At 39.0% G+C, this 144,179-nt stretch overlaps 2 protein-coding genes and 1 non-coding gene across 7 annotated transcripts; all 3 read left to right on the plus strand.

The window, feature by feature from the left end:
• Positions 1 to 6,516: 6,516 nt before the first annotated feature.
• On the plus strand, positions 6,517 to 69,549 carry acsl3 (acyl-CoA synthetase long chain family member 3). 5 transcript variants are annotated; one of them, XM_062976575.1, is made up of 17 exons: positions 6,517 to 6,670; positions 25,694 to 25,856; positions 26,443 to 26,526; positions 27,788 to 28,198; positions 34,368 to 34,545; positions 45,634 to 45,743; positions 46,874 to 47,012; positions 48,182 to 48,338; positions 49,443 to 49,566; positions 49,840 to 49,911; positions 51,967 to 52,106; positions 52,540 to 52,712; positions 52,911 to 52,985; positions 59,668 to 59,859; positions 60,115 to 60,229; positions 63,146 to 63,303; positions 64,479 to 69,549. In XM_062976575.1, exons 4-17 carry the CDS (start codon positions 27,839 to 27,841, stop codon positions 64,640 to 64,642), a joined length of 2,157 nt encoding a protein of 718 aa, XP_062832645.1. In that variant the 5' UTR covers positions 6,517 to 6,670; positions 25,694 to 25,856; positions 26,443 to 26,526; positions 27,788 to 27,838; the 3' UTR covers positions 64,643 to 69,549. The 5 variants fall into 5 exon arrangements, with proteins under 5 accessions (XP_062832645.1, XP_062832644.1, XP_062832647.1 ...); XM_062976574.1 differs by having other exon boundaries at positions 25,694 to 25,786; XM_062976577.1 differs by lacking the exon at positions 6,517 to 6,670 and adding an exon at positions 6,749 to 6,871 and having other exon boundaries at positions 25,694 to 25,786.
• Positions 65,147 to 65,230, plus strand: mir5399 (microRNA mir-5399). The gene has a single exon (NR_130000.1). It is a non-coding gene; the product is annotated as a microRNA mir-5399 (primary transcript).
• Positions 69,550 to 99,711: 30,162 nt separating the features above from the next.
• kcne4 (potassium voltage-gated channel subfamily E regulatory subunit 4) lies at positions 99,712 to 104,273 on the plus strand. The gene is made up of 2 exons (XM_008106287.3): positions 99,712 to 99,940; positions 101,719 to 104,273. The coding sequence occupies exons 1-2, from the start codon at positions 99,889 to 99,891 to the stop codon at positions 102,261 to 102,263; spliced, it is 597 nt and encodes a 198-aa protein (XP_008104494.2). The 5' UTR covers positions 99,712 to 99,888; the 3' UTR covers positions 102,264 to 104,273.
• Positions 104,274 to 144,179: the final 39,906 nt, after the last annotated feature.

Consider the following 144,179-nt stretch of genomic DNA (forward strand, 5'->3'; position numbering starts at 1 on the left):
ATGAGTATGTGGCTTGTCCAAAGTCACTCGGGGGCTTTCATGGCCAAGCAGTTATTGGAAACCTGTTCTCCAGAGGTGGCAGTTCAAAGCCCAAACCACTACGCCAAGTAGGGGTGAGTTTATGGGGATCAGCAGACTATAATGCCTGGCCATGTGACATTATTTTATATGCCCTATGCAACACCCTAATCCTAAATCTGAAATCTTAAATACACCGACTTCAAAGGACAACTCACTGGAAGGGATCACATCCAAGTAAACAGAAGTACAATCAGGAGATTGGAAGTTCCATTTTAACTCAATAGCCTTAACTGTTATGTAAATACAGGATTGCATTTGTGTTCCTTTTTCCCCCTGCACAGGATTAATGATCATTATACTTCTTTGGTTTCCAGACAGGCAGTCATTTTAAGTGGATTACCACACCAAAAAAATCCCTAGTTTGTGGCACCTTATTGATATTTATTGGTTTATGCAATTTTATTTAGAAACCAAAAGGCTCTCAAGACTAGAAGCTCTTAAATATTTATTATATTTTGCTATTCCACCCTTCCCTCTGACTGTATATATGTATATCTACTGCATACATTTTAGATTGTATTCCTTTGACAGCACACACTGGTTTTGGTTTCTTAATATGTACGGTGCCACATAATCATAATGAGAAACACAATAATATTCTGTTGCTTCAAGGCACAGATTTGAGGATGCCTTTTGGCTAATTGCACTGTTACGGAAATGAGCACTGTACGTCGCCCTGTTATTATTAGCATTTCTATTAATATTATTAACATTTCAATTCCCTCTGACTACACTGATTATCATTACCTAAGGTTACATCAGTCTGGCAACTTGAAGCAACATTTTATATATCTGCTGTAGAAAATAGCATCTGCTGACCCTATCACAAGGTTTCTTTAGCAATGTTTGTTTAGAGTGGGGTAGCCTTTGCCTTCTTCTGAGGCTGAGAGAGTGTGACTTGCCTAAGATCACTACATTACAACATAGAATCAATGTGGTTTGTCACTACTGTCATGGCGCAATGGAATCACAGGAGTTGTAATTTGCTAAATTGCATCAACCCTCTTTGGCAGAGAACTACTTCTCTCAGAATTTCATAGTGTTGAGCCATGGCAGTTAAAGTGTTGTTAAACTGGATTAATTCTACCGTGCACACAGAGTTACTCTGAGGCTGAGAGAGCATAGCTTACCCAAGGTTTTCATGGCGGAGGGGAGAATTCAAAGCCTGGTTTCCAGAGTCTGCACTCCGGCCTTCTCTTTCCAATTATTATTATTAATTATAATTACATTGGGTTGTTGTGAGTCTTCCGGGCTGTATTGGCCATGTTCCCAAAGCATTTTCTCCTGACTTTTCGCCCACATCTATGGCAGGTATCATTAGAGATTGTGAGGTCTGTTGGAAACTAGGCAAGTGAGGTTTATATATCTGTGGAATGACCAGGGTGGAAGAAAGAACTTTTGTCTGCTTGAGTCAAGTGTGAAGGTTGCAATTGAAAAGATTTGCAGCTTTAAAGCCTGACTGCTTCCTGCCTGGGGGAATCCTTTGTTGGAAGGTATTCGCTGGCCCTGATTGTTTCTTGTCTAGAATTCCTGTTTTCTGAGTGTAGTTTTTTTATTTACTGTCCTGATTTTAGAGATTTTAAATACTGGTAATCAGATGTTGTTCATTTTCATGGTTTCCTTCTTTCTGTCCACATGCTTGTGGATTTCAATGGCTTCTCTGTGTAGTCTGACATGGTGGTTGTTAGAGTTGTCCAGCATTTCTGTGTTCTCAAATAGTATGCTGTGTCCATTTTGGTTCATCGACTTCTCCAGAGAAGCCAGCCATAGCAGAGCCTTGATCTTTTCAATGCTAATCAAGGTGATTAATTGCAACATTCAGACATGCCTCAAACGGAAAAGAGTTTTTCTCCCAGTCTGCACCTTCAACATATATATAAACCTCCCTTGTCTAGTTTCAAATATGTGGAGATTTGTAAAAGGTACCATGATGAAATGGGTTGACTGGAAAGACATGTGCCAGCAGCTGATTGGCTAAGTGTGCCAGGAGCCAAGATTCTGATTGGCTACTGTCTCTGGCTTGCTACTGAGAGAAATGGTTTGAGCAGGCACTTTTACCTCAGAAAGCAAAGCGGTAACAGTTAGGGAATTGATGACTGCCAACTCTCTGAAGCCTGACAATTTCTAAGGCAATGAGGCATATCTAAAGACTGTTTTAAAAGAACTGTTTATTCCCTCTGTTCTCTGTAAGAAGCCAGAGAGACTACTGTATATATTGTTGTTCTGTTTAACCTATTGAACTGAAGTAAAGTTACTGTTACTTATTTCACAAACCTGAGTGGCACCTTATTACACTGCAGGACAAACTTTGGTTCAGAAGCCGTGGTAAAGCTTCTATTTATTTACATCAACAACCACCAAAACAAAATACCTCACAATTTCTGAGGATGCCTGCCATAAATGTGGGCGAAACGTCAGGAGAGAATGCTTTTGGAACATTGCCATACAGCCCGAAAAACTCACAGCAACCCAGTGATTCTGGCCATGAAAGCCTTTGACAACACATTATTATTATTTCCAATAATAATAATTATTGCAACTATAATTGTCCCTAAGAAGAAACATTACTTTGTTGTTATGTTTACTTCTTATAGCCCAGGAATGGGCAAACTTCGGCCCTCCTGTTATCTTGGACTTCAATTCCCACAATTCCTGTTAGGTGTTTTGGGCTTCAACTCCCACAATGAATTGTGGGAGCTGAAGTCCAAAACACCCAGAAGCCAGCAGGGCCAAAGTTTGCCCATGCCTGTTATATCTTGAAATTCCCTTTTTAAAAACCCTCCCCAATTCTTGTAGTTGTTTTTTATTATTATTATTAATGCTACTTGCATACAAATCAATAAATGCCATATATGAAAGGACTAACACATAGATCCTGCTGATTGAATGCAATAGAACACATGGAAATATATAAACAACGGTACTACTAACACTTAGATTACACAGGATTTCATTAGCTAAGAGCATCCCCAAGGCAATCAATATCAGCAATACATTTTCTGGCAAGGATTCTGCTCTCTCTCCCCTTTCCCTTAAGCCTCCAGATTGAAGAACTAGTCAAGCTTCCTTCTTCATTCATCCTTTCTCTGACTCAAAAGGGGGGGGGGGGGAGAGGGGGTCGTCACGTGACCATCACGCTTATGACGCAACGCCGCCAACACGCCGCAAAATCCTCCCGCGCGCGCCCCGATTGGTAAAAGACGGATCAGAGGAGACTCGCGTGGGTCGCGCGGATGGCGGGAACCGCAGCAGCAGCAACCAATCAAATGTAGCCCGTGCATCACCCCCGTCGTCGTCGTCGTCGTCGTCATCATCATCACAATAACAATACCGGCTGAGCATGCCTTAATACAAAATATTCCATAATGGGTTGCTGTGAGTTTTCCTGGCTGTATGACCGTGTTCCAGAAGCATTCTTTCCCGACATTTCGCCTGCATCTGTGGCAGGCATCCTCAGAGTCTCTGAGATATGTTGGAAACTAGCCAAGTGAGGAAGGTCCAGGGTGGGAGAAAGAAGAACTCTTTGTCTATTTGAGGCAGGAGGTGAATGTTTCAATTGGCCACCGTGATTAGCCTTGAATAGCCTTTCAGCTTCAAGGTCTGGGTGCTTACTGCTTGGGGAAATCCTTTGTTAGGAGGTGTTAGCTGGCCCTGGTTGTTTCATGTCTGGAATTCCCGTTTTCAGTGTATTGTTCTTTATTTACTCTCCTGATTTTAGAGTTTTTTTAAAGTACTGGTCACCAGATTTTGTTCATTTTCGTGGTTTTCTCCTTTCTGTTGAAATTGCTTGTGGATTTCAATGGCTTCTCTTGTAGTCTAACATGGTAGTTGTTAGAGTGGATTCCCCCAGGCAGTAAGCAGCCAGATCTTGAAGCTGAAAGGCTATACAGTGCTAACCAAGGTGGCCAATTGCAACATTCACGCCTGCCTCCAACAGACAAGAGTTCTTTCTCCCACCATGAACATTCCACAGATATATAAACCACCCCTTGACTAGTTTCCAACAGACCTCACAACCTCTGAGGATGCCTGCTATAGATGCAGGCGATACATCAGGAAAGAATGCTTCTGGAACATGACCATACAGCCCAGAAAACTCACAATAACCCAGTGATTCCAGCCATGAAATCCTTCAACAACACATACTTCATGATGGTCCTGTCCTCCCTAATGGCGGGCTGAGAGAGGGAGACCTTTTGCTTTCTGCAGGCTCAGTTACAGTACACAAGACTTTTCATCTCCTGCATAAAACCATTAGTAAAAACGATTGTGTAAAAGTACTTTCTTATGTATGTGCATGCACAATAGGATATCATATGCAACAATTAAATGTCCATTATGGTTGTATATATGCAAATGCAGGTTGTTAAAAAAATCTGGGGGGAAAATAAAACAGGGATCTAAAACACCTTTGCATTTCAGATAAGGATATGCCTCCTGGAATGAATTATATGCACAGAAATCGAGAGTGTGTACATGCACAAGTGGATATGCAGCAATTAAATATCCCTTATGTATGTATCTATGCAAATACAGGTAGGTATAAACAAATCTGAGGGGGAAATCAGAAAATTCAAACATCTATGCATTTCAGATAAGGGATATGCCTCCTGGAATGCATTATATGCACAGCAATGGAGAGATCACTATTATGAACCATCATTATTTATTTATTTTTATTTATTTAAGATATTTTTTACCCAGCAAGTGGACCCAAGGTGGCTTACAACATATAAAACATATGATACAGAAGTCAAAACATAGTTTTGACATAAAAGCATTAAACGTTAAATCTTATTATTATTATTACATTATTCTATTCAATTATTATAATATTATTATTACTTATTACATTATAGTAAAATTATAGTCTGTTATTATTTACTATTATGGTGTATTATTGTAGTAACATTATTTATTTATTATATTATTACATTATTATATTATCACTTAGGTTAAGGTTTTTCTCTGAATTAAGTCTTAGTTGTGTCCAACTCTGGGGGTTGGTGCTCATCTCCATTTCTAAGCCGAAGAGCCGCCGTTGTCTGTAGACACCTCCAAGGTCATGTGACAAGACTGCTATTATTACTATTATAATATTACAATATTATTATTTTTATTTACTACTACAGTATATTATAGCAATATTATAATATTGAATTATTATATTAGCATTATTATAGTAATATTTATTTAATACTACAGTATATTATTATAGCAACATTAATGCTTTATTATAATATTATTGAATTATTATGTTATTATAATTGTTATAGTAATATTTCTTTCTTTACTACTATGGTCTATCATTATAGTAATATTAATTATTCATTATAATATTATTAAATTATTATATTATCAATATTATAGTAATATTATTTATTTACTACTGTCTGTTATTATATTATTAATTATTAATTATATTATTAAATTATCGTTATCAATATTATATCATACCAATATTATTTTATAAATTATTATATTATTAAATTATCAATATTATAGTAATATTATATTAATTATGTACTGCTATGGTCTATTATTATAGTAATATTGTATACATTATTATTTTATTATATTAGCAATATTGTATTATTATATTATGTACTACTACGGTCTATATAGGAGCTCCGGTGGCGAAGTGTGTTAAAGCACTGAGCTGCTGAACTTGCAGACCGAAAGGGCCAAGGTTCAAATTCCGGGAGCGGAGTGAGCGCCCGCTGTTAGCTCCAGCTTCTGCCAACCTAGCAGTTCGAAAACATGCCAATGTGAGTAGATGAATAGGTACCGCTCCGGCAGGAAGGTAACGGCGCTCCATGCAGTCATGCCAGTGGCCACATGACCTTGGAGGTGTCTATGGACAACGCCGGCTCTTCGGCTTAGAAATGGAGATGAGCACCAACCCCCAGAGTCAGACATGACTGGACTTAACGTCAGGGGAAACCTTTACCTTTTTTACGGTCTATTATTATAGTAATATTAATTATTACAAAATCAGGGAGTGTTGCACTTGGTTGCGTGGTCTCTTTTTTTTTGCTTTTGACATCTTGGAATTTGATGGCGGCGGCAGCGGCGGCGGCGGCAGGCTCCTCCCCCTCCTCCCGTGACCTCGCGCCAAGAGTGACCGCTAGTAACCCTTGTACAGCTCGCTCTGTCTCTCTCGCGCGCGCCTCTCCCTCGCTCCCCCCCCCCCCCCCTTCGCCTTCAACAGCCGTTTTAGAACGTCAGAGCGCCAGCCCCTCGCGCGCCACCCGGAGCCAGCCAATCAGGAGCCACCTTCGTCGGCATATGGAATGAGGATGCTCCTCGGCGGCGGTTGTGAGGTGCGCCAGTAAAAAAAAAGAGAGGAAGAACAGGGAGACTTCGGAGGAGGAGGGGAGGGGGCGCGCGCGCTCAGAGGGGGGCGGGGTCTAGAACAGGCTCGGCCGCCTCTCATTGGCTCAGACGCTGCAGGCCCCGCCCACTTCGTGGGCAGAGCTACGGCGCGGCCCCCTCTCGGCACACGCGCAGAGCCTCTCGCCGGCAGAACGCGGAGGGAGCTGAGGGGCTAGTTAGCGGGAAGCGTTGCACTAATTCAGGCGGTGACGAGGTAAGAGGCTCGGTCATTCTGACAGAGAATGAGGGAGGGAGGAAGGAAGGCAACAAGGTGTGGGTTGGTTCCTTTCAGCAAACCAAAGGACAGCGTTGGGCCGCTGAGGGGGGCGCAGCACATGCGGAGGGGATCCATCGAGGCCTACTTGAAGCACGACCCTGGTGAGAAGGCTGGAGGTTTGCGCCGAGCGAGGCCGAGGTACACGCGAGCAAATCTGACTCTCTAACGGAGATTTCGCTGCAGCAGGTGGCAAGGGCACTCCCGCGTGGCTCGTCTTCGCTCCTTGTTTGGCAGTCGGGTCCTGGGTGTCACCCACTGCCTCTGGACTGTGGCATTAATGCGGTTTAGCGCCTCTTAGAACGGCAATGGCTCAGCGCTAGGGAACCCTGGGAGTTGTGGGTTTGAAAGGTCTTTCTTCCAAACAGTGCTAGTGGATTCCGTAGTTGTAGAGCAGGCATGGGCAAGCTTGGGCCCTCCAGGTGTTTTGGACTTGAACTCTCACAATTCCTAACAGCCTACCGGCTGTTAGGAATTGTGAGAGTTCAAGTCCAAAACACCTGGAGGGCCCAAGCTTACCCATGCCTGCTCTACAGCTATGGATATGTATGCACGCAGGGCCTACCGTAATTCTGTCAACCCCACCAAAATGCCTGCACACACTCGTGGTTACTGTCCCCAGGGAGGCACAGCTGTTTTTATAAATAGAGTGCAGTGGACCCTTGGTATCTGCTGGGGCTTCGTTCCAAGACTCTCAGTAGATAGAAAAACCCATGGGTGTTCAAGTCCCGTTATATACAATGGCATAGTGAACTGGCCCATGCGTTGGAATGGCGGTTACTGTCCCCAGTGCAAATGGGAAATACAGCTTTGCCTATAAATGTAGTGCAGTAAATTCTTGGTATTTGCTTGGTATTAGTTCAAGGACTCTGGGTAGATACCAGGATCCATGGATATTCATAGAATCATGGAATAAGTTGGAAGGGACCTCGTGGGCCATCCAGTCCAAACGTCTGCCAAGAAGCAGGAAAATCGCATTCAAAGCACCCCCGACAGATGGCCATCCAGCCTCTCCTTAAAAGCCTCCAAAGAAGGTGCTTCCACCACACTCTGGGGCAGAGAGTTCCATTGCTGAACAGCTCTCACAGTGAGGAAGTTCTTCCTAATGTTCAGGTGGAATCCCCTTTTCTGTATTTTGAAGCCATTGTTCCACATCCCAGTCTCCAGGGCAGCAGAAAACAAACTTGCTCCCTACTCTCTATGACTTCCCCTCTCATATTTTTACATTGACTATCATGTCTCCTCTCAGCCATCTCTTCTGCAGGCTAAACATGCCCATCACTTTAAGTCACTCCTCATAGGGCTTGTTCTCCAGACCCTTGATCATTTTAGTCACCCTTCTCTGGACACATTTCAGCTTGTCAACATTGCCCCTAAATTGCAGTGCCCAGAATTGGATACAGTACTCCAGGTGTGGTCTGACCAAGGCAGCATAGAAGGGTAGCATGTCTTTCCTGGATCTAGACACTATACTTCCATTTATGCAGGCCAAAATCCCATTGGCTTTTTTTGCCACTGCATTACATTGTTTGCTCAAGTTTAACGTGTTGACCATGAGGACTCCAAGATCTTTATCACACATACTGCTGTCGAGCCAGGCATCCCCCATTCTGTATCTGCATTTCATTTTTTCTGCCTGAGTGGAGTATGGCATCGCATTGCTGCCTGTTGTAAGATCACCTTGAGTCCCTCCGAGGTTAGAAAGGCAGAGTATAAATATGGTAAATAAATAAAATAATTTAAACCAACTGAGGAAGTGTTTTTACAGTACAGCATAAGCTGTAGCTTTGCATAAAATGACAGCTAGTATGTCAGACTTCCGTCTTTCTCAATGTATTGGGCAACCTTCACCAAAAGAAATATATATGTTAACTAGCATAAATCATTATGTATAGATAACATGTCTCCTAAAAGTACAGACAAGATTAGAATATACTTCATTAATATTAAGTAGGCTCTGAGTGTTGGAGGAAGTTCAAGTGTGAGCTTGTTGGGGACTGACTGAACTATTGTTATTACAAGTGTCATGATATTTGAGATCCCTGAATATAGCCAGAAAGTGGCATGAAAGAGGATAGTGTGAGTGGCTCTGAACTGTTTATATTTATAAAATAAGTGTCAAGTTGCAGCAGCACATGAAATCAAGGAGTTATCTCTGTGCTGTTTTGCTTTTTCTTTCTGATTCCAAAGAAATGAGACTGCTGGGAAGGAACATGATAGGAAAGCGAGACATTCAGCTAGGCTGCCATTAAGGTTTCTATACAAATATTTTGAAAGCTGAATCTCAGCAAATAGGTTGGTTTTGAATTTACATTGGTGAGAATTTAGGATGAAACAGGCAATAAAATAAATAGGATGTTGTTATTCACAGATTGTCTGAAGAGTTGTGCCTAGTTTGTGTATCAGCAATGTGGTGGCCAACCTTTACAGCAGGCATGCTCAAATTGCGTCCCTCCAGCTGTTTGGTCCTCCAACTCCCAGAAGCCCTGACCAACTTGTTTTCATGGTGTAGTTCTGGAAGACTTTTCCTGCATATGTTTTCCTATATGTCAGGGAGTTGGACTTGATGGCCCATGTGGTGTCTTCCTATTCTGTGATTCTGATACTTTGATGTGACCAATTTAGAGGCTACTTTTTAGATATACCTTACCACCTTTTGTGAAAGTTTTTTTTTTGCAATGAAGAGCTCAGTAATATCTCAGGATTATTATTTCAGTTGTGTTGTCCGGTGGTTTGAACATTGGACTACAACCCTGGAGGCCAAGGTTTGAATCTCTGCTCAGCCATGGAAACCCATTGGGTAACTCTGGGCAAGTCGTACTCTTTCAGCCTAAGAGACAAACCCTTCTCTGAAGAAATCTTGCCAAGAAATCCCCATGATAGGTTTGCCTTAGAGTTTCCATAAGTTGCAAATGACTTGGAAGCACACAACAACAGGGTTTTGTCAAGGCTTAGGAAAGTCACAATATGTTGAATAAGCATACAAACTGCAGCTTATTTTGTCAGGAAAAACACTGGAAGAGGAGAGGCAATCCAGTCGATTTCCTCTTGTGTACTGGGTTGCAGTACACATGCAACACTTGTAATTGCATCATGGCTACAACCACAGCTCTAAGACAGCTGTTGAAATATATGGGATAGCTTCTAGTCTTATTTTGACAAGCAAACAGAGACTCATAATGGGAAGCGATGGATGACTGATCTCTTGGCATAGAGTGGCCCATATTTTAATTCTGTACCATCAGCAGAACTTTTTGGCATTGTAACTTATATAGTATTTCAGAAATCATCATTTAAGGCTTTGTTATACATGGATATTATACATATATTTTCCATTGGGCATGAGGAAACCTTTTTTTGTGAAACTCTTATCAATGCCCTTCTCTGCTTATGACTTAAGTCTGGAAACATCCCAGTGTTTTCAGACTTTTGATCATCATCAGAGAATTTTCAACATCAACTACTTTGGAAGAACCTTAGTGCATTTCAGAGGATTCTGAGTGGTATTATATAATGCATATGGCCTGGTTCAGACATAATACTAAGCTGTGGTTTAGCTTTGCTTGCATGAGCCATAGGCTCATGTGATCCCTTCTCCTTTGGCATGGCTCTGAGAAGATTGGAAATCTTCGTTTCTGTTTTCAGTTAAGAGTAGTTTAGTGTTCTGTTGAATTCTAAACTGCAGTTACTTTTAACTATGGCTTACTGCATTTTTATTAAAATATACATATTTCATAAAACATTGTTTGAGTTTTGATTTTTGTTTCATTGAAGTAATTGAGACTAGGAACATGTTGTCCAGATCAAGACATAACACTAATCATTGATACTTTTTACAATAGAAGCTAAAGTTTTAGATTTCTTTAGTTCTAAAGAGAGAAGGGAGTACATGAATATAAAGCTTTAATATAGTGGTCCCTTACTACTCTTGGAGTTTTGTTCAAGGACTCCCTTTAGATGCCAACATTCATGGATATGCAACTCCCATTATATACAATGGTATAGTAAAGCTTTGCCCTTTATATAAAAATAACTTGGAAGCACACATATAGAATAGCAAAATCAAAGTTTGATTTTTGAATATATTCATTCAAGCTGTGGAAGGTTGAATCCATGGGTGAAGAAACCGTGTATATGAAACACTGAGCTGGTTGTATTTCATATTTTATGTATTGGCCAAGCGTGTTAGTCCTTACAGTTAACTCTTTGATGTGTTTTAGAAACCTAGCTCTCAATATTTGATTGTCCAGATGTATTTGACTTCAGCTCCCAAAATTCCTGATTATCAGCCGAACTGGCTGGGGCTTATGGAATTTGAAATCTAAAACCATCTGGATGATTCAAAATATAGGACTGCTGTTTTAAAACACCCCATTACTTCCCCATGACTTTGCATCTGCAGGGGAGGAATATAATTAGCAGACAAATTCCTTTTTAGAAAGCTTTATTCCCTGTTGCTGATATTCTCGTGAACTATTATTAGTAGTACTGCCTTCATTATTTATTGATGTTCTTTTATAGGCTTTCTAGGACCTACTCCATAGATCTATATATATTTTTCTCTGTCTTGTAAAAGAGTTGAAAGTAACTCTGGGACACTCATTGGGGTGACAAACAGACTTGTTTTGTAATGTGTGAACGTTTCCTACTAGTCTTCCTCATTTAGAGTGTGGTGCATGCATGTTTAAACTATGAAAACTTCACCTAATTTGATATATATTTTCAGAATATGTACACACACACGGGAGGGGGGAGAACGAACAGAGTGGAACTAATGAAATGGTGCACCTACTATCCAGGTTGAATATCACTTATCTGAAATGCTTGAAACCAGAAGTGTTTTGGATTTCAGGTTGTTTTTTTTCAGATTTTTGAATACCTGTATTTGTATATTAAAATTATATTATGTTATATTGTGAAATATATTGGAGATGGAACCCAGGTCAACTTGTATATACAAATACATATCCCTCCTTGCCTTATGTCTGTAGCTTGAATCAACTTTAGAAAGTAGGTGAGAAGAAATTTGATTTATATGGATGAAATCTGAACTCATGAAAAGTTTGGTTTTTATGTTCTCTGTAAACGAATAAATACTTTTTAGTTGTCTTCTGCTCATGCAGTGGGAGATTCATAACCCCCAACATATTAACTGCTTGTCTTCTGGAGGGCTCCTCAACCTTCTGGAGTAGATTTAGAATCTGCAGACAGAAGGAAGAATTTGATCTTGCAATAGTGTCTGTTCTCGTGTCCAAATGACTATTATAATCTTGTAGATGCTTATCTGTTTCCATATCTGTACTTCATGATACATGGACATTGAACAGGTGTGTGTTCATGTGGCTATGTGTCCTTTGTAATCTTTCTTTCAGAGTGTATGTATCTTATGACTATTAATATATACTAACAGTTATTTAGAATGTGTATATCTTGATTTGATTGTTTGGCTGTGTGTAATAATCTTGCTAGAACAGGTAAATTGCATATGTTGTCCTAAAATAATCTGTCTCTTAATGAGGAAGATTTTTTTTCAATTGTTTCTTAGATCCCAGGTCCCTATTACTTTTAATGTGATGGCCAAATTGAATTTATGAAGGTAGATTACTCTGCTTTATCAACATTAAAATAAATGGTTCAGGTTTGTTTGCCATTTAGATATAAATTTGGTATATTAAGTTATTGTTTGCATCATAACATATTTTTCTTGTCACTCTACTTGCAGCATTTGCCTTTCTTGCAAGTGTAGGAAGATTTCAGCAGTTAAATGCTAAGAACATGGAAATTATTGCATCTAGATTCAAACTACTTTCCAAAATGCCATTTGGCAGCAGAGAGAGTTATATTTTGCTAATAGAGGACGATAGACTATATTCAATGAATGGCTGCTACATCAGGGAAGGAGATAGTGATGAAAGAGTTTCTATGACTATGACTAAATACACACATGTGAAGTGAAATAATAAGGTCAGATAAGCCTTGCACAAGTAAACAATCACATTGAATCACCTAGGGACCACTTCAAGATTTCTTACAAAATGTATACAAGTACATATGTTTCTTTCACCAATCTCCATTTTTTAATTATTTTTCATTTTTGTGGGCATAAGTATACATTTATGCTGAGAAGTTAGTATTGAAGTAGCTTTATCTGCTTTCTCATAATTTCAATATTAACATGTGTTCAAAAAAGGATTCTACAACAAGTTACTGTTTACTTTGCTTGTTTTAGGCTGGTTCACACGACTGCCACAGGAATCCCGTTTTTTCTCAGCTGGAGAGTGTTGCATATTTTCCTGCAGACATACTACTGCAATCTGATATTGAGATACCCTAACAATATGGAAAATCTGTGTTACTCCAGCTTAAAAAAAGCCCTTGGAACTAAATAGAGGATAAGAAGGAAAAGATGGCAACTGGGTGGGTGCAAACATGTCATTATAAAAAGAAGCTTCCTTGTCAGATACTCTGTTTAAAGTGAGGTATGGCTGTACACACAGGCTCACCATCTTACTCAATGCTAGCTGCTTAGTTGCTATACAAGAGAGATTTATTTCTCTTCCCACCACATCCTGGAAGCATGGTTACCATCAGAACCAATATCTCTGGGTATCCTGAGCAGACAACTATAGTCTTCTGTTTATCTAGTTAATCCTAATTAATTACCAAATTATCCTTAGTAGCAATGCTGCTCTAATTCTGAAGATACAGTGAATCTGTTGTATCTTAAGAAAGGTATATTATCTGTCTCTTGGTGAGGTTTTTAAAAAATCACTAATAGTTTTCATTGCTTTTTTTTAACATTACAAATGTGATGGAAGATATTATCAGTATCAATTCTTACTGTATGAAAGAATATAGTAAAAATTACAGAATAGATGCAAGTTTTGGAGTCTATAGCATGTTATGGCAGAGAAATATATCTATCCCTCCTTTTTTGGTGGCTAAATATGTACCACTCCTTTCTGTAAGGCTTGGAAGTTTATTTAGTTGTGGGAAAATACATAATACACTTGTCCCTACACATTTGCAAGTTTGAGCTTCCCGGATTTGATTATTTGCGGATGATTTCCTGGCACCTCTGCTGCTTTTTTTTAAGGCTAGGGTTAGGTAGCAGCAGGAAGAGGTCAAAGACAGCAGGAAGGTGTTGCAGTGGGACTATAGTTAACTAGTGTGTTCAGATAAATGTTAAACATATGATGAGGTTCCCACATTACTCACAAATAGTACAGAAGTGTGGTGACAGTGTTCTGAAAGAAATACAGTTGTTATGTTACATCACAGTTTTGGTCAAGCCACTTTCAATTACAACATATTTACCCTATATGATCAGAGGCATTGGACATTTCCCTTTGTTGAATTCAAATGGTGGCTTCTTAGGGTGCTTCCACACAGCCATATAATCCAGAATATCAAGTCAGATAATCCACATTATCTGTTTTGAACTGGATTATTTGAGTCCACACTGCTATATATTTCAGTTCAGAGTGGAAAATGTGGATGTTATATAGCTGTGTTGAAGGGGCCAAAGTCATCTATCAATGAATAAATGATTAATGGAGAATGTTCTATTGGCCTGTCTCATATAACATCAGCATTAAAACACAGTAAAAAGCTGAGGAGAATTGATATATTTGTGATCCTAAGAATATCACTTTTATTATTATTTTTTATTTACAACATTTATACCCCGCCCTTCTCACCCGAGGGGACTCAGGGCGGCTTACAAAAATTGGCAAAATTTAATGCCCAAAGTGCAATCATAAAAACAAAACAATATAAACAGATCCATTAATAACATTATTAAAACACATTATAAAAACCTTTAAAACGTATATATAATTAATTCCATTCATCTGAGATCCTCATGCTTCATCCTTAAATCAGGCCATGTCAACTTTGTCATTTACTCATTTTAGAGAGTGTATATTTTTGTTTAAGAATTAATGGGATGAATATTGCCATGTTGTTGCTTTAGAAAAATCCCCTACAAACATTTGGTTAGGTATGAAAGACAATGCTTGGGTACAAGTCCTTTTCGATAATCTCAGATGCTGGTGATTATCTATACTGAGTTGAACTTCATGAAAACATGAAATGTATATGCAATGAATGTTATAATCAGTAAGGATTACTATTGTTATTGGCATGGTTTTGCAATCTAACAACTGCTGTTGACTGGAGATGTGGAAATTAGGAATCTGAATCTAAAAATCATAGTGGCGTCATCAGGCAGTGTGATACATTCGATCTAGTGCCACTTTTTATGATTGTGCTGATGTGCTACTATATATATTGATTAAGATGTGTTATATGTTTACCTGGGATTGCTTCCAAGTAAACTTACTACACATCACTCAGGGGAATGTCAAAGCAAACTGGAAACACAAATAATTTCTTGTCTCTAAATGATTTAAAACAGCCTGAAAAAAATCATAAATTAAATCTTTACTGAATAATGTAAAAATGTTTAGTCAAGATATTCCAGTGGAATTTGGAATTGCTAGATGTACCATTTACTATTACCATATACTAGTGGGCACTGGATGATGATGATTACACCAACAAACTGCTGAAGAGAAAAGATCCTTGAAGACCCCAAGAAAGCAATAAAATTTGAGAAGGGGAATATCTGGGAATGGCTGTAGAACAGGATACTAGAAAGAAATGGAAAGGTGTCTTTTGCAGCTCATGAACAGGTTCTTCAGGTAAATTGATTTAAGACAAATATTTAAAAATAACTATAAGCAGTAAACGTGTGTAAAAATAAGATCAAATAGTTGACTATCTTATTCATGTAGCAAGATCACACAAAACGCTAGGATGAAGTGGCTGAACGAATACATTGAAATGTATGCAAGTAAAATAAATACCTAAAGAAAAAAATTAAGAAGTTTGGTGAGAAAATGTTGTGCACAATAGTGAAGCAATTTTTTTACTGGACTTTAAAGTTTGAACTGAAATAATTGGAATATAATATGCAAAGCTTAACTGTGGTTGAGGGAAATGTTATTATAACAGAATGTAAGACAAAGAAAGGGAAACGATAAAATATCAAGTATTATAAGTTAAAATAGAGCATCTCTGGGAAACAAAAATATGCTTCTGTTCCTCTTCAGTTTCACAGTCTACCAGGTGTTACTGACTGAAGTTTTGGACCATTATTAATTCAAATTCTATCTAATAATCTCGGAATCAGATAAATACTATGTTACCAAGTAGTGTCACTTTTTGTAATTGTCGTGTTCTGATCCTATCTGACTCTCCCATTCAAATGTTTTGCCTGCCCATTTGGAATTGTTCCCAGAGCACCTGTCACTACTGAAGGTAACAGTGCAGTATGTACAGTACCATTAAAAGATCTTCTGCCGCAAACTGTATTGCTTATTTCACAGTTTCCAATGCAAAACTGAGGCATTTCAAGTTGGAGTGAAGCCAGCATTTAGATTTGTAAGTGGTTAGCCACTGTTGCTGCAGAATGCTGAACAATGAAGTAGATCAATTGTCTATAGCCACATTTAGTAGTACAGTGTGTCTTTACCTACGATTACACCCTCATAATTGGCTTATATTATCTACAGTTTATGGGAATTTCAGTATAACTTACATGGTCCATAGATGCCTTCCCTGCTTTAACAAATATCTGTCAGGCAATACTTACTCAGGTGAAGTTTTTTCCTCATCAAGGGCAATTTAGAAAAACTACATTGATTGAATTTGAATTTTAGCTGGAACAAGTATAAAGATTATTATTGGCAAATTTCTGATAACAAAGATGAAGGTCTGCATTTATCACTGCTAAAAAGAAATAATAGCATTATCAGTATTTCATATGAAAATATCAGTCATTAGGCAAAGAGTCCAATATTGACATCACTTGTAGTGTGACTATACTTTTTGGTCACAAATTCAACCAAGCTTTAAAAAGTTGCTTTGAAGATTTCACCTTTCAAAAAGTGGCAGATACTCATATGAATGTGCATGCTTTCTCTTTGTCACCTCCACATATCTCCTACACATCTAGTATATACAGTAGAGTTTCACTTATCCAACATTCGTTTATCCAACATTCTGGATTATCCAACACATTTTTGTAGTCGATGTTTTCAACACATGATATTTTGGTGCTAAATTCGTAAATATAGTAATTACAACATAACATTACTGCATATTGAACTACTTTTTCTGCCAAATTTGTTGTATAACATGATGTGTTGGTGCTTAATTTGTAAAATCATAACCTAATTTGATGTTTAATAGGCTTTTCCTTAATCCCTCCTTATTATCCAACATATTCGCTTATCCAACATTCTGCCGGCCCATTTATGTTGGTTAAGTGAGACTCTACTGTACCATCATTGGGCTACTGGTAGGTATAATAAATGATTATATCACTGATTCCATGTTTTTGTAGGGCAGCTAGTGTTAGTTGTTTTGCTATCATGGTGACAGAATAATAAACTTCAAAGAAAATGTAAAACTCTTTGCCTTTAGAATTACAATACCCTCCAGCACTTGTAATAATTAAGATAACTTGTTGGTCATTATATTTCTTCCCCATTTATAACAGTAATGGGAATACTGCAGCCCTCCAGATGATGTATGCTATACGGGCTTTTGGGAATAAGTGTCTGGAAGGCCTCATAATTTCTTCCCCAATTTAGAAGGGTACATCAGAGAATATGATGCTACTGGTAGTTTGTAATAAAAATACCTAGGATGTTGATAGCCAAATCTTACATGGGTACTTTTATTACTAGGTTACATTGTGAAATACAAACATTCTGCTCTGAAATGTGCATGCATTATTTGTCTTCAGTGTTGATTGCAAGCTGCTGTAGCTGGATGTTGCATTTAAATGTGGCTTAGTGTGAGAAGATGCTTGCTGTCTAGAAATACCATATGTAACAGGAAGGAGGGGCTGGGGCATTTGAGGAGGAAGAAAGAAGCTGTCATTCTCTCAGGATAAAAATGCAATTTGGGACTGCAATTACAGGCATTTTATTCCCTGCAGCTAAGCATGAAGTCATTGCTTGTTTTACAGTTGAGATATCATTTGCCTAATGGTCATGCAATGAAAATAAGGCATGTGAGAGCAGAAGTAGCCATTACTTGCAAAGTGACAGTAGCACAGATACCTGATCATGAATAAAAAAGCAGATTTTGGGTCTGGCTTGATTGGGTAGTGCTTGAGGCTATTTATTTACTGTTTGAACCAACCAACCTTTTTTTGGGTGTACCTAGACATGGGCAAGCTTCAACTCTCCCGGTGTTTTGGACTTCAATCCCCACAATTCCTAATAGCCAGTAAGCTGGCTGAGATTTCTAGGAGTCCAAAACACCAGGCGGGCTAGAGTTTGCCCATGTCTGATCTAGACTAATGATTCCTAAGGTCTGGTGCTCCAGGTGTTTTGGACTTCATCTCCCAGAATCTATGACAATTGGCCAAAGTGGCTGAGGCTGCTGGGACCTGAAGTACAAAACACTTGGAAGACCTGAGTTTGGGGGTCACTGATCTAGACTATAAAATGTAATTTGACACCACTTTAACAGCCATGGCTCAATAGAGTTATGGGAGTAGTAGTAGAACCACCAACAGTATTTGGCAGAAAAGGCTAAAGACCTTGTAAAACTACAGCTCCCATAATTGCATAGCATTGAGCGATGGCAGTGTGAAATTGCATTAATTCTACAGTGTAAATCAGACATGGGCAAACTTTGGCCCTCCAGGTGTTTTGGACTTCAATTCCACAATTCCTAACAGCCTACTGGCTGTTAGGAATTGTGGGAGTTGCAGTCCAAAACACCCGGAGGGCCAAAGTTTGCCCATGCCTGGTGTAGTTGCACCCTTGCCTTAGAAACCCAGGGCCCTTTCACATAGCCATATAACCCAGAATATCAAGGCAGAAAATCATACAATATCTGCTTTGAACTGGGTTATTTGAATCCACACTGCCATATATTCCAGTTCAGAGTAGAAAATGTGGGATTTTATTCAGCTGTATGGATGGGATTCCAAATTTCCCCAAAGTAAGGGAGCGTTTCCCTTTCCCTTGCAATGGACACAGAGACACTTTTTGCTCTTCAAAACGGTCCCCTCGCTTAGCTTTAAGGCCAGCTTTGTGGCTGGAGGCATCTCAGGTGAGATCCAGGAGCCTTGCAGCTGGGCGCCAGGTGCAAAAGAGCGGCCGGGCTCCTTTCGGTCTGGGTCAGGCTAGAAGTGGCCGGCGTGGAACCGCGTCACAAAGCGGATTTTCTGTCTCCACGGCAATCCGTCCTCGGCTCCTTTTAACCCCCCCCTCCTCCCCCCGTTCGCGCCTGTCAAGACGGGCGAATGGCAGAGGGCCCTGCCTGGCGGGCCGGTGGGTGGGGGGACGGGACGGGACGATAAAGGGTTGCTTGCTTCAACTTCTCGGTCACCCGGGGTGAAAGGCGCAATAGGTAGGCGCTGGAGATTGGCATACATAGATTCTAGGCTTGCATTCGCCATTATGAATGAACGCTAGAGGGCGGTGTTGTATTTAGTGGTGGCTCGTTTCCCCATTTAGAAGCTTATAACTATAACCGGTGTTCGAGAATGCCCCCAGACGTCGCCTGGAGCCCTTTGAAGCATTAAACCACAAACACGCTATACATGAGTGTCACCAGAGACACGAAATGAAAAAGGAACAGCTACACTTCTCTCTTGACCTCTTGATGTCTGTTTTGGTGTACATGTTTTCATCTGAATTAATCCCTTGCAGGCTCCCCATAAATTGAAAAAGATCTTTATGGAAAATGATTGAGTTGCAGGGTTGTCACCAATCCTCATTACTGTTCAGTAAACATGGAATTGAAGAGTGAGTGTTGACGAAATGGATTAGTCATTACAATTTGCATTTAGCTATTTGCAGAAGGGTTGTTGTAAGTTTTCCGGGCTGTATGGCCATGTTCCAGAAGCATTGTCTCCTGACATTTCGCCCACATCTATGGCAGGCATCCTCAGAGGAGTGAGGTCTGTTGGAAATTGGGCAAGTGGGGTTTATATATCTGTGGAAAGTCCAGGTTGGGAGAAAGAACTCTTGTCTGTTTGAGGCGAGTTTGAATGTTGCAGTTGATCACCTTGATTAGCATTTAATGGCCTTGCAGATTCAAAGTCTGGCTGCTTCTGCCTGAGGGAATCCTTTGTTGGGAGGTGTTAGCAGGCCCTGATTGTTTCATGTCTGGAATTTCCCTGTTTTCAGAGTTTTGTTCTTTATTTATATTGTCCTGATTTAAGAGGTTTTTTTTTTAAAAAAAAAAATACTGGTAGCCAGATTTTGTTCATTTTCATGGTTTCCTCCTTTCTGTTGAAATTGTCCACATGCTTGTGGATTTCAATGGTTTCTCTGTGTAGTCTGACATAGTTGTTGTTAAAATGGTCGAGCATTTTGTTTTCTCAAATAATACGCTGTGTCCAGGTTGGTTCATCAAATGCTCTGCTATGGCTGACTTCTCTGGTTGAATTAATTTTCTGTGCCTTTCATGTTCTTTGATTTGTGTTTGGGCGCTGCATCTGGTGGAACCTATTTGCAAAAGGTTAGTTTTCATGGTTTGCTTCAGCAAAGAGTCATGGCATCTTTAAGACTTGTAGACCATTTGTTGCATAAGGTTCTCCAGTCCAAGAAAATTTATCCTATAATTAATATAGTAGTCTTAGAGGTGTTTCAGGACTGCTTTATTTTGGTATTTTAAATCAACATTACAGCATTACATACACTGCTGCTCCCCCCCCCCCCCCCCCGTCAACTATAGTGATTATGTTAGGACAAAACAATCTTGTGACATATTTTTATTTGTAGTACTTGAATATAACTGCTTATTTCATAAATGCAAATGTAGGTAGTAAGATAAATCTTTTAGTGAATGACTTTATGGTAAATATGGATTAAAAGGCTAATGAGTTGAATTGATTTGTTATAATACTATTAGCCTCGCTTTATTCAAAAGTCTTAGCATGGTAAGAATGTCCTGTCTAACTTTATTCTTAAATAACCCCATTAATTGAGCTAGATTCAAGTGAATAATTAAACTTTGTAGTAACACCAGTATTTGGACATCACATTCCAAAATAAAATATTCAGATTTGATGATAATTAATTACTTGTGAAATACTATGCCAAGAGTTTTATATCCAACAAAATTTAGATTATATTATAGCATATTAGTTTTTTAAAAAATGTCACAGCACATGTCTGAACCATTAGAATTTGTATTTAATTTTAATGTGCTAGCTTTATATGAATCTGTAGCTTCTACTATTTAAGTGTTATTGCGAGCATTTCAGATGTATTGGTTTGAGGTCAAGGAAAACCGTTTATGTCTAGTAAACATAATCCACTGACTTTCAGTCTGAAATAAATACTGTTCAGGAAAAAAGGGCTGCCTTTGAAATAAATCTAGCCTTCTGTTTGTAACAGTGGCCAGCAAATTGCCCTGGAAGCTCTATGGTTTGTCATTAAAATGTATTGCTTTCAGAAACACAATCCTTCCAGCTAATAGCCATTAATAGATGTATTCTCCATTAATTTGTCTGCACTTGTTTAAAGGAAGCTGTTAGCTGAACCATATGTAGAATTGGTTGCATTTAGGTCCCATAAGTCATACATCTCACCACTCTGGTTTGACGGTTTGCCTCAGTTTCATTCATTGAGTTTAAAAAATGCTTCTGTAATTGGTTTGCTGCTGTCATTTATGTGGCTTATTTTTGATGCGAATCTTAATTTATTTGAAAAAGCCCCTAGATGGCATAGTGGACTAAGTGACTTGAAGGTTGGGTTGCTGACCTGAAAGCTGCCGGGTTCGAATCCCACCGGGGAGAGTGCGGATGAGCTCCCTCTATCAGCTCCAGCTCCATGTGGGGACATGAGAGAAGCCTCCCACAAGGATGGTAAAAACATCAAAAAACATCCGGGCATCCCCTGGACAACGTCCTTGCAGACTCCAGAAGCGACTCAAGTTGCTCCTGACATGAAAAAAATTTTTTTGATGCTGGTTAATCGCGATTCATTTAAGCTATGGTTACCTTACTAACTTTAAAAAGTCATTTCGTAATAGCTGTAGGGGATTACTTTGTTTTACTTTGTACAGAATTTATAAAGAACTTACTATAACATTTTAGATTCTCTGTCTGATTCATATTTATATAATCAAATGTTTCTGTATATACCTATTTTTTAGATAAAGAATTTAGATAGATGGCTTTTTATCCTACTCGGTAAATTGTGACTTGTATGACAATATCGGTTTGCAGTGGTGCAATTTAAAGCCAAACAACATAATAACAGAAAAATATATACTATCAGAAACTAATTCATTAAAATTGCACTATTGCAAGCTACATATGGCTCATGTAAACAAAGTCATTACAAACTAACTGAGCAGCAAGTTCTGCAAGTATGTTTCTGAGGAGGAAAAGCTGGGAGAAATAAGATTTGACATGATTTTCTAGAAAGGGGTATCTGTAGGTCCCAAAAGAAGCTCTAAATCTGATTTTTAGATAGCATGTACACCTGAAACAAGGTATGTTTGAGTGATCTTAAGGAAAATAAAAAACTACAGGGCCCAAATCATCTATATTCTAGTACCTCAAAGATTAGTCAACATTTTTGAGGTCGAATCCTTTAACTGATAGCAAACTCTGATCTATCAGGATTTCTATAATTGATGTTAGTAGTTGGGTCTCTGTGTTGTGGGCCTGATTCAATTTCTGAAGACCTTACAAAGGTATCCCTGCATCTAGTGCTTAACATGTGTCACAGCATGTGTTCTTATTGTCTCAAATAGAGTGCAGCTTGTATGTCAAGCAAGGATAGGTGTGGGGAGTGTCTCTGGCCAAAGTGAGAATCATATAACAATATTTAGATTATGAATAAGTTGGATTGTTGACCCTTGTCTCTCTGATCAGCAGAGCTGAACCAGGTCTGGCTCCTCCAGATTTTACGGACTAGTTTCCTTGTGGTATTTTTTTCTGTTATTATAAAGCTCAGTGGGCTTGTTTGTTTGTTTGTGAAGTCCAGTAGTAGCAAGTACTATTTGATTTGGAGCTAAGTACATATGTGCTAGATGAACTGAAGTTGCCGATTTAATTTCTTATCATGCCCAGAGCAAAATGACATTGCGGAATCTTTCAGACTCAGCCAAATACAGTTTGAATATCCCTTGTCAAAAATGTTTGGGACCAGAAGTGTTTGGGATTATTGTTTGGATTTCTGAATACTTGTATTTGCATATACGTACATAATGAGATATCTTGGTGATGGAACTCAAGTCTACACATAAAGGTCACTCACCTTATAGTCAGCCTGAAACTAATTTTATATACAATTTTAAAAATTAATTTGTGCATGATTTAAAGTTTTTGAACACTGACTCATTAGAAAGTGAAGGTGTCACTGTCTCAACCACTCTTGTGAACTAGCTTTGGATTTGGGAATATTTTAGATTTCAGAATTCCAGATAAGGGATGGTCAACCTAGGTAGTAAATTCCACACGTGTGAGTCAGCACAGGTGTGGTATTATTGTATTGCTGGGGATTGACATGTTGGTTTATGACTCCTCGCTTGTTTTGGAACAACACACCAGGAACCCTGATTTGGATGATATCTTAAGCCTTGCTGATTTGTTTAGTCATTGTATAGGCAGTCCCTGAGTTGCAAACATTAGACTTACAAACAACCCCTAGGTAAGAATGCGAGTTAGACTACAGGAAGTGAGAGAAATCCTATGAAGGGAAAGTCAATCCTGAAAGCATTATCATGGGGAAAACATGTCTTCACTGAAGTTTTGTCACCAATCGTTGTTTCCACAACAAGTCACATTTCTTAAAATCCAATTATCACAGGGAGAGAAAGTGAGGTGAAATTTTCTGAGCAGGGGCACAGACAGCAAAACAAATACCACAGGGGTGTTCATCCTTGCCTATGCTATCTAAAGCTTTTATATATATATATATATATATATATATATATATATATATAGAGAGAGAGAGAGAGAGAGAGAGAGAGAGAGAGAGAGAGAGAGTCTGGAGTTATACTTAAAAATTATACCTGTTCCAACTTACATACAAATTCAACTTTAGAACAAATCTGCCCACCCAATTTTGTTTGTAGCTTGGTGACTGCCTGCATTGTCAGGTGTACATCAACACACAAATTCCTGCATTCTTTCAAGCTAATAATTTGTGTTAATATAGAATTATATGCTCCCTGATTGCAGGATACAGAACATTATAATTTTTGTGCATCACAATTGTTTTGTGCAATAAAAGATCCTGTAGCTGATTGTGTACACCCAGCACAGTGAGGAAGACTGTGCTTATCAAGTTCTTGTGGGATGGAAGAAAATGCACTGTGGAGAATCCAAGCCTTATTTGTCCATTAGCTAAAAACCAGCATATGATAGTGGTCACTCTTGTGTATCTAGTAATTGTATGGATTGTCCTATTGCTTGGAACCAATTTGAAGTATAATTTCTTTAGTCACAGAAATTATTATTGTAATTCTCCCTTAATTCTATGCGGATGACACCCAACTCTACTACTCTTTTCCACCAAAATCCAAGGAAGCCCCTCGGGTACTGGACCAGTGTCTGGCCGCTGTATTGGCCTGGATGAGGGCGAACAAGCTGAGACTTAATCCTGACAAGACAGAGGTCCTCCAGGTCAGTCGTACGGCTGATCGGGGTATTGGGTGGCAACCTGTGCTTGATGGGGTTGCACTCCCCCTGAAGGCGCAGGTCCGCAGCTTGGGGGTCCTCCTGGATTCAGGGCTGACTCTGGAGGCCCAGGTGTCGGCTGTGTTCGGGAGGGCCTTTGCACAATTAAAACTTGTGCGCCAGCTGCGACCATACCTCGAGAAGTCAGATCTGACCATGGTGGTCCATGCCTTAGTTACCTCTAGACTGGATTATTGCAATGCGCTCTATGTGGGGCTGCCTTTGAAGATGGCCCGGAAATTACAATTAGTACAATGCTCGGCAGCCAGGTTTCTAACTGGAGCAAATTACAGGGCGCGTTCAATGCCTCTGTTTAAGGAGCTCCATTGGCTGCCGTTTATTTTCTGAACCCAATTCAAGGTGCAGGTTCTTACCTACAAAGCCCTAAATGGTTTGGGACCCACCTACCTTAGAGTCCGCATTTCCCCCTATGAACCCGCACAATCTCTTCGCTCATCAGGGGAGTCCCTCCTCTCGCTTCCACCGCCCTCGCAGTCGCGGTTGGTGGGGACGAGGGAGAGGGCCTTCTCCGTCGTGGCCCCCCTCCGTCGTGGCCCCCCGGCTTTGGAACTCGCTCCCCAGGGATATCAGGCAGGCCCCCACCCTCCTCTCCTTCCGGAAGAGCCTGAAAACCTGGCTCTTCCAAAAGGCCTTTGATGATTGATCCTTGTAGGTTTTGATTTGTCTGCTTATTTGATAATAGACCCATTGGTTATGCCTTCTCAGTATTATATTTAGCACTTTATTGACTATGTCAGCTGTGTAACTACCTCTCCCTGACTTTGACATATTTTGCACTTTGGCCCAGATCCGTGAATTCATCTCTTGTTTTAACATTTTATTCTGTATTTTGACCTTTTATGACTGTTTTTATTGTTGTCGATGTTTTATTGTTGAGTAATTTGCTTTATTGTTTTGCTTCTGCTTTTATATTGTTGTGTCTGGGCAAGGCCCCATGTAAGCCGCCCCAAGTCCCTTTGGGGGGATGGGGCGGGGTATAAGAATAAAGTTATTATTATTATTATTATTATTATTATTATTATTATTATTATTTCCATTAAAATAACTTTATTGCAATGCATTAATTGGTGTAATCATTCAAAACTACGAAAATGATTGTTTTTTATAAAGGTATCACATTATTGTAATGTAACTTGGAAATCGTATGAATGTGAAAGGGCAGCAATTTTTTAAAGCAGTTGCTTAATTTTGTTTTAATTTTTCACCTTTAGGTTCCTACAGTATTGCCTGTGACAAATTCAACTAAGGAAATTGGAGACTGCTGTCCCTTCAGTACTGACCACAACAATGAGAAGTCATTTAAGGTTGCTTTAACTTGACATTTTGTGCTTTATTCTAGTTCAAATGTTCGTCACAAGATTATCAGATCAGATGGTAAACACATTTTTGCTGGATGTTTTTTCTTTCTTTCCCAATTAATAAGCATACCTCTGAAAGTAACGGGTGAGGTAACAGATTATATTGTGTAATAGGGATCAAGCCTAGCAACACTTAATACATTTCCCAGAACTTGTGCATAAATTTAGTTGAGCTGTTTTCATTTTTACAACTTAAGTGTGATATTTCTGAAGCAAGTTTGCTTCCATGAGAATAATTTGTATGTATCTATTAGGACTGTTGTCATATTTAACATGACTGCCTAACTGTGTTGTAATATAGCCTTTAACAGTTTTTCAGCTATTTACTCAGAAGAGCATGCTGAAATGTTAGCTGCATTTGTTAAATATTGTAACTTGGATAAATAAAGCTATTATGGTAAAATGTATTTATATGTACATTGACTATCATTTGGATTTTCAGTGTAATTTATTTATAAAGCTTTTACTGAACGAGCTTATGGAATTTTACAGTAAAGCTTGTTTTAGTAATACAATACAATTATTTGTGAAGTGATAGTATCTATAAGAAGAGTATTTCTTCTATCAGAAAGGTATCTGAACCCACACTATTTCTTTTACAGATACTGCAGAAGGTGTTAATGTAAGTTATGCTAATACGTGAAACAGATGTTTGAAGTCTGCGTCATATATAACAAAATGGCTTGGTAAGAAAAGTGAACAAGTTGGTTCTTTTTTGTGATTCTGAATAATTTCTTAATTTGAAAAATGAACTTTATTTAAGAAAAGAAGGGTTTGTGGCAATATAAGTGACTGACATATTATTCATATTCCTTCCTTTCTTCAATTTACTTGACAGCTTTTCCCAAAAATTTATTAGAAATGTTTATACCTACCCAATTAAGTATTATGAAAAAGCAAGCACATTATGCATGATACATCAGGCACTGCATATATTTTGTATTCATATTTGAATAAAACACTTGAGCAGATCAGTAGAATTCCGTTGTTTTATCCCTTTCATGGTACGTTCAAATGCAGGTTTTTTGGGGGAGGGGTTGGTGAGGAAGTTAGGCTGAAGAAGCAGTCCAGTGTGTGAAGCTGTAGGGATGGTCCCAAATCTAGTTTTGGTGGCTTAATGGGTGTCTTTCCCAGTGCCAGTAATGGCCTATCTCTAAGGGTGCTGTGATTCAAAACCAAGTGCTTCACTGATGTTCCCCTTTGCTCATTTATGTAAAGTATGCTGAAATTGTGGTTCTATACCTTTGATTCTTCATGTTTTTTGTATCCCTAATAATGAATGCAGGGTTTCTGAGAGTCCTAATAACGACAATAACAACAACAACAATAATGATAACAACAACACTTTATTTATAACCCGTTCTCTGTCCCCGAAGGAACTCAGTCCAGTTTCCAATGCGTAACAAAAATGGCAAACATTCAATGCCCAAAACAGACAAACAAGTAGAGTTAAAAACAAGAAATAAAATAATCTCAACATAACATCAAACTAACAAAAAATTAACCAAGAATTAAGCTAAATAAACATAATATAACACAAGAAGTCATACAAATTAAATACATTAAAAGCATGAGATAGTATACAACATCCAGCGGGCTGTGGTAGGTGTCCGATATCAAGGTGACACCTACCTCCTCTCTGTAAAATAGATTAAATAAATAGGTCTTTAAAAGCTTTTTAAAAGAGAGGAGAGAGAGGGCCATATTTAGTTCTTTAGGGAGGGAGTTCCAGAGGTGTGGAGCGGCCACAGAGAATGCCCCCTCTCTCGTTCCCACCAACCATGCTTGCGACATGGGTGGGACCAAGAGCTGGGCCTCCTCCGCATATGGATGATGACAAATGGTGAAAACCACATTTGTTGAACAGGAAAGCAACTTTTTAAAAACTTTACCAACTTTGAGTGCTATCAATATGTGACGATGTATTTCCGTTTCTTTTTGTTTCAGGACTTTGTGATCCTTATGTGATAACACTTACCAAGTTTTCATTCTACAAAGATGGATACAATGAAATTAAAGCATCATATTAATCCATTCCTCCTTTACATTATAAACTTTGTGATCTGGCTGTACACAGTCATAACGTTTATTCCATGGTATTTATTTTCTGGATCAAGACATGTCATTGCGAAGTCAAAGCAAATCAAAGCTAAACCTGTACACAATAAGCCAGGAAATCCATATAGATCAGTGAACAGTTTGCATTGTTTAGCATCTGTATTATATCCTGGGTGTGATACACTTGACAAAGCTTTCAGGTATGCTAGGAGTAAATTTAAGGACAAACCACTTCTGGGAACACGGGAAATCTTAAAGGAGGAAGATGAAATTCAGCCATCTGGAAAAGTTTTTAAGAAGGTATGTTACTTTTCTGTTTCTGAAATTACGTATTAAAATAATGGGGATATGAAGTGAATACTGGGGTCAGGAGGTGGTATTTGCCCCCACAAGTCCCTGGGGGAAATAAATTTTATCCACCCCCCCCCCCCCAAAAAAAGCTAGCAATTTTCATTTGGCTGCTTTTTTTTTTTTTGCTAATACAAACCTTCCTTCAAAAGAAAAAATAGCTACAGCATGAAGTCTAATTATTGTTTTTATCTGGAGGAAGATCTTTGAAAAGGTCACGGAGGAATATTCCCAAACTTGGCAAAATGGACAGTAGTGCCCAAACAGAACAATTTCCTTTTTTTATAAAAAAAAATTAGCCACCCTTCTGTGTTGGGGGTTGGGGAAGCCTGGGGAAGCTGAATGTGACACCCACCCTTGGCTCACTGTCTTATTTTTATATTAATTGAAGATTTTAAACAATGGTTGGTAAAATTTGCCCTTGGGACCACATGTGGTTTTGTGGCTGATTTCCCCCAACTCATTCCTCAAACTCCCCCAGATTGTGCTTTCTGTTACAAAAAGGGTGAATTGTAGAGATGTGTGTGATATTTGTTGCATTTTTTTCATTTGTGTTAGATGGCATGAAATGGAAAGCCCCCCCCCCAAAAAAAACAACAAAAAACAAAACAAAAACAAAAATGCTATCAAAACGAAAGGCATGCAGGAGCCAGTATTGGCTCCAAGCCTGCTTTTCCGATTGATCGGCTGCAGGCCCTGCGAGGCCTGGGTGCGTAGACCCAAAGCCTGCACTCGTAGGCCCAAAGCTCCCAGGTCTACTTGTGCAGGCTTCGGGCCTACGCACCCGGGCCTTGACGGGCCTGTAGTCGATTGCCGAGTAAGGAATGCTCCTTACTCTGTAATTGGCAGTAGGCCCTGCGAGGCCCGGGTTCCTAGTCCCAAAGCCTGCATCCATAGGCCTGGGCACCCGCTCTTATGGGTGCAGGCTTTGGGCCTAGGCACCCGGGCCTCGCAGGGCCTCCAGCCGAGTGCCTGAGACCCGGGTGCCTAGGCCCAAAACCTGTCCCCATATGCCCGAGTGATTTGGATTGAAAGAAGACAAAACATAACAAATGTCTGGCTTCCTGATTTCGGGAGGTCAGACGAAAACGGAACAGGGCCCCAGCAAAAGCTGGACCACGAAACGGGACAAGGTAAGTTCCGAATGCACACCAGTAGTAAATTGGCTCTCCTAGAGGAATTCAGAAATGGCAAATCACAATTCAAACAGGCTGTCAGCTCTGCCCTTCCTTTTGTAATTTTTTTAAAAAATGCCCATTCACTTCTGATTTTCATGTTAATTTTACACATTTTTGGCAAATTTTGCAGTCTTGGAGGATCCCAAGGCAGACAGTTTGTCTATGGACCTTGCCAAGAAATCCATCTTGGATCTTCAGGGTTGTAGGCATTCATTGTGTAGGTAATAAATAAAATAGAAAATAGCCTGTTATGTGGTCTTACAGAAAACTATTTTAGGGTTGGCATTTGAGATGCTTTGTCTCTCCTAGGGTAGCTTGTATATCAAATGAAAGATTCATAAAACTCCATATCAGAATATTCTCACAAGTTATACATGAGTCATAGTTTATCATAATTAACATTTAGTTGCAGTAGCATCAATATAAAATATAACATTATACTCAGTAGCATTATTTAGATTGAGAAATTGGAAAGTTTCTTCAGTACATCTTAAATAAAATTTACTGCTATATACCAGTTATTATCTTTTGACTTCTCTGTTTCTCCGTGTCTCTGTTAACCAGCAGTCCCGTTAATTTTTGTCAAGCAAAATACATTTGGGGGAGAGGGCTATTGGGAAAAATGGGAGTCCCTAAGGCCACTTGGGAACCTCCGGTGGTGCAGTGTGTTAAAGCACTTGAGCTGCTGAACTTGCAGACCAAAAGGTCCCAGATTCAAATCCGGGGAGCGGAGTGAGCGCCCACTGTCAGCTCCAGCTTCTGCCAACCTAACAGTTCGAAAACATGCAAATGTGAGTAGATCAATAGGTCAACGCCGGCTCTTCGGCTTAGAAATGGAGATGCGCACCAACCCCCAGAGTTGGACACAACTGGACTTAACGTCAGGGGAAATCTTTACCTTTACCTTAAGGCCACTTGTTCATACCAACTGTTTTTTTTCTGTTCTGAAAATGTGGACTGTGAATTTCTGCTGTTTTATAAATCTCTATGGATGTATTTCATTTGGCATGATATCAGGCAAAAGCTCCCTCTCTCCCCCTCTTGCTCCCTCCCCATGCAAGAAGAATTGTGGGAAAGGGTGGCTCAGGGAATGGTGAGCAAAGGTAAATATTGGCTGGCTCATGAGCAGTGCCAAAATTTGTTGATATGAGTGCATGTGATTCATGTCCTAGTTGGCCCAAAGTGTTATTGAAAACAAGTTGTTACTGCTTGCAAACTGGGTTTTTGTGCAGATTAGGATTTTATCTACTTAGTAAGTTTCTTTTCTAGGGATAATTAGTGGAATGAATGTTCAGTACTAGAGAGATTTAGGCTATTCTGTTATGTAAGTTATTAAACTACTAGACAGCTGAGAAATGCAGAAACAGAGCTGCTTATTTTTCTTTCTTATAAGGAAAAAAGCGGTGTTAGTGAGAATGACATGATTAAAGGCTTTCAAAGCTTATCCACTGGAGGGCCTTTTGAAAGTCCTCTGCATCGTTTTTTGATTTGTGGATGCTTTATACCATTTGATACCTAAAAGTGGAGTCCAGGTAAAGGGACTGTGGGAGGTGTAGTCTAAAAGATCAAGAGGGCTGATCACTCAGGCATGATAGCTTCTAGAAAACAGAAATTTCCTAGAGTTTGTGGGAAAAAAACCTTTTTGCAAACTCTGAATAAAGCTCAAACTATAGCTGGCAAGAAAGTTTCCTTAATTTAAGTTTGAGTAGGGTCGGGGGCGGGAGGAGTGCTGCATTTCATTGTGTCCCTTACTAACTCTGAGCTGATTTTCCCCCTTTTCTGCAGTTATATATCAGTCATTTAATATCTGCACTCTAGAATAATTGTGAATAAGTTCCACTTCTATCCAGTGGAAACCTGGCTTCCATAGTGTGATGAGGTACTTTGAATTACCTGCTTCGGAATCCTAGTTCATAGCCGCTTTGAGTCTCCTTGTGGAGAGAAAAAGTAGGAATAATAATAATAATATCTCTGGCACAGCATTCTGAGTCCTCATCAGACTACAAATCTCAGGTTCCTGTAGAAAGGAGACATTATGTTTGTGACTGCATAATGTTGAGTCGCTCTTGAAGATTTTAGAGATCTGATTTTGGACTCCACATGCCCAGTCTGATCCAAAGGTGATGGGTTCGGAGGTTGGACTTTTTCTTCATTATGTTTTATCCTCTCCGCTCCGTAAAAACATAGCAGAAAGATTACAAAAATTGGTACATCCACTGCTAGTGATTTAAATATCATCAGTCTCCTTTTCCTGAGGGCAATGTACTCCAAAACCTGCAAGGGACAGGGTATACAATTAAAATGTGAATTTAGATAAGCCTTTAGAGAAAAATTGTTATAGTAAGCACATTTATTTCTGTTCTTTTTTGTTCCATAAGATGGCAGTATTAGATATGTAAAGCTGCTCCAGGCCAATTTTAGGCTTTCAAGATTTTTTTTGAAGGATTTGAAGGTTTGTAAACAGGAACCAAATCCAAAGACTGATTCATCGGGACAAACCAGTTTCTACTTCACTGTGTGAGAAATACTCAAGAACTGGGATTGTCTTACAATTCCCCTCATCCCTAGAAAGCATAATCAGTAGAGAAAGATGATGGAATTGGTAGTTCCACAATATTTGTTTGGCCACAGTTGCTTATCACTACTCTAGAATGACTTGTATTATACAAGAGGAGAATGTTCAACACCATATTTTGTCAGTAAAACATACTTATTGAATAGTATTTTCATTGATTGAGCAATCATAAATCCTACTTAAGAAGGTGGAAGACTCTGCCACTGGATCTGTCATACATGCTTCAACTATCATGTCTTGTTTTGGAAGGGAGCTAGAGTAGATAACCCTTGGACTAAATTCCAGCTGTTTAGTTCTGTGTTGTACAACAAATAATCCAGTGATGACAGACTAAAGACAATCTTCTGGCCACCCCTGGGAGAATGTGTTTTCATTTTATGTTATAAAACCAGATTAGATTTAGTTTTTAAAACCTTACCTTTATTTAAGAACCAGATGTGCCTCTACACCTTACATTATTTGTTTATGAACAACAAGAACTTTGAAAAACAAGGACTCTAAAATTGATATACCTTTTTGGATGTGAAATATAAAACTGTTTAGCATGTCCATATGAGATAGCTACCTTTCAGTTTCGTGCTGGAAAAATAGAATCAGATATATAAATCTTCATGAAGATCTGTGAAAATCATATACGTATCTGCTCAAGAGTTAAATCCCATTGATTTCAGGATGGACTTTACTTGTGGAATTACAGCTTGTGTGTGTATAGAATTACTCCGAAATGATGTTCATTTTGTAAAACATGCAATGAGTAATTTTAAATTATGTGTTGCTCCTGTAAATTGAAATTCTCATAAGAGGATTATACCACACTGGATGGAGTACAGACAGTCCCCACATTGTGAACAAGATTGGGTCTTTAGGTTTGTTCTTAAGTTGAATTTGTTTTTAAGTCAGAACAAGTACATTTTAAAAGTGTAACTCCAGCCTCTATATACATACAGTAGAGTCTCACTAATCCAAGCCTCACTAATCCAAGCCTCTGGATAATCCAAGCCATTTTTGTAGTCAATGTTTTCAATATATCATGATATTTTGGTGCTAAATTCATAAATACAGTAATTACAACAGAACATTACTGCATATTGAACTACTTTTTCTGTCAAATTTGTTGTAAAACATGATGTTTTGGTGCTTAACTTGTAAAATCATAACCTAATTTGATGTTTAATAGGCTTTTCCTTAATCCCTCCTTATTATCCAACATATTCGCTTATCCAAGCTTCTGCTGGCCCGTTTAGCTTGGATAAGTGAGACTCTACTGTGTGTGTGTGTGTGTGTGTGTGTGTGTATATCTTTTAGCTTTGGATAACAAGGGGAAGGACGAACACCCCTGTGGCGTTTGATTTGCTTTCTGTGCCCCTGTTCAGAAGATTTCACCTCACTTTCTGTGATAATTGGATTTTGAGAATAATTTTGTCTCACCCTCGTCTTAACTGGGCTGAGACAACAGTTGTTTGTAAGTCAGATGTTTGTTATTCGAGGACTGCCTGTACAATCTTTGTAGGTTCGTATATGCCACCTGGTTATTTATTTCTGTTGTTGCGAAAGGAGCTCCCACAAGAGGGCAGCATTGGTGTTTTTATGCTTGCTTTTGTTAAAAGCTTAAGATTTTTGCCTATGGGAATCTCTATATGACAGTCTTCAGTGTGTAACTAGACATCAAAATTCTCTATTTCTCCCACCTGAAGAGTCTTTTCCTTTTAAGGCTGCACTTGTAATATAAACAATGTGATTGTATGATGATCTTCAGTGGCAACCATAGGAGAGGGAATGAGGGTCAATGCCTATGGGTTGATGCAAAGATTATGTCTCTGCATTGCTAAGCAGGCAACCCTCAATCTAGATCAGGCATGGGCAAACTTCGGCCCTCCAGGTGTTTTAGATTTCAACTCCCACAATTCCTGACAGCCTAGTGGAGGGTCCAAGTTTGCCCATTCCTGATCTTAGCAGCAAGACCACCGTGATTCTGGGTAATAATAGCTTCAGCCCATTGACAAAGTGACAAATTGGCCAGCATTACTGAGTTACTGTTAATTATATCTGTGTAGCTCCTCCAGATAGTGTATGTAGTTTTCATATTTTGTGAATGAAATAAGTTCAACTTAAATTGAATTGGGGTTACAAGAAACCATTCTCGTGTTTTTGTTGTTACTTGTTTTTCATTACTGCATTATTTATTTATATACGTTATTGTCCACATGCATTTTGCACAAAGCTAGCTTCTTTTCTCAGACCACCAAAATCTAAATTTTGATGGACAAAAGCAACATGGGGAGGGAAAGGAAGGAGTGGCACAGGAAAGATATGTAGACAAAGGCCGAGTTTCTGAGTTTCTTTCTTAATCTTCATTTTTTAAAATTAGGTAATCCGTGGAAACTACAACTGGCTCACATATGATGATGTTTTCAACAAAGCTAGACAATTTGGTGATGGATTAATCGTGTTGGGCCAGCTACCAAAGACAAACATTGCCATCTTCTGTGAAACTAGAGCGGAATGGATGATTGTTGCCCAGGCTTGCTTCATGAACAACTTTCAGCGTAAGTCCACCCCCCCCCCCCCCCCCCGCAGACAATATCAGTCTTTTCTCTACTCCTTCTAAACACAGTGTTAAGTTTTCACAATCACTTTCATGTGGCAAACTCTGGATTTGGAAGGTTCTTGGTCTTCTAAGATGCCCCTACTCCCATAATACTTTGGTGATTCCTCATTAGATACTTCATCCAAATTAACTTTTTTCTTCACTTTCTTTTTATGGAGCACTTGCATGATATTAAAAAAAATTCTTTAGTATTTTTCCATGCTTCTTTCATCTGTTTTGAGACCCCAGGAAAATGGCTTTATTGAAACAAGCAGAGGAGACACATAATTTCAGCTTGTTTATATTCCTGCGGTGCAGCTAGTCTGTCTCTTTTGTGGGATGTTTGTTTTGACACATGCCATGGCATTTTAAATGGTTGAACCATATCATGGTGCTTGTTTAATTCCATACATTGCCTTTCTAGTTACTACAATATTTTTTAAAGTTCTAATAATATGAGTTTTCATCCTCATTTTAGAAATAGTGACTGGTTGTAGTGATCTGGAAATCTCACTCTCCTACAACCTCTTTAAAATTTAGTTCCCTCCAGTTGTGAGTAAGTTTAGACATCCTTAATGTATAGGTGGGTTTTTAACACTTGCCCAATACCTTTGATTGATAGTGTTGACAACTGTTTATCTGGAAGAACTCTATATTGGGAGAAGCAGGAGGTGCCATATTTATCTGAATAAATCAATTATGTGGAGAAATCCTTATTGGCCACTATTCTGAGCATAACTTTCTAGGCAGCATGTGCCATTGAATGGAATAGATCAGACTTCTCAGTGAATTTTAGGATCTTTCTCATAGTTTTTCTCAGTTTCAACTCAGTAATGACCACCTGTTTATCCCTTTGACATCATGGTAGAACATTACAAAATTGAAAGAGGGATAAAGATCATAGGAGGTGCTGTGTGGAACCGTTACAGTTTCACTTCCTGCAAGAGAATTGTTTCATTAGTGGCAAATGAGATTTGTGAGGAAACCCCCTTGGTGACAGGCAGTGAAGGATAACATCTGTATGAGGCTGAGCAAGCCTTATCAAAAACTTCTTATGTCCTTATACATATCTGATAGTTAATAGAAACAGTTAAGCAATCAATTGCATGCAGACAGTGAAATTCATATGGGAGTGAAAGTGTTCTAGTTAGAGTAGTTTTGCCCAACTTTATGTTACAGTTTGAGACAGAAATTTCTAAAAACTCGGAACAAAGAAATTTAAGACAAGCATAATAGGATAGTATAATATGAGAAATTATTATAGTTCGTCTTGCATTTCCTTTTGCTCAAAGTATGCAGAATGGAAGCAATATCCCTGAAGTCCATACACTTAACCACAAAAGTGAAAGAGTTTTCCAAAATCACATGGGATGGGGAAGTTCAAAATCATGCTGCTTATACTCAAACTTTTGGGCATTACCCAAATAGTTCTTAGGTTACTACTTTGTGTGTACACACCCTCAGTCTCTTTGAATTCACAGTTAATTCAGGCTTTGAATAACACAATGTGTAATTTCCCCAGGTCCTTATGCAAAGACCTGTACACTTATCGATGTATGTTTAACTGTCATGCTGACACTTTAATGTCCCAATTTACCAATTCTTGAATGCAATAAGAGAATAATGAATGAACGAATCCTTATTTCAGTGACTGATCAGATAAAAAAACATAAAAACAATTCCAATATTAAATACTGTAATAATACAGCACTATTCTAAATATAACAGGAGGATGTATGCTGGCTCTGTTTGTAAATACCCGCCTGCCCATCCACCCAACTGCCCCTCAAAATGGTTTCCATAGGTTAGAGAATCTTGGAAGATACAGCAAGGTTGAAATGGAGTCTTGAGTTCAAAAGGTATTGGAATAATTGTACACAACAGATTAACACAGAAACAATCACACAACAGTCACAGGCACGCAGTCTTTGGTAAAGGGAAATCTTGCAATTCTTGCCAGAGAACATAACACATAGGATCATGCTATAAAGGATTTATTCAAGAAAGAACTACATCTCCCCCAACCCACCTTGTATGCAGTACAGTGCTACTACAATGGTATTGTTTCTATATTGTTGGACAGAAAGGGGGATCAGTGGCAATATATTCAGTAATTCTCCTTTAGCTGAATATACTGCAAAGGCAGGAACATCTCAGGGACTGCTAGCGGGGTGGGGGTTCACTGTTTAATTTTTACTTTCATTCTATGAACTGGTTCATAGATCAGTGCTCTAGGAACCGAGTTTATTTGTCTTTTTCAGACAAAATGGGGATCAATTGTCTGAGCATTTACATTTTCCTATGTTAATACAGTATGTAGCTTTATGACTTGCTTTGTATTTACATATATGTTCTCCCATTTTCCATATTTGCTCTTGCCTTTGACTTAACAGTCTTGTGGAATGAATGCTGCTTCAAATATGCCATGATATTTAACACACATTATAATTTTTTTATTTCCATAGTATTTTCATTATCTACCATAGTATTTTCATTATTTCCATAGTATTTTCATTGTCCATCGCTGTGCCCTTTCTTTTCAGTGAACCTGGAATAAAGAGCTTAGAGTGGGGAGCAGGCTTGGTTAGGGAGATGTGCGTGCATAATTATAAGACTCTTTTCCAGTTAACCTAAAGTGCTTTTCTTCATGAAATATTGTAAAGATGACTGCTGGAAAAGTCTGAATGATATCAGTAGACAGTCATAGAATGGTTCTGTGCTGTTTGTGTTAATCATAATAATCAAATAGGCAAAAAAAAATTAAAACCAGAAATATTCAGAAGCTGATTTAGTTTTAATCTCTCATCTCTGCAAAACTTTTGCAAGAGAAGGTTTCAATTTTTAATATGAAAATGTAGTAATACATTGAAACATCTGGTGTAGGGAAGACTGTATTTGCGCCCAACCCAGTGGGGAAGGAATGGAGATAGTGGGGATTTAACAGAACGTCTCAAGTTTCTGAGACGTGCTTCGGCTCACAGCATGACACAACGTTTAGTGATCTCAAATGAATGAACTTGGCTGACTTATTTGCTGGCAGATGCTAATATTGTTGTTCACTTTTCACGTAGTCGCTTCTCAAAGTTTGAGTTAGCTAATAAAATGTGGTTAATTAAATTTTGTTTAATTATGTAAGGAGCCATTGTTTCTGTTGCATTGCTTGGCAAGTAGTGATCTGCTTATGTTCATTATTTATTATTATTAAATTTACTATGCTTAAAAAAGCATTAATTCCTAATTTTATGTAGTTTATTTTTCCCATCTATATATAAATCCACAAAACTAGTTCTGCATTTTTAATTTTAGTGTTATTCCTCCTGATTGATGGGACAGTTTTTCATGTGTAAAATATCAATTTGAGTCACTGGAGATAAGGGATTACTGTGTCTAATAAATGGGGATAATAGTGCAGTATGTATCTTTGCTTTCTTTCTTCTTGAATTAATGTACCATCTCTCTTTTTGTATCTCTTTGGAATTAGAAAGTAAATACTCTATGAATTTGACTTCACCATAGGAATCACCTTTGAACACAGATTTTGTTTCTTGTTTTGGATTACTGCTAATAAGTAACAAATATACTCCTGTTAACTCTTATGTTAACAGGCATTGTCCCCTGTTAATTGAGTTTCTGGGAAAGCTTTATTTGCCAGTGTCGCGCGCGCCTCACGGCGCGCGCGAAAAGGCACCTTTACTAACTATCCTTTGCAGTACATACAGGAAACAAAGCAACATAAACAAATACACAAAGACGTGGTTTGTTGCAGTCTGCACATAAAGTGCGTGCATATTACTTAACTGTACAAAGATCCCACTTGGCCACCACGCTCACCAAGAGATGCAACAAAAGCAAAACATTCCCATCACATGCACCAGCTGTGGCATGTTCCGCTTTTTCACACAAAAACTAGACAACTACATCTGCTCCAAATGCAAACAGATGACTCTGATGGAGCAGAGGATCCAACAGCTCGAGCACCGTATTAAGACCCTTAAGGACATTCAGGCACTCGAGCTCTTCTTGGACACTGCACAACACGCTGCTGTAGATCAGCAGCCTGCATCACACCAACACCACCAAGACCATGATCAGGAACCTTATGGGGAGATCAACTCAAAGGTAGACAACCCTCAGGCTTGGAAGGAGGTCACCCATAGAAGGAGACGCAGGACCAGGCAGCCTCCACAGAACTCCTCTGCTCAGCTGCATTTACACAACAGATTTGAAATTCTTACATCATTAACATACAATCAGGAAACACATCTTGTGGAGGACCACAGTTTCTTAGATACCACTCAGTGGACCATCCTGGATCAATGCGCAGGGGATAGCCCTGACAGGGACAGTGCATCACCACAGTCACACTTATGTAATCACGCAAATGCTCCATCCCCAATCATAGACCAGGAGCAACAGGAACATCCTTGGGAGAGTAATGGGCTCTCGGATGTATCTCAATGGATTGTCATTGATGAATGCACTGGGGATGTTGAGGAGGAGGACAACACTTTACACCTACATGATTCACTTCAACAGGAACACTCTTCAGGGGACATACACACTGTCTTGCACAAAAGGGACCCTGTCAATCCTCAAAGGAAACAGGTCTTGGTAGTAGGTGACTCCCTCCTTAGAGGAACGGAAGCCATCATTTCCAGACCGGATGGGATGGCTCGAGAAACATGCTGCCTCCCGGGGGCAAAAATACACCATATCACTCAGAGGCTCAGCAGGCTCCTAAAGCCCCATCACCCTCCCCACCTTATGTTGATTCATGTAGGTACCAATGACACCGCTAGGCATACTTTTCAAAAGATCACAAATGATTTTCGAGCTCTGGGAACAAAGCTAAAACTGTATAATGTACATGTGATCTTTTCATCCCTCCTCCCCGTTGTAGGACATGGCTCTACAAGGGCCGGAAAAATAGTACAGGTCAATAACTGGCTCAGAAAATGGTGTCAAGAGGAGCATTTTGGCTTCCTTGACCATGGTCTACTCTTCCAAGAGGATGGACTACTGGCAAGCGATGGGGTGCATCTCACACAAGTAGGAAAACATCTTTTTGCACACAGACTCACAAACCTCATCAGGCGCACTTTAAACTAAATCCACTGGGGGAGGGGAACAACAGCCTGGCGAACACTATATTACCCACGACCACAGGGAACCGCCGTAAGGCTAAACGGAGGGCTGCACAAACACAGCAAGGACCAAGTACAGAGAGCACAATAATCCCAAATAAACAGTTCGAGGGGAGGTCACAGGGGCTTACATGTCTTTACACTAATGCTCAGAGCATGGGAAATAAGCAAGACGAACTCCAACTCCTAGCACAGCACCACACATACGATGTCATAGGCATCACTGAAACCTGGTGGGATGACTCCCATCACTGGAATTTAACCATTGAGGGCTATAACCTCTTTCACAGAAATAGAACAAAGGGGAGAGGAGGGGGAGTAGCTTTATATGTCAAAAACAGTTACGTTGCAGAAGAAATGCAAGACTGTAATCCGGGAAACCAGCTTGAAAGCATCTGGATAAGAATCAAGGGAACCGGGACTCAAAAAGATCTTGTCGTGGGTGTCTACTACAGACCTCCGAGTCAGGATGAAGGACTTGATGAAGCCTTCTGTCAACAGCTGACCAAACAGGCACAAAGAAGAGATATAGTAGTCATGGGCGATTTCAATTATCCCGATATCTGCTGGAAAACAAACTCAGCCAAGAGTACAAAGTCCAACAAATTCCTCACTTGCCTTGCAGATAATTTTATGGTCCAGAAGGTAGAAGAGGCAACAAGGGGATCAGCAACTCTTGATCTAATCTTAACAAATGTGGAAGACCTGATCAATACAGTTGAAGTGGTTGGATCCTTAGGGGCAAGTGACCATGTGCTCCTGCAGTTTGCAATACAAAGGAATGCTGAAACTAAGACAAGTCAAACACGCATTCTGGACTTTAAGAGAGCTGACTTCCAAAAAATGAAGGAATTACTGAGCGGCATTCCATGGACGCCGATATTAAAAAACAAGGGAGTTAAGGATGGATGGGAGTTTTTCAAAAGTGAAATACTCAAGGCGCAAATGCAAACAGTGCCAACAAAGAAGAAAAATAAGACAAGTGCAAAGAAGCCAGAATGGATGTCCAAAGAACTTCTAACTGAGCTAAAGCTCAAAAGTGACATGCACAAGAAGTGGAAAAGGGGAGAAATCACCAAAGAAGAATTCAAACGTATAGCCAACTCCTGTAGGGAAAAGGTTCGCAAGGCTAAAGCGCAAAATGAGCTCAGGCTTGCCAGGGACATAAAAAACAACAAAAAAGGTTTTTTTGCTTATGTTGGTAGAAAAAGGAAGAAAAAGGAGGCGATAGGGCCACTGCAAGGAGTAGATGGGGTGATGGTGACAGGGGATAGGGAAAAGGCAGAACTGCTTAATGCCTTCTTTGCCTCGGTCTTCTCACAAAAAGAAAGCCATCTTCAACCTCAGCAACATGGAATGGACGAAGGATTGGGGGAAATCCAACCCCAAATAGGGAAACAAGTTGTCCAGGAACACCTGGCCACTCTAAACGAATTCAAGTCCCCAGGGCCAGATCAGCTACATCCAAGAGTATTGAAGGAACTAGCGGAAGTTATTTCAGAACCACTGGCAATCATCTTCGAGAGTTCTTGGAGAACAGGAGAAGTCCCAGCAGATTGGAGGAGGGCGAATGTGGTCCCTATCTTCAAGAAGGGAAAAAAGAACGACCCAAACAATTACCGTCCGGTCAGCCTCACATCAATACCAGGCAAGATTCTGGAAAAGATCATTAAGGAAGTGGTCTGCAAACACTTAGAAACAAATGCGGTCATTGCTAATAGTCAACACGGATTTACCAAAAACAAGTCATGCCAGACTAATCTGATCTCTTTTTTCGATAGAGTTACGAGTTGGGTCGATACAGGGAATGCCGTGGATGTAGCATATCTAGATTTCAGTAAGGCCTTCGACAAAGTCCCCCACGACCTTCTGGCAAACAAACTAGTAAAATGTGGGCTAGACAAAACTACGGTTAGGTGGATCTGTAATTGGCTAAGCGAACGAACCCAAAGGGTGCTCACCAATGCGTCGTCTTCATCATGGAAAGAAGTGACAAGTGGAGTGCCGCAGGGCTCCGTCCTGGGCCCGGTTCTGTTCAACATCTTTATTAACGACTTAGACGAAGGGTTAGAAGGCACGATCATCAAGTTTGCAGATGACACCAAACTCGGAGGGATAGCTAACACTCCAGAAGACAGGAGCAGAATTCAAAACGATCTTGACAGACTAGAGAGATGGGCCGAAACTAACAAAATGAAGTTCAACAGGGACAAATGCAAGATACTTCACTTCGGCAGAAAAAATGGAAATCAAAGATACAGAATGGGGGACGCCTGGCTTGACAGCAGTGTGTGCGAAAAAGATCTTGGAGTCCTCGTGGACAACAAGTTAAACATGAGCCTACAATGTGATGCGGCAGCTAAAAAAGCCAATGGGATTTTGGCCTGCATCAATAGGGGAATAACGTCTAGATCCAGGGAAGTCATGCTCCCCCTCTATTCTGCCTTGGTCAGACCACACCTGGAATACTGTGTCCAGTTTTGGGCACCGCAGATGAAGGGAGATGCTGACAAGCTGGAAAGCGTCCAGAGGAGGGCAACTAAAATGATTAAGGGTCTGGAGAACAAGCCCTATGAGGAGAGGCTTAAAGAGCTGGGCATGTTTAGCCTGCAGAAGAGAAGGCTGAGAGGAGACATGATAGCCATGTACAAATATGTGAGGGGAAGTCATAGGGAGGAGGGAGCAAGCTTATTTTCTGCTGCCCTGCAGACTAGGACACGGAACAATGGCTTCAAACTACAGGAAAGGAGATTCCACCTGAACATCAGGAAGAACTTCCTCACTGTGAGGGCTGTTCGGCAGTGGAACTCTCTCCCCCGGGCCGTGGTGGAGGCTCCTTCTTTGGAGGCTTTTAAGCAGAGGCTGGATGGCCATCTGTCGGGGGTGCTTTGAATGCGATTTCCTGCTTCTTAGCGGGGGGTTGGACTAGATGGCCCTTGAGGTCTCTTCCAACTCTACTATTCTATGATTCTATGATTCTATGTTATTGATTATACTGTCGATATTTTAATTAAATTGTATGTGTGCATGCGAAAGCATTATGCACAATGTTATCTTGGCAAGCCGTAGCTCACCTTGTCCATGACATCAATGTAAACTAGGCAAGTTTTTTGAGTTTGTGTACTGCTGGAATGTTTCTCATTTTATGCATCCATCCCCACTGTCACTACATGCTCTGTAGGTGAATAATATCAATTCTTGTTCAAGAGATTGCATTTTTTTGTCTTCCACAGCTTGCTGAGAGTTGGCTAGGAGAAATCGTAATGTTTATATAATAGGGGTCATTGGATTAAGCACAGAGAGCACATGGGAACTAAATGAAGACAGTCTTTTGTACTTTGCTCCCACCAAATCAAAGAAAACAATGTACATGTATATTTGCTTTGCAACAGCTTAGAATTGTCGTCCTTATGAAATAGCCTCCCACCTAAAAAAAAAAAAAAAAAAAGATCACAGTTCACACAGATTAGTTTTTGAGTAAAAGGAAAATAGTTTTGTTGATGTTGAACTAATGATACCCAAGAACTGTTTTTCTTCTAATAGAGTAATTATCTAATCACATGTAGCTAAGAGTGCCTAATGACCTGTTAACTATAGGGTCTAAAGGTAAAGGCAAAGGTTTTCCCCTGACATTAAGTCTAGTCGTGTCTGTCTCTGGGGGGTTGGTGCTCATCTCAATTTCTAAGCCAGAAGAACCGCATGGTCCATAGACATCTCCAAGGTGCCTAATAACCTATTGACTATAGGGTCTAGTATCTGAATATTAGCAGAATTGGGAGGGGGGTTATTGACTAGAATTCCCAGAATGCCCCAGCCACTTTGGCCACTTTCTGAAAATCAGACTCTGAGAAGGATTTTCTCCCAAGCTCTCCTTTTAGTTCTCAATGCCTCAGAAGAAATACTTCAGAATTCATTAGCAAGTGGAAGAAAATTCATCTTTCCTTAGTATGTATGAACCAAGATCTCAAGGATAGTTATAGTTACTTGGAAGTAAGAGATATTACACATATTTTGCAAGCTCAAGTGGAAAGTACTGGAAACTGCCTCATTGTGATGACATTTTCCTGACTGTTGCACATTGTCTTTCTAGTAGAGAGAATTCCCAAGCCACTAGTGTGCTTTCTGGGAACTGGCTGGCACTGTTATGGAAAGCCTCCATGCCTGTTGCCAGATGCTGAGATTGCTGAGGTACAGCTCACAGCTGTAGAGGCAGTAAGTTATTAAGAAAAAGTTACTTCCTAGCAGTTTTGACTTTATAAGCAGGATGTGTGAAGTCAAATTAGACTCATATTGTCATAATGGGGCAAAAATGCACCATTTTATGCTGGCAGATTGTAAGACAAGGACAGGGAACCAGTGGCCATCTAGATCAGTGATCCCCAAACTCTAGTCATCCAAATGTTTTAGACTTCAGCTCACAAAAGCCTTAGCTACATTGGCCAATTTTCAGGGAGTCTAGGAGCTGAAGTCCAAAACATCTGGATGACCAGAGTTTAGGAAAAACTGATCTCAATGTTATTGATCTCAGGTTCCCACCACCACTAATATCATGATCAGTAGTCAGGATTTGTGAACTGTAGGCCTGAATGGTTTTGAGTTATGGTCCATTTCCTATTTGCAAAAAGATTTGATGAAAGGCCAGTTGGAAGAAAAGAGATAGTTTGCATATTGTGCTATTCTGGATTTCCTTTTCTGCCAGAAAAATAATTGTTCCACCATGCCTGTGAGTGTTAAATAACTATGAAGATACAAAGAATAGCTGAACTCAAAGATGCAGTTGATGAATCTGGCCAGATCATTACAACTTGTTTAGTAACTATTATTCCTCTTTATTTGGACAAAAAGTGAATGGAGCCCCAGTGGCGAGGTGTGTTAAAGCACTGAGCTGCTGAACTTGCAGACTGAAAGGTCCCAGATTCAAATCCCAGGAGCGGAGTGAGTGCCTGCTGTTGCTCCAGCTTCTGTCAACCTAGCAGTTCGAAAACATGGCAATGTGAGTAGATCAATAGGTACCGCTCTGGCGGGAAGGTAAAGGCGCTCCATGTAGTCATGCCGGCCACATGACCTTGGAGGTGTCTACGGACAACACCGGCTCTTCGGCTTAGAAATGGAGATGAGCACCAACCCCCAGAGTCAGACATGACTGGACTTAACATCATGGGAAACCTTGACCTTTACCAATTCATTCTTCATTACCTTATATACTCATGTATAAGTTAATCTCATGTATATATAGAGGGCAGGTTTGTGGGCCAAAAATATGGATTTTGATATTATCTGTGGATAAATTTAGGATCATTCTGCAGAGAAGGGAAAGTACCAATGGCTGTTGCCCTCATTTCTCCATCCCAGGTATCCAAAAAGGCCAGAAGCCACATTACAAAGGAGAGAGTAGAGGGGGCTGATGCTTATTTTAGTTACTCCCAGGATGGACAAGGTGTTGACTTTCACTAAGGAATTATTCCTTTTTTGATAAGAGCTGAGGCACAATAGTTACATTGACCTGTGGATAAGTTGACCTAGGTTTGGGGATTAGTTTTTTGACTAAAATTTCTAGTTTTATACGTTATATAGGATAATTAATTTTAAAAAACTGATATGAAGTGGGAAACCAGTAGCTGATATTTAAGTCCTTTTTCATTGTCTCCTTTGCTGAGCAATGCTTTCCATTCCTACTATAAAATTAAAGTGGGAGTATTCCGAATTCAAATTAGTATGCACTTGCATTAGTATACAAGTAGGAAGGAGTAGGAATTCTGTAGAATATGAAGAAGCAGAACCACAGTTTTTTGAGGGGATGGCTACAAATGCACAAGCATAATCTACTTCTAGTTTTGTTTTACAAAATTCCAGTGTTGACTTTGAAACAGCGAAGTATAACAATCTTTTAATTTCCCCCCTAGTTGTTACACTGTATGCTACCCTAGGAGGCCCTGCAATAGTGCACGGACTAAATGAAACTGAGGTGACAACTATTGTTACTAGCAAAGAACTGATGGAGACAAAATTGAAGGTAAGTCATAGATAAATTGGTTGTCTGTATACAGTTTGTTTCTTTAGTATTATGAAGAAAATGCCATACACATGAAGTATATTTTTTAAAATTTTGCTTCTTTTTGTTGATCTATAATTAGCTCTAGAAGTAATTTGAATATCCTAATAAAATAACACGAAAGACTGGGGTCTTGTTCGTTGGCTGAAATGCATACCTTTTGTGTCCACTTGTTTCTCTTTTTTTTTGCCTTGGTGTATTTTTCTGCACACCCAGACAGTATTCTCTTCACACAGTTGTGTCTTTCTATGCTGTACATGTTTCCTTAACTGCTTATCATCCTTGCCTTCATCAGTTTCTAATCCCAACTCTTTTTATCTGTCTCTTTTTAAAAACCTTTTATAGCTTCTTCTGAACTAATATATTAGATCGTTATGTTTTAAAAGACAGAGCTAGAAAGATCTTTTAAAACTACCATATATACTCGAGTATAAGCTGACCTGAATATAAGCCAAGGCACCTAATTTTACCACAAAAAAACTGGGAAAACATTGACTTCAGTATAAGCTGAGAGTGGTAAATTTCAGAAATAAAAATAGATACCAATAAAATTACATTAATTGAGGCATCAGTAGGTAAAATGTTTTTGAATATTTACATAAAGCTCAAATTTAAGATAAAACTGTCCAACTCTGATCAAATCATTATTCCCATCTTCTTCAATGTAAATGTGCTTATATATCCTTTTAATAATAATAAAGCAAAATAATACATGTAATAATAATAATAATAATAAATACAGGAAAATAATACATGTAATAATAAATAGAGTAAAATAATAAATGCAATAATAATAATAATTATAATATCAGAGTGAAATAATAAATGTATTAATAATAATAAAAATAGAGTAAAATAAATGTAATAGTAGCAACAATAATAGAGAAAAATAATAAATATAATAATACCAATAATAATAGAGAAAAAGTAATAAATATATATTCTCAAGTATAAGCTGACCCAAATATAAGCCAACCAGGACCCTCACCCGAGTATAAGCCGAGGGGGGCTTTTTCAGTCTTAAAAAAAGTGCTGAAAAACTAGGCTTATACCCAAGTATATACAGTATATATCTATTTTGTGTCCTGCAGAGTATTGCTTCTCAGGTTCCTCTACTCCGGCATATTATTACTGTGGATGGTAAACCAGCATCATGGCCAGAATTCCCAAAGGGTGTAATTGTTCACACTATGACATCCGTTCAAGCAATGGGAGAGAAAGTAGGAAATGGTATGTATAATTCTCTATTTGTTCATACTTTTGTGATTAGGATAAAGAAAGACATTTTGGAAAACAAAAAGGCATTATAATGCTTGAAGGTTTTTGGTGCATCTTACATGATAGCATATGCTAGATATGTCAATAACTGTCATGGAGCTCCCAGATGGCGTAGTGGACTAAGTGACTTGAAGGTTGGGTTGCTGACCTGAAAGCTGCCAGGCTCGAATCCCACCCGGGGAGAGTGCAGATGAGCTCCCTCTATCAGCTCCAGCTCCATGTGGGGACATGAGAGAAACCTCCCACAAGGCTGATAATAACATCTAAAACATCCGGGCGTCCCCTGGGCAACGTCCTTGCAGATGGCCAATTCTCTCACTCCAGAAGCGACTCAAGTTGCTCCTGACACGAAAAAAAGTAACTGTCATAGGTGCTAGAAGCATTTGGATCTGTAGATTGTCATGTTTTCTGTTGCTATTCTTTTTGAAGTTCTCCATTGTAATTTTCCTCCACAAATGTGAAAGGTCTGTCACAAAAATTCTGATTTAGTGTACAGTTTTATGACTAAGACATAAGAAAGTAAAGCAGATTTTTTACTTCTTGGCATGTGTTACAAAAGCTCCAATTGCATACTTTCTACATGTGTCAGTTCAGTTGTCACACTTTGCTGTGTTTGCCATAGACAAAACAAAAAATAATGTTTATATTGCAGCTTGAAAAGGTTATATTGAACTTAGTGAAAGCTTTGACAGTACAGATTGAACATCTCATCCAAAAATCTGAAATACACCAAAATTGTCCACATGGGTGATTGAGATAGTGGAGAGCGACTAATTAAGAAATAAAGTGAAGTGAAGATAGTGACACCTTTGCTTTCTGGTGATACATGCACATTTTTCATTTTCAACATTACTAAAATATTGTAAAAATATTTGTAAGGCTACGTGTATAAGGTGCATATAAAACATAGGCTCCAAATAAGTCATACAGTGGAGGTCGTATCCTTCATTCTAACTAGATGGGAAAGAAGCTCTAAAAGAAGATGAAGGAGGGCAGCAACCAAAAACAAGGTTTCTAGCTCAGCTTCCATTCTTCACAAGATGCTGTTTCCTTCTTGAATAATAGAGTAATCTTCTCACGATTTAGAATCTGTTTAATTGCCTTTATGTTTCTTTTTAAAGTATCTATCAACAAACAGAAGTTGAAAGCACTACCGTCAGACATTGCTGTAATTATGTATACCAGTGGTTCTACAGGAATTCCAAAAGGTGTTATGATCTCTCATTGCAACCTTATTTCTGGTATAACTGGGATGGCTGAAAGGATACCTAATCTGGGGTAAGTATCAAATGCACTCTTGAATAGTGTGTACATTTCTGTACATTTCCAGAATCACTAAAATATTATTTCGTGTAGTATTACTAAAGAGATACACTTGGGAGGGTTGCACGTTTACTTTTACCAAGCATTTGGTATATAACAGAAAATGAGCTGTTTAGCTCTTCCCTAAAAGCCGACATCCTAACATGTGTGAATAAATAGGACTAACATATATAGTCTAGTGTTTTATTTAAATCTGGCACTTCTTAAGATATCTGAAGATATTTGATGATGCTTTTTTAAATAAATCTGCCAGGGACCAGTACCATATATGTGCCCTTTAGGTTTCAGGTATACACTGTCATCAATCCACTTTGAGTAGCACTGCTTTAGGTTTGTAAGTTTTGTACAGATTATGGAGTTATTTTGCAACCCTGGCAAAAATTCTGTAAAGTACAATTTTTCTGAGTTTAATTTGCCTGATCCACCATTCTCTAGAATGACAATAGCTGGAAACCCGAAATCATGGCATGGGAGTGAGGGATGGACAAGCTTTTAAATGACATTTTACTATCCCTTGATGCAGGCAAAATGTTCTGAGATTGAAGAAGAACTTGGTTTGTTTCTACTGTTAGTTTGGGAAGAGAGTGCTGGGAAGCCCCCTTTCTGTGCTCAGGATACTTGAGAAGCTTCAGTAGCCCCCCTACTTGAAATGCAAAGAAAAACAATCCTTTCAAGTTTTTAAAACTAGTTTTAAAGGGAAAATTGGATTTTCTGCAAAACAAGGTGTAGAATCCATGGTCTACAAAAATGTCATTGAAGGCCACATGTTGCTTGAATGTCACTTGATTTCTACCTCTGTGGTAAAGGTGCCAATAAAATGCATAATATCATTTACAAGTGTGGAGGAAGGCAGACTGTAGTCATGGAAAATTGGGGGAAGTGACACCCAGTTCTACAGATGACTTCAAAACTGGAAGCCATCAATATGTAGCACCAATGTTTTGTAAACTATGGTAATATGGCATAATTATAAATTTGTTGGGGCAAGATCATGGTGCTCCAATTCTGGCAGTGCATTGATACCATATGACACAAAGTATATCATCATTCTTTTTACAGAGATAAGGATGTTTACATTGGCTATTTACCTCTTGCTCATGTTCTGGAATTAAGTGCCGAACTTGTTTGTTTGTCCCATGGATGCCGCATTGGTTACTCTTCACCACAGACTTTAGGTGATCAGGTGAGATTACTTTCCCCATAAACTAGCTTAAAGCGGTTAATGGTGTATTTTAAAAATGACTGCAGTACATCTAAATGTAAAGTCAAACATTATTTATGTTTTGAAAGTCTTTTAATGTTTTGATATTTCTGACATAATTTGCACATGCTACTTTGTCACCAAGTGTCATGGTGAAACAATATTTCCCTCTTGTGTATACATGTTTAATACTCAGTAAACAAGAACTTTTCTTGCTTGCATTGTTAACCTAATGCTGTATTTGCTTTTTTTTAGTCCTCTAAAATAAAGAAAGGAAGCAAAGGTGATGTTTCTGTACTAAAGCCAACTCTGATGGCAGCTGTGCCGGTAAGCAATATATTTAAAATACTGATTTTTCAATATTTATATGAAAACATAGCAATTTGTTAGTAACACTACATTACAGTATTGTCTGATCTATATCTATATCTATATCTATATATCTATATATATATATATATATATATATATATATATAGAGAGAGAGAGAGAGAGAGATAAAACACACCAGAGATTGACCATTGTATAGGCTATATTTTATGTATTCTATATTTTATTAGAATTTTGCCTAAAATACAGTATGAAAAATATATTGTGGATCTTGAGCATGATAAAGTGGTTAGAAGTTCGCAGAAGGTGGTTTTGCTTTCCACTTGTGGCTCCTTGTGTATCATGAAAAAGTGTTGAGCATATAGATTGTAACATATAATCAAGATTATAAAATAACTTCAAATTTTTATGAACATCTGTGATTCATGCTATTAATTTACTATTTATGCAATATTGGCTAATAAGGCTAAGAATGGTATAGTATTTGCCAAGATAGAAAAGAAGGAAATTCAATCTTTGTAACTTTTAATAAATAAGACTTTTCCTGAACGGCACACACATTGCAATATGGAAATAGATTGGGCTTAAATATTGGGCATAAGTATATATGTATTTAAAATGGTATTCTGTTACTTTTCTCAATATTTTGATAGCGAATTTTTCTCAAACCATAAAACAACTTGGCAAATTGTTCCTTGATCAAATAGCTATTCTCTCCAGTTGCAAGTAATAACTTGTACAGTATTCGTTCTCCATGTCTTCTCTCTAACCTTAAAAGTGGTATTGGTCATATCCACTTTGTATGGACCAGAATCCAGTAAGTCCTTTATATTAAACTAGCTGGGCTCTGCCACGCGTTGCTGTGGCTTATGGGAATCATTTGTTGACCAGGTGGAATAGCAGTGAATAGCCTTGCAGCCTAAAAGCCTGGCTATTTTCTTCCTATGCAAATCCTTGTTTGGTGAGCTGGAATACAATGGAATAGGCTTGCTGCTTGGAAGGCTGGGTGGTTGCGTTCTGGGGGAATTTTTTTTTGGGCCAATTTGAATTGCATTGAATAACCTCACTGCTTCAAAGTCTGGCCGCTTTCTATATAGGGGCATCCTTCCTTGGGCAGGTTGAATGGGAGGGAGTAGCCTTGTGGCTTCAAAACCTGAGGGTTTTCTATCTAGGAGAAATCTTGGTTAGCCAGGTTGAACAGCACTGAATAGCCTTGCTGCTTGCAAGCCTGGCCGCTTTCTACCTTGTGGGATTCTTGGTTGGCCAGGTTGAATAGCAATGAATAGTCTCAGTGCAGCAAGTATGAATGCTGCAATTAGTCACCTTGATTCGCTTTAAATGGCTTTGCAGCTTCAAAGTCTGGCTGATTCCTGCCTGGGAGAATCCTTTTTTGGGAGGTGTTAGCTGGCTCTGGTTGTTTCCTGTATAAAATAACTGTATAAAATCCACACTAAACTGGATTATATGGCAGTGTGGACTCAAGAAAATCCAGTTCAAAGCAGATACTGTGGATTATTCTCCCTTGGCATTCTGGGTTATATAGGTGTGTGGTAGGGCCTTGAGTCTACACAGCCATATAATCCAGTTCAAATCAGATAGTCTGTATTTTATAGGCAGTGTGGAAGAGGCCTAAGTGAAGAAGCCCTGAGCCCCATTGTGGCTGACTGGATTGCTCGGAAACGAAGTGGGCAGGGCCTACCCTTCTAACTGGCAGCTAGGGAAAAAATGGCTTTTCCTGGTCCTCTAATTTGGACTTTATTTTTCTAAGTTTTTTTTTTGTTTGAAAGACATATTTTGGATGACTATGTCTTTTATGCCCAAATTTGGTGTGATTTGGTTCAGTGGTTTTGTTGTTTACTCCATAGTAAAACACACATTACATTTTTATATATTAGAGATAGAGGTGTGTGAGTGAGGGAGGTCACAGCAGTTGGGATAGGTTGTCATGTAAAACCAAACAATACAATAGTCTTTTTGATATTTGCAGGGAATAAAATTGGTTTCAGTGTTGTTTATGCTGGGTTGATGTGTTTAATCCATTTCTATAATCAGGAAATCATGGATCGAATCTACAAAAACGTCATGCATCGGGTTAATGAAATGTCCTGTTTCCAAAGGAATCTGTTTATATTAGCTTACAATTACAAGATGGAGCAGATTTCAAAAGGCTACTCTACTCCATTGTGTGACAGGTAAGGAAAAAGTCTCCCCCTCCCCCGTGACCCCAAACCTGGAGTAAAGAGATTATGATGGGAGATGTGCAGTAAACCCTAAAAGTCAGGGTTAGGCAGCATATGTATTGGAATGTTGGTTTGAATAAAGGAAAAACATGCTCTCTCAAGATTTGCTAAACAGGAAAGCTGTTTTTGGAAGCTAGTGATAGCTATAAAGTTGAAAAGGAAATGTTAGATGTGCTACAATATCCCATTATCTTTGGCTGTGATATGCACTCTTACTCGCAAGCAGTTCTTCTTAGGCCTTTGGCTTTGTTTGTCTGAGTAAACATGCATAGATGTAGAGAAGACATTTGAGAAAGTAAAATACAGCTTTCTATTCTGATATACCTGCTAATGTAGATGATCTACATAATTGGTTTTATCTTGATTATTTTTTAAATCTTTCTAGTCTTGTTTTCCGAAAAGTCCGGACGCTGCTAGGTGGGAAGATTCGAGTTTTGTTATGTGGAGGAGCTCCACTTTCTGCGGCTACTCAAAGATTCATGAACATTTGTTTTTGTTGCCCTGTTGGACAGGGCTATGGCTTAACAGAATCCTCTGGGGCTGGAACAATAACAGAAGGTTAGTGAGGTTCATGGAGATGGAATATCATCCAGGACACAGAGATATAATGTGATTATATATGACATATCGACATTACTTCACTCTAGAATATCTCAAAACATGTTTAATGTTGAACTATGTAGAATAACAATAATAGAACTGGCTGAGAGGTACTTCTTTTAGTTTGTAATGTTGTCTTCTTTTTCTAAATTTCAGTTTGGGATTACACAACAGGCAGAGTGGGAGCACCCTTAGTTTGCTGTGAGATCAAACTAGTGAACTGGAGAGAAGGTAAGAAGTCCCTTTGCCATGAAACTTCACAATGAATGTGGTAAACTATGTAACAAAATTTGATTTTTTTTCCTGTTCCTGGTTTGAAAATGTTATTTCCTGTTTAATTGTGCAATACTTACTTTGAAAGTAGTTGTTTTCATTTTTCACGGGTGATCCTGGAACGTAACCCCCACGATAAGTGAGGGAACACTGTAGTCATGGATGTCAAAAAGTTGGGATTGGTCTTTGTATATGAGGGAGTTGACTATGAAAGACAAATGCTGTAAGTCATTCTCATTTTTCCCCTCTCCCTAAATGTATCCCTTTTTTTTGTAAGGCCTTGTGAATCCTACCCTCCAGAAACACATATCACCTTCTCCTTAGACTGTTTTGTTATCCAGCAGAACTGCACTTCTGTGAAAATGAGAGTAGTGGGTCTAAAGTAGTCTGATTAACATACATAGAAGAAATAAGTACATGAAGTTCATGATTAGTTTAGCTGAAATGAATAAATCCTGGAAATAGGCTATGAAGGAACTAGAGTGGAAATTCCCTAGCTTTCAAACAAAAAAAAACCTTGCTTCAAATATATTGACAAAATATTTTGCAAATAATTTGATGGGAAAATTTTGTTAGCACTAAAGATAACCTTTCTTCTTTCCTGATGACCTATGCCTAGTACTGATTCCCCGTCACAAAATGTCTTTGCACTGCATTACAAGGAACTTGGGGAAGGAATCTTGGCCCAAGTAGGAGCTACTGACTTTTCTACTTGTCCTGACTTACACCAAGAACTCATTGAGGGCGGTGTGCCATTCCTAACTCCTTAGATTGCATTTTGAAAAAAGAGGAGTAAGCATTGTGGCTAGTCCCATGCTGCTGCTTTTCTCCTCCAAATTACAGAACAAAATAATGATATAATCCTTATTTTCTTGAGTGAGCTTCTGGATCTGGTGGTATTTGGTGAAATTGCAGTTATTTGAAATAAGAATACATTCCTCTGAGAGTCTCTATATTTAAACAGTATAATATAACTAGTTTAAATAAATATACATAAGGGTGACACACATGAGAAGGGCCTCTGCTTTGCAATGCCTCACAACAGTCCAAATCCATCGAACTGAGATGTTGAAAATATTGTAAACATTGCCTTTTAGCTTTCCTGTCAACTAGGCATGTGTGAAACTTTCAGTTCCCATCTAGTTGTGCTAGTTTGAAGTATTTGTGTCCCATTTCATCACAACAGAAAATAAGCAAATAATTCCTGCATCTGTGATGGCTGAATGATCAGTATACCTTTAACAGGTGTCTTCGTTTCCCATCCTTGGGACACTGAGATGGGGAGAATCATACACATTATTTTTTTGCTTTTTTAATTACACAGAAGGCTTTCCCCCATGAAAGTTCAACACAGTATCTGTAATAACAAAGTCCATTCCACTGAGTTGAGACCTTTGAAACTGCCTATAAAATTTGCTCTTCAGTAATCACCTCTCCCTTTTTCTTATGTTTTTTAAGTTACCTCCTTTCTGTCTCTGAGAAATTATATGATATGGATCTGAATATGGAAGTAAAACACTGCAATAAATTCTGTAGTAGAATAGCATGACCTAAATTTAGACCTGGCAGACTAAGCTATTTCCAAATAGTCTTTAAGTGCCACTCATTAAAAAACTAACAAAACTAACTTTCATAGAGTAAATGCCACTTGTTTACCTCTCTATTCACTAACTTCTCTATTTACTTCTCTATTCACTAATTTCAAAGTGCTAGAATGAAAGGGGGAATCTATCATTTTTGTCCTTTATCACAAAATATATGCTGATTCTTCAGTGCTTCCACCACTCTTCCTCCATATATGGGCAATAATAATCTATATATATAATAAAAGTGAAATCAGAGTATGTATAAGCGTTTTGATTGGCCTGGCGGAATATGTGCTCGCGTTTTGATTGGCCTCGCAGAATATGGATCAGCTTTCTAATTGGCCAGCCAGAATATGGGCCAGCTCTGATTGGCCGCCACTTTCACAGGCCACTGGGATCGCTGAGGGAAAAACTACTACCAACTGGCTTCGTTCGGCCTACTTATCTCCTCAGAACGAAGCTAGCTCTGGGAGAGTTAACAGCCTCGGCCTACACTTTGGTAATCCAAAACACCACTGGGACCACCAGGAAGGCCGGAGCTGGACCAAACCTGACACACATAACCCCTACGACCCATGAACCCACTGGCAACGGATCTGGACCACATAGACCCAACATGCCCAACTGTCAGACTGATAATAAAAAACTTTGGTTCTAAGAATTACAGTTCACTCACACATTCACAGCATTCTGAATCCAACTAATGATGGAAAATAATTATGTTTTAATGCTTCCTTTTCAACAATGTTTGTGGGTATGTTTATGAAAACTCTACCCCCTCACCTCACCTCCTTCAGCGCTTCTACTGACAGGCTGCTAGGCCCGGCTAGGCCCAAAGGAGGAGGCCATCTTCACCCCTTAATACTGTTCCAAAGAAGACAGGTTTTCCCTGGCTCATTGGGACATAGTATTATTCACAGCACACTAAAGAGAAAATAATGACTATCTTTTAAATCTTTCCTTTTAAGGATGGTTTACTCCCCCCCCCCCCCCCCCCCAGTTTTTACTGAGGCAAAAAACTACCACAGAGCAGGCTTTGGCCTACTCACTCTAACAGGCCTGACACATACAGTCCCCATGGCCTACTATACACCCGGGCATTGTTTGGGGTGGGATGGACCATGGATGATGGACTTGCATATGGGAGTTGTAGTTCACCTGCCCCCACTGAACACAGCTATGTCTTATTTATACTACTATTGCTTGACGTTACTTTTATGTTTTATTTATATGGTGGATGTTAGCACGTGGCTTAATGACCTTGCAAGCCACTTTGGGTCCATTGCAGAAAGGCGGGGGAGAAATATCAGAATTAAATAAATACATAAATAAATGTCTCAATTGTATGTATGGTTGGAATGACCTTCTGTCGGGAGGGCTTGAATGGACTCTTCCTTTGTGGCAGATGGGGCTGGACTGGATGACCTTCAGAGACCCCTTTCAAATCTAGGACTCTATCTATCTCCCAATCGTATGTATGAATGGATGGCCATCTGTCAGGAGGGCTTGGATGGTGTCTTCCTTTACAGCAGAAGGGGCTGGACTGGATGACCTTCAGAGACCCCTTTCAAATCTAGGACTCTCTCTATCTCCAAATCGTATTTGTGACTGGATGGCCATCTGTCGGGAGGGCTTGGATGGTGTCTTCCTCTATGGCAGAAGGGGGTTCAACTAGATGGCCTTTGGGCACCCCTTCTAACTCTAGGATTCTATGGAAGCCTTTAAACCAGGCACGGGCCAACTTGGGCCCTCCAGCTGTTTTGGACTCCAACTCCCACAATTCCAGACAGCCTACCCCATGATGCGCTTTACGTCCTGGTGCCGTTTGCGGGATGATGGACCATGGGTGATGGGATATGTAGTACTTTCAATCATTACGATTCCCACAGGCCACTGCGATGCCCACCAGTGACGGAACTGGACCAAACTCGGCACACAGATGGGACATGTAGTACCTTCACTCTCTTCTTGAGACCACAGCAACTGCTACAAATGACAGAACTGAACCAAATCTGGTATATATATCCCAAATGACACACTTTATATGTTGCAGCAGTTTGGGGGAGGACAGACCAAGGACGATGGGAGTTGCAGTACCTTCATCCAATTCACCTCCCGCAGGCCACTGTGATTCCCATGAATGACAAAACTGTACCAAACTTGATACACAGGTGCAATGTGGCCCCCTTTACGTCCTGATCCAGTTTGGTGCAGCATGGACCATGGATGATGGGATTTGCAGTACCCTTATCCGATTCACCTCCCACGGACCACTGTGATACCCATGAAAGACGAAACTGTACCATACTTGACACACAGGTGCAATGTCACACAATTTATGTCCTGGTGTTGTTTGCAGAAGAATGCACCAAGGATGATGGGATTTCCAGTACTTTCATCCAATTCACCTCCCACAGACCACTGTGATGCCCATGAATGATGAAACTGTACCAAACTTGACATATAGGTGCAATGTGGCCCACTTTACATCCTCCTATCATTTGAGGAAACAACAGACCATGGATGATGGGATTGACAGTATCTTCACTCACTTCCCCAGACCACTGCGACCCCCACCAATGTCTGATCAAGACCAAACTTGACACATCGAGTCTCCATGACCTGCTTTACATTCTGGAGCTGTTTGGAGGGGGATCGACCATGGACTTGCATATGGGAATTGTAGTTCGCCCATACCAACTAAAGCCAACTGACACTAGATCGAGACTAAACTTGGAACAAAGGCAAACAATTCCGTTCTCAAATAACCCGGGCACCGCCGGGACCCCAAGCTAGTCTTAAATAAAAGTGGGAGCCATTAGTGTTTTGTTGTCGAAGGCTTTCATGGCCGGGATCACAGGGTTGTTTTATGTCTTTCGGGCTGTGTGGCCATGTTCCAGAAGTATTCTCTCCTGACGTTTCGCCCACATCTATGGCAGGCATCCTCAGAGGTTGTGAGGTATGGATAAACTAAGTAAGGAAAGGAAAGAATATATATCTGTGGAGAGTCCAGGGTGTGGCAAGAGTCCTTTGTCACTGGGAGCCAGCATTAATGTTTCAGTTAATCACCCTAATTAGCAGCCCGAAAGACATACAACAACCCCATTAGTGTTTTGATTCCCCCTTCAAATATTTCCTTGGCTCAGTAAGAAAAGGCACCCCTGCCCTGTTTTATTGTGTCAGAAGCAATTTGCTAATTTGCTAATTGCTTCTGGGGTAATAGAATTTGGTCATCTACAGAGACGTTGCTCAGGGGGCACCGGATGTGTTACTGGGAGGCTTCTTTCATGTCCCTGCAAGCTAGAGCTGGTAGACAGAAGCTCACTCCATCTTGTGGATTTGAACTGTCAACCTTCAGATCAGCAACCCAGCCTTCAGGTCAGCAGTTCACAAGGGTTTAACCCATTGCACCACCGCAGCTCCTTTCTTTTCCCCTGAAGTCTCAACATATACTACATGATTTTTGAAAGAGAAATAAGCAGTGAAAACCTGAAACAAAAAGAAAGCCTGTAGCCACATGTTAAATAATATTAACTGTGGTCAGCCCTGACCCCCTAGGAAAAATGAGATAAATATGGAGTAATATTGGCAGGAAGAAATTGTATGGTAGAAGAATTCTTCTGTTTTTTTTCCAGTTATACCAATGACTAATTAATTATATTGCTTTTGTTAACTTTTCAGTTTCAGTTACTTTAAAAAACACTTAATAAAAAGGCTATAAATAATTCCAAATTACCCCTAAAAATGTTTTTATTGTAATAAATTAGCAGTACACCAAAAACCTCAACAACATTTTTAGTGTTTGTTTCTTCATTAACCAAAACATTGCTGTCCAAAATGTAATGTATTCACACATAATGTCATTACCAAAACATGTCATTCCCACGATTTGCTAAAAAAATAATTTGCTAATATTGAGAAAACATAAAAGTTGTCAACAGAATGTACTTTTGTTTTGTAATAAGAATACATTGTTGTTGTTGCTGCTGCTGTTGTTGTTGTTGTGTTCCTTCAAGTTGTTTTCTCAAGGTGACCTATCACAGCGTTTTCTAATACTGAGAGGCATCCAGTGGGTTTCCCTGCCCAAGCAGGGAATTGAACTCTAGCCCCCATAGCCGTAGTCTGATTCATATTAGAAAGAAATTGCTAGATTTTGTTCTCTAACTTTACTTCTTTAAATTACTTGTTTAGAATGCATCATCTATCCCCTTGAAAAAAGAAAAAAGTGCAGGAGAAAACATTAGGGTGCAAAGTGTGTTCATGTCTGTTCTATTTTGAGTGGTTTGGATTCTTTCTCTCTCCACTATATACGGTTGCTTTTTTAATAAAAGATCTACACTTTCAAGTGTGCTAGTTAAAACAAATATTAACCAAGGGAAAACAAAGATTTCTTCTGCTTAAAAACTTACTTCCAGAACATCACCAAAAATTTATCAAAGTTTGGAACAAACTATTTGTCCTCCTTATTTACTTTTGGACCTCATAATGGAAAGTCTGTGAGTCACTGTTAATGGGATAAATGTAGAAACCTTGGTTAAGTGGAGCTGGTATCCTGTTTGCTGTGTAATACAGTAGATAGTGTTGCATTTAGATGTGGAAGACTCAAGTTCAAATCCTTTTTTTTTGGCCAAGAATGGCTTTCAGTCCCACTGCACAAACCATTGCCAAGTATCATCATGTAAGGCAAAATGAATCCCTTTTACACCATCAAATAGTACATAATGCAATGTTTTTCCTGTTGCTCGGGAGTGATCCTTACCTTCTTGATAATGTGGATGTTACCAGAATGAGACTTGCTGTGTACAAAGATGCAGCTCTGAGGGTTATTTGCATGGTATCCGTTCTTGTTTGTATGCAGAATTCTCAAGTGGATAGAAGTTTTCTATGCAGAAAGCTCCCTGTTTGTTTCCCAAGTGCATTAGACATTGTGGCCTCAGCAAGTATTAGTGTATGTCTTTCAAATATGCATTCAAAAATAGCATAATATAATACATATTGGAATTGGCTATTCTGTATTTTCAAAGTATTTATTAACCCCCCACATTCTATTCTAGGTGGATACTTTAACACAGATAAACCATATCCTAGAGGAGAGATTGTTATTGGAGGCCAAAATATAACGATGGGGTACTACAAAAATGAAGAAAGAACACAAAACGATTTCATGGTAGATGAGAATGGACAGAGATGGCTCTTCACTGGAGACATTGGAGAATTCCACTCAGATGGAAGTCTAAAAATTATTGGTGTGTTTCTTGTGCAGTACTTTATTTGAAATATTCTATGGAAATATTCTCTTTCACTCCAGTGCATTCAGAGACTTTTTCCTCTTCACTTGAATCCGTTTATATCTTGCATATGTATGTGCGGCGTGTGTGCAGTTAACTCTTATGTCTTTAAGTCGTGTTTGGCTAAAGTCCCAAAATGTTCTACTTGCTTAAAACTGAAACTGTTCTAAAATGGAAATAAAAGCAGAATTACTGACAATATTACTTTTACAGATCGTAAAAAAGACCTTGTGAAACTTCAAGCAGGAGAATATGTTTCTCTTGGTAAAGTGGAAGCGGCTTTGAAGAATCTTCCATTGGTGGAAAATATTTGTGTATATGCAAGCAGGTAAGATGGCCAGTGTATATTCTGACAAATAATAGTTTTGCTTATGGTAGAATAATTCTCAAATTTAGAAAAGTTATTTCTTCTTCGTGGTCTCTGTGAAATCGCACATATTATAGTTGGTGCGCCTGCATAGCAAGCTCAGAACTCCCTGAAAAGCTTTTCCAGCTGTTGGCTATAGCCCTGCCCATCTTTCGCAGAAGGCGTATAGCTTGTGGGAGGGGCTGTAGCCCCAGTTCCTTTTTTCCACCGCATACAAGCAGCATCAGGAACCTCTCTAATATTCAGCTACTTACTTTTTCAAATTAACCTGGATTGTTCTTTGATTATTATATTGCTTCTCTCTTACCTATGACTTGGACTGTTCTCCCTACAGTATGTCAACAGCACTTTTTAAAAAGTGCATCTCTTGTGGGGGAAAGTTACCCAACTCTGATGGGCACTCCATGTGTCTTCTTTGTTTGGGGGAAACCTACTCGGTGCAGGCTTGTATCGTGCGCCTGGTGTACATGCCACAAGCCCGCAAAAACCGGGAGACACACATCAAGGCACACCTTTACGATAGAGCCCTCTTGCCTCCCACACCTACCACCAGCTGCTTGGGGTTTGAACCATTCGCTCCTGCACTCAGCTTGGGGGAGACAAGTCTGCAGCCACCTACCTCGACAGTTGGTGGACAGCTGGCTAAGTGGAAGTTAGCTTAGTCATCACATATCTCCTCGTGGGGGTGGGAAGAGGATGAAGTGGAAGAAGGAAAATTCTCCTGCTGCAGGCCGAGGGCTGGTGATGACTCCCTTGCCTTATGTAACGCCCGACCAGTGCATATCTTCAGCACCTGCTATTCCGGAGGTGCTTGACGCAGATGCGCATGCACAGCCAGCCGCCATGGCTCTGGCAAGACATTCAGGTGAGGCCTTACTCTACTTTGTGGAAGTACCCCACCCACTGGATGACCTCATGTCTGCCACATCCTCCATGGCCGGGGCAAATTTATACAAGCCATCAGGAGGGGTGGGAGCACCCCCAATGCCACTACCCATACTGCTCGGCCCAAACAACGCCTGCCATTACTTTCATGCGTCATCCTTGTGCCACTCTTCCATCTTGGAATGGTGCTACCATTCTGATACCAGGGGCCAGTCTCCAGGAGCAACTTCCTGGTGTTCCTGGACACAGAGACCTCCCAGCGATATCCTTGTGCACGAGAGCAGGTGGTATTGAGGCTGCTCCTCAGCCCACCCGGTTGTGCAGAGATATGAGGGGTCCTCCATTAAGCCCGGTACCAAGTAGGTCCACCACTCCAATAGCGAGCATATTACTTTGGGCCAATAGAGGCTCCTCACTGTTCAGCCCCAGTCCCCATTGTTATCACCAGTGGTGGGGCAATGAGCAATTTGCCTGCCACTCCTGCTGCCATTGTGGCACCTGCTACTCTCCACTGCTGAGATCACCTGATGACTTCAATACAGTGTCACAGTCATTGCCAACCACTGTGGACACCCACGAACCACCTATAGGCCAGGAGACGGCCCTGGAGGTCAACTTTGGCTCTTTCACAGCCCCGACTCTCCAGCTGGTGTGTGCCCTTAACTTACATTCATCCAGGGCATGGCAGCCAGTGGATGACCCATGCTTTTCGTCAGAAGAACAACAATATACACTGTTGCCTGCTGTGTTACATCTTCCACCTTATCTTCTCCAGCTCGCTAGGACCCCGGACATGGCACCCATAGCGGTCCCCCACATTGAACTTAGTACTGGTATTTCTGCTACAATTGCAAACACCAGTCCCATGGAATCTAATACTTTCCCTCCTACAACTGTGCCACCAGTTAGGGAGGTCTGGAGTAATCTGAAAACCCCTGGCTCATCCTATGTCCCTGCCCTCTTTCAAAGGAAGAATTTTGAGCAAATCAAAGAAATAGGGAGTTTGGGTTTGGTTGTTTAATTGTATGTGTATTGTGAAAAGAGTGATTAACCCATCCTGGTAAGACTTGACAAACAAAATTGATCTAGCAGCGAGACAATTACTTTGAACAGGGAACTTCTTTCATTTCACTGAAGATCTTTATTTGAGACTGAGAATTTCCAACATTTTCTCCCTGTAAGGCTAAACGCTATATCCTTCTCTAACCTGGGGCTCCATTCCCTGATGTATTGAACATTAGTTCCCTTAACCCCACAGCTATAATCCCATGGCAGTGGTTAAAAAAAGAAGACTTCATTGAACAAGGGAAGAGACTGAAATGGTACAGCACTTACCAGTTAGAGTGAGCTTGACTTGGGGCTGCTTAACTTCGCTGGCAATCATTTGGCAAAACTAATGTGTGTGCCATGATATTTTGTTGAAAAGTTGAGGAAGAACATGATAAAATGTACATTAAAATGTACATTTTAACTGTTTTATAGTGTACTAGCTGTGCCCAGCCACGCGTTGCTGTGGCGAAATCTGGTGGTATGGGAAATAAAGTATTGAGGAATTGGTGGTAGTTAAGGTAAAGGGTCCCCTGGGCTGAGTGGGTTGCTAAGGGACCAAGTGAACAGAGCTTAGCATTCTAACTGGCAGCAATTGGATAAAACAATTATTCCTCTCCCTCTAATTAGGACTTTATTTATTTATCTTTTTATTGTATCAACCTAGAGGCATGTATGAGGGGTTGTGCTGTCAATTTTCAAGGTTGTGGGGTGTTTACTTTTGTTGTTTTGTCCGCTGCCGTGATGCCATCACTCTTTTATATATATAGATTGTACAATTTTTATATATGTGTTTTATTGTAAGCCGCCCTGAGTCCCCTGTTGGGTGAGAAGGGCGGGATATAAATATCATAATAAATAAATAAAAATAAATAAAATGTTGATGATATTGAAAACAGAATAGATATGTTTCATCATGAAGTTCATATGTATCTTTCTTTTAAGTTTCCAGTCTTATGTCATTGGATTTATTGTGCCAAATCATAAAGAACTTAAAGAGTTAGCACGAAAGAAAGGATTCAAAGGAAGCATAGAAGAGCTATGTAACAGTGCGGAAATGGAGAAAGAAGTCCAAAAGCTTTTGGCTGAGGCTGGTATTATAGGTAAGCAAGCAAGGAAAGTTATTTATATATACTACATACTACATTGATTTCATGAAAATGAATGTCAAAAGAGCAGAATGACTATTGATTAAAACTAAACAAACTGAAATATCTTCTTAAGATGCTGGATTTGTTTTAGCCACCACAATGGGGTAGGAAGCTTTTGAAACAAATCCTAAGTATATAAGAGGTGCCCTGCCGGATCAGACCAAAGGTTCATCTAGTCTAGTACACTAGAGTTTCACTTATCCAACATTTGCTTATCCAGTGTTCTGGATTATCCAGTGTAGTCTGCCTTTTAGTAGTCAATGTTTTTGTAGTCAATCTTTTCAATACATTGTGACGTTTTGGTTCTAAATTTGTAAATACAGTAATTACTACATAATACTGCTGTGTATTGAACTGCTTTTTCTCTCAAATTTGTTGTAAAACATGATGTTTTGGTGCTTAATTTGTAAAATCATAATGTAATTTGATGTTTAATAGGCTTTTACTTAATCTCTCCTTATTATCCAACATTTTCGCTTATCCAACGTTCTGCTGGCCCGTTTATGTTGGATAAGTGAGACTCTACTGTATCCTGTTTCCTACACTAGCCAACTCAATGCTTCCAGGAAACATAGAAACCAAAGTATGGAGGTAACAACCCTCCCCTATTGTTTCCCAGGCAATTGGTGTTCAAAGGCATGTTATCTTTCAAATTAGATCTTTCGTTGTGTCATCATGATTGCTACTCTCTGGTATGGCTATCTGCCATGAATTCATTCCATAGATGTGCCCATCTGCCATGAATACACCCTCAACCACATTACTGTATCTTGTAGTAGTTTCTGGGAATGTGGTTCAGAATGTGACTTTTTTCAAGTTGTGGATTCCATGCAATAATAAGATATTGTGTGGGGAAAAGTTATTTCATTGGTTGTCTTGAATTTATTGCCAATCACTTTCCTAGACCCAGATGTTTACTACTGGTTAATTGGGAGAAAAATGCCTACTCATCCCATGTCAATTTTAAAATCTTGATAGAATATGTATTCTTGATTGTCTCTTTTTTCCTACTGTGTTTAATAGTACCAGATGTTTTATCTATCATTTTGGGGGAATATGTCCAGCATTTTCCATCTGTCTGAATTTGTTTTGATCTGCAACTCACATTTTTCTTTTTTCTGTTGCAGCTAATCTTGAGAAATTTGAAATCCCACTCAAAATTCGTTTGAGCCCTGAACATTGGACCCCAGAGACGGGCTTGGTGACAGAAGCCTTCAAATTAAAACGTAAAGAGCTGACAACATACTACCAGGAAGACATTAATCGAATGTATGGAACAAAAGTGAAATAAACTCACATCTCACCCCTTTGTCCTTCTTCTTTTTTTTTGACACCACTTTGATACGGTGAGCTCAGATCAAATAGGAAATACTTGAATCATATGTCTCATCACTTGGGACCAACATGAAAACATCTTTACACATTTTCAGATTATGCTGTTATTTCTGATAATATCAATATCTTTAACTGGCAGAATAAGTAAAATGTTAAGACAGCAAACTTGTGTCTGTCTTCTTTTCCCACTCAGTTTCCTCTGCTGTTTTGACAGTGTGTGGGTTTTCCTAAATGTCCTTTTGGGCAAACATGATTTTAAAGCCTCAAGTTTTTAAACCTGATTTATAAATCCTGTATAATATTCTGTTTGTAACTTTTTCAAGTTTGGCTTCATAGAGGGAAAACTTGGCTATAAAAGAAATGATTAGTTGGGGGGCTTTTTTTACATATGTATTTAAATATTAAAGAAGTATCAATGTGAAATTATGTACAATGAAATGACTTACAGGTGAAAATCATTGTTGGCCAGAAGACCAGATTATTTGTTGCTGTGCAATTGTTTTGTATAAAATTGCAAGAGAAATAGTCTGACATTCTGACTTATAAAATAACAGCTGGAGTATGTGCCTGACAATTTCCTCCTACATATATATTTTATTTTTATCTGAATAAAAGAAAAATGGGCATAGAAAGGCACTGTATATATGGGAGCATACCTGCAGGATAAGCAATATTAAGGCTTTAATCATGCAAAGTATGCTCTAACACAGCAAATGTTATACTTGTGAATAATCTGTCTAACAGAGGTAATTCACTTTTCAAAATGTATTGTGGCCATTTTTTTTAAAGAAACCGAATTGCTGAAACTAGTGAGAACTCAGTTTTAAATGAATTACTTTCTGATTGGCAGTGTCCATTTCTAAAATGGGACTTCTTCTTGTGTTGATTTTGTCTGCTTCTCCATTCAGGTTTCTTCTCTTTATGTAGCTATATATGTGTGAGCATGTGAGTGTGAATGTAAATCAACAGTTATAAACCCCTTAAAGGCAAACTAAAGCCCAAACATTTTAAAAACACAGTTTGTATGCCCATTTCCTGCATAAGCTCTGCCAACATGGGACTATGCATTCTTGTGTGCCTCTCTTTTGGAGCGGGGCATGGTCTTGTACGAGATAAGTTGATTGTTGTTTGTGTGTTTGAAGAACAGTATTGTACTGATGGCAATTGTATACTCTTACTTTCCTCACTGTTGTGAATGGTGATAGAAATGATTGTTTTTATTACCCTATTGTTGGAGTCTTGTTCATAAGGAGAGTTAGCAAAACTAAACCTCGGGTGATTTTTTTAATATAAAATAATCTTCCAAGTTAACTGTACTTGAGATCCTGATCTGAGTCGCTTTGTTTGTTTGCTACTTTACTGTTGTCCCAAACTTTTGAATTTGAAAATGAGAACTGTTATGTAGGCTCTTAGTCATGTTACTGTGAAGCTTTTGATTTTAATTGCTTTGCTCTGGTAAAGAGCTCAGAAAAGTTAGTCTTATTGAACTATAGCTTGCAGAATCCACCCCCCCCCCCCAGCATGGGTAGAAGACTTGCTGTCAGTTCTGAGAGCTATGGTCCAAAAAAGTAACTTTTGCAAACTCTCCTAGTTCACATAGATACACGTGACAGTTCTGATAGGTGGCCTGGAAAATTTTGGATAGCAGTGAAGAACCTGCTGGTGAGGGACACACACATTTTCTCCTGATCTTCAAGAGTTGTGCAATCCCGGTGGTTTCAGCATCTGAGAGCTACATAATGATGATGTGCTGAAGGTTTAGGGGAAGGACTAACCTTGTTTGGCCAGGGGTACCCTTTGGCTATCTGTTGCAGTAAGAGAAAAATAATTGCTATAGGCAATGTGAGGAAAATAAAATGTATGTTTGGTAAAGACTTTAATCTGAAAGCCTTTATATCTTTACCTATAAAATTACAAAAATGGTGGACTTTAAATATATAACTTGGCAATGGTCACTAAAAAGGCTATGGACGCCAACCAGAAGTATTTGACTCCTAGTAATTTCCAGTGTCTCCCCAATGAAAACATTTGGACTTTAATATGCTTAATTTAATTTATGTCTTTCATGGAAAACATAAATGCTTAACTATCGCTTGATTGTGGATGTTCTGTACTTGAAGTAATAGCTTTAATTTGGGGGGAAACTTGATTGCATCGTACGTGGAAAAGACATTATTGAAATGTGCATAAATGGATGCAACACATGGAGAAATGTGAAATAGTTTATTCATTCATGGTTGAAATTAATTGATTCATCAGATGAAGATATTGCTGTATTCCCATAGTTAGTCTTTGCATTGGATTTCACTTTTTGAGAATGTTATTATTGCACAATGAAATTAATTTGATTACATGAACTGTCTAAATTTTTCAGAGGAACAAGATTCATCCAATCAAATTGATAATTGGTTTGTGAATTTCCCTCTAAACATTACTTTGAATATAATTAAAAACTGGCATTTATGTTATTTTAGAAGTAAGAATTCATATGAAGAACAACATTTGTTTCTTGAATGTCTGGATTTCACATGTATCAAGTTCCTATATTGTTTTAAATTATTGTGCAATTCATTTTTTTCTGGTGATTGAATTCATGTCATGATCCATAACTATTACTTCTGTTGTTTGAACTTACTGATTCAGCCCTTGTCACTAATGATGTTGGAGTTTTTCATCAAATAACTATATCTTTGAACATCCTGACAACAAATTAGTCTTCTAAGCAGCACGGAGCAATACCCATTAGAATAAATTGTATTTGACAGATGTTTTTGTATACAGTAAAGATACCAAGTGGCCTAACTTACTGTTACCTGGATTCTTTTTCTCTCTTTTTAATTTCCATGCATGGCTTTCATGTTTGTAGTTCTTTTTGGTTTTTAGGTTCAGGTACTAAGTAAAGCAGAGAACCAAAATAAAAGGGACTCCTCTGGCCCATAAACAGACTTTGATAACCAAAATCAAAGTGCAGGACTTGCTTGCAGTTTTCTTTGTTTCTGTTGAGAACGTTGTCTGATCCCTGTGGCTGTATGTTATGTTGGCTTCTCTTGGGAACCAGAAAATAGAAGAAATCATAAGTAGGCGCTTTTTCAGCAACTAGTCCTAAAACATATTTCTTTTCTGTTGTAGTTGCTAAACCTTTAAGGTTTGTTACTGAATGAAGTTCCTGAAAATTGAATAAAAGTATACATTATATGGCAGATGTGTGTAACAACCTCTTTAATGTTTTTGAATGAAAGATAGCTATAGAAAGCTTCAATCATTACTACGTGGCAAAGGGAAGCGTTCTAGTTTTTTTTTCCTGCTACCCTTCCTCCCCTTCTGTATAGGTAGAAAAATATTCTTTTGAAAAGCCACAAGGCATTTTTGCATTAGAAAATAGCCATAGTAGAAAATTTTCAGCTGTTCTTCAGCCTGCTGTTCTTCTGGTTCTTCTCAATTTTTCAAAAAGGCACAACGTAGCCATACATACTTGCTGTCAATTCACTGAACCTTAAGACTATCAACCTTTAGGCTTCTGGGTGTTATGGACTTAATCTCCTAGAGCAGACATTTATGTCGAGGATTCTGAAAGTTGAAGCTCAAAACATTTGATGGACCAAGAGCTAAGAATCATCACCTTAGGCCATTAGCACACTTGGGACAATTCATGTATGACCCCTTTCATACCCACTGGTTGCCATGGTAAAGTCTTCCACCATGGTCCATCTCCATGCTGCTGCGATAAACTTCCAATAATACATTAGTGTAGTGGGGGGGGGGGGGGGCTGTCATGTAGATTCTATTGTCCAGTTGCACACTGTAAGCAGGATGTGTAGCAACACTGCTGCTGTGCAGAAGAACATGGCCCCTGTGATGACCGTGGATATGAGAAGGAGATTGATTATAGTTCTCTCCATTAACAACACTTGGGAAATATATCCTTAAGGGCACCAAAATGTGAAGATATGTCTCATTTTTCACACAGCAACAGTTCTGGATTAAAACTTAAAACATAGTTGACCTCAGATATTGCATGTTTTCTGCAGGAAGGAGAAACGTGTGTGTTTGTGTTTGTGTGTGTCTGTGTGCGCGTGCGTGTAAATGGCTTTAAAAGAGATTGATTATGCCCTTTATGTCCAACTTTTCATTCCTTTTACCAAGACTTGTGACGGAGCGCCATACAAATTCCATCAGAAGGCATACAGCAGCAGTGATTGTACTTTTTATATCAGGAAATATGTTAAATACTCTTCTTGCTGCTGTTGCAGTTTACAGAGAATGCATATATTTACCTCAAGGGGAAGCTGTTTTTAGCAGTAAAATATTTTGCTGAAGTTAAAAGCTAAAAGCAGTGTGCAATTATTATTCAAGAGGAAGCCTATACATGTACTGTGTGGCTTTCACTTTAAAACAAAGGTTTTGTCCTGTTAAAGCTTAAGATCTTATGTAGCAACTTCATCAGAATAGGAAATCCTTAGAAAATAACTGTTTGCTGCAAATTGCACAAGCTTGGGTTTTTTCTTCCTGCTTTAGACTTCCACTTCACCCATTTGACTTTTTAAAAAAATATATTTTAAATTATATGTAATGTGTGTATTCTTCTGGGCTTGTGAGAAACTTGTTTGTGTCTGTTGTCTTCTAAACTGGCAAAAGGAGGGAACTTTTTAAAAGGTTATAAACATATTAGACCATGCTGAAAATGTAACTGGATAACCAGTTGTTTGTTATAGTAATTGGTTATTTAATGTAAATTCATTGATCTTGGTTGTTGTTTTGAACTGCCTGAAATGTGTCTATCATAACTGAGTTATATTGTATGAATTATTTATTTGTAATTGGACATTTACACTTCAAAAATTAAAATTGAGTTTCACAAGTTAATATGTTTCATGTGTTTTGAGTTTTTCACTTTTTTAAGATGCTTAACTCCAGTCCTCTTTCTTTGGAAGAGGGATTGACTCCTAAGATTGCAACCAAGATGTCAGAATAAATAAAATCTCCTTTGGAGACTGGGCTTATAGCTAAATAATGTGAGATGGAGAACTTTTTGAAATCGAGTCAGCTTCTGTAGATGGAGCAGGAGCTTGAATATGGAAGAAATCTTGCTGCAGCTCAGTCTGAAAAAGGTTGTGTGTGTTTCCAAGCCCTTTTGGAAGCGTATGTTTTTCTTGTTCCTGAAAAGTTGCCTGCAGGTTTTTAAGAAGAGACTAAAGTCAATACATTATAAAATTATGTTTGGAAAGGAAATTTACAGGAAATATCAGTCCCTGTATGTTAAATTCAGAGGAAGGGAATAAAATCTTGCCAAGAAAACCCTGTGATAGAGTCATCACATGTCAGAGTCGATTTGAAGGCACATAACAGGAAATAAGCTTGGCATTATATAGCCTTAAGTTCTCAGACTTTATGGTTTATCCAGCTAAATAACAGGTAAGGTTGTCAGACCTCTTAGGTCCGACTGCGTGATCTACTGCATATCAGACTGCAGGCCATTGATATTTAGTAATGTATCCCCAGTACAATTCTCAGAGCAACTGCAAAACAGAATTCAAAACATGTTATTCTACACTCGGTCTGTATAGTTTATTCTCCCCCCCCCCCTTTTCTAGCCTTTCAAAATAGGCAAGTAACAGAAGGGTGTACCGTTTGATGTGGAATCAATTTGGAGACTTGTTCTCTAAATGCCAATATTGATGCAAACCAGATGATTCAACAACGCTGTTCTTATTTAGAAAGTTTTTTTCCCCATTTGCATGGTGCCTGTTTTCTTTATTCCATCTTTCGTCAATTCAAAACTTATGCAATATGTTGAACAGTAATTTTTACCATCCTTGATTAGCATGATGGATATTGTGGTCTAAATACACCTGAAGTTCATTGTTCAAAGTTCAGCATCCATCACAGAAAGAAGCTTGGATGCTGTCATTGTGCCGGATTGCTGTGTTTTAGAAAAGTCCTAAGGAACACAACAATCAGTTTGAGGTGATTTCATCATTGGACTATAACTTTGGAGACTAGTGTTTGATTCCCCACTTGGTCATGGAATCCACTGGGTGACCTTGGGCAAGTCACACACTCAACCCCAGAAAACTCCATGATAAGTATGCCTTGGGTTTCTGTAAATTAGGGACAACTTGAAGGCACACAACAACAGCAAGGAACACAGCAGGCTGAGCTAGTCTGTAACAGCATTCAGCCTCAGACTAGGCAACAACTTTTTTCCTTGAAAGCATAATGTTTGAGATGATAGGGAAATTTGTGGTAATCATCCCTGATGCTGAAAGTTGCCAAATGTTATACAGTAGAGTCTCACTTATCCAACATTCTGGATTATTCAACGCATTTTTGTAGTCAATGTTTTCAATATATCATGATATTTTGGTGCTAAATTCATAAATACAGTAATTACAACATAACATTACTGCGTATTGAACTACTTCTTCTGCCAAATGTGTTGTCTAACATGATGTTTTGGTGCTTCATTTGTAAAATCATAACCTAATTTGATGTTTAATAGGCTTTTCCTTAATGCCTCCTTATTATCCAACATATTCGCATATGTGCATGCTTTCTCTTTGTCACCTCCACATATCTCCTACACATCTAGTATATACAGTAGAGTTTCACTTATCCAACATTCGTTTATCCAACATTCTGGATTATCCAACACATTTTTGTAGTCGATGTTTTCAACACATGATATTTTGGTGCTAAATTCGTAAATATAGTAATTACAACATAACATTACTGCATATTGAACTACTTCTTCTGCCAAATGTGTTGTCTAACATGATGTTTTGGTGCTTCATTTGTAAAATCATAACCTAATTTGATGTTTAATAGGCTTTTCCTTAATGCCTCCTTATTATCCAACATATTCGCTTATCCAACATTCTGCCGGCCCATTTATGTTGGATAAGTGATACTCTACTGTACGTGGGTGTCTCACATTTACACCGTTTTCCCATAAGAATGTGTTGGTTGATGAGAATAATGGTGAGTAGATGCTGCCTTGCTTTGAAGCTCTTCAGGTACAAAACTATTTCTCCTTTAGTTGGTCATAGAACTTTAATCAAACCATCCAACTACAGACCATAATGATTAGAAGCTTACACACTGTGTTTTTCCTCTTCTTTCTCCTACCATTCCTGCTGAAATTTTGGCACATGTCCAAAGTTCCTCAAATGACCCTGATTAAATCTGACATAGTCACTCCCACATTCTCAATGGTTTACAGATTTAATTGTTTTCATCTGTTGGCTTGCCTCCCCCTTTCTTGTCCTAATTCTCTATGAAACAAGCCCAAAAAAGTTTGTGTGTGCAGTGGCTTCTTGGGTGAACTGTAACCTTTTGATAGTAAAAGTCTTGATGCCATCACTTTGGAAATGTTTGGCACCCTAGAGCACCAAGGAAGATCTACCTAACACAACTTCTTCATTTGTTTGTGTAGAGCAGTGTTTCACAAACTACTCCAGGTGTTTTGGAGTTCAGTTCCCAGAAATTCCAGCCAACTTACCAGCTGTTAGGAATTGTGAGAACTGAAATCCAAAACACCTGGAGGATCATAGTTTGAGAAACTTTGGTGTAGAAAACAAAACTGTTTAGGAGGGCTGAGATGTACGCCCACATGGGCATTATGCTGCGTGCTTGATATCATTCATCAAGCATTTATTTTCCAAAATTCTCTAAACATTCTAATTACCTTTATAGTATCTTTATATAATGAGCATCCACTTTTACTCTCCTTTTCTTTGCTGATCCATCAAGGTTAGAAAGTGAAACTAAAGAAATATTCTGAAAATGTGATCACTAGAAAATGTATCCAGTCTAGGTTGGTTCTGATGATGGGAAGAAAACAAAATTTGAATGAAACAAAAGTCTGGAACTATGTATCATACTAAGTGAATTGTGACATGGACCCAAATGAGAAATGTTTTGTTAAGAAATCTTACAGTTGCTCTTTCATCCCAAGTTTAGACAAAAATGTTTGGGATAGAAATTTAAAGTCTAAACCAAGTTCAGTCCAAACCATGAACATTCTAGATGACAACAAAACAGAAGTCTGAAGAGTTGTTTTGGAGTTATGCTCTCCAACTCTAAAACTTTCCTGTGGAATGAAAAGGATCTTAATGTTCATTGTTTCCTTTATCCCCATTGTCCAGCTCCACTGTTTCTCCTTTTTGTTGCCTCTTTAATGTATTGGAAGAAGAGTACGTTAATCACATCGCCACAGTATGCATTGCGTTCCCATATTCGTGTATAATTGTTCCACTTAAACGTTTAAAATCTGATTTACATGAGTGGACCAATCACTGCACCAGCATACATAGTGTTACCTAGAGCCAATAATATATTAGAAAAAAAAACAGACAGAAAAAAGCTTTGTATTGATCCACAGTGGAGGGCTGCACAATAATTCCTCTTGAAGTTATTTTTTTTTGCTCATTTAGGTAAAGAGATCCAGATGGGCATTGGAAGAATTATATCTTTTGAATTGGATTTCCAGATATTTCAAGAACTGGACATTTAACAAAAAACATTCTTTGCCATGTTGTTTTGGAAGACATAGATTTTTATGGGCTGATTAAAATTCCATTGGAATCATTACTTGTAGGCTCAGGACTTATATTTCATTTTGTAATGAAATGTTCTGCATTTTGATTTGGGTACTTTCAAGATTCAGAAAGCTCCAAAGTCCTTATTACTCTGTGTATTGTACTAATTAATGCAGTTCTATTTCTAAATTACTCAAATTTATAGTATGTATTATTTGATAAGGCACAATATTGGTTACAAGACACAAGAATTCCCATAGTGTTCAAGGAAATCACCAGAAGCATTAGCATATATTTGAAAGTAAGATATGAGGCATGTTAAATAAATATCTGGGAATGTGGGAAGCTGTCTTGAAGAGAGTCAGAAAACCATTTTATCTAGCTCATTGTTTTTACACAGATGGATAGTAACTCTCCGGAGTTTGAGGCAATAGGCTTTCTCAGCCCTACTTGCAAAGACCAGGTCATCTAAGCAGAGTGGGAAGACTTCAAGGCTTCATGGGTTTTGTTTTCATTTAGCTAGAACATTAAGATCCATTAACAAGAGCCCAGGAATTTGTTCTGTACAAAAACTGTACAGAGTGTTTAATCCGTCTGCATCAGTATCCATTGCTTGGTCTTCCAAGACCTTTATTTCATTTCAGCCATATAACTTAAGATTAATACAGCAGTTGTATAACTAAGTAGTGTCTCCTGCCCCAGTTCTCCCAAACTACTGGGCATTGGCTACATAGGGAGACAGAGCAGATGACAATTTCATCCATTTCCTGCTAGCCAGCTGGGCTGCAAGAATAAAATGCAACAAGGGCCTTGCTTTTGGTTGTTGCAACTGTCTGATAGAAGGGAGGTGCCCATACTCCAATGGCCTGAAGAATGAACCCCCTCTTTTCCACCTGGCTAATGTCCAGAGAAGTAGGTTGTGAAGGGAAGTGGTGCTTGTTGCAGTAGCACCACATTTGTAACTACATTGAATAGAATAACTTTATTGTCATAGTACAACAAAGTTAAATGTTTTCTGCAACACACAAAACAACACACCCATCCCTCCACACACCACCACCACCACCACACATCCCCCAATGCCACATCAATGCAAAGCCATGAAGTTCAATATACAGTAGAGTCTCACTTATCCAACGTAAACGGGCCGACAGAACGTTGGATAAGCGAATATGTTGGATAATAAGGAGAGATTAAGGAAAAGCCTATTAAACATCAAATTAGGTTATGATTTTACAAATTAAGCACCAAAACATCATGTTATACAACAAATTTGACAGAAAAAGTAGTTCAATGCACAGTAATGCTATGTAGTAATTACTGTATTTACGAATTTAGCACCAAAATATCACGATGTATTAAAAACATTGACTACAAAAATGCATTGGATAATCCAGAACGTTGGATAAGCGAGTGTTGGATATGTGAGACTCTACTGTAGTTACAGCTCTAGGATAAAAGCTTCCTCTCAGTCTGTTTGCACTTGCCTTTGTCACCCTGTACCATCTACTAGATGATAATAATTAAAAAAAAATTAGAAACCATGAATACAAATCTGCTATACATACATACATGTGTGTAATTTCAGGTTACTTATCCATATGTCTAATCTTGAATTATGGCTGCCATCATCACCGCCATCACAATTTCTAAACTCATCTTTTTCCAATCAGGGACTCAAAGCAGTTAACAGTGAACAATTACAACAATCATAGCTAAAAAAATTTAAAATGTAATTAAACAATCAAGAAAATAAATGTTGGTTTAAAACATAGTCATTAAAAACCAATCGTTAAAAGTAGAAGTTCACTGCCTGGATTATACTCAAGTATTTCTAAAATCTTTCTTCATGGTTTCGTGTGCTGTATGATCTAACATATCTCCCTTCCTCCTCCTCCTCCTTCTCCCCCTCCTCCTCCTCCTTTTTTGTCACAGCACATTCAAAAACAAGAGGTGAGCTAAGCTCTATTTGTAAATATTGGAAATTAGAGCTATAGTGTAACAAGTTACATGAACCAGTAGAACAAGGATGGCATGCAGTTATCCCCAAGATCTTTCCTTTTATCTTTTTAGTTGACTGCATCCCTTTGTACAAACCTTCCGGGCCCTGAGATATTCAGGAGAGGCCTTTCTCTCAGTCCCACCTCCATCTCAAGCCCGGTTGGTGGGAATGAGAAAGCGGGCCTTCTTAGTGGCTGCCCCTCAACTCTGAAACTCCCTGCCCAAGAAAGCCTTAATGGCCTCTTCCCTGCTGTCCTTCCAGTGGCAGAATAAAACCTTTATATTCAGGCAGGCTTTTAAAGAAGAAGGGTTTTAAGATCATGTCAGGGGCTTCTGTGGTTTTTAATGTTTTTATAGATTTAATCTGAATAGTTTAAATACTAATAATGTTTAATACTGTTTTAATATGTGTATATTTTAAATTGTACTGTAATGCTTGTTTTGTTGAGTTTCTTTATGGAGAGAAAAAGCAGGATATAAATAAACATTACTAATTATTATTATTATTATTTTCCTAGGTTTAGGCATAGGTTGCTATGCTTGGGCTTTCTTTTCTTTCTTCTTTCTCCACAGAGTGGCTGGCAAGACATGATGGCTGCCTAGAACATACTTATACATGTGGAAGTGCTTCTGCAACCAAATTGGGGATTTCAAAAATCTGTGTCCAATCATAGACTGGATGTCTTGAAACAATTAATGTCAGTTCCCTCCCCATTATAGCTTACCATGAGAATTCTAGAGTATTTACTCTTTTTAGTCGCAAACTCAAGCATTTGGGGTTTTTTCCACTTAGCTAGTATGAATAACAAACATTTTCTACAGTAAAAAGTCTCATATTACTTTGCATATTTGAGCCATTTGTAATTTGCAATACAGAACTGGGAAACAAAGAGAATGACACCAATAGATGTTTCAAAGTGTCCTTTTGACTACTTGACATCTCACCAAGTCATGTGCTTTCCAGATGAACTATATGAAAAACCCCTGCATCTTATCATCTGGATGAAGCTGTTCTCTTCAGCGTATTAGGCTTGCCAAAATTGTTTTCCATGATGATATCAGCTGTCATTGCTGGAACTAAAAAACCCTGTAGTTTTGAGCATGAATACCAGCTGTTGCTCCAAAAACACGGACCAGCTGCCACAGGAAACACCCTTCTCAATATCTAGCTGATGCTGGGTAGATGAGACAACAACATTCTTGCTGTATCTAAAGTAAAATCAGATTTCCCAGAGAGAGCTAATGGGAAGGAGGAAGGGAGAAGTAGTGTTTTATTAGAGGAAGTGATCAATAAAGAAATCATCGTGAAGTCACAATGTTGATAAAGATTTCCCAGAGTAGTAAACACAATGTTTCAACATCCTTTCAAACAGAATATAATAATAATTCAGTGATGCAGTTAATGTGTACATGATTTATAGAGCTGTTTCCAGAGGAAGATTTTAATTAATAAATGACCTGCCTTATGCCCAGAATATTATAGTGCATGCTTTCAAGCCATATCTTTTTTTTTTCCTCCAAAAAAATAATCCATGACTTTTCATTTCGGAAAGCAATCTCCATTCCAGACTAAGTCAATCTTTACATACTTGATAAGGGTGAGACATAATATTCTGTATTCATTGTTTTCCAGCCGAAAATGGATTTAACAGTCAGTAAATGTCTTTGATAAGAACAATACAGCAACGAGACTTTCTTACAGTTTTATCGGACTGTGCAACAGCTTTTGAACATTCTGGCACAGCTCTCTTTGGGGCAGAGCTGGGAGATCATTAGAGGCAGAACCAGCAGAGCTGCTGCTGTGACACTTAGTGTGTTGATTCAATATTTACATAGAAAAAGGCTCTGCATAGTGTATGACTCCTCTCATCAAAGTGAAGGAGAAAAGAAAAATAGCAAAAGAGGGATTGGCTGCTTATTAAAAAGGGTGAATATGTAAGGGAGCAGGAACCCATCATACGATAAGTGATGGGAATGTTGCAGACCTGGGAGCTATTGACAGATTTTACCCATCAATTGCTAGGGATGGCAAAATCGTGGGTTGCCTGTTCGCCCCACCATCTCAATAGACACCTTGAGCAATGATCTATCTATTTGCCCCCAAGGAACTAGAAAATTGACGCTTCTGTTTGATGTTTTGTTTCATGTCTGATATAAGAGGTTGCATTTTTCATTTAATTTTAATAAAGTCATAATTTGTTTTTATATGTTGGGTTATCAATTTTTGTTATTATGGATGTATTGTTATTATGTTCAGGCATTGAATGACTGCCTTTTATGTTTAGAATTCGCCCTGAGTCCCTCCGGGAAGATAAGGCGGAATATAAATAGTTTATTATTATTATTGACACAAAGACATAGTATGACACAGCAAACAAGAGACATATATATGCTGGAATTCGTATTACAAAATCACAAGTCGAACACTTCCGAAGTGTTTAGGACTGTGTGATGTATTTTCAGATGATGCATGCAGATCCCAGTAAGGTGGCCTTTTGCAGTTGAGAGATCGTAATTTTGTCAATGTTTATTGTTTCCAAATGCCGCCTGAGATCTTTTGGCACGGCACACAATGTGCTGATTACCACAGGGACCACCTGTTCTGGTTTATGCCAGAGCCTTTGAAGTTCGATCTTGAGGTCCTGATAGCAGCTAAGTTTTTCCTGTTGTTTTTCATCAATTTGACTGTCGCCTGGTATGGCGAAATCAATAATCCAAACTTTTTTCTTTTCCACAACTGTGAGATCTGGTGTATTGTGTTCCAAAACTTTGTCAGTCTGGATTTTGAAGCCCTACAGTATTTTTGATTGTTCATTTTCCATTACCTTTGCAGGTTTGTGATCCCACCAGTTCTTTACTGTTGGAAGGTGGTACTTGTGGCATAAGTTCCAATGACTCATTTGGGCCACATAGTTGTGCCTCCATTTGTAGTCCATCTGTGCGATTTTCTTACAGAAGCTGAGAATATGATCAGTAGTTTCGTCAGCTTCCTTGCACAGTCTGCATTTTGGGTCACTGGCTGATTTTTCTATCTTGGCCTTAATTGCATTTGTTCTAATGGCTTGCTCCTGGGCTGCAAGAATCAGGCCTTCTGTCTCCTTCAGTGTCCCATTTGTGGTGATTATTATTATTATTATTATTATTATTATTATTATTATTATTATTAAGAGGCAGACCAGTGGTGGGATGCACATGGCCAGCTGCACTACTAGTTTCCTTGCCTCATGCTATAAATCTGTAGGATGTGCAGGGTGTGCAGAAATCGTGATTATAAACATAGATACACATAATATGCACTCCTATTGCTTATGTCACCAAAAATGCCAGATAACTGCTACATATTATATTTGAGGAAAGTGCACCTTTCATAAGAATGTCACTATTTCTCACCACTCCAAGGAAACCCTCTAATTCATTAAAAATAAGTGGGATCAAAAATTCAAGGCTTTCCTTCTCACCGCATCCTATATCATCAAAAATTTTGCCTGCTTAGTTTCTGACTTTTTTGCAGCTATTAAAGGCACTAGATGTACTAACAGTTTGAGACATTTTAAGGCAGAGGGTTGTGATTATTTGGCCCTCCAGTTGTTGTTGAACTGCAACACCCAGCATTTCTCACTTGACTAAGTTTGCTGGGAATTACAGTCAAACAACAACTCAAGAACCTCAGAATTCTGACTCTTGCTTTAGCTAACAGTGCTGCTGGGTGCTGCAGCTCAACAACGATTGGAGGGTCATTTGAAGGTCTCACATCACAATTTGTACAGGAAAGAAAGGTTAGACAGAAGTGGAGTCCTCCTTCTGCAAAACGAAATCATAACCACATCATCAGCTTGATGGAATTTGTAAATTTTCTGAGCCTGTTGTATGTAACTCAATGACTGTTTCATTTCATAGACTTGTCAGCTGCACTGTATTTCAAGCAACCATGCCCAAGCCATTCTCTAGTAATCATTTCTCAGCCAATTTCTTTTAGAGCCTGTTTTTTCCCTTGAAATAAACAATTTGCTGCCTCTTTCATTGGTATTTTTCCCTTTTAAGACTTGAAGAGAAATTAAATGTACCTAAGAAAAACATAAATTAGGTAAAGGTGGAACCCAGTATAATGCCTGTGATTCTACAGTCTAGAAGGGTAGTATTATTTTTAGCATTCATGGCTGCTAAGGCAGTACCTGCTCAGATTTCTTATTGCTGAGACGTAGCTTCCATGTCAGGCATAAACAGTTCAAAAACACTGTACTCTGGACATTAGATCTTTCAATCCCGTTATCTATTTGGGGGGTAGGAGAGAGCTATGGTTCCCAAGAGTAACAAGCTGTGGGCACAATGAAAAGTATATTCTCCTTACATTGAAGTAAAATGGGCCATGAATGTATGTCTTTGTGTTTTCACTCACTTTAGATCAGCTTTTGCATAATACAGTCCATCTTGCAGTTCCATGGTGATTTGTGGCTTAGCAAAGTAATATTCATCACTGCATAGTATAGGTGAGAATGTCATGCAATACACTGACTAGGATAGGCACTCAATGTCCATAAATGTCTCATGCCCCTGTCATTTCCCCCCCACAACAGTTGTTTCCCTGATCTCTTTGTGGGCATCTGTGGAAATGAGTATTCCATTAGGTCACTGGTAATTATAATGGCTTATTTTAAAAAGTTATTACTGCTGTTTGAGGGCTCAATTATCTGGCATCTATATATTTGGAAAAAGCTGCTCAGTTTCAATTAAGGGCCAAAGAGGTTCTTAATTTGCTAAATAGAATAATTGTCCAACACAGTCAAGTGGACAGCACCACACATCAACTTGATAGTGTGCACATGGCGCAGAAGAATTCTTTGAACATCAACAGGCCTCCAGAAGACTTGTGCACAGAACCATATTTAGAAAGGTGAGCCACACATAGCTTGCTTTTGCTCAAAGTGAGAATGGAAAGCACTATGCATTTCACAAAGGGATATCCGACTATGACCTTGTGATGTTGTGGTGTACTGTGATCTAAATTATGGTGCTAAATAGGAATTATTTGGCCCTCTAGATCACTGGTTCTTAATTTGTGGCCCTGACGCCAAATTGGGCCTCTATATCTCAATGTAACAGTAAATGCTTTCTGAATATTACTATTTCAGAAATTTACACAAAACTGTTGTGTAGTATTTATAGTGGACTCTGCAGAAGCTGCTTCAGCTGTGCTTCATAAAAAGGGAAATTAACCTATTTAGCAAGCCTTGCAAATGCTTATTTTTAATGAGTAAATGTTTATTTTTTACCTATCTTATATACCTATACTATATATCCAGGGCAGAGACGGTCCAACTGCCAGGCGAGGGAGGCATTTGCCTGTGGCGCCATTGACCCAGGGGCGCAGTTGAACCCCCAGGAGGATGGTGCCACCCCCGCCTCCTTCTCCTTTGGGCCTGGGCCTTCCCACTGTGGCCCACGTGCCCTGGCCCCACCTCCCGCACAGTGAGGGAGGCGGAGCCAGGGCACGTGGCATGGGAGGCGGGGACAGGTCTGGCCCTGCCTCCCGCGCTGCGCGGCCTGGCCCAGCCAGCCTGGATGGGCCTTCCCGCTGCAGCCTGGCTCTGCCAGGCCATGGTGGGAAGACCCATCCAGGCCACAGTGGGAAAGACCAGTCAGGAGGCGTGGCTGTGCGATGCGGGAGGCAGGGCCAGGGCACACGGCATGGGAGGCGGGGACAGGTCTGGCCATGCCTCCCGTGCACGCGGGGGAGGGGGCACCAAAATTCATTTTGCCTACTAAGGCAAAATACCTATAGATGCCTCTGATCCAGGGTCATGCAAAAATGTAATATCAATATCAACAGGAAGGCCACACATTCCCCAATCATGACTTTCAGCATAATACTAGAAATATTTGTTTGAAAGTAAGCCTCATTGTATTCTGTCAGGCATATTCCCTAGCAAGTAAATTTAAGATTGCACTCATAGTTTTGGCAACAACAAGGAGACAGAAAGATTCTATAAATCTGTGCTCCTGAATCAACTTGGCCTAACTCTTCTTCTATTGCAACAGAGAGAGAAAGATTTGGGAGACAGAGGCAAAACAGGCAGGCAAAGATATAATCTGACTCTGTTGAATCAATTCAGACTTTCCCCTTCAGTTGTTGCTATCATTTCAGGAAGTCTGTTTTGATATTACTATTTTAAAGTACAGTAGAATCTCGTTTATCCAACATAAACGGGCTGGCAGAATGTTGGATAAGCGAAAATGTTGGATAATAAGGAAGGATTAAGGAAAAGCCTATTACATGCCAAATTACATTATGATTTTACAAATTAAGCATCAAAACATCATGTTTTACAGCAAGTCTGCCACTTGTTTGGGAGCGTGGCTGCACTTGTGTTGTTGTTGGGCATGTTGGCCTGTTGTGCGTTGCTGCCTAGAGAAATAGTTGTGGATTTGGGCAGGAGGTAGACTGCGTTGGATAATACAGAACGTTGGATGAGTGAAGGTTGGATACGCGAGACTCTACTGTACCTATATTTAACATACAATTCTTTTCCTTACATTCCAATCTCTCTTCAAAGAAAAGAGAAGAAGAGGGAGAGATTGAGAAAGAGAGGATAATGCTGATAGACAATACTGAGTATAGTACAACTGGCTAATTTCAGATGGTTCATGCAGGATTCCCAATTTTGCAGAGAACCACATGCCTAAATAGCCACTTCCACATTGTCAGTCTGCCTCTCTTTTCATCCAATTGGGGAGGGAGCTGAAAGTCCGGATAGCTGTCAGAACTGCATAAAATGTCACGTATTTTCTCTGTAAATTTGTGTTTGTACCTTTTGAAGTGTATTTATTGTACTATTGTATCCTATTTGACCAAATCATAATAAATATCTGTAGCTTTGCCTTCAAGCCAGAGTGCTTGTTCTCAATCAGGGCTGATCTGTGTTTAGCAGAAGCTCACCAGGCACAGACCTCGTTATTGCTGAAATCTCCACACATCTACACCATAGAATTAATGCAGTTTGACACCACATTAACTGCCATGGCTCAATGCTATGAAATAATGGGAGTGATAGTTTGGTGAGGCACCAACATTCTTTGGCAAAGAAAGCTAAAGTCCTTGTAAAACCATATAAAAGGACGCTGTCTGTGCTAGCTGATGGAACCATTTGCTTCAAGTGGATTAACAATGATTGTTAGTGTCACTCCATGTTTTTCTTCAGAATATACAGTTAGCCCTCCATATTCACTGGGGTTAGGAACACAGGACCCCTATGAAAGTAAAAAAAAAAAAAACCCCAAGAATTTTAAAAATGCAATTTTCTGACATAAGAGAACTACCTTGCTTCCCCTAAAATAAGACATACCCATAAAATAAGCCATAGCAGGGTTTCTAAGCATTTGCCATACCCCGAAAATAAGACATAGTGATAGGCGTGGCTATTAAGTATACAAGGTCAACACCCCCTGTCAGGTCCCAATCATTCTGTGCGTGCTGCAAGCAGAGGCATACAGGGAGACATAGAAAGTGAAAGTAGAAATCTCCTCAGTGAAGTGAGGAACAGGACACTCTGCTTTAGGTATTGTGTTTCCTCAGGGGGAAGAAGTAAAACTATGGCTGCCATTTTACTCAGCACTGTGGGTCTCTATCCCCAAGCACCAATCAGCAACAGTCTGTGGTCGTCCCCCCCAAACACCAGTAAAGATGCTGCTCCCCAGCACCGGCCAGCAATAGTCTGTTGGCCTCTCTCACCCCATACAAACACCAGGGGATAGGAGAAAAGCTTCAGCAAGCAGTCTGCTACTGAGCCCAAAGAGATCATCTCATAAATGCAGATTGTTGTACCTTACTTAATAAAACTAAGACATTTACAAAAAAAATCTCCTGGTATAAAAAGTGAAAAACCAAAAATATAAAATAAAGTTATTTGCAGATGACATTATTTTAATGTCAGAAGATCCACAGAAAGAATTTCCCAAAATGATATGCCTGGTCAATCAATTTGGATCAGTTGCAGGTCTTTCAATCAATCTACGCAAAACAAAAATATTAGCGACAAAGTTAAGCAATAAAGAAAAAGAAGAATTAAGTCAAGAAACAGGAATTGAAATAGCTCTCCAAGCAAAATATTTAGGAATAAACATAACAATGAATAACAAAGATCTGTATAAAAATAATTATGAAAAAACCTGGAATAAAATAAAAAATGATCTGAAAAAATGGATGAATCTGGATATCTCTCTCCTAGGACGGATAGCTACAATAAAAATGAATATCTTACCTAGACTATGCTTCTTGTTCCAGAACATTCCAATTGACATCAAGGAAAAAGAATTTACGAATTGGAATGCTGAACTTACAAAATTTATTTGGAGAGGGAAGAAACCGAGAATAAAGATGAAAAATTTACAAGACACTAAACAAAGAGGAGGACTGGCTCTTCCAAATCTAAAATTATACAGGGAAGCAGCTATATTGATTTGGTTAAGAGAATGGATCCATCTTGACAATCAGAGTCTCATAACTCTGGAAGGAGATAGTTTAAAATTTGGCTTACATGCATACTTAATTTATGGGAAGGTGGCAGAAGACTCAAACTTTAATAAACACCCAATTAGGAAAACTCTGATGAATACTTGGAACAAATATAAAAAATTCTTTTACAGAAAATTATCACAATGGACCTCGATCCAAGAAGCTTTCAAACAAAGTGGAAATTCAAAGGCCAATAAAAGATGGCCAACATATGCGGAAATACTCAAGAAAACACAAGATAACCTCCAACTGAAATCATTGATAGAAATAAACCAGCAGGGCTATAACATGAACTGGTTTGAATATGCACAAATACACCAACAATATCAAAAAGATGTGCATACAGGATTTGAAGAAGAAAAGACAGACCTTGATAAGATACTTCAATCAAGAAATAAACAACTATCTAAGCTTTACAGTCTCCTGTTAAAATTACACACAGAAGATGAATATATCAAGGAGTGTATGGTAAAATGGGCTAAAAACATTGGTCGCTCGATTAGCATAGATGAATGGGAATACCTCTGGAGAGTAAAAATAAAAATTTTCAGAAGTTATTCCCTTCTAGAAAATTTCTACAAAATGTTTTATCAAGCTTATATGACACCTGTTAAATTAGCCAAAATACAGCCACAATTAAAAAACACTTGCTGGAAATGTAAACAAGCAACAGGATCATTTTTCCACATGTGGTGGACTTGTAAGAAGGCAAAAAACTTTTGGATTAAGATTCATAAAACCACTGAAAAAATACTAAAGTTAAAAATACCCATGCACCCAGAAATATTCCTACTAGGAATAACAGATACATCACTGCTGAAGCCACATGATAAACTCTTCACTTTGATGACAATGGCTGCGAGAATAGTTTATGCACGAGCCTGGAAATTGGAGGAAACACCAGAAATGGAGGAATGGATCGTGAAAGTGATGGAGGTGGCTGAGATGGACATTCTGACAGGGTATCTCCAGTCAAAAGACCCTTCTGAGTTTAGGAAAGTCTGGGATCCCTTCAAAAGGTTTTTAGAAGGAAAGACCATTTCAACGTGGGGGTTTCAAATTTGACTATTATAAATTTTAATTTTCACCACTCGTTTAACTTCTGTGAAAAAAAAAAAGGTCATGATGAAGAAAAAAAAAGAACTACAGTTCACAATTGCTGGTGGCTTGTGAACAGGTTGTGAAACAGTGAGCTTTTTGCTTTTGCTTTTTGGTGTATTTCTTTGCCAAGTACTTTGCATTTTTATATCGCCATTTGTTCAGATTTTTTTTCTTTTTTATATAAATATGGACATTTTAGCTTTGTTTTTGGTTTTTGGTTTTCTCTCTCTCTCTTTTTGATCCTTTTTAAATCTCAGTTTTCCCACTTTCTATACAATCAAATGTTCTCACTCTTTCAATGTTAATTTACTCTATCTTATAAGGTAAAACTTCAATAAAAATATATATTAAAAAAATGCAATTTTCTGACATAAGAGAACTACCTTGCTTCCCCTAAAATAAGACATACCCATAAAATAAGCCATAGCAGGGTTTCTAAGCATTTGCCATACCCCGAAAATAAGACATAGTGATAGGCGTGGCTATTAAGTATACAAGGTCAACACCCCCTGTCAGGTCCCAATCATTCTGTGCGTGCTGCAAGCAGAGGCATACAGGGAGACATAGAAAGTGAAAGTAGAAATCTCCTCAGTGAAGTGAGGAACAGGACACTCTGCTTTAGGTATTGTGTGTCCTCAGGGGGAAGAAGTAAAACTATGGCTGCCATTTTACTCAGCACTGTGGGTCTCTATCCCCAAGCACCAATCAGCAACAGTCTGTGGTCGTCCCTCCCAAACACCAGTAAAGATGCTGCTCCCCAGCACTGGCCAGCAATAGTCTGTTGGCCTCTCTCACCCCATACAAACACCAGGGGATAGGAGAAAAGCTTCAGCAAGCAGTCTGCTACTGAGCCCAAAGAGATCATCTCATAAATGCAGATTGTTGTACCTTACTTAATAAAACTAAGACATTTACAAAAAAAATCCCCTGAAAATAAGTGTGCCTTCTTGAGGAAAAATAAATATAAGACAGTGTCTTATTTTGGGGAAACACAATAGGTCCTCCAGCATAACTCTATGGCCATCCTCCCCCTGAGCTTAACTATAAAATTGCACTGGAGGACATAAGAGATTACTAGAGTGAATATTCTAATCAAATCTGTGGATAAGCAAATTTACAAAAGTAAAACATGCAAACGTGAAAGGCCAAATGTATTTGATCCTGGTCTTAAATTTTTGAGAGTGACCCAGTGATTTTTTTGTATGAAAGGCCTTTGGATGCAGGATTATGCTGTGGCTGTGCTTGTTCCCTATACAACTGACAAGCTATGTGCCTCTCACATTTGCCTTGAAGAGACTGGTTTAAGGAATAACATCATCTAAGCACTGACTGTATTCTCTTTCCCTATATTCCTCTATGTGTGACAAAAGCTGACCCATGTACAGCAAGAGGACCACACACATTTCTGCACACCAGCTGTTCATTTGCTTACATTGACTATCTAATTGCAGTTGCTAGATGACCACTAGATACAGTTTAAAATGCCAGAACAGGACCCACAACATTCCTTTGAATTAATAATTATCTTTATTTTACTCTTTAAATATACAAGTTATTATCTGTCTCCCAAATTTTCAGTTTAATGTCTGAGTCAAAAATAAAATAAAATCCCAGAAACATCTTAATTTTCTTTCTAATCCAAAGTTACTTTTTTGCTTACTCGGGGCAGATGGACTTTTGACTATTCAGACCTTTGAACATGATTTTTACTTATGAATTTGTACCAATCTTTTCTATATTAAAATAAATCCAAAGCATTTTGACAGTACAGACAAATACTCATAGAATCACAGAATCATAGAGTTGGAAGAGACCTCATGGGCCATCCAGTCCAACCCCCTGCCAAGAAGCAGGAAATTGCATTCAAAGCACCCCTGACAGATGGCCATCCAGCCTCTGCTTAAAAGCCTCCAAAGAAGGAGCCTCCACCACAGTCCAGTGCCGAACAGCTCTCACAGTGAGGAAGTATTTATTTACTTATTTACAGTATTTATATTCCACCCTTCTCACCCCGAAGGGGACTCAGGGCAGATGACATTATATACATATAGGGCAAAGATTCAATGCCCATATACACATAGAACCGAAACAGAGACAGACGCAGAGGCAATTTAACCTTCTCCTGAGGAGATGTTCGATTCTGGCCACAGGGGGGAGCAGCTGCTTCATCATCCATTGTGATGGCACTTCCTCATTCCAACATCATAAATTAGTTAAATTTGCCTCCCCACTTTATAAGTGGTACCTTATTTTCTACTTGATAGACACAACTATCTTTCAGGTTGCTAGGTCAGCAATGAGCAGGGGCTATTTTTTATTTTTTAATTGACGGGTGCTCACCCCACCACGGGCTGGCCTTGAACTCATGACCTCATGGTCAGAGTGATTTATTGCAGCACGCTGCTCACCAGCCTGCGCCACAGCCCGGCCCCAATTCTTCCTAATGTTCAAGTGAAATCTCCTTTCCTGTAGTTTAAAGCCATTGTTTTAAACTACAATACTCAACTGAATATTAAATTTAAATAATGGGTGCATCTTTGTGCCTTCAAGCCACCTGTTGAGTTATAGTTAATTTCATAATGTTTTCTTAGGCAAGGAATACTTGGTTTGTCATTGCCTTTCTCTGAGAGCCAACTTATAATACCCAGTAATTTTTGGTAGTCTTCCATCCAAATACTCTGGGCATTCCTCTACCCAAAGGTAGCTCACTTGAAACCCTTCTGCTGTTGTTGGGCTGCAACTCCCATCATTCATGTTTAGAATAGTCAGTGCTGAGGACAGATACCAGGCTGCATCCTTACACAATTTGCAGGGTGTTTGCCAATGCTGCACTATCCTGCTCATAATAGCAACATTGATGTATTACTGCAGCCTTGCTGCTTTCCTTATGTCCTTATTTTTTAATTATTTGTGAAGGGGCATGGGTCATTTCTTTCCCTTTGTCTGCTGACTCAAAGACCAAAGAATGTGTATGATTCCCACAAATATGGAATAAGACTTTTATTCTCATCTACAGACAGCAAAGTCCAGAAGGAAAGAAAAGGCTGCCTACCAGGTGATTTGTAAGCAATGCTCTGCTGTGATTTGTGGGCTTGACCTTGTCTATGCTGCCTTCATTTCCAAAGGGAAGAAACACACCAAAAATGTATCATCCTTCAAAAGGAATGGTGAGAAGAAAGAAGCCAGTAGGTGCACAAATAGGTCAGAGCTCAAACAAGTTCAAAAGTTCTCCAGCCCCTTTATTGCCACACCATATCAAATCTACAATCATTCTCAGTGAATAAAAATATCAAATACAGGCTGGAAGCTTGCTAGGCAAGTATGGGCATGAGTAAATCATGAATGCTCTCTTCCCGCTGCTTTCCTTCTCTGCATATAGACATAATGTTCTCCAAATGCTGTTGCAACCTCAGAGAAACCCAGGAGGCTGCACAGCATTACATACACAAACTGCCCTTTTCCACATTCTTTTGCAAACCCTGGAAAAACAGCTTGCAGTGTTAAAAAGAAGAAGCCGCAGCCCTCCTGACCATTTCACAGTTGTCACAGAAGAACATCCTAGGTCACTATAACCTTAAAAGCAGAGAGTCTGTTTTCTTTTCACATAGATAGCAGACAGTTGCTAAGCTGCAGTTCAAATGTATCCTGCTTTCTGGGTCTCCCGCAAGCATAAGGCATGCACATTTCACATGCACATGGGAGGTCTCCACTGAATTGTATGTGCAATCACTCGGCATATATTTTTAGGATCCAATATGCCAGTCTGCATCAGTGTCTAAAACCCCGGCTGTCATGCAGCATGATTGAAAATGCTGAACAAACTTCACGAGACACGGAGTTCTCACTAGGTTCCCAGGCCCCAAGGGGAGCTTTCCTTAAGTTTTGTTCATAATCCCACTACTACAGCCAAGACCAACAGATGGAAGAAAGGGAGGCTGTCTGGAAGAGAAAGGAGTGACAGAAAATATATGAGTTGGAATTTAGTATGGGATTCTCATACTTGGAAGAAGATTACCATATGTGGGACATATTTTTGCAATTCTGTATTCTGCAAGGGGCCCTATGGTGTTGCTATATAATGCACCATTAAAATGTGAAGCTTATCAGTGCACTTTTGCCAATGCTCTGAAATATGTCTATTAGGGTTCCAAAGCCCATTCATTAGGTGAAGCTCCTTGGCAAAGTTTTCTAGATGAATTCACTAAAAGGATTCCTTAATTAAATGAGTCTCTAAGTGAACTTCACTACGTGAATTTACTAAGAGGGTTCCATAGCGCCTTTACTGGTTGGTGTCCCTAGGTAAAGCTAATTAGGTGAGTTCACTAGGAGGGTTCCATTGTACCTTTACTGGTTGAGGTCCCTAGATGAAGTTAACTAGGTGAGTTCACTAAGACGGTTCCATAGCACCTTTACTGGTTGAGGTTCCTAGGTGAAGTTAACTAGGTGAGGTCACTAGGAGGGTTCCATAGTACCTTTACTGTTTGAGGTTCCTAGGTGAAGTTAACTAGGTGAGGTCACTAGGAGGGTTCCATAGTACCTTTGCTGGTTGAGGTTCCTAGGTTAAGTTAACTAGGTGAGTAAACTAGGAGGGTTCCATAGTACCTTTACTAGTTGAGGTTCCTAGGTGAAGTTAACCAGGAGAGTTCACTAGGAGGGTTCCATAGTACCTTTACTGGTTGAGGTTCCTAGGTGAAGTTAACTAGGTGAGGTCACTAGGAGGGTTCCATAGTACCTTTACTGTTTGAGGTTCCTAGGTGAAGTTAACTAGGTGAGGTCACTAGGAGGGTTCCATAGTACCTTTGCTGGTTGAGGTTCCTAGGTTAAGTTAACTAGGTGAGTAAACTAGGAGGGTTCCATAGTACCTTTACTAGTTGAGGTTCCTAGGTGAAGTTAACCAGGAGAGTTCACTAGGAGGGTTCCATAGTACCTTTACTGGTTGAGGTTCCTAGGTGAAGTTAACTAGGTGAGGTCACTAGGAGGGTTCCATAGTACCTTTACTGGTTGAGGTTCCTAGGTGAAGTTAACTAGGTGAGGTCACTAGGAGGGTTCCATAGTACCTTTACTGGTTGAGGTTCCTAGGTTAAGTTAACTAGGTGAGTAAACTAGGAGGGTTCCATAGTACCTTTACTGGTTGAGGTTCCTAGGTTAAGTTAACTAGGTGAGTAAACTAGGAGGGTTCCATAGTACCTTTACTGGTTGAGGTTCCCAGGTGAAGTTAACTAGATGAGTTAACTAGGAGGGTTCCATAGTACCTTTGCTGGTTGAGGTTCCTAGGTTAAGTTAACTAGGTGAGTAAACTAGGAGGGTCCCATAGCACCTTTACTGGTTGAGGTCCCTAAGTGAAGTTAACTAGGTGAGTTCACTAGGAGGGTTCCATAGTACCTTTGCTGGTTGAGGTTCCTAGGTGAAGTTAACTAGGTGAGTAAACTAGGAGGGTTCCATAGTACCTTTACTGGTTGAGGTTCCCAGGTGAAGTTAACTAGATGAGTTAACTAGGAGGGTTCCATAGTACCTTTACTGGTTGAGGTCCCTAAGTGAAGTTAACTAGGTGAGGTCACTAGGAGAGTTCCATAGTACCTTTGCTGGTTGAGGTCCCTAGGTGAAGTTAACTAGGTGAGGTCACTAGGAGGGTTCCATAGCACCTTTACTGGTTGAGGTCCCTAAGTGAAGTTAACTAGGTGAGTTCACTAGGAGGGTTCCATAGTACCTTTGCTGGTTGAGGTTCTTAGGTGAAGTTAACTAGGTGAGTAAACTAGGAGGGTTCCATAGTACCTTTACTGGTTGAGGTTCCCAGGTGAAGTTAACTAGATGAGTTAACTAGGAGGGTTCCATAGCACCTTTACTGGTTGAGGTCCCTAAGTGAAGTTAACTAGGTGAGGTCACTAGGAGGGTTCCATAGTACCTTTGCTGGTTGAGGTCCCTAGGTGAAGTTAACTAGGAGATTTCACTAGGAGGGTTCTATGTTACCTTCACTAGGTCAAGTTCCTAGGTGAAGTTTGCTAGGTGAATTCACTGTAGTGCCTCTGGCACGTAACTAAGAATGTATCAAGTTATGCAGAATCAATTGTAATACAGAATTGTAGTTATGGTCTTTTGAAAGTTAGACTAATCAATCTTATATGAGGGATTCATCTACAAGCACATATCCTGCAAAGATTGTCCATGGATTTGCACTCCCAATTACCAGCTTTTGCCTCTCATTCACTTTGTTGGTTGCTTGTGTTATTTTCATCATCGCTGCAAACTGCCACCTGCAGCTAAACAGGGAAAATTTTTTTCAGGACAATGCTCTTGCCCTGAGCTTCCTTTTCCCCATCCTGCAACCCAGAGAAGAGGGGCCAGGCCCTGAGATTTGGCAACCCAAGCTTCTAGGAAAGGAAACAGTGCGGGTGGGGAGATAGCCACAGAGGAGAGGAAGGAATGAAAAATGATCCTTCCATGAATCAGCTTCCATTTTCCCATGTTCATCTGCCTGGCTTCCTCTTGCTTCTACTTAGAAAGGGAGGGGATTCCAACTCCTGCTACTCCCTTGCCCTCCCGCTGCCCTTTCTTTCACACTGATCATAAGCAGCTTGCTTCAGGGAAGGATGACAGGGGATTTTATATTATACACACAACTCACTTACATGCACAGTGTTCAAGAACCAGTGGGAATTGAATGGGGACCAACCTCTCATGGATCAAATAAACCCCGGAGGGGTGATGTCATTAATCCTCCTCAATGTCATTAATCCTCCTTGACTCACCAGATAAAATCAAACAGATCATCATACTACAAAGGGTTAATATATTTTCTACAAAAAGCTACAGGACCCAACATTTCAGATTCTTCCAGAGAATGTTGGAATTAGCTTAGTTTCTGCGGCAGTGAGATATGCTGGTATATTTTTCTGTATTTTCCTCTTAAAAATACAAAGCTTAGTTTGATCACTTTGAGCCCTAGGTATCTGCTGGAGTCTGGTTTCAAGAACCGCTGTGAAAAACAAAATCCATGGATGCACAAGTCCCATACAATATCATAGTAAAGGTTTGCCTTTTCTTTTCTTTTGAGGAGGTGAGAAATTTTCAAACCACAGATGCAGTGGCATCACTAGGGTTGGTGTCACCCGATGCAGTAACTCATACTGTCATCACATGGAAATCCTCCCCTACTTCACCATATCACAATTTTTGCAGCTAAAATGCCAAAAATAATAACAAAATTAAAACCTAGAAATAACAGCAACAATGAAAACAACTCTGTGGGCTTGTATCACAAGCAAGAGAAACACTAAAGACTTTATAAAACTACAACTCCCAGGATTGCATAGCAGTGTGCTATGACAATTAACATGAAATCAAACTACCTTAAATTTACAGTGTAGTAGATGCACCCAATGGCTCCCACACCACAAGCCTTTCTATGCTTACTTAGATTGAACCTCAGATAGCAGTCTGCCACACTTGCAGCATAGTAGACCCTTGGTGGGTCTGGACCAAATTTGGTGCACATACTCTTCATGACCCAAATTAAAATACTGGTGGGACTGAGGGGATCTGACAGAGGATGATGAGAACTGCAGTTCTGCCACATCTAGAGACTGGAGCTCACAACCGGGCATGTAGCTTTCCTCCTAGTTGGTCAAATGGATCAGCCTATTTGCATGGCTACATGTCCCAACATCCTTACCCCTTTACTAGGCAAGCTGGGGATGATGGGACTCACAGAAGACTGAGTCATCTGTTATGATGAGAGCCCAGTCAGTTCTGGAGCTGATGTGATTTGAAACCCAGCCAGGTCTGGGGCTGATTGAAGTTGCTGCTACGGATGGGAATTGCAGCCAGTCTAGTCAGGGGTTGATGCAAGTTCCAGCCTGATATGGTCATAGACTGATGAGCTGTACAATTGATGAGCTGTACAGCTCATCAGCTGTACAATTGTTTTGTACAGTTCTATGCATGTTGATACATGCATTTTCTAATAAGAAAATTCACAAAATCGAAAGCACTTAGTATTTCTAATAAATAACATTACAAAATGCCTAACCCAAACAATGCCCAGCCCAGCTTAACTAAATTTACTAACTATCAAGAACTACAGTTAACATATTATCTTTTTTTCTATTAAAAAGACAATGTAAAAAACAGAACAAAACCATATGGCTTCCTGTGAAATAAATATTTAATGGACAAGACTTTTAAATATGGATATGTGTTTTTAATTTATCAAATCGGCTTTTAATGTTTGCATGAAAAGCCTGTCTGATTGTGTGTTGTTGATTTGTTGTTATTTGCTTTGTTTACCTGTGTTACATTATTTGTTTTATTTACTGTGTACTTCTGGTATTGAATGGCTGGCATTTTTGTTGTGAGCTGTTCTGAGTTTCGGTGGGGAGATGAGATGGGATACAAATAAATAATAATAATAATAATAATAATAATAATTATTATTATTATTATTATTATTATTATTATTATTATTATTATTATCTACCAGTCTTTTGAAAATGTTGCTTCTTACTTCCTTCTGGTCAATGACAATAATCTGCCCATTTTGGTTGGATCAGTCAGTTTCAACAACCAGTCCTTATTCACTGGATTATGTTATTGTTCAATTTCTGTATACTAACTAATCTTGATGGTCATGTATAATTGCAATCTTATTTGTGTCTTCTCCATTTGGTCAGGTTATGGCGGTAGTGATGATGCACTTCGTTTCATGATATCAGGTCTAAAAATATATGAATGGGGACAAGAAGAGCAGCATCAGAAGACACAGAATTTGCAGCAGATCTGTAGTGACATGGATTATGCTTAAGAGTTATTAACATACCTTACTGAATCTGTTTTTGTTTTAGCTGGATGACTAGAAAAGCTTTTGTAGTAATCCATTTGCCACTAGGGAAAGATAAAAAGCCTTGTGCTTTTTCGCTTTCCAATTACTATTTATTTAAACTATGGCAGAAGGGGTCATGGATGGAATTTGGGCTTTTCCTGCCCCATCAAATTTCCACTTAATCAGAAAATACTCTTTTATACTCATTTGTATCACTTGTCTTGTAGGTCTCCTCTCCAGTACTACCCATGGAGGAGTTGGAAAGCCTGAGAAGACATAGTTAACTGAAAAGATATTAGGGACACCCCCCCCCCCTTGCATACATATTTGGCAAAGAAACACTGAGGACAAATGTCACTCTGTCAAATCCCAGAAGACATGAATCCAGAATCAACTCATGGTCTATTGTATGGGAATATGTACTGTGGAGGATAAGACCAATTTAACAAAAATCATTTTGATTTCAAATGACAGGAACGCTGCTATTTCAGTCTTTATGTCTCTGCTTTCAAAAACAACAAATATGGAAGAGGAAAATCTTTCTAATTCTACTAAACAAATTTCTTTAACTTTTAAAAAGAGACATAAGACCTGTCTGGAAAATACCAAGACCTTAACTGAGGGGAATCATCAACATCCCTTGAGAATGTGAAATGTCCTCTCACATACACATCCCTGAAAATTATTCAGTAAGGGAGGGAAATTATATTATATATACAGAGCATACATAGTTGATTTGGGTCTGTTTTCCCTTCTTGGAATGGATTATGTGATGTGTGATTTCAGTAAACAGAAAGAGAGATGTCATTACAACAAAGAATGAGTAGCTAAATTTGCTCAGTGAAAAGAGAGCAAAAATAAGCACCTGCCAAATTGCTATTCAGTTTTCACTTATTTTAAATGTCTTTCTACATCATTTGTTCTTTTAAGTGTGATAAACATGTATAACAAGCCAAGAAAAAACTAGGACAGAAGAGAGCTTAAACAAGAGAAGTTCTGGCTGAATCCATGGCGACCTACTGCACTAGAAATTTAGTTTAGAATTGTCATCTTTTGATCGTTCACTTTTTCCAGACATTCCAAGCATAATTTCCAGGTTGCTGTATCCAAAAATGTATTTGTTCTCATTCTAGCATTTCCCTCATGCATGATTTGTCACTAGCAAATAAAGTCAACTAAAATGCAGTTGCAACACCAGGATGCTCAGTGGGTTGACACACAATTGAAATTTTCAGCATTACTGTTGCTTTAATTAAAAGTTCTGTCCTCATTTTATTTATAACTAGTTTGGGTACTCAGTAGTGCCCGGGTTATTTGAAAAATTCAATTCAGTGTGGGCAATTCTGACAGTTCCTATCCCACTTGTTTTTAGTTTTTTTTCTCCAGTTATATCTTGGCTTCTGAGTCCAGAAGATGATCGCTGACTGTCTTCTCCCCCTTACATTTTTGAACTGTTTAAGACATTTTCCTAACAAAGCATGACAGGTGCTGATAGGAAGTCCCCCTGGGTTGTGGGAAGGGCTATGTTATGCATAATTTCTTCAATGGATTCTAAGAGTTTAGAAAGTTGGGTGGGGGTGTCATAGGATAAAGGCCCTAGTTTTCTTCTGATTTCTTATTCCGACTAGAGGTTATACATGAGAAAGATCAGAATACAGCACACACTATACGCATGTGTGTATTGCAATCAACTATAATTCCTCACGATTTACACCAGTGGTTCTCAACCTGTGGGTCCCCAGGTGTTTTGGCCTAAAACTCCCAGAAATCCCAGCCAGTTTACCAGCTGCTAGGATTTCTGGGAGTTGAAGGCCAAAACATATGGTGACCCTTAGGTTGAGAACCACTGATCTACACAATTAAAGGCTTTGTCACAATCTATAAAGCATGTTGATTTTCTCTTGAAGTTCTTTGGTATGTTCCATTGGTGAATATATGTTTGCAATATAATCTCCTTTTCTGAACTCAGCTAGCATTTCTTGCTCCATATATGGTAAAAGTCTTTATTGTAAAAAATAAAATAACATTATTTTGTTTGCATGGAAAGTTAATGCAGTGGGTCAGTGGTTATGGCAATCCCTTCAATCCTTGAGACTTTGAATGTATATTGAGTGTTTCTATTGCTTTGTTTTCCATATATGTTTGCAGATTGTTGATAGAATTAGGATGGACACTCTTTCTTGAGCTTGCATTGGTATGCCATCTGTTTCTAGTGATTTAGTTTTCTCCCAGTACTCTGAGAGCAGCTTCTACTTTACTTTCTAAAATTCTGGGGGTTTGTCAAAAGTTTTTTTTTCTTAAAGGATTCTAAAAGGAAATTTTATAGCATCTTCCAGATGATCTGGGAGAAAGACATCTGTACCCTAAGTTTTTGTAGTCTACGAGTACTTCATCAAATGCAGTCTGAATCGATGAAAACTTATGCTACAAACATCTGTCTCCCAGTTAGTCTCAAAAGTGCTAGTATGAAGCATGTACACTGTAGAATCAATGGAGTTTGACACCACTTTAATTGTCATGACTCAATGCTATGGAATCCTGGGATCTGTATTTTAGTGAGGATCAGCACTATTTGGCTGAGGCAGCTAAAGACTTTGTAAATTCAGCTTTATAGCTTTTAGACATGACAGTTAAAGTGGTGTCAAACTCCATTCATTCTACTCCAAGATTCCATTGCATGTTGATATGGACTAACATTAATATGTTTTTGAGTTCTTTTTGTAAGATTCCATAATCCTTTAATTTCTGTTATATTGTTCTTCAAAGACTGCTTTATTTTTTATTTCATTTTGAATGTTGGACTTATGGCTCCCCATTCTTGGTTTAAATTTCCCTTTAATTTCTCACATCTTAAGGAAAGACATCTCTTGGTATACCTTTTTTTATTATCTCCTGGTCTTTGCATTACTTATTATAATGGTCCACTATGTCCCTACCTAAAAATTGCTAAACAGTTATATTCAGTATTCTGAGCTTATTTATGCCGTTGTTTACTTTTGCTTCTCATCTGTCCTTAACTACTTGTCCTTAACTTGACTACAGATAGATTCTTTTTGTGTTCCTTCATGATAATGTCCTTGGATTCTATCCAGAGTCCTTTTGGTTTCTGCTCAGTTCGGCTTAGGTCACATCCAGACTGACTGAAAACTCCCAGATTTTGTTCCCATTTCTTGCCATTTTCATACTATGTTAAAATAAATCAACCTGGGAATTTGGTAGAAAATGTTTCTGATTGTACTGGGAGCTGACAAAAATATGTTAGAATGAACAAAACTGTCATGGAATTTTAAAATTAAATTGAAAAGAACAGGAGCAAATTCTGGGACTTTCTGGTCTTAGGATATATCCTTAATCCATCCTGAATTATAGTACTGTAGTAAGATTATTTTCATATTACTAATGCTAGAATCATACAATCACTGTATTGTAGAGACAGCGGAAGGCATTCCATGGGTCACCTAATGCAAGTTCCTGCCAAATTAAATCTTCCCTATAGAATCATAGAATTGTTTATATCAAAATGCAACCTAAAAACATTATAAAAAAACTAATAACCTATTTAAAATAACACAAACACAAATGCATAACCATTAAAGGCCGGGGAAAGTCTGTGTTAAAAAGCATCATTTTTAAAAATAAGCAAAGACAAAGCAACAACAGCAAAAAACAAAAAACAAAAACATGCATTCACTCATCCTTATCAAATATGTTAAGTGGGCTGTTGTTGGTCATAACTGCTCCTGTCATAATTTGTCATATCTAAAAAAAAGTTACTTTGGGAGCTCCCTCCTTCTCGAATTTCCAGCCAGCATGGTCACAAGTTGGAGGAGCTTCTCTTTCTCTCTCCAGTGAGAGTGATAGATGCAAGAAGGGCTTGGGAGAAGTTATTCTCTGTTGTTTAAGGAAAGCCCTTCCTTTACAGGCCTGGTTTCCTTTTGGTGCCAGGTTAAAGCATGCTATTACAGTTTTTGGAGCCCATGGTGTTATCCAGTTTGAACATATACACCAGGAGAGGGGGAAATGCAACCCCTAGATTGTGTGACCCCATCTAGAGTATTTTGGGGACTTAAGAGCCCTTCAACAGAGTCAATTGTTTTGGTATTTCTATTTAAAGTTACCCTCAAATGTCACCAAATGCCCTCTTGAGGGTGTTGGGGGCATTTTCACATTGGCTATGCTAACAATTTTTTAAAAAAAATTCAAGAAAAGTAACTTCTCTAAGCCACAGGGTTTCATCCTGGGCCCGGTTCTGATCAACATCTTCATTAATAACTTAGTCAAAGAGTTATTAGCCATGAGCATCAAGTTTGTATATGACACCAAACTGGGAGGGATAGCTAATACTCCAGAAGACAGGAGCAGCATTCAAAATGATCTTAACAGATTAGAGAGATGGGCCAAAACTAACAAAATGAAGTTCAACAGGGACAAATGCAAGATACTCCACTTAGGCAGAAAAAATGAAATGCAAAGATACAAAATGGGGGACACCTGGCTCGACAGCAGTACGTTTGAAAAAAATGTTGGAGCCCCTATGGAAGACAACTTAAATATGAGCCAAAAATGTGATGCGGCAGCAAAAAAAAAAAAAAAAAAAAGCCAATGGGATTTTGGCCTGCATAAAGAGCAGTATAGTATCTAGAGCCAGGGAAGTCATGCTACCCTTCTATTCTGCCTTGGTCAGACCACACCTGGAATCACACTGTGTCCAATTCTGGGCACCACAACTGAAGGGAGATGTTGACAAGCTGGAATGTGTCCAGAGGAAGGCAACTAAAATGATCAAGGGTCTGGAGAACAAGCCCTATGAGGAGCAGCTTAAAGAGCTGGGCATGTTTAGCATGCAGAAGAGAAGGCTGAGAGGAGACATGATAGCCATGTATAAATATGTGAGGGGAAGTCATAGGGAGGAGGGAGCAAGCTAGCTTTCTGCTGCCCTGGACACTAGAACGTGGAACAATGACTTTAAACTACAGGAAAGGAGATTCCACCTGAACATTAGGAAGAACTTCCTGACTGTGAGAGCTGTTCAGCAGTGGAACTCTCTGCCCTGGAGTGTGGTGGAGGCTCCTTTTTTAGAGGCTTTTAAGCAGAGGCTGGATGGCCATCTGTCACGGGTGCTTTGAATGCGATTTCCTGCTTCTTGGCAGGGGGTTAGACTGGATGGCCCATGAGCAGAGCCGGCCCTAGGTATTTTTCAAGTGTAGGCGAACAGAATTTTGGCGCCCCCCCCCCCCCCAAAACCAATCACTGAAAAATAAAAGTGTTGGATAAGCAAAAATGTTGGATAATAAGGAGGGATTAAGGAAAAGCCTATTAAACATCAAATTACATTAAGATTTTACAAATTAAGCACCAAAAAAACCATGTTTTACAACAAATCAACAGAAAAAGCAGTCCCGTCTGCACCCCTGTATGTTTTGCGCCCCAAGCGACTGCTTAATTCACCTCATTGTTGGACCAGCTCTGCCCATGAGGTCTCTTCCAATTCTATGATTCTACGAGAGGGGAAAATGCAAACCCATAGACTGTGTGTCCCCATCCAGAGTATTTTGGTGCCTTAAGAGCCCTTCAACTAGGTCATTTTTTGGTATTTCTTATTAAAGTTACCTTCAAATGTCACCAAATGCCTTCTTGAAGGAGTTGGGGATTTTCAAATTGGTTATGCTAACAAATTAGAAAAAAGGAATATTCAAGAAAAGTACCTTCTCCAAGCTCTGCATTTATCCCTCAGGACAATTATAAAGTTATTTGGCAGACTCTACACTCTGAACAGCTCCTGGAAGAAAATACTGCTTGTACATAGCCATGAAAGGGGTTTTCATGAGATCGTTTCTGCCCTTCCCTGTACTGTCTGGCAAAGTTTATTTAACTCTTGGCAGGACTGCTTCACACACAAAACGTATACAGACACCACAAAAAAACTTACAGTGTAAATCACATAATTTATCATTGGAGTGTGAGTGCCTGAGTAGTGCTATGTCCAAATACTCAAACGCAGATCTGTGTGTTTAGGAAAGAGTTAGTCAACTCATCCAGACATTTGATTCCTCCCCCCCTTCTTATTACGAAAGTGTCAGGAATTCAACCAGTTAAATTGCAGACTTTAGAGTTCATGCACTGACTCTAGGATGAAAGTAATGTAAACTCTCAAGTCACGTGATGAATGAAACATTTCTCCGGCAGCTATTAATTCTGGAAGCAACCCACGAAACTTTCAGAACTCAGGAACTGAGTAGATGCACCATCTCCTCAGAGCTTTGGGAAGCTTGGAATTATTTGCAGACTCACGTAAGTTGTTCAAAGTCTCTTGCTTCTTTGCTTCACTGCTCTGGATATATTAACTTTTATATTATTTTGCAACATAGAGCACCGATAAGCTATACAGTCAGAGAGCCTTGATTCAATAAGTATGCCTGGTAGCAAACCTTACCACCTTCTGCCTTTAGCATTTATATATTTCATGCATATCAGAATTGTTTTTGTATGTGTGTATGCCGTCAAATCGCCTGCCAGCAAAGCCAACCTTATGGATTTTATAGGATTTTCTTAGGCAAAGAATATCCTTTCTTAATTTGTGATTATGAACATTCTCAGTGACTGATCTTTAGGAAAAAATGGAAATATATTGGAAAGTCTAGAAAGATTGTAAAATGACCTGCAAACAAATGGAAATTTCATGTAGAGTTGTGCAGTTACCATCATCCTCATTCTCATTATATTAAGCATTTGGATAGTACACATTGGTTGTTTATAGCCTTAATTTCAGTAATTTGTGCAAGAACCTGGAAGACTTGATGACAAGTGTGATTGTCTCCATCTTACAAAAGGGAAATTGAGTCTTGGAGACATTGCCTACCTAGGGTTAGGAATGCAGTGTGTTACCGTATGCAAGCATCCATCAACATAACCTAATAATAATAATAATAATAATAATAATAATAATAATAATAACAACAACAACAATAACAACTTTATTTTTATATCCCACTCCCATCTCCCCAAGGAGACTCGGGGTGGTTTACATGGGGACAAGCCCAACATCAACATACATTAAAACACAAATCATAATTTAAACCTAGAATTGTCAGCTATGACTGGCAGTGATTCTCAAGGGTTTCTGATAGAGACCATATCTGGCAATGCTAGGGACTGAACCAAGGACCTTCTGCATGGAAAGCCTGTGTTCTATCACTGAATTATGTCTTGTTGTTGTCCCATGTCTCCAAGTTGTTTCTGAATTACAGCAACCCCAAGAGTTTTCTGGGCAAGATTTATTTAGAAGGAGTTTGCCCATGCCCTCCTCTGAGGCTGAGAGAATGTGACTTGCTCAAGGCCACACAATGGGTTTCCATGGCTGAGCTGAGATCTGAACTCTGGCTCCAGAGTCATAGTCCAACACTTCAACTATTACACCATGCTGGCTATGTCTATACAAGGAGTATTTCATAGAATCATAGACTTGGACGAGACCACAAGGGCTATCCAATCCAACTCTTCTTAGTAGAATATGGTAAGATATCCTATAGTAGGATATGAATCAGAGGCTTTCAATTTCATATTGCTCACAAAACTATTGCACTGCAAGAAATGGACATGCCATAAAAAGGTGGACCTTAGATTAGTGATAAAGAAGAGGCTTTGCATGTGAAAATCCCAATTATTGTTATTTCCATTTGCCGGTTAATGGGGAAGATCTCTGCTTGACAATTTGAGAAGCCACCTCAAAACAAGCAGGCAATATTGAATGAATGAACCTTGTTTGGAGATTTTTAAACAGAAGTTGGAAGTGCTTTAATTATGTATTCCTACATAGAAGGGAGTTGGATTCGATGGCCCTTGCAGTCTCTTCCAACTTTGTGATTTTATGAAACAGCCTGGCCTAGTATATGCTGCTTCCTGTGTTCAGAGACTACTCTCCAGGAAAGCTGCTTTAAATATTCCAACCTTAGTATGGTGCTTTACTCTGTCCTGAAAAAAGATTTTTCATTTACAAATCTCTAGAATTAATCTTTAGTTTTTCAGATTTGATCCCTGGTTTTCATACCTATCCCTGGTTTCTCCTTCAGGTTCTGACTTTCCGCAGAGAGCTTTGATGTTCACAATGGAACATCCAAATGTGACCCTGCCTGTGGTGGCTGCTGCTGCTGCAAGCTCTGGCCCTGCTGCTTCTACTCTTGAGAAAGGAGGAGGGAATGGAAATGAATACTTTTACATCCTGATCGTCATGTCCTTCTATGGAATCTTTCTAATGGGAATCATGCTGGGATACATGAAAACCAAGAGAAAGGAGAAGAAGTCCAACTTGATGCTGCTCTATAAAGATGAGGAGAGGGAGTGGGGACAAGCCGTCAAGCCTCTGCCAACCATCTCAGGACTGAGATCTGTCCAGATTCCCATGATGTTAAGCATGCTGCAAGAGAGTATGGCGCCGGCCCTTTCTTGCACCCTCTGTTCCATGGAAGGCAGCAGCGTGAGTGAGTCTTCCTTGACAGATGTTCACCTCATCATTGAAGAGGAAGTACCTGGTGCTGAAGTGGGAGAAATGGCTGAAATGGCTCTCCTCAATGACAGCAGTGAAGGCTCTTCAGAGAGCATCCATCAGAATTCCTAGCAGCTTCTTTCCTCAAATGAAAGACTAACAATTAATCCCAATTTTGCATCCTGCCTTGAACCACATACTTTCCAAAAGGGAAGGGGTGCTCATTGTGTTGTAAGAAGCAGAAGAGGCAAAGTAGCAATGACTAATGTGTAATAGAATGTCGCTGTTGTGATGTCAGAAGGAGAATTTCTTCCCTGGCAAATCTCTTAGTGTAGCCTCTGCTTCCTTCACAATATAGGAAAACTTTGGGAAGCAATCTGCTTTGTGAATGAAGTATGTTTTGACAGCTAGCCTTGTGGATTTGTGCTGCTGATTTTTTTCAACAATCTTTTGAATATACTAAGGGCAGGAAGAATGCAATGCAAAGTTAGATCTTTGCTTTAATCTGTGGCTGAACAGGAGCACGCTTGAACAAAATCTCCACACTCCAGATCAGCAGAGTTATGTGGGAATCAATAGTCTTGTGTGGGTATATCTGAGCAAGATCTGTCTTTGGGATCAATTTTATGTGAATGGCAATGAAAAAAAATATATGCCAATGGAGATTGTGCTCGCATTTACATGACCATTGATTTATGTCAACAGAAACTGTGATCACAGTTCACAGGGCTACTTAATCTTGCTTTCTTTTAATGGCAATGGTGAAAGCAACTCAATACAAAAGAATGAAAGTGGGGCTCCCTTACCTCATTAACTTTGCTTGTGATGCATCCATTTCTGTTTGTTAAATTTGCCTTAATATAAGAAAGAAGATGGTTCCTTTAACAATTTATACCACACCTAAATTAGAAAACTCAAACCTTAGCTGAAGTTCCTAAACAGATGGAGCCAAAGCATGCTATATTGCTCTTTTCCTCCTCTGCTCAGCACTTCTGCTTCGGTGGTTCGAGGAACTCTGGATATGGGGCATGAACTGAAGCTGCGAAATTCATGCATTGTATAAAATTACAGATTGATAATATGTGTCCCTTCAGATTTCAGACACCCAATATAACTAGTATAACCAGTCCAACAATAGCTGAAGGTTGATATATTCACCAAACCTGCATTAAACTATGATTAGCAGTGTTTATGCAGTGTTTACAAACACACTTCAAGCCAAGATTTTAAAAATTCTGGTTCCATAGCTGGCTACAAACCAATGTTTTGTGAGTTTAGGTCTCATGCCATCCCATGGTTACTTGTGACCATTGTTTGTCAAAAGATTGCAACTGAACCATTATGTATTGATTGTGTTGCAAAATGTAGGCACATTTTAATGAAGGCTATAACATTGAACTTCTAGTGCTATGATTTTTTAAATCATCTATTGTATTTCACCATGACATCAATATTTGGACTGGTTTTGACAACAGAAATGTTGCTGAAATGCCTGACTGACTTTTCCAAGTTAAACAGCTTAGAAACACACTTATTGTCATGGGAAAGAAGTCTGGGAAAACAGCATGAAAAGGAGACGGAGAAAATCAGGTCAAAACCCACTTTCTAATCCCAGCTCCAAATTCAGTATAGTAGGGTTGGTTTAATGTTATGGATCACAGAGAATGGTCATTTCATCTTTCTGATGTCATAGGAAATGCTTTGTTTTGTTTCCAGGGAGCTTTGTTACTCATTGACAAGTAGCTGCAAATCTCATTAAAGGCAATGGGAATATTTTTATGGATTTTGCTGAACAACCCATGAGCACAAACTTTAGGTTATTTTATTCCAAGAGGAACTGTTAAAACTTTTCAAAGAAGCCAAGTTAACTTTTGGCATTTTGCCTGGAATCACTTGAAATCTGAAACTTTCCAACTCAGACTGTCGTTTGAATTGTCACATTTTCTTCCTTGCTGTATCCTCATTTCTTTTCACACAAATCTTTTTGTGACTTTCTCTCTCCCTTCTTTGTTGTTTTGAAAGACAAATTTGTATATACTTTGATACCAGATTGTATATATTTGTCTTATGTATTTATGTTTAATTGGTTCTTTCTGGTAACACTTGTTTTTTTATTTAAATAAAGGAATCACGTTGTGTGTATTTTCTGTGAGGCTTTTTATTACTCCAAATTATTCTCTATGATTCTCAGAATCAAATCTCACTTGTACCATTAGTTTGACCTTTTTCAAGACAATTTATTTCAAATGTAATCTACCACTTCCCCAACAGCCATGCGAGAAATGAATACCAGGGTTTTTTTGTGCCAGGAGTGACGGCTTCTGGTATGAGAGAATTGGCTGTCTGCAAGGAAATTGCCCAGGGGACACCTGGATGTTTTGATGTTTTACCATCTTGTGGGAGACTCATGTCCTTGCATAGGGAGCTGGAGCTGACAGGGGGAGCTCACCCACTCTTCCAAGATTCGAACCACTGACCTGTTGGTCAGAGGCTCCAGGAATACCAGTGAATGGAACTGAAGCACTTGGATAACTTAAAAACTCAGTGGTGTAGTTGTTATTTTTAACCAAAAAAGGTACAATGAACCAACAAAAAGTTTATAAGCAATTGATTATTAATTCCCCATTGATCAGAAGAAGCATATGGAAAGAGAAGCCTGTGGACCACAAATGGGACCAAATGCCCTCAAACTCTCTGCCAGTAGCCTGAAGTACTTATTTTTCTTAAAATTGTGTCATTAGAGAACATCTCCTTCTGTTAACCTCACTAAAAGATAAGAAAAAGCCCACAAATAACCTGCTATACACCTAAAACCTCCCAGCAAATCTTTTCTTTTTGACCAGATAGTAGCCACAATAGCTACATGCTACCACTTCCCATTGCCATTTAGGCAATAAAAGGGGAATATGGGGCTGCAGATGGGTGGGTATTATGGTCAATGGGGGTGTGGCAGTGGGTGTAGCTTCCAGTGTTGTATAGTTGTATACTCCAACTATAGGTTTGTTCCGGATGGAAGTAACAAATGGAATCAAGATAACACAAAGTAGTTTGCATTTTAGATTATTGATGTTAAAGAGGTAAACTTTCAATGGAAAATCTTTCATCAAGCAAACCACTGAATCTATTTTCATAGGTTACAGAAGCACAACAACACAAGCACGGTGAATAAATGCATGTGGGGATTTAGTTGAACTCCCACAGATTCTGTCCATATGACCAAGACCTTGAACAGGGCAGAGACCAGCCTGACTTCTCTGCTCCAGTGCTGACTCAATGTAATTGCATTCTTATGTTTCTGTTGTCTCAAAAAAGCTTAGCTGATACCTTTGTTTATTTAATAATACTTATAACCTTATTTCCCCATTAAAGCAATACTGAAAGAATATTACAGTAGAGGCAGCAGAATTTAATAACACACAACAAAATTATATATTCATTAAAAAATAACACAGGGAAGCAATACCAACACATTAGTAAGGACATTATGGAACAGCTAATCAGTAAAATCTAGCATGGTTTTTTAAACAAAAGCTTTTCCCATGAAAGATAGCAAAGGAGGGGACCCTGGTGAAGTTCCAATTGACAGTCCACCATGACAACCAAGTGAGAAGAGTTGTGATAGTAGGACAAGACACCTTCCACTGCCACTCATATTATGAACCCACAGAAACACCAAGCATGCCTTGACACTTGTACCTGCCCTAATGGTATAAAATGTTGCCAAAAAGAGAGAAGAAAAAACAGACCAGGGCTTCCAAAGCTGGTCTTTATAGTCAGAGCAGGCTCATAAGGATGTCTGCAATCTGATGAGACACTTAGGACTTTACTGCATGGGGCAGGCAAACCAGCATCACAGCTAGAATACCACCTTTGTTAATGGTCCCTATTACACAATGCTGTGTACATACTTCAGCCAGCATGCCTCTTCCCAATGATCCCTTGCAATCCCATAACATTCTCATTAGCTAGCTTAGTGTGATGGGTTCATTTTGCTTCTGTGCTGGCAGAGAGCTGAATTCTCTTTCTTTTCCTCTTCCCCTTCATTGTTCCCAATTCATCCATTTCTGTGCAACTGTGCAATTGAAGAGAGTTGTGATATCAAGGATTCATTTTCCAGTACATCTGCTCTCAATTATAGTACACCTGTAAAGAGTAGCAGATTCATGTATGAAAGTCCTTAGACTTCTTTTCTAGAGAACTGTCATCCACCTTCCTGAACTACCCCAATAGAGCTCTTTAGCAGAGTATCTTAACTATAGTGGGCCACTGGGTTTTGATTGCAAGACCCCTTGTGGATACCAGAATCTTTGGATGCCCAAGTTCCATTAAATACAATGATGTAGTTAAATTATGTCTCTTATATAAAATGGCGAAATAGTAGTTTGCTTTCAGAATGTTTGTTTTGTTTTGTTTTCAAGCTAGGGATAATTAAATCAATGGATACAAAAAATGTATGTATGAAGGGTCAAGGCCAACTGTATCTCATCATCTACAAATTTCAGGATTCCATCGGATGGAACTATGACAGTGACAGTTCAAGTGGGATGAAGATACTATAAACATGATGTACAGACTTCAGTTAGAAGACTCAGTCAAAAAGAGCACTCTCTCCTAACTCATTCAGACAGAAAACTGCTCTTTGTAAAATGAGATATATATCCATCTGGTGTTAGATGCTTTCTGGTAAGATGAGCGAAAAGTAAAAGGCAGGCAAATGTAGAGCATTTTACAGATTGGAGGAAAACATGGATCAAATTTGTGGAAGTATGCCAGTAGGGGATACAAAGGAGACATGGAATGAAGTTTGCAGGAAATGGTGAGAAATGTAATAGTCTCCACCCCCTTGGCAGGAAATGCTGAAGATAGGAGAGTTGTAGATGCAACATTGTACTAATGGTTTTGATACTTTGCAAAAGACGAGTGTGATAATCAGACAAACAAACAAAAACTATTGTGGGAAGAATGGTTATATAACACCAAGAGGGTGGGAAAGTAGTTCTGGGATCTCAGGATAGATTCAACCCAGATTGTGGGAAAGATGAATTATGGACACTGTAAACATATTGGTGGCATTTCGATCCCTCAGTCTGGAGATTCCAGGCCAGGTTCCTAGAATGCCATGTTATAAGCACAGGCAATCCACACTACTTGGCCATAGGCCAAGAAGGAACTTTGGCATTGTTCAAGCATAATGTGAATCCAAATTCTTATTTCCAAGAGGTCCAGGCTTCTGAACAGGGGAGACAAAAAAACACCATATAGTGTAAACAGCACTAAAAATAATTGCAAGAACAACAGCATTCAAATAGAAGGGGTCAGGATGTAGCACAAATAACCTATATAGAAATGGTTACAAATCTTCCTCCTCAATTGACCTAACATCTTCCTAGTATAGCACTTGACTTATGCCTCTGTGTAAACTCAATGTTTGAATTCATCTTTTCCATCAAGTTTTTGACCAGAACAGAGTTACATTTGTTTAAAATCTGAAAATATAACTGACATAATAGGCACATTATTTTAATTTTCATTCTAATTATTTAAATTGAGTGCATTGATTAATGCATTTTTTTTCCAAACTTCATACCAGTTTTTACACCAGCATAGAGAAAACCTGTTTAAAGCACTAGATGTAGAACAGGAAGACCCAAATTCAAATCTATGGTAATGACATTTTTGAAATTCATATAATTTTTACCCTGTTCTTCAGCCACAAAGGTACTCAGAACAGCTTACAAAGTGTTCATTTGCCCTCAGGCTTACAATCTACATAAGAAAAATAAGCCTCTATACATAAGAAGTGATTAAGCTGTATCTTGCTGGCTGTCTCCCTCCCACTCAAATAAATAACATTTACCATGTGACCTTAAGGAAACCTGCTGTAAAGATTTCACCTTGCTTCTTGAACTTCTTTGTTTGCCCTTGTTACTACAACAGTATTATTTTGTTCCCTTTCCACGAACTCTGTACCATCTTCACCTGATGGTCAGTGAATTCCAAAAACTAGCATAATTTCTTTCTTTCTTTCTTTCTTTCTTTCTTTCTTTCTTTCTTTCTTTCTTTCTTTCTTTCTTTCTTTCTTTCTTTCTTTCTTTCTTTCCTTCCTTCCTTCCTTCCTTCCTTCCTTCCTTCCTTCCTCCCTCCCTCCCTCCCTCCCTCCCTCCCTCCCTCCCTCCCTTCCTTCTGACATGAGTACACACATTGGCACACTAAACAGTATTAATATGTTTTATTATGTTATGCTTTGTAGACTTCAGTTAATTCCTCAAATGTTATCTCATTTGGCATTTTTTATTTGACAAGTTATCATATATCATTATCAGTGATCACTTGTGTCCAAGTAGGATGGCCTTCCAAGCGTAAGGTCTTGGCGGTGGGTTTATAGGTGACTGTGGAGTCCTATTCTTGACCTGCATGTTCTTCTCAAGGAGGACATCAGTTTCCAGATGGAAGGCAATCCCGGTCAGGGTTGACTTGGCACACCTTCCTCTTGACACGTTTCTCCTTTTCGCCCTCCATTCGTACCTCTTCGAATTTCACAGCATTATTGGAAACAGCTGACCTCCATTAGAGCGCTCAAGAGCGGGGGCTTCCCAGTTCTCTGTGTCTATGCTACAGTTTTTAAGGTTGGCTTTAAGACCATCTTTAAATCTCTTTTCCTGTCAATCAACCTTTGCAATCAACTGCAATTCACTGCGTTGAATACCTTTGCGAGGTCAATGAATGCCATGTACAGAGGTTGGTTTTATTCCCTGCATTTTTTTTAGAGCTGTCATGCAGTGAAGATCATGTCCACTGTTCCTCTGGAGGGGTGGAAGCCATTCTGGGATTCTGTACACATCTTGGAGATGTGTGATTGTTTGTAATGGAAGGGACGAAAGAGAACTTAAATGTCAAAAGTTCAAATATCAATTACTGCCATAAAAACGGGCACTGGAGAACAAGTGTTGGTTGGTAGCACAGATTTCCTTGTACCAAGAAGCTGAATAATCTGTTGTCTCTAATTCTAGCTCCTGGAGTTTGAATCCAGTTTTATTTGACATAAGCTTTCATGGATTTCTGCTTTCTTCATCAGGTGAAGTGTGCTGCAGCGTAAGTGGCTTGTGGACTGAGCTGTGCTGGTATCTTCTCTTATCATCTCCAACTGCAGAGAAAACTCTCAAACATTTCACTTTGCTTATGGGTAGTAAAAAATTAAGTTGGCAGCTTTAGCAACATGGAAAGTAATAAGAAACAGCAACAAACATTGCAGTCAAGCTTAACTTGATCCAGCAGTCCCTGAAATACGATTTTAATAATACACATAAGCCAAGTAAAGCTATATATAATACACTTAGAATTAGCTGTAAATTCACAATATGTTTCTCTTCAAAATCTAATGCAGAGCCTCTATTCTTACTTTTGACATTAGGGTGGAAGATGTGCTGGATTTCCACCACACATATCCCATTTGATTAGGTGGGAGGAAAGCTTTGCACAAATAAAGCACATATTCAGTCTGGCCAAGGTATAAAAAATGTAACAGCAGCAGCAACAAAACCACAACAAACAAGTCTGCTTAACTTAAAATAGTTAATTGACAATGACATAGGAAATCATTTCCTGAATGCCTGTTGACTTGAACACCACAGTAGTTTCTTAGCACCATCAATCAAAAGCTATAGGAGAAAAACTCCAATTTTCACTCCTTAATGGATTTTCTGTCAGTAGTAAAAAGGTGGGAACAAGACAAAAGATGGGGAAGTATGCTTATCCTGCTCTTCCAAGATTCCTTTAACAGTCACATGGCACAGAACCAAAAAGAGGTGGCTGCATACCCATGTGGTAGGTGGATTTTCTTTATTTTCCTGGACAAATCAGGGGTGCAAAGGAAGGGACAGTGATTCCACCTCCCTGGGCTACTTGAGCCCAAAGAGAGCACAATAGCTGTGGAGACTGCAATTTGGGATCCCACATAGGGATCCAGAATAGTTGTCCTAATTGCTCCAACACAAGGAGCACGTTTTGGACCTTCTCCTGCAGCAGCATTAACCAGCTTAGCCTGAGTTAAATCGCATCACTCTGAATGTGCTGTGTAGATGTACACAGGTTAATGCAATTTTACACTGTATTATTTGGCATTTATATGTAAAATGTCCATTGTTGCTGTTGCATGCCTTCAAGTAATTTCTGATAGTGGAACCTTTCACAGGGATTTTCTAAGGCTAACAGCACGTGACATGTCCATGGTCCACTTGTGGATTTCATGGCTGAGTTTCAAGAATTTGAACCATGTTCTCCAGAGGTATAGTCCAGTGCTCAAGCTACTATTCTGTGCTGGTTTGTATATGATTAGAGGCAACCATTTATTGAGTGCTCATGAATGATATGTGTTTAACTACTTTTTAACCTCCACATTTTTATTACTTTATCACATTATCATAACATTGCTGCCAAACCATTTCCACAGCTGAATAGAAATCAAGAGAAGTCTTTAAGTGGTTAAGATTAACCTCATTGTTTGAAAGAACAATGGAGATGATTAGCATAACCAACATTTTATATCACATATAAAGGTACTATTGGACAAATGTTTGTTCATAGACAGCTAAGCAAAATATTGGATAAGAAGATAGATAGAAAGATTGATAGATTGATTTAAGCATTAAGTACAAACAATCTCTGTTCTCAACATGCTTACACTTGGCTTACTGATGCAGTGGTTTGATAACTCTCTTGCAGCAAGTAACATCAAGAATACAGCTCCTGAATTTTTAATTCAGCCAATTCGATTTTTTTATACTCAACAGCCATATCAGGGGCATGTTTTCAATGATAAAACTGATTCAGTAGATGCCCAGAAACAAATATATTCAAAGGTGTGTTATCATACCCTTGCAATGTTTGAATCTTGGTTTCAAGACCCTCAAGACTATTAAAGCATAACTCAAAGTTGCAAAGATTATGGCATGTATTTTAACCTTATATCCTGCAATAACCAACTGCTGTACTATCAGCATCACATCCACTTTATTGTGACTGTAAAATCTGCTATAGGCATCTCTTTTCCCACTTCACAAATTTCTTATGATTGCTGTGAGACTACTGAAGCAGGTTGACAAGGATGAGGAGATATTTGCCAATTGCTCTCTCTCTTACATGAGATGCTAACAGAAACAGACTTCCTAGTGATCGGACAAATTCAAATGGCCTCTTCTCAATGCTACTTTCTCACAGTAAGCTCCCTGCAGGACTTCTCTGAGGCCTGAACCCACGCCTACTCAAGCACAGCAAACTATAAACTAATTAAATCAAGTCTTTTGCAGGCTGGGAAAGTAAGAACACATTTGTTATTGTTATTGCTTTAAAATGCTTGAAAAATGTTGGGTTGGTACACAGATAATCTGATGAATACATGTGGCAAGACAAACACAGAATGTTATGGTATGATAACAGATCAAACAGATCTCTTTGTCAGATGTATCACACTAAGAATTCAAACCTGAAGATAATCAATGAGCATGCCATAATACCATTATTATTTTTTCTTTAAGCCTGGGTTCTACATCTGTTAAATCAGCCAAACCAAGAAAGTTTCAACCCATTACTTTCTACTTGTTAATGTTTTTGGTAAACATATAGAGACTGGACCAACAGCTGCTGCAAAGGTGAACAAAATGTAACCTCCCATGTGTTGTACAGTTTATCACCAGAATGGCTCTTGGATTATGCCTTTGGATTGCATGATTTTAATTAATTGGTTTTAAGTTTAAGTTGTTTTTAACTTTTTTGTTTTTAATGTACAGTAGAGTCTCACTTATCCAACATAAACGGGCCGGCAGAATGTTGGATAAGCGAATATGTTGGACAATAAGGAGGCATTAAGGAAAAGCCTATTAAACATCAAATTAGGTTATGATTTTACAAATGAAGCACCAAAACATCATGTTAGACAACAAATTTGGCAGAAAAAGTAGTTCAATACGCAGTAATGCTATGTAGTAATTACTGTATTTATGAATTTAGCACCAAAATATCACGATATATTGAAAACATTGACTACAAAAATGCGTTGGATAATCCAGAACGTTGGATAAGCGAGTGTTGGATAAGTGAGACTCTACTGTATATGTTTTGTTTTATTGTTTGTATGTATATGCAGCATCAAATTGTGCCTTTTTGTGAGCTGCTCTGAGTACCCGAGGGGTGAGAAGGTCAGGGTATAAATGCAGTAATAAATAAATAAATGCTACTCCAATAATCTATTAACATTGTCTTTGCTAGGCAGAGCCAATGGGAGATCCAGTCAAACAACTGGAGGGAAGAGATGTTTTCTGTTTGCCCCAGTCTATTGTCTCTGCTTTTAGCTTTTCATAGATTCTTGACACCCAAAGGATGCAGTTTGAAGCAAACTTGAAGAGAAAGCTTGGGGCAAGGTCATAAAAAGTAATTTCCAAATGGTAGCCATTTTGAATATACCAGTTCTTTCTTTGATTTTATAAGTGAACATTTAGGCATGTAAACTTTGTCTGTAGCAAGTCTTATTTATTTATTTATTTATTTATTTATTTACAGCATTTATATTCCGCCCTTCTCACCCCGAAGGGGACTCAGGGCGGATCACATTACACATATAGGCAAACATTCAATGCCTTTTAACATAGAACAAAGACAAGACAAACATAGGCTCCGAGTGGGCCTCAAACTCATGACCTCCTGGTCAGAGTGTTTCATTGCAGTGATTCATTGCAGCTGATCTCCAGCCTGCACCACAGCCCGAGCTACGTAGTCCAAGTCTTGGCTACTATTCTATCGAGCAGTTATGAATGTGCAAACTAGACATATGTATTCATGTTTATGCTCATGACGCTATTGTTAACACCACAAATGTCCTACCCCCCCAAACCTACCTTAGCAGCCAGACCAAGCAATGGAGGTCAGTTCTGCCAGCAATTGTGGCACTGTGAGAGAATGTTTCTAGCCCTCTCCCACCATAGAGATGTGGTGTGACACTAAGAAGTGGGCACCTGCCACGATTCCTCTTATCACTGCAGCTCTCTAATGGAAGGAGGCTGGAGTGAGCATCCTGCTGCACACTGATCTTCAGGAGAACAAGCCTATGTTACTCAGAGCAACTACTGCCTGTTACGGGAACATTGAGGAGTCAGGTCAGAGGGTGATACATAATAACTTGTAATGCAGCTGTTATACAGTGTTCCCTCACTAATAATAATAATAATAATAATAATAATAATAATAATAATAATAATAATTTTATTCTTATACCCCGCCCCATCTCCCCGAAGGGACTCGGGGCGGCTTACATGGGGCCAAGCCCAGTCAACAACAATAAAATAACATCAGAAAACAGATTAAAAACAATGAAAACCAGTCGTAAAAATTCACATATAAGGACAAATGGTAAAATCTAGATAAAATCAGGAGAAATCTGGGCCAAAGTGCTAATTATGTCAAAATCATCAGGAGGGGGTGGATTGTCCAATTTGTCGTCACCTTCAAGGTGCTGGAAGAGGCGTAAATACGGGGCTATAATTGGAAAAAACAACTGGTCGGGGGTTACATTCCAGGACCACTTGCAATAAGTGAAAATCCGTGAAATAGGGACACTATATTTATTTTAATATTTACACATTATATTAGTAGTTAGGTGGCTTTTTTCCCCTTCGCAAGCCTTCTTCCTGCGCTGTATAGGGTTTGGTCTCTTGTCACTTTTTTGTCGGAAACTTCAAATACATATAATTGCATGAAGATAGGATTGGGGTCCACCTGACATAATGATTGAAGCAATTGCACTTCCATGTACAATTTAATTGAATCTTTCAGGGCTGCAAGAAAAAAGAATATCTTCCTTTCATTTTTTTTGGGCTATGGAAAGTTACACATTATTTCCTTGAGCTCTATCAGCGAGATTAATGGCTTGTGAGAGAACATTTGGGATTTAGATTGTCATCAAGAGACTCATAAAGCAAACATGTTTAAAGTGTTCTGGAAACACAGCCCAGTCCCTTGGTGTTTTGAAGTATGAATGCCAAGTTGTGCATAATGTTAGAATAATGCCCCCCCCCCCGGCATTAAAACAAGGATGGTGGGACGTACAGCAGAATATTTGGAATCCTTGTAGGCTCAAAGGAAACATATTGGCTCCCTAGCGATGCAAATGCCTTGGTTTGCACCCCCTCTAAATTATTTTCCATGTGAGCCACGGCCTGCACGTCATACGTCACTAGAAAGATATAGACAGTGACAGGGAACATTTTTTTAAAAAAAAATCACAGAAGATCTCTTAAGATCAAATGTGAAGTTCAGCTTGGAAAATGATTAATTTGCGTGAACAGGACATAGTAAGGGTCATGATTACATAGACCCAAGTTGTCTAGAAGAGGCATACATGCCTCTTCTAGACAACTTGGGATTCTCTCCAGGGAAACAGCATTTTAGGACTCCTGCACATAATCTACGCTTGTGCGCAGAGGAGCCAGAATCATTCATTTAAGAGGAATGGGAGCTAGGTCAATGAGGATTTGTTTTGCATTGTTTCTAGGATACTTCAAGGATAGTAGATGATCTTCAGCTTAACCATGAAAGAAAAGAAGGAAGATCTGCACACTCCCACAGCTGGTTTAAATACATTTCTTCACAAGAAAAGCTAGGGATGTGTAAGTAGGACATTTATAACTCTGACTGTACTGGCTATGACCTATATAGCTTAGTCCCAGGCTATCTAACACATCATATTATGTCCCCATATCAGACTTCCTGGGCCCTCAGATTCTCATGAAAGAATCAGTGAAGTTTGATACTTTAATTGCTATGGTTCAGTGCTATGGAATTATGAGAGTTGTAGTTTTGCAAGACCTTTAGCCTTCTCTGCCAAACAGTGATAATGCTTCACCAAACTGCAATTCCCTTCTACCTTCTGTAATACAATTGTTGTCAGCCATTTTGGGAGAAAGATTGGAGATTAAATATCTATCTGTCTATCTGTCTGTCTGTCTGTCTGTCTGTCTGTCTGTCTGTCTATCTATTTATACCCCAAAGGAGACTCAGCACAGTTTACAACAAGGGCACAATTTGATGCCCTGAACATATCAACATAAAACAACATATACTTTAAAAACACATCATTAAAACATGTAATCTAAAGCAATGAACTATTAATTAAATAAATAATAGTTAAAGATGGCACATGCCCTTTCAAGCAGCTAGGTTGTAGGAGTCTTAAAAGTAGTCTCTTTCAATCTCTCCACATATTGGAGTTCACCAAGCTATCACTACTCCTAGGCATTGATTCTCAGGTCAAAAGTGAGTGCTGCTACCATGTTTTCCCGAAAATAAGACAGTGCATTATATTAATTTTTGCTCCCAAAGATGTGCTAGGTCTTATTTTCAGAGGATGTCTTATTTTTCTATGAAGAAGAATTCACATTTATTGTTGAACAAAAAATGAACATTTATTATATACTGTACAGTAGTTGTCATCACAAACGAACATAACCAGACAAACTGTCAATCCTATCAAGAATTTCTTGTTACTACCATTATTTCCATGTACAACTGGTATGTACATTTACCAATCCTGCATGCTCTGGTGTTCTGTTCGGCAGGCGGCGGGCATGCTTCCAAACAAAAACTTTGCTAGGTCTTACTTTCGGGGGAGGCCTTATATTTAGCAATTCAGCAAAACTTCTACTAGGTCATATTTTTCAGGGATGTCTTATTTTCGGGGAAACAGGGTATTTCTGCAGCACGCGATGTAGCAATCAAATCTTAGGATGAGTCTATATGGGCATGAAGACCCAGGTTCACCTGAGTTTGACGCCTCATGATGTTCCTGCACTTCCAGAGAGTATTGTGGATTATTCTGGGTTAAACCAGCTTTGCCCCTCTTCAGGCAAAGTTGGGGGATACTCTGGAATTTGCTGGAAACTTCACATATCCCACAGCTTTGGGGCAATGGGTCAGCTGGATCAGGTCTAATTGGCCCTATCTGTTGTTCAGAACAGACACTGCCACCATCACCCTTTCCCTGTGCTGGTTCCCTTCAGGAAAAGAGGATGGATCACACTGTCTTCACTCCCAGCAAGCCACAGAGCTCATTGGGACATCCTGGCAGTTGTGGGCACCTTGTTCTGATTTCAAGTGAGGCACCTGAATGGCCAGGAAGAAGGTGGGGAAGATATTATTTCTTTAGTCATTGCAGAAGTTGGAATTCCTTTCCTCCTACCACAACATGCTCCTCCTCACTGTATTGCTGCTATAGCTGTCCACAATGGTCATTCAGTTTTTCACAGAGTAGCAGGTATTGGAGAAGCACCTGGCTATGTTCTCAACAGAAAACACAGACTGGTGACATCACCTGTTGAGACTTCCAGAAGACCACAGTAGATCTCAGTACAAAATGTCTTCAATAGAGAGCGTGGAGGGTATTGGAGAGGCATCTAGCTAGGTCCCTCATAGAAAACATAGGCTGATGGTATGATCTGCTGAGGACTGCAAGGGATTACTGTGGATCTCTTCAATATGTGCAAGATGTCTTCAATACTCAGAGAGATCAGAGGCTGTTGGAGAAGCATCTGGTTATGTTCCTAACAAAAGGCGCAAAAAAGATTATCTGCTGAGACCAATGAGCTAAAGGTGCTTGCAAGCAATGTTAGAGCAGGAAGCTGAGACCTCTTGATTCAGTTTGAAAGAGGACATTAACACAACATGGAAATATTAAGAAATGAATTGCCTGCAAGTTCTCCTCAGTCTGCACCTGGCTTTAGAGATATAGCCCAAGACTTCTTTGAATCCCACCACTCTTCACCAGTCATCGAATGGGCATTGGGGGCAGTAGCCAACTATTGCAGAAACAGGGAATCTAGGGGAACCTGTGGATCTCTTATGCTGCTGCACACAACTGCATAGAATCTCAGCCCATGTTGACTAGTGTGGGATCTAGGGGACTGTATATGTGAATTTTGATCTTATTCTAAAAATGCTGAGGCATCTTTGTTTGAGAAGGATAATACTCCACACTCTGGGAAGACAGAGAGCTTTAATTTTGCAGTCTGAAATGATCCAGCTGCTCTGTTTCCCAATATCAACACAGTAATTCTGAATTTTCTCCCACAAGATGGCGCACCAGGGCTTATGCTCATTTCTGTACACATGATGCTACATGTGAGGCCAAAAGAATCTATTTGAAGGGTGACACTTTCACAACCATGTCTCCCATGGAATATTTTGCTGTGGAAATTTACAGTAATCTCATCATCCAGTCCTGAATTGTACCCTGCCTCCCCCTGCCCCAGTTTTGACTGAAAACTGAAAGAAGTCTGCTCACTGTCAATTGCTCATTGAAGTCACTACGTCATCTGTAAAGCAGGCAATTCATTTCTCAATATTTCCATGTTGTGCTCATGGCCATACTAGGTGGGAGATTTAGGCTCCTTCTACACTGCCATATAAAATCCAGATTATCTGCTTTGAACTGGATTATCTGACAACGTAGACACATATAATCCAGGTCAAAGCAGGTAATATGGATTATCTACTTTGATAATCTGTATGATATGGCAGTGCAGAAGGGACCTTAGGGAAATGTAATTCCAAAAAAAAATAAAAATCTCATACTCTGATTCTTATTGATATGCATATTACATTACTTACCAGTGCTTCACATTTTGCTTCTTTATTTTAGTTACAGTAGAGTCTCACTTATCCAACATTCATTTATCCAACTTTCTGGATTATGCAACACATTTTTGTAGTCAATGCTTTCAATACATCATGATATTTTGGTGCTAAATTCGTAAATACAGTAATTACTATGTAGCATTACTGCATATTGAACTACTTTTTCTGTCAAATTTGTTCTATAACATGATGTTTTGGTGCTTAATTTGTAAAATCATAACCTAATTTGGTGTTTAATAGGCTTCTCCTTAATCTTATTATCCAACATATTCGCTTATCCAATGTTCTGCCGGCCCGTTTATGTTGGATAAGTGAGACTCTACTGTATTTTAATTTTTGTGAGCCACCCTGAGCTGCAGTTTTGGAGAAAAAGTGACCCCTGCCCTTGTTCCAGTGTGCCCATCCCCAGGGTAGACAGTACTGAAACATGGGCATGGTTTGTTACACAACTACCCTACCTAATGCCATCAAAAGCAACAATACTTAACTTCAAGGAAAATATGTGAAATATATGATCCATGCCTAGTATGTTCAATATAGGGATGGAAAAGTTAGATTGGGGATGAAAACTGGCATAAAAATAATAAATCAATTTGAAATGTAGTGATTGGATAGAGTTCTACTAATACCATTGTTTGCTAAAAGGACAAATCAGTGGATCCAAGAGCAACGCTGGAACTCTCACCAGGACACAGAATCTCTAGACTGGGATTATCGCATTTTTGGACTCATCACAGAGCAGCACAGCTCACACATAATGCTCAACAAAATAGAAGATACAGGTAGTCCCCGAGTCACAAACACCTAACTTACAAATGACTCAGGCCCCTTCCACACAGTCCCATATTTTCTGCTTTGAACTGGAATATATGGCAGTGTGGACACAGATAACCCAGTTCAAAGCAGATATTGTGGTATTATCTTCCTTGATATTCTGGGATATAGGACTGTGTCAAAGGGCCCTCATAGTAAAGAACAGGGGTGAGGCAATAGAAAGTGAGAGAAATCTACCCCTTGGAAGGGAAATTTACTTCTTAAAGAATCCTTGTTTCCACAGCAAGCCACAGTTCTCAAAACCCAATGATCCCTATGCTATCCAAAGCCTGCCTATCTGTCTATCTATCTATCTATCTATCTATCTATCTATCTATCTATCTATCTATCTATCATCTATCCACACACACACACACACACACACACACACACACACACACACAGAGGAGCCCCTGGGGGCGCAGTGGGTTAAACCGCAAGCTGCTGAACTTGTGAGCTGAAAGGTTGGCGGTTCGAACCTGGGGAGGGGGTGAGCTCCCACTGTTAGCCCCAGCTTCTGCCAACCTAGCAGTTCGAAAACATACAAATGTGGGTAGATCAATAGGTACCACTTCTGCGGGGAAATAATGGCGCTCCATGCAGTCATGCTGGCCACATGACCTAGGAGGTGTATTCAGCTTAGAAATGGATATGGGCACCAACCACCAGAGACATGACTAGCCTTTACCTTTACCTATCCATATATATATATATATATATATATATATATATATATATATATACACACACACACACACACACACACACACACACACACACACACACGCACACACACATACACGTACACATTCTGACTTACAAACAAATTCAAGAAGAACAAACTTACAAAACCTATTTTGTTCATAATTTGGGGACTGCCTGTAGTAAGAAAAAGGACAATCACATTATACAGACAGATTGACTCCACAAAGGAAGCTATGGTCCTGAATTTGAAAGATCTGAGTGCAGATATTAACAGCATGGTTTTGTAGAAATCTCTCATTCATAGGGATGACACAAATTGAAGGTAAATTGATGATACATAGCAACAAAAAACAACCATTTCTCTTTCAGATATCAAGCTTTAAGCTATAAAACTCCACAGCATACTGTTAATGGTTGAAAGCTTGCAGAAAACAGGACAGATGGGAAGAATAGCAAGAGTAGCTTGGATAGTCTTTTGCAGAAATGCGGCAGAGGAGGGGCAGAGGGGGGTCTTAAAAGCTTGTGAATCTCTCTTGGCATAAACTTGCGTGGGCCAGAAACTCTCTAGGTCATGAAAACTGAAACTGTTAGTACATTTGCCAGTTATTTCAGTCCCATCGGACTTACTGCTCTTAAATGCCTGTTTCCATTTTCCATCTTGATATAGAAAAATATTGTTTAGAAATAAATTGCTTTTTAAGTTCTATGAAATCTGGTGCTAAATAACCATTATATCATTCCCTTGAAGCAACAGGTTTCTATAGCAATCAGAGTGAAACTCCGCAATGCTTTGCTGGTTTCCTCTATTGTAATTCCTTATCAAGTGTGAGCTGGCAATTCAGCAGGGAGTAAGGGTTCGAAATTTTTTTCTTGCTCGCACAGTTACAATAGGAACACTTATGTTAAAGTTGGACCTATCCTTTAGCGGAGTGAAGAGGCCACTTCAGTCAGCTGGTTTTGGGACTATCATATTGTCAGTTACTGATTTTGAGGTTTGTGGGTGTATTTTTAATGTCAAAGAGGGAAAGAGGAATTTTCTTTTCTTTCTTGTGTGAAAATAACTTGACTAGCTTTAAGAGCCATTCACCATGTTTTCGTAGAGATAGGAGAATATCTGCTATTCTTCTCAAACAGCAAAATATCTTGAACATGCCCTTATCCCGGTTGCAATAAGCTCTTCTTCATACATTTCAGAAAAAAATGCTTCTCTGAAACAATATGTGGTATGAAAGATCTGGTATCAAGCATGAAAGATGCAATGCTTAAGGAATGTTTAAACTAGATGTTTGAAGGGGTTTAAATGAGTTTTAAAAGATGACAACACCAAGATTAATAGATTTTATTTCCTCCAGCATGTCATTAAAGAATGCAACATTGACCTCAAGACATTCTGTACTGTAATTATTTATGATACTCTGGACTTGATTTCCACAAATGCTAATTCCTCATAACTGAGACCTAACTTTCCAGACAGGCTGCATTGTACACATTTTGTGTATGGGGATTGTGTGGCATGCTTCTTCCTTGGGAAAGGAGACGCAGGCTAATCTTCACTTATCTGGAAATCTGAAATACTACAAAATCTGAAATTGTCCACCTGGGTGTCTGAGTTAGTGACACATTTACTTTCTGATAATTCAGTATACACAAGCTTTGTTTCATGCACAAAATTACTAAAATATTGGGTTGCGGTGAGTTTTCTGGGCTGTATGGCCATGTTCCAGAAGTATTTTGTCCTGACGTTTCACCCCCATCTATGGCAGGATGTGGGTGAAACGTCAGGAGAGAATGCTTCTGGAACATAGCCATACAGCCCAGAAAACTCACAGCAGCCTAGTGATTCCAACCATGAAAGCCTTTGACAACACATATTAAGATATTGGGTATAAAATTACCTTCAGTCTATGCGTTTGAGGAAACGAATTTTGTTTTAAGACTTGGGTTCCATCTCCAAGATGTATATGCAATTTTCAAAAAATGCAAAACAGTTCTGGTCCTAAGCATTTCAAATAAGGGTCTACTCAACATGTATTATCATGCCGAAATGACTGCACGGCCACCTTTATCCTACCATCATAAGAAATTGGCTTGGTGTGTATCAACATTATACAATTAAAGCGCTTTGATACTTCTTTAATTATGATGTCTCTGCTTTAGGGAATCTTGGGATTTGTCTTTTTTTATTAAGTATGTACAATTCTCTGTCAGAGGGCTATAGTGTTTTAGTTTAAGGGAGGGCAGTAGATATTTGTCAGTATATCAAACCACAAATCCAAGTAGTGTAGAGAGCAGAGGCAAGGCAAAGTGGTATCAAGCTGCTATCATTCTGCAATCAGATATACTTTTGATAAAATAAGTATTTTCCTTTCATGACCAGGGTATCATTTCTACTACCATCAATTTCTAGGATGCTAGTGTAGCCACATGCCCTTAATTGAAGAAGACAGTGTTTTGTTTGAGGTCATCATCTCTTTGAAGGGCTGCCTGTCTACTCCAAGTAGGTGGAAGGGAAGCAAGGACTCCATCAACGGTTTGCAGTCTGAGTAGATATCCAGGTCACCTGTTCATAGTTTTCCCTACTAGGATAATATTTTATTATTTTAACTATAGCTATCAATTAGAATATATACAGTTTGTGTAAATATGCCTCCACCCCATTTTTGATGCCACATTTCTTCCTCTTTTTGACAATATTTGATTTGCTGCTGTTGTAATTGCTAAGTGATACTTACAAAACCACTAGTGATTTGAGTAAGCATATGTTATATCTTTCTCTGTGTGTAGGTGTCTTTAAAAAATAGAGGTAGTAAATTTCCTCCCTACCTAATGGCCAAAAGGGACATTGCAGGTTTAAACTGGATTTGTGTTTTCATATGTCACTAACAGGATGCCACCAAACTGTCGAAGCCATAGGTAGGCAAATCCAGTTTCTTCAGTGGCTCTACTCTAGTTAGCAATAAAATGCAGGCTCAGGTCTTTTAAAACGAACTCTCTTAGTACTGATAGGCAGATGATTCCGAGTTAGTTCATAATGGCCTCAGCAGGAGTCCTTTAGGAGCTGAATTCCCTTTGATGCACACATGGAGAGTGGATAGGGAGAGGGTTTTTTTTATAAGAAAACTAGAATTCAGGGTCATCCAATGAATGTGAATAATAGCAGATTCTGTATAAATAAAAAGAAGCTCTTCTTCCCATACCATGTAGCTTAACTATGTGATTTGCTTTCACAGGTGTATGGCTTTCAGAAGAGACAGGGCAAATTTATTGAGAATAAGGGTACCAATGACAACTAATCTGGCAGGCCATATATTACCTTCAATATTAGAGTCACTGCCTCTTTCAATTCCAAGGGAACTCTCCTGCTTGTGTGCTTCCCATAGGCAACCAATTAGTTACCGTGAGAACACAATGCTGGACTAGATAGACCTTTCATCTGATCAAGCAGGGTTTGTTTTATCTTGCAAACACAGAGCTCACGGTGTGGGTCATTTCCTAGAGTTATGTTACTGAAAGGAATGAGAACTTTGGAATCAGATCTTATACAAAACAGAAAGGAATGGAAAAGGGGAAGTTTCAAATATGGAACATGAACTTAGCATTGTCTGAAAATCCTCTTTATAACCTCTATTAATTACAGAACTTGGCTTTGATGCTGGAAGATGTGACTACTTTTATAGAGATATAATTCATTTTGGAAATATGAATTGCTTTAACCAAACATGGTTGGATTTTGTTTCCTAGTTGCTATAGGTGGCATGGTAGGAAACAGTCACCAATTTGGCTTTCAGATTAGCTCCAATAAAGCATATTTTCATTTGTTCTTGTCTCATCTTTCTGTCCACCCTGATGATCTTATTCCTTTTATTGTCTGCTTAGGATGCCCATAAAACTGCCTTATAGGGCTTGGATTACAGTCAGAAATAAGTGAAACATTTACAGAATGTTTTGTTTAGCATTTTGATTACTTTCCATGAATGTGTTTGGAAGATAACATCCACTGCAACCAGATATACTTTATAAATAGGAAAATTTCCACTTTCCTCTTCTTGTTCTTGGTTCATTGGTCCGTTGATACCATAAAATGCAACACAATAAATATTTAATCTTTAAAGTGACAACAGTGTGACTTCCATATCCACAGGGATATATTCTCAGACTTTGCGAGGATACATGAAACCCCAGATGAAAGCAAACCATATTGAAATGAAAAATCTCTGGCCTAAAAACATTGTAGAGCTATGTGGGAGGATCAAGAAAATGCCTACAGAGGACATGTTTTGTCAAATGTGGATAAATGAAACCATACATACCATTTCCATGGATACCTGGGTCATACTGTAGTGCTATGACGATACACAGACTAGAACATGTGCCTTGACCAAGGCAATGTATTTACATAGATGTCCCCTCAGTAAAAAAATAAAAATAAAACCCATTGAAGATAATCTCGTAGCACTAAGGAAATGTTGATACCATATTAAAACATTACGAGGGGGATCCTTTTCATGTGTGTATGGATATATACATTATCTCTTTCTCTCTCTCTCTCTCTCTCATTATTATTATTATTATTATTATTATTATTATTATTATTATTATTATTTATCTTTATAATAATACTATTTCCTCCCCTCTCCCTTCCCCTCTCCTCTTTTATGTCACTTGGGTTGGCATCATTTCAGTTTGGTCATCATATAATATGTACTCTTGTCTGTCTCATTGTCACTATGTTGGTGTATCACAACTGTAGAAAAGCATTAATAAAAACATTTATAAAAAATATAATCTCGTAGCACTAAGGAAATGTGGATACCAAATTAAAACATTACGAGGGGGTTGTTCTTCATGTGTGTGAAACTCCTGGGGTATATTTCTTTATTAAATAAAGTATATCTCATCTTTTTCCAATTTATTTATTTATTTATTACAGTATTTATATTTTGCCCTTCTCACCCTGAAGGGGACTCAGGGCAGAACACAATGCACATGTACATGGCAAACATTCAATGCCATTTATAGACATACAACACATACAGACAGATAGAGGAAATTCAACATTTTTCCAGCTTCAGCTTCAGGAGGTTATACTCGATTCCGGCCACAGGGGGAGCTGTCATTAATGAGACTGAAAGCAGCTTACAATTAAATAAAACAATGCAATAAAGCTAACATAAATGGAAGCATAATATGTATATTAAAAACCATTTTTTAAAAATGCACCAGTGAATATCCCATGAAAGATTTCTGTTACAGAAAATGTGGTCAATTGCTAGACACACCTAAGTAAAAAAGTTCTTTGCCTGTGAGAGAAAAACTCTTTGAATAAGAATGAATGAGAATGAAGATGAAGCTATAAGCTTTCTAGTAGACCTAGGACCTCATCATATTGAGGTCCTTGATGCGGGGACAGTGGGACAAATCATGGGGCAGTAGGGTGAATCTGTCACTCAGTGCCCGTATCACCCACTTGCCCATCACATGCCAGAAAGTATATCTTTCCGGCCTGTGCCTGCACTGTCCCTATGATTTCTTACATGAACACGGGTAGTCTCTCATGTTCAGAATTCCCGCTCTTACACACTTCACCCCCTCTTACACACTTCACTTGTCAATGAGATTTACTTGCTTGTTAACACATTATTCCAAGATTGTTTCAGTGGGTATACTCTCTTTGGGACAATAGATTTCAGGACCATAGTAATAATTTTAAATAGTGAACTAATGCAGTAATGTATTGGAGTACCTCACCATTAATACAACTCCAATATGAAATTATCAAGCTTTTGAATGCAACTACTGCATTAATGTTCTGGAAATTAGACACATTGATATATCAGTGTTCAACGGACACCTCTCCAATTAACAAATTTCATAACTTACATTGACTTCAGTGTTGGAATAGGATTCAGAGACAGCATTATTTGAATCTTTGCTAAGGCATGGAAACCCATTTACACTACTGATTTATAGCAGTTTGATACCAATTTAAATGCCATGGCTAAATGCTATTTATTTTTGAGATTTGTAGTTTGTTGTGGTGACAGAGCTTCCTGACACAGAAGGCTAAATATTTCAAAAAAACTACAACTTTCAAAATCCTATGGTATTGAGCAATGGGAGTTAAAGTGGAATCAAACTGCTATGATTCTGCAATGCATCTCCATCCTCATTCTCAGAAAGAGACAATGGTAAACACACCTTTAATAAATCTTGACCAAAAAACCCTGTGATGGGGTCTCGGTTTGATATGCTAATGAACTTTGCAATCCTATGTCTCTTACATGTAGATCTCCATAGGATTCCTGCCAAAATCATTAAGATGCATTCCTGCATATAACGGCTGCCCTAAGTAGTTACAGGTATCTGATATAGGAAATTGATTATGGTTTATCATTAGAATCTGTGCTTGTGCAGGATAAAATAAAACAAATGAAGTTTATGTACAAAGACAAATTGGTTCAACCTAATTTTCTGGAAGAATGCTGCAAGTTTACGTTGCTCAACAGTTCTTAATGCAACTGGTCTACTAGGAGCAAAAGGAACACAAAGAGAAGTACAGTATGTTGCAAGATGAATTAAACAGAATCAGTCTACCAGAGACACAGACAGACTAAATATTTGGCACAGGAAAATACCACGGTGAAGGAATCTACCTCACTCCAACAGTGCAGTTTTGACGACTGGATCAGGACATTCTCTTTCATCAGTGTTTACAACTAGCCATGGCCTGCAGTGTGGATGCAGTTTGTTGATCAGATCAGGCTGGAGCTGAAATCAGCCATCAGTCTTGACTACTGTGCTTCTGGGCAGCTTCCCTGCCTTTTGACACCTTCTCTGTCTTGCTAGTCACCCTATCACTTTTACTCCTGGAGTTTACTGTCTCTCCAGGCATATGGCTGGATTTTGCCAGAACACCAACTGGGGCCATGCAGTGTTGAAATTGTGACCTCATCACTAGCAGCACAGCAGTTTGGATGCAGTATGAAAATTCTGAGTATGGGCACCCCACATATTTTAGCTGAAGAGAGCATGCCAGAATTGTAGTTGGCACTAGACCTCCACTCACTTCCTTTTGTAAAAAAACAAACAAACCAACAAACCCAAAGCTCTTGTGAACTTAAAATGACACTGGTAGTCCAAATAAGCTTGATGAAAGTGCTCCCTTCATTACCTAGAGGGTATTTAGGGCAATAAGTTGATTTTCTGTTTCTGGGGGAGACAGCCCTCCAAATAATAATAATAATTTTATTCTTATACCCCGCCCCATCTCCCCGAAGGGACTCGGGGCGGCTTACATGGGGCCAAGCCCGGTCACGACAATATAAAAACAAGCAGTAAAACAAATCAATTCAAACAACAATAAAATAAGTTATAAAAACACATACAATACATCATGATAAAATCATGGATAAGATCTGTAGGAAACCGGGCTAAAGTGCTAATTATGTTGATATCATCGGGGGGAGTGGTTATCCAAAGTGTCATAGCCATTAAAAGTGCTAGGAGAGGCATACTAACGAGATTATTAGTAAAAAGCAGCTGGTCAATCTTACTAGATTAATTTCCAAAGTGGGTTTCCACTCTTTTTGGGGTTTGGAATTGTACAATTGATCAGAGAAGAAGAAAACAGATAATGGAACTTGACTGAAAAAAAATCCATGACTAACAAAAGAACACACAAAAAAACAAGTTTGCATTCTTGTATATGCTTTGATGGCTGGAAGCAAGGAGGAGCTGAGGAGCCTTATAACCAAGGTGAAAGAAGACAGTGCAAAAGCTGGGTTGCAGTTAAACATCAAGAAAACCAAGATTATGACAACCAGAGGGATTGATAATTGGCAAATAGAGGGAGAAAACGTGGAGGCAGTGACAGATTTTGTATTTCTAGGCACAAAGGTTACTGCAGACGCAGACTGAAGCCAGGAAATCAGAAGTTTGCTTCTTGGGAGGAGAGCAATGACCAAACTTGATAAAATAGTGAAGAGTAGAGACATCACACTGGCAGCGAAGGTCTGCATAGTGAAAACAATGATATTCCCTATAGTAACCTATGGATGTGAGAGCTGGACCATAGGAAGGCTGAGCGAAGGAAGATAGACGCTTTTATTTTATTTATTTATTTATTTATTTATTTATTTTTCAAACTTATATGCCGCCACTCCCCTAGGGCTCGGAGCGGCTTACAAGAACCGGCTAAAATCAACAATTTAAAAACATTTTAAAAACATCTTTAAAAAAAAACATCTTAAAAACATCCTAAAAGCACCTTTTAAAACATCAGCAACAGAACTCAAAAGCCTGCCGAAACAGGTTTTGAACTGTGGTGTTGAAGGAAAATTCTGAGAGTGCCTTGGACCACAAGAAGATCCAACAGGTCCATCCTCCAGGAAATAAAGCCCGACTGCTCACTGGAGGGAAGGATATTAAAGGCAAAGATGATTGGCCACATAATGAGAAGACAGGAAAGCATGGAGAAGATAATGATGCTGGGGAAAATGGAAAGAAAAAGGAAGAGGGAGCGACCAAGGGCAAGATGGATGGAGGGTATCCTTGAAGTGACTGGCTTGACCTTGAAGGAGCTGGGAGTGGCCACAGCCAACAGGGAGCTCTGGTGTGGACTGGTCCATGAGGTCATGAAGAGTCGGAAGCGACTGAACGAATAAACAACATATGCTTCCTTAGGATTAATTGAAAAGAGACCCATTAAAGAGGACAGGCTTGTACTCTTATCCTAAAAGGGTCTAGAATCTGAAGTTTATTGTTGATTTATATCAACTAGGAGGAATGAATTGTTGCATCATTAAAACATAATGAAAAGGGGAATATAAGGATAATAATGCAGGAATACATTCTTAATTGGAGGTTCCTCTTCGTCACTGCCCATACCCCAATTTCTGCAAAAAGTATAAAATTGGCTAACCATGCACCCTGATTTAAACATTTATCTTTCTGGCTCTTTTTTTAGAAGGTTGTTGACTATAGCTTATTAAATTCCCATTTGAACACTAGCATGTCTCGGTGGTAGAGAAAGAAAATAAGTGATACTATTTTTCAGTGTCAAAAATATTGAGAGCTTGATCTCTAAACAGGAAACATTTCTGTCGCATAGGGATTTCAGATAATTGACTGGAGAAAGGAGGCAATTGTACAATTTATTTTGATCTATAGCTGCTCCAGGTCACATTTATACAGGAGCAACCTTCCCAGAGTAGATTCAACAAATATGGAACACATAAAATTTACTTTGGATCCCTAGGGCAACATTTTTTTTTCATTCACATATACTACAGTGAAAACTTTGGCTGGGTTCAACATTGACTTTTTCTGAAGTTTACCTAAAATTTTATCAATCTATTGAAAATCACTGGAGGAACTTTGGGGGGATGTTTAGGATGGTCTGACCTAATGTATACCATATATTCTATGTGGCATATATGTTTCGGTGCCATCCCTCTGTTTCGGTTTTACCCACTTTCTAAGCAAAACATATTTTTCTGTTAAATCCTGTGACAGAGTCTTGGTTTGAAATGTTTGCTATCCTGTATCTCTTAGAAAAAAATTCCATGGGAGTTCAAGGCTTCATGCAACATATTCTCATCATACGAGGCAAGATTTGGCGGTAAACATTGATTTAGCCCCAGACACCCACGGAGCCAGCCAGCTCCGTTCACACAATGTTGTACCATCTCAGTGGGTGAAGGAGGGTGGAACTTTCATGCCCTGGTAACACAGGAGGCCTCTTGTGTTGCCATTCCTTCAATGGGGGAAGCTGTGTGCTCTACGCATGCACCACGTACATACTATGCTTCCACCATGTGAAGAGCTGCCAGAGGAGCCCAGAAAAGTGAGGCGTGTGGCGGCACCTTGCCAATGCGCTGCTACGAGCCGCTGCCGAAGGTATGATAAGGTGGAAAAACTACAATTGCTCTGGAACTGGAATTATATTTATTGGGGGCTGCCAAATGAAAGGCTTAAACTTTAAACTGGTGCACCATATGGCTTAGCAGTGAGGTTCTTTATGTTCAGAAATGGAAAAATAGTGACTTGCCAATAAAAGAAAATTGGGTTTTGAAGATGTTTAAGATAGCAAAGATGGATACATTATCCAATATTATTCAATAGAAGTCATTGGACAACTTTGTCAAAGATTGGGAACCCTTCTTAATTTGTATGATGATGAAGAAAAACATGAAGACACTTCATGGGTTTTGAGGATTAAGCTTTACTTTTTTAATTTATTAGGTAAGACTGTGGGCCTTAGTTTGGGGATCCCTTGGCTAGGAACTCAATTTCAAACCTTGCCTTCTGTGTTTGGTTGAACAGGGAGTTTGGTAGTATTTAGGTTGTGATTTTGGTTAACAATATTTATTGTTAATCAATGCTTAGTTTAGTTTTGCTTGATTATAGCATTTTTTATTTTCATACGCAAACTAAAAATAACAAGCATGGCTCCAATGGCTCTTTGGAGCATCATCTTCCTTGGATTTTAAGGTTTCATATCTCCTTCTTTGCTTTCTCTTTTTGTCAGTATTTAACTCTTGTAGCAGCCAAGCTATAGGACAAAATCTGAAGTCACTCTTCTGTGAAATTGTTCTGCAGGAAGCAAGTCTGTCCTTTGCTTTTCAGTCATCAGGGAAGCCTTGCAGCTGGTTGAGGAAAGCAATGTGTGAGAAGAGGTGAAGTTGCAAGAGGGAAGGACAAGCATGCAATGCAAGTGGCAGAGTGCAAAAAGCAAATTTTCTTAATGTGAAACTATTAATGGAATTTGAAACACAGTGAAAGGGGGGTCATTCAACAATTTTGCTGAATGCTATTTGAAGGCAAGTTGGATGTACAGTAGAGTCTCACTAATCCAAGCCTCGCTTGTCCAAGCCTCTGGATAATCCAAGCCATTTTTGTAGTCAATGTTTCCAATATATCGTGATATTTTGGTGCTAAATTCGTAAATACAGTAATTACAACATAACATTACTGCGTATTGAACTACTTTTTCTGTCAAATTTGTTGTATAACATGAAGTTTTGTTGCTTAATTTGTAAAATCATAACCTAATTTGATGTTTAATAGGCTTTTCCTTGATCAGTCCTTATAATCCAAGATATTCGCTTATCCAAGCTTCTGCCGGCCCATTTAGCTTGGATTAGTGAGACTCTACTGTATATTCATTTTGTTTATGGCAGTCTTCTGCGATATTGTTATTATGTTTATTTATACCTTGCTTTTTCTCTCCACAAGGAGACTCAAAGCAGCTAACATTAAAAGCATTTCAGTGCAATTTAAAATCCACAAATATATTAAATATCATGAGTGTTTAAAAAATTCAGTTAAATTCAATACATGCATATTCAAACTACAGTGCCCTCCAGACATATTATGACTATTCTGTTAGCTGCGGATGATGGAAGTTGCAATTTTGTACATATAATTTGGAAAGACTGGCTTAGAGAAGAAGGAAAAAAAATCATAACTGGGCCAGTCTAAAATGCTATATGAACTGGAACACGGATTCCGTTCAACTTTTCCTAACATATCTATTTGGAGTACAGAAGTCTCTCAAACCGAACATGACATTTCTGTTATTGTTGTATGGAGTGATACTATTACTCCCCAGAGGCAGATGTTCTGCCAGTATTGCCCAAAACATTTAAGGGTTTTCTCCTGAATATCATATTCTTAACCATATTTGGATTAAAATTGAATCCCAACATTCCTACTATCAAACCTGCTGCCAACTTTTTAATATAGTTCCCGCGGCAGAATCTAGACTTTTTTGTTTATGAATCGTGCTGTGATGTTTGTTTCTAATGAGGCTACTGCTTTTCACTTAAGCAATAATTCACAATGTCCACTCAAACATTTTTCAGACATTTCTTGCCACTTGTAAATGTATAGCATGCATAGTGTGGCAGATAGCAGTATTGTGGGAGGTGTTCCAAGTAGTTATAATGTGATTTCATCATACTCAAATGTACAATAAGTCTTTTTTGTTACTACTGAATTTGCAAAAAGTTACATAGAGTTTATTTTTTATTATTTATTTAAGGTACTGGTATTTACATCTTGCCACCAAGGCTCTCAGAGCAGCTTGTAAATGGGTAATATGACAGTTCCAGCACTCAGGTTTACAATCTAAATAAGACACAGCACAGCAAGAAAGGGAATGGCAGTGAAGGGGGGTTAAGTTCAGCAGATGAAGTTCTTCTCTCTCTAAAAGACCAGGGCAGTGGCAGCTTCATCTGCTTCTGTGTGGTCAGAGAACTATGCCACTTGCACAACTGAGAAGGCAACACAGCCCACTTAAGAGCCTAAAGCACTCTGTTAATAAAAGATCTCAGAGCCATTCTGACTTGGCACCAGTGTCTAGCATTAGTAATAGATTGGATAAGGGCTAACAAATGGAAGATTGGCTGTTCCCAACCCTCATTTCTACAGGTGTCCAAAAGGCTTTGTCAAACTAATTCTACGTTTTTGAGCTGCTTCCATCCTGTGCTGGCTGATAGCTTCTGTGGCCCCATCTACACTGCCATATAATGCAGTTTGAAACTGCATTATATGATCAGTGTAGAACCATATAATGCCGTTCAATGTAGTTTAACTGCATTATATAAGTCTACATTGACCATATAGTGCAGCTTCAAACTGCATTATTTGGCAGCATAGATGGGGCCCAAATCATTGAGATGATTTATTCACATACACTCTTTGGATCTGGAGAAAGGAGTAGTTGCGAGACTAATTTTCCCTTCTCTTTTTAGACTGGCACAGCTTTTTAAAAATTGCTGCTTTGTGCATGGAACAGATAAATTATCAACATAAGGAATGGTTGTTTGCTGTTTAATGACGTGTAGATGGTCTATTTCTTGCATTCACATTTTTCTTAGGGGTTGCAGTTCCAAGGAAAACTCTACTGTGATGAAAGTGACCACCCTGAAGGCTAATTTTCTTTACGATACCCTTGTGAGAAGCAAAGATGGGACCCACTCCCTCCACAAATCCCCTGTCTAAAACCTTTAAAATAATAAACTTACCGGGCCACCATTATGCCTCTCTGGAGCTTCCTGGTGCGTACCAATATTGCACTAGGAGATGTGTGTGTGTGTGGGTGGGGGGAGGTGATTGCTCCGAGACCCCCCCCCCCCCGCTTCCTGGATTTGATTTGTCCCCATTGTAGAGCGGCTGTTACCATGCTACAATGGGGACAATGCATAGGAAAGCCCGCTTCTTGCAGGCATCTGTGGGGACAGCAAAATGGGAGAAAACAGGTTACTTTAACCCGTTTTCTCCCACCATAAATTGCTGTCTGGAAGCAACCTCTGTGTCTATCAATGGCCTTTATCAGGATCTTTATTCCTTATTTCAGAATCCTTCACTTGTATACATTGCACAGACTCCCAGAAAATACTGGCAACCTTCTTCCTCACAAATGTCTGTTGTTTAATGTACAGCAATACAATACACTTATAGTTAATGGTAGCTTTAATTAGGTGGGGCAGAGGATCAGATGCTGGTTTTAGTCTGAATTTTAAAGAAGCAATACATAGTGCAGAACCCTGTTTCCAAAATATATTCAGCATCATTATGGCTCTTTGAACATATGAACTAATATAATCCCATTCAAAGCACATAATCTGGATTCAGAAACTGGATTGCATGGCAGCATAGATCCAGCCCCAGACAGACATGGAAATTGCCAGTCTTTGTGTTATGATACTTGACAATGCTATTGCTAAAAACGTAGTGAAAAAGTTTACATCCCTACTTCTTATCCCTCCCCCTCCCATATAGACGTGCACATTTATCTACCTAAATTTGCCTTTTCTCTATGTCATTACCATCACCATCCCTTAAAATCCATATGAAAGGAAAGTTGAAGTTGAGTGCAGAGGGGTGTGAACTGCACTAGGTCACACCATTAGAGTGGTGATACTAAAATAATTCTCTATGTATTTTTACATGTACAGTGTTCCAGAAGAAATGTATTATTCTTTTCAAAGAAAAGTGAAGGTGTCAAAAATATTTCACCAGCTATTTCATTCTGGAAAGACTTAAAGGGGATACTTATGGTTTGGTATAATAAAGTGCAGCACTTAGCTTTGGTAGAAAAAATAATAAATTTCAAAAGGCTGAAGGAAAGGGAGATATTTTTGCAATAGTATAGAATTATTTTATAGAATGACTGCATACTTTCATAATAAATGTGACTTTATATACCTCGGTTTCTTTTTCTGGGGTGGTGACTGTTACATATGTCATAACACAAAATCTAATAAACATATATTCAGCAACAACAAAAGGGGAAGAAACAGGTGGAGACCTACTGTGTCCAGGTAGTATTGGCTTTTTAACACTGTAAAATTACTCTTTTGAGGGGAGAAGAGAGAAGTGGGCCTATAACTGATTTTCAACAATGTTTCTCAAGTGATATGTTGTGCAAAGAAAACCAGATCCACCCTGTTTTCCTCAAAATAAGACAGGGCCTTATTACTTTTTGCTCCAAAAGATGCTTTAGAGCTTGTTTTCGGGGGCAGTCTAATTTTTCCAAATTGACTTTTTAAATGAACTATATCTAGGGCTTATTTTGAAATAGGGCATATATTTTGAGCATCCTCAGAAATGCTGAAAAGTCATGATAGGCCTTATTTTCAGGGCAGGGCTTATTTTGGAGAAAACAGGACAGCAGCACACCGTTATCAAAAATGTTTCCATTTTGGATGACAGGTCCCAAGATGTCCAAGACCAGTGGAGTTAGGGAATACTGGATTATGCAATCCAAATAACTACCTTTTCCAATGCAAAGATGCCCTTTAAGTATGGGGCTTGCTGTTTATTTATCTCTCACAGCTCCAGCCCATCTTCTTCCATTTCTCCATTTTGTTTGGAGGACGTCTTCTGGCTAAATACTGATGTTTCGTCTGTCTTGCTCACTTAAAAAATTCAGCAAAACTTGGTTCCTATATGAAACAGTTTTTTAAAAAAATGTTCTAATTAAAATAGTTCACGAAGGAAGGGGACAGGAAGTGACCCAGTGACATCACCTGGGTCAGTCAAGTCATACTCTCTGTGGTCCTCTTCTGCAGACACAGGAAGAGCTAGTTTGCCCTCAGGTCAGCCATGAAGACAAAGCTGCAATGCACATATATACAAAATGTGGTGAGTTGCATTCCCAGCAGACTCACTCTCACATTAGGTCTATTGTATGCAGCCTAAGTAATATGTCATGTCTCATAAAGAGGAACACTGTTCCCACCATGTCCAACATCATAAAGATTGAAAAGCTGATCTTTGAGCAGGAATACATTTCATTGGACCCATCAGATCCAATGCATTTTTAGAATAAATACCATCTGTGTCAACAGGCAGTGATAAGCCACAGTTTCTGGGCGGGCCTCCTTGTAGATCAATATATTACTCTGAAAAATTTCCTTTTGAAGCCCCTGAGAAACAACAGCAAAAGTACACTTCAACTTTTAATGAATGACTCATATAATTGCTGGCTTCTGAAATGTTTGCTTGATCCAGGAAGGTCATTGAGTATTGACTGGATCTCTTAAGCTCGCAAACAGTTTAGCCTGCACACTTTCCAAGCATTTTTATAGAGTCAATGGAAGTAACACAGAACCTAAAGGATTACTTTATTTCTATCCAGAGAAAATTGAATTTTTTAGTGTAAGCCTGTTGTGTGCTGTTATTTAAACTGTCATAAAAGTCTTACAAGGTGAATCAGTGAGGAGGATAAACAAGAACATTATTGCTTCTCTCCAACAAGGACAACAGTAGCAATAGCAAATATCTTACAGTATCCAGAAAGTTTCCCTAGTGACAAAAAGTCTCTAATGACACTATCTACATACTGACGCATTTTCAAGGAATCAGCTAATCAAGAAGGTTGACCTTTGATTTCTTCCTATGGTGGTGCTATTTTATTTTCAGGAAAAGTCATTAAAATGTAGACCAAAATGCCACAGATTAGGGCAGTGCTAGATGGTGTTTAGAGAGGAAACAAAATAACCTACCATTTCCTACACAGCTTTTCATGGGTCAACTATGGAAGCCATTCCTATCAGCTATGATAGCTGAGTTCATTTGAATATCCCCATCTAACCATTTAGGTCGGCAGTGTTGACATCCTAGTTGTTGCACTCCAGGGCAGCGTGAGCACTGAAAACCAGACAGAGATCAATAAACATATAATATCTTTATTAAAACAATTATAAATCCAGGAATGAATAGGTGGAAATGTTGAGCAGATAATAGTCCTTTATGAAAAGGTATGAATTAGTCCAAAGAATTGGAAGGAAATGTCCAATATTATTGGACTACAGGAAAGTAGTCAAATTACAGGAGAGGAGATTCCACCTGAACATTAGGAAGAACTTCCTCACTGTGAGGGCTGTTCGGCAGTGGAACTCTCTCCCCCGGACTGTGGTGGAGGCTCCTTCTTTGGAGGCTTTTAAACAGAGGCTGGATGGCCATCTGTCGGGGGTGCTATGAATGCGATTTCCTGCTTCTTGGCAGGGGGTTGGACTGGATGGCCCATGAGGTCTCTTCCAACTTTACTATTCTATGATTCTATGATTCTATGATTCTATGATTCTATTGTCCAAAGTCCAGAAACCGAAACACGCTCAAAACTGTTGGAAAGTTCTTGAGAGGGGAAAAACAAGGAAGCAAGACCGAAATAACAAGGTCCAAAGTCACTAGGGAGTTTTTGATATCCAGGCAGGAACGTGATGAAATTGAGGCAAAACTTGGTTCAGGAGCTAGGCAAGGAAGTAGACTTAATCCGGGTCTACTCGGGAGTTGTGGCTCGGCTTGGCCGCCAGGATCTGGAAACTTGGCTTGGAAGAAACAGGAGCTAGAGTCGGTGCACCTTTCTCATGAAATCGCAAATTTGACACCGCGAATTGTCCACGGTGCAAAGCACTTTTATGGAACTTAGATTTGATCACAAACAAGGAAAGCCAAACTCCCTAAAGGTTCCCAAGGGAACACCTTCTATCCATTATCCCCCTCGAGATACCAAGCGGTTACTCCTGCGGAGTTCTTGTTTCTCAGATCTCTGGTGATGCAGAAACTCCCTTCTGTTGAAGGACACATTCTCTGGGGAACTAAGAACATCTGGTTCCGCCATGGGAGTAATATTTTCACTTTCTTTCCCAATTAAGGAATCATCCGAGCTATCAACAGCCAGCAGCTGTAATTGGAAATAGCTCTGTGGACTAGGTAAAAAGTCAGAATAAGCTTCCTCCTGGTCATAGTTCATTTCTGGATCAGGCTCAGAAGCCAAAGGTGGCTGGGGCATGACACTAGTGATGGAACATTTTCACTAGAGAGACACATTTGGCTCCCATGTTGTGGAAAATTGCGAAAGTATGTCATATAGAAGATGGAACAAGGTTGTTTTCTATTACTCCAGAGACAAAGGACATGGAGCAATGGCTTCAAAATGCAGGAAAAGATGATAAGAGTTGTTAGGCAGTATAATACACTGCCTTGGAGTTTCCGTAGAGTCTCCTTCTCTAGAAGTTTTCAAACAGAGGCTGGATGTTGGGAGTGTTTTGACTGTGTATTCCATTCATTTTTGATGTAAAATGTTGTTTAATTTTGTATGCAGTGATTATTAAACTATAGTCATGGAAATTGTTATCTTTGGCATTCTCTGACAAAGAATGCTGGTGCCTCACCAAATGACACATCCTGGGATTCTATAGCACTGAGCCATGGTAGTTAAAGTGGTGTCAAATTGCATTAATTCTAAGGTGTTTATACATTTTGAACACCACCTTTGTTCTACCTTTTCATGGTATAAGCCTCTGAAGTAACGCCATGCCAACAAATAACAAACACACAGTCAGGAAGATGAAGTTACGTGTAGCTAACATATGAGACTTCTGCCTATTTTTCATACGGTACAGCTGGCATATCTTTAAATTAGACCCCAATTAATTTTTCCCTCTTTCTAATACCTTGGCTGCCAGAAATGCCCTCTTACAAAAAACTATTTTTCATATTTAATGATAAATGACACCAAACTATTTTGTTCAACTCATTATAGAGAAGGTTAAGCAATCCAGAAATTGGTTGGATGCTGACAATTTACAAAAAAAATGATATTCGACAGATTTGTTATGAAGATAAATGAATATATTTTGGCACTTGCATTCTTGGAGACAGAGCAAGTTATTAACAGATAGGTAGATGGATGGATAGATAGATAGACGACCAATAAGAAAGTACTTGAATTTAATGCTCACCTCTTTTGGCTAAATGACTTTGCCAAAATTAGGGTGTGCATTAGATTTGCATAATATAGTAATCTTAGTGCTGAGGCAAAACAAAAGGGAAAGCTGTTCCAGGAGCACCTGGAGCATCTATTTGAGGGATGTCATCTGTAATTTAATTGCCATGGCTCAGTGCCATGCAATCCTGGGATTTGTAGTTTGATGAGGCATCAGCATTCTCTGGCAGAGAAAACTCAAGGCCTTGCAATACTACGGCCTTCATAGCATTGAACCAAGACAATTAAAGTGGATTCATCCTACAGCATAAATGCACCCCAAGTTTTTATTTTTCATTGCTGGAAGCTTTGGTGTGCTAACATTTTTGTTTGTTAAAAAGGAATTCTAAGCAGACAGCCTTTTGGGGTCAAATTACAAAGAGTACACTTTTCACCACTGCGCATTACATTAAGCAGCAAATACTTAGGGGTTTTTTTTTTTTGGTTTCAGGGTTTTGAAATGGAAGTGCACATTAGATTAGATGGCACATTAGATACAAGAAAATACAGTATTTGAATTGAGGGCTGCTTCCAAGAGATGTATACATGTACAATACAAAGATAATTAATTACCTGATGGTGAATGAGACATCTATTTAATAATAATAATAATAATAATAATAATAATAATAATAATAATAATAATAATCATAATAATAATAATTATTATTATTATTATTATTATTTTATTCTTATACCCCACCTCATCTCCCCGAAGGGACTCAGGGTGGCTTACAGAAATTACATAAATTTCTGCCAATGTATCTCTGAAAATTCCATTTTTTGTTCCCATCAAAATATGCTTTTGAAAATAAAAATCTTGTTGGCTGTATAAAATAAAATAACATTGTATATTTGATCCCAACCTGCATCTTACAGCAAATGACAAAAGGAACAGTATAGTTCTTAATAGATTCTCTTCTATCTCTTTCCCTGTCTACGCTCACCTGTACTACTCAGTTTAAAACCACCACAACAAAAATTTTAAGGGTTTATTTCACCCAGGAGGATTGGAGATGAAATTTAAACAATCAGTTCCATAAATGTCTTAGTATATACATCAGTGCACAGAATCTGGGAAAAAAAGTCAAGGATCTGCATTATGTGTTATTTAAGTTATCATTTCCCCTCATAGCAAACAAAAACTTAATTGCTATACAGTCTATCCCTGTCTGTTATCAATAGAGAATGACATCTGATCAAAGCATTATTTAATTTTGTAATACTACATCTAATATGATTAGCTCTTTCACACTCCAGGCTAATCCTTCAACATCTACACCAGCTTTACAATTAGCGAGATTTTCATCTTCCTTATTCAACCATTTTTATCAATAAAGTAATCTGAGAATAAGGCTAAACCGTTAATATGCATTCAATCGATTGATTGATTGATCGATTGATAATATACATTGAATTCCCCTGGTGGAAGTGGGAGTGCATTATTTCTCTCTGGATGAGAATTTCAATGGCCTCACCCCAAACTAGAAATCCCAGAATTCTGCAACGGGATTGAAAGTGGGCACAAACTCTTTACCAACTCTTTAAAACACAAATGTGATGAGGCTCCAAGAAACTAGACCTGATGCAGTACGTCCAATGCTATTTTCTGAATCCGTGTCCCAAATAACTCCAGGAACAGATCTAAACACCAAGATACCACGAACCATCTCAGAGTTTAAAATTGTCTGGGGAGGCCCTGCTCTCGGCACAGCCTTCTTCGCAGGCGCGACTGGCGGGGATGAGAGACAGGGTCTTCTCAGTGGTGGTCCCTCAGCTGTGGAACTCTCTCCCTAGGGAGATTATATCAGCCCGTTCCCTCCTGACTTTCCATAAAAAACTGAAAACGTGACTTTGTGACCAAGCCTTTGGAGAACTGGTGCAATAAAAAGATACAAAAAGATGTGCTATGACTATTGGAATGGCCTAGACTATGTTTGCGGATCTCGTGATTAATGGTGTTGGTATTGCTCTAAATTTTTTAATTGTTTTAATTGTATTTTATAACTCTATTTTAAATGTTTGTTTTATTGTACACTGTTTTTAAAGGCAACTAATAGTTGCCTATGTTGTAAAGCCGCCTTGAGTCCCCTTTGGGGTTGAGAAAGGTGGGGTAGAAATGCCATAAATAAATAAATAAATAAATAAATAAATAAATAACATACCAAAGTTTTTTTTTAGTTGGGCTGTGTTATTCATGAGGAATAACAAAACTAGCAAAGGCTGCAGCTGTTTGCCTCTCCATGAGTCTACAGAGAAGGGCAAATCTCCCCTCCTCCCTGCTGAGTTGAGTACAAACTTTTATTGTGTTCTGACTTAAATGTGTACCTATGGAAATAAACCAAGGGCCAATGGGAAATGTGATAGAAGCAGAGAGAAACTGGGATATTTTTAAAGCAGTTGAAAAAGTAGGATGATAGGAACTCTCCCTGCCAAATTGGGAGAGTTGAAAGTTGTGTGTTGTCAATTGACATCTGTCGGTGTTGTGCCGAGTCAACTACTGGATTCCTTACATAAGCAATGCATGGCCTGGTTTTAAGGAAGGAAAACAGATTAAGAATTTTAAAGTCTATACCTAGGATGAATTTGCCTCACAATTACATTTCCCTGAACAAGTTCAACTTTGTTTTATTGACGATAGCTCCTGCAGCTGCTTTCGTCACTATGACAACCTATAGCTAAAAATAGTGGCTGAGACCTCTTCATTTTCAGTCCGTGGATGGTCATTCTTCCACTGGGCACACTGAAGCTGGTCCTTTCATCTGACTGATGAGTCACCTTTTTGCCTCATCTGAAGTATTTGAGAAGTTACATTCAGTACCAAATTGTTCCAAAGTTTCAGTTATTGTTTGCTATAGGAATAATGACATCTTAAATAGCCTATATTTTGTGAACTTTTTAAAAAAATATAATGGTGGATTTATATTTTGAATGCTGCCCACTTTGTAATTCTGATCTGTATTTCTAGTAGCAAAAACAATTAAAAATAGGGCCTAACTGTCCCTATGTTGGCTAAACTCAGAGAAAATAGAGGCAAAAGGCAGTCATGTTCCTGAAGTTTATTTATAAGTGGGATATTGTTTTTCCTTTTCAATATTTTTATCATTTCTTAATTAATTTATAACACTGTGTGTCAACTAAGTTCTATTTGGTCCCCCACTCCCCATTCTGTTTTCAGGGGATTACATGAAACGGACCAACGAATATTACAAACCACTTTCAGTCAAACTGATTTGGGCCCAAGCCTAATATCCTTATACTTGCCCTCAGGATGCCTGGGAAGTTGCAGATGATAATATTATTGGGCTTCCAGCAATAAAAATATAGCTGGAAGTTATGAAGCTGCCCTCTGCATTCCCTTGGCCATTTTAAAAATAGGCGAGTTCAATGGTCAGGGGTTCATTATGGACATTACCACCCCATGGTCTCCTAGCATGTTTAAGCCTCACAGTAGAAAGTTGAGACATGGTGGCATAGTCCTTCCCATCACACATTTCCCCCAATAGTGCTATATTATACTCCTACAACTAACAAGAAACCAGGAAATAGCTGTAGAATTGCATGGCTACAAAAGTTGTGAATGAAGCAAAATGAGGAGGTAATGGCAATGCAGGCCCCCTATTCTCATGCAATAATGTCCATATTGCGGAATATATTGAATGGCAACAGCCTTACACAACAACAAATGTATGAGCGAGGCCTTTGCATTGTAAGTTTCATTAGTCTACCAGAGATCTTAGGTCTAGCTCAGGCTGGATCTACACTGTCCAATATAATCCAATTTCTGAATCCAGATTATCTGCTTTGAAATGGATTATATGAGTCTATTTTGCTATGTAATCCAGTTCAAAGTAGACAATCTGCATTCAGAAACTTGATAAATGGCAGTGTAGATGGGACCTCAGCTGTGCCCAACCTTTGGTTCTCTAGGTGTTCTGAATTTTTTCTCCCAGAATTCCCAACCATTTGGACAAGCTGGCCAGGGCTTCTGGGAGTTGGAGTTCCAAACACCTGGAGGACCAAGGGTTGGAGACCACTGGTCCAGATGGTAAAGAAGAAGAATGCAGTGTTAGACGTCAGTTTAACTTCATCAATGTTTCCTAGCTCTGCCCAATTCTGCTTTCCCTCCCATGGATTGGAAACTACTGCATTTTTAAACCAAAGCATATAGTTAAAAATCTTTAGTTCTTTTTATTTAAACTAGTAAAATTCAATATGCATATAGTCTGCTTTTTATAGAGATGATGAGATGCATCATTATAATGATAGCCCAACTATAACAAGAGCTATGAACACTTCCCAGATTTTATAATCATATTTAAAGCAGCATCTTGCTGGACTGTATGCACAGACAACGAACAAGAAGAGAGGGACAATGATAGGGTTTAATTATTTCTTTCTTAATTAGAAGTAGAACTTAAAGCCAAAGTTCAGATCTTAGCAATTCTAAAAGTAATTGCCTTTTTGATTCATGTCCTTTTCAGACCCATACAGATCCTTTCCTCTATGCTATTCGCCTCTGTTTAAGAGACCTTAAATAGACAATGATATAGAGTGTAAGTAAGGACTGGTTCCTTTGAGCTTTGCACACATGGAAAAATAAAGGCCAAACTTAATTTTGAACAAGAATGTTTTTCTCATTTGTTAGATTTTTTAATGACATGCCCTGAGTCATCACAGTTAATTAATAAGAATAAATAAATTAGCAATCTAAAACAAGGGTGGCAAGTGAGCAACTTGTGGGTACTTTTCTACCTTTGCCCACAGATTAGTTTGACAGCTCCAAGCCAAGTCCCTCCACTCTTGGTGAGTATTGCAGGTTATATACTGGGTTAATCTGGTTTTTCCTATTTCAGGCAAACGTGGGGATGCTCCAGAGTTTGATTGAAACTCTGGAGTATCCCATGGTTTTGGGGCAGTGTGGGAAGTTACATCTAGAATGGATTACTGTAATGCAGTCTACATGGTGCTGCCTTTTAAGACAGCTCAGAAACTGCAATTAGTGCAAAAGTCAGTAGCTAGACTACTAACAGGGGCTTGCTATAGGGAGCACACCATGCCCCTGCTAAAGCAGCTCTACTGGCAGGTTATCACCTACAAAGCCCTACATGGTTTGGGTCCAGCCTATCTTCATAACCGCATCCCCCCCCCCCCCCCCAATTGAGCCTGTGTGGCTTTAAGATCTGCTGGGGAGGGCCTCCTCTCAGTCCCATGTCCGTCAGAAGCATGGTTGGTGGGGACAAGGGGAGGGCCTTCTCGGTGATTGCCCCCCCGGCTTTAGAACACCCTTCTCAGGGAAATTAGGCAAGCCCACACACTTCAGTGTTTCTGGAGGGAGTTGAAAACAGCTTTTCAAGCAGGCCTTTGACAATGGCTAAACACTTCAGTGTTCTTTTAACTTGCTTTGTGGCTGCGAGGTTCAATGTGGTTGTACTGCCCATTTTAATTAGTAGCTATTTCTGCGTTTTATTGAATATTTTATTTAAATTGAGTTGAGTTTTTTTCCTGTTTTTGTAAGTGTTGTTTAATATTAATTGATATTGTTACTATCACAAATCTTGATGTATTTTATGTGTTCTTATGGCACTATTATGTGATGTTCTGTAAGCCATCCCAAGTCCCATTTGTGAGATTGTGGCGAGATATTAATAAAGTTATTATTATTATTATTATTATTATTATTATTATTATTGACACAACGACGTTGTATGACACAGCAAACAAGATAGACATGCTGGATTTCGTTTCACAAAACCACAAGTCGAACACTTCCCAAGTGTCTAGGACTGTGTGATGTATTTTCGGATGATGCATGCAGATCCCAGCAGGGTGGCCTTTTGCAGTTGGCAGATCGTAATTTTGTCAATGTCTATTGTTTCCAAATGCCGGCTGAGATCTTTTGGCATGGCACCCAGTGTGCTGATCACCACCGGGACCACCTGCACTGGTTTCTGCCAGAGTCTTTGCAGTTCAATCTTGAGGTCCTGATAGCAGCTGAGTTTTTCCTGTTGTTTTTCGTCAATGCGACTGTCACCTGGGATGGCAACATCAATGATCTTTTCCACAACTGTGATGTCTGGTGTGTTGTGTTCCAGAACTTTGTCAGTCTGGATTCGGAAGTCCCACAGTATCTTTCCATGCTCATTTTCCAATACTTTTGCAGGTTTGTGATCCCACCAGTTCTTTGCTGCTGGGAGGTGGTACTTGAGGCATAAGTTCCAATGGATCATTTGGGCCACACAGTTGTGCCTCTGTTTGTAGTCTGTCTGTGCAATTTTCTTACAGCAGCTGAGGATATGATCAATGGTTTCGTCAGCTTCCTTGCACAGTCTGCATTTTGGGTCATCAGCTGATTTTTCGATCTTGGCCTTAATTGCATTTGTCCTGATGTCTTGCTCCTGGGCTGCAAGGATCAGGCCTTCTGTCTCCTTCTTCAGGGTCCCATTCGTGAGCCAGAGCCAGGTCTTCTCCTTATCAGCTTTTCCTTCAATTTTGTCAAGGAACTTTCCATGCAGTGTTTTGTTGTGCCAGCTGTCAGCTCTTCACTCATGAACATAAGAAACAGGACCATAGAA

This window comes from Anolis carolinensis, chromosome 3, assembly GCF_035594765.1.
Source record: "Anolis carolinensis isolate JA03-04 chromosome 3, rAnoCar3.1.pri, whole genome shotgun sequence".
Taxonomy (NCBI): domain Eukaryota; kingdom Metazoa; phylum Chordata; class Lepidosauria; order Squamata; family Dactyloidae; genus Anolis; species Anolis carolinensis.

Bases quoted from the DNA above. Each gene is read 5' to 3' on its own strand.
- acsl3 (XM_062976575.1), top strand. From the start codon at position 27,839: ATGGATACAATGAAATTAAAGCATCATATTAATCCATTCCTCCTTTAC. The intron at 34,546-45,633 runs GTAAGTCCACCC...TTTCCCCCCTAG, and splicing joins CTTCATGAACAACTTTCAGC to TTGTTACACTGTATGCTACC. The intron at 60,230-63,145 runs GTAAGATGGCCA...CTTTCTTTTAAG, and splicing joins ATTTGTGTATATGCAAGCAG to TTTCCAGTCTTATGTCATTG.
- kcne4 (XM_008106287.3), top strand. From the start codon at position 99,889: ATGCACCATCTCCTCAGAGCTTTGGGAAGCTTGGAATTATTTGCAGAC. The intron at 99,941-101,718 runs GTAAGTTGTTCA...TTTCTCCTTCAG, and splicing joins GGAATTATTTGCAGACTCAC to GTTCTGACTTTCCGCAGAGA.